Source organism: Chelonus insularis, unplaced genomic scaffold (genome assembly GCF_013357705.1).
Source record: "Chelonus insularis isolate UGA/USDA-ARS -01 unplaced genomic scaffold, ASM1335770v1 contig_319_pilon, whole genome shotgun sequence".
Taxonomy (NCBI): Eukaryota; Metazoa; Arthropoda; class Insecta; order Hymenoptera; family Braconidae; genus Chelonus; species Chelonus insularis.
In genome coordinates, this window is record NW_023276489.1 from 27621 (window position 1) to 171164 (window position 143544).

General features: G+C 30.9%; 15 protein-coding genes and 1 long non-coding RNA gene across 23 annotated transcripts in view; 8 read left to right on the top strand and 8 right to left on the bottom strand.

Moving 5' to 3' along the window:
* Positions 1-8667, bottom strand: part of tna (tonalli) — a 15608-nt gene extending 6941 nt beyond the window's left edge. The window contains exon 1 of the mRNA XM_035081103.1: positions 7551-8667. The gene's annotated coding sequence lies outside the window, so the exon portion shown is untranslated. The remainder of the gene's footprint in view (positions 1-7550) is intronic.
* A 42534-nt stretch (positions 8668-51201) lies between these two features.
* On the bottom strand, positions 51202-55744 carry SMC1 (structural maintenance of chromosomes 1). The gene is made up of 3 exons (XM_035081080.1): positions 55516-55744; positions 55186-55406; positions 51202-54957 (listed from the first exon to the last, which is right to left on the bottom strand). The coding sequence occupies exons 1-3, from the start codon at positions 55625-55627 to the stop codon at positions 51616-51618; spliced, it is 3675 nt and encodes a 1224-aa protein (XP_034936971.1). The 5' UTR covers positions 55628-55744; the 3' UTR covers positions 51202-51615.
* A 443-nt stretch (positions 55745-56187) lies between these two features.
* On the top strand, positions 56188-57504 carry Roe1 (grpE protein homolog, mitochondrial Roe1). Of its 2 annotated transcripts, none has more exons than XM_035081092.1 (4): positions 56188-56361; positions 56617-57031; positions 57102-57185; positions 57268-57504. In XM_035081092.1, exons 1-4 carry the CDS (start codon positions 56276-56278, stop codon positions 57373-57375), a joined length of 693 nt encoding a protein of 230 aa, XP_034936983.1. In that variant the 5' UTR covers positions 56188-56275; the 3' UTR covers positions 57376-57504. The 2 variants fall into 2 exon arrangements, with proteins under 2 accessions (XP_034936983.1, XP_034936984.1); XM_035081093.1 differs by having other exon boundaries at positions 57251-57441.
* Positions 57482-61764, bottom strand: Mlh1 (DNA mismatch repair ATPase Mlh1). Of its 4 annotated transcripts, XM_035081082.1 has the most exons (5): positions 61651-61681; positions 61224-61301; positions 60252-60639; positions 60104-60167; positions 57482-60016 (listed from the first exon to the last, which is right to left on the bottom strand). In XM_035081082.1, the coding sequence occupies exons 3-5, from the start codon at positions 60362-60364 to the stop codon at positions 57566-57568; spliced, it is 2628 nt and encodes an 875-aa protein (XP_034936973.1). In that variant the 5' UTR covers positions 60365-60639; positions 61224-61301; positions 61651-61681; the 3' UTR covers positions 57482-57565. The 4 variants fall into 4 exon arrangements, with proteins under 4 accessions (XP_034936973.1, XP_034936974.1, XP_034936976.1 ...); XM_035081083.1 differs by lacking the exon at positions 61224-61301 and having other exon boundaries at positions 61651-61764; XM_035081085.1 differs by lacking the exons at positions 61224-61301; positions 61651-61681 and adding an exon at positions 61055-61092.
* Positions 61765-61833: 69 nt separating this feature from the next.
* On the top strand, positions 61834-64524 carry Gprk2 (G protein-coupled receptor kinase 2). Its single transcript, XM_035081087.1, has 6 exons — positions 61834-62050; positions 62127-62222; positions 62488-62845; positions 62942-63848; positions 63991-64128; positions 64264-64524. The coding sequence occupies exons 1-6, from the start codon at positions 61999-62001 to the stop codon at positions 64492-64494; spliced, it is 1782 nt and encodes a 593-aa protein (XP_034936978.1). The 5' UTR covers positions 61834-61998; the 3' UTR covers positions 64495-64524.
* A 2256-nt stretch (positions 64525-66780) lies between these two features.
* LOC118065656 (large neutral amino acids transporter small subunit 1) lies at positions 66781-72468 on the bottom strand. Of its 2 annotated transcripts, XM_035081089.1 has the most exons (10): positions 72339-72468; positions 71346-71629; positions 71023-71269; positions 70610-70735; positions 69792-70054; positions 69434-69634; positions 69205-69279; positions 68876-69128; positions 67999-68054; positions 66781-67730 (listed from the first exon to the last, which is right to left on the bottom strand). In XM_035081089.1, exons 2-10 carry the CDS (start codon positions 71619-71621, stop codon positions 67728-67730), a joined length of 1500 nt encoding a protein of 499 aa, XP_034936980.1. In that variant the 5' UTR covers positions 71622-71629; positions 72339-72468; the 3' UTR covers positions 66781-67727. The 2 variants fall into 2 exon arrangements, with proteins under 2 accessions (XP_034936980.1, XP_034936979.1); XM_035081088.1 differs by lacking the exon at positions 67999-68054.
* LOC118065663 (uncharacterized) lies at positions 70833-72662 on the top strand. The gene is made up of 3 exons (XR_004690175.1): positions 70833-70897; positions 70970-71284; positions 72427-72662. It is a non-coding gene; the product is annotated as an uncharacterized lncRNA (long non-coding RNA).
* A 1142-nt stretch (positions 72663-73804) lies between these two features.
* Positions 73805-75132, top strand: RpS2 (ribosomal protein S2). Its single transcript, XM_035081091.1, has 3 exons — positions 73805-73881; positions 74153-74507; positions 74584-75132. Exons 2-3 carry the CDS (start codon positions 74154-74156, stop codon positions 75073-75075), a joined length of 846 nt encoding a protein of 281 aa, XP_034936982.1. The 5' UTR covers positions 73805-73881; position 74153; the 3' UTR covers positions 75076-75132.
* On the bottom strand, positions 75133-75915 carry l(2)37Cg (RNA polymerases I and III subunit AC2 l(2)37Cg). The gene is made up of 3 exons (XM_035081094.1): positions 75754-75915; positions 75589-75689; positions 75133-75517 (listed from the first exon to the last, which is right to left on the bottom strand). The coding sequence occupies exons 1-3, from the start codon at positions 75769-75771 to the stop codon at positions 75328-75330; spliced, it is 309 nt and encodes a 102-aa protein (XP_034936985.1). The 5' UTR covers positions 75772-75915; the 3' UTR covers positions 75133-75327.
* Positions 75916-76102: 187 nt separating this feature from the next.
* On the bottom strand, positions 76103-81614 carry GluProRS (Glutamyl-prolyl-tRNA synthetase). Its single transcript, XM_035081079.1, has 5 exons — positions 81366-81614; positions 81079-81258; positions 79188-80980; positions 78855-79088; positions 76103-78312 (listed from the first exon to the last, which is right to left on the bottom strand). The coding sequence occupies exons 1-5, from the start codon at positions 81406-81408 to the stop codon at positions 76276-76278; spliced, it is 4287 nt and encodes a 1428-aa protein (XP_034936970.1). The 5' UTR covers positions 81409-81614; the 3' UTR covers positions 76103-76275.
* Positions 81615-81729: 115 nt separating this feature from the next.
* Positions 81730-83444, top strand: LOC118065657 (glyoxalase domain-containing protein 4). The gene is made up of 6 exons (XM_035081090.1): positions 81730-81986; positions 82068-82117; positions 82350-82615; positions 82695-82850; positions 82970-83145; positions 83207-83444. Exons 1-6 carry the CDS (start codon positions 81897-81899, stop codon positions 83333-83335), a joined length of 867 nt encoding a protein of 288 aa, XP_034936981.1. The 5' UTR covers positions 81730-81896; the 3' UTR covers positions 83336-83444.
* A 1199-nt stretch (positions 83445-84643) lies between these two features.
* Positions 84644-88063, top strand: LOC118065654 (poly(U)-specific endoribonuclease homolog). The gene is made up of 5 exons (XM_035081086.1): positions 84644-85030; positions 85110-85424; positions 85486-86869; positions 86956-87373; positions 87514-88063. Exons 1-5 carry the CDS (start codon positions 84952-84954, stop codon positions 87745-87747), a joined length of 2430 nt encoding a protein of 809 aa, XP_034936977.1. The 5' UTR covers positions 84644-84951; the 3' UTR covers positions 87748-88063.
* Positions 88064-88555: 492 nt separating this feature from the next.
* On the bottom strand, positions 88556-89783 carry LOC118065662 (uncharacterized). The gene is made up of 2 exons (XM_035081095.1): positions 89187-89783; positions 88556-89115 (listed from the first exon to the last, which is right to left on the bottom strand). Exons 1-2 carry the CDS (start codon positions 89253-89255, stop codon positions 88876-88878), a joined length of 309 nt encoding a protein of 102 aa, XP_034936986.1. The 5' UTR covers positions 89256-89783; the 3' UTR covers positions 88556-88875.
* A 1796-nt stretch (positions 89784-91579) lies between these two features.
* Positions 91580-96170, bottom strand: MED31 (mediator complex subunit 31). Of its 2 annotated transcripts, none has more exons than XM_035081099.1 (5): positions 96058-96170; positions 95744-95858; positions 95568-95657; positions 95128-95447; positions 91580-91716 (listed from the first exon to the last, which is right to left on the bottom strand). In XM_035081099.1, exons 2-4 carry the CDS (start codon positions 95808-95810, stop codon positions 95131-95133), a joined length of 474 nt encoding a protein of 157 aa, XP_034936990.1. In that variant the 5' UTR covers positions 95811-95858; positions 96058-96170; the 3' UTR covers positions 91580-91716; positions 95128-95130. The 2 variants fall into 2 exon arrangements, with proteins under 2 accessions (XP_034936990.1, XP_034936991.1); XM_035081100.1 differs by lacking the exon at positions 91580-91716 and adding an exon at positions 91904-91922.
* On the top strand, positions 91712-95196 carry LOC118065664 (organic cation transporter protein-like). Of its 2 annotated transcripts, none has more exons than XM_035081098.1 (8): positions 91712-91947; positions 92031-92369; positions 92514-92761; positions 92847-93112; positions 93284-93554; positions 93739-93980; positions 94053-94228; positions 94301-95196. In XM_035081098.1, the coding sequence occupies exons 1-8, from the start codon at positions 91813-91815 to the stop codon at positions 94571-94573; spliced, it is 1950 nt and encodes a 649-aa protein (XP_034936989.1). In that variant the 5' UTR covers positions 91712-91812; the 3' UTR covers positions 94574-95196. The 2 variants fall into 2 exon arrangements, with proteins under 2 accessions (XP_034936989.1, XP_034936988.1); XM_035081097.1 differs by having other exon boundaries at positions 93191-93554; positions 94301-95194.
* Positions 96171-96308: 138 nt separating the features above from the next.
* Positions 96309-98761, top strand: LOC118065648 (lysine-specific histone demethylase Su(var)3-3). The gene is made up of 9 exons (XM_035081077.1): positions 96309-96473; positions 96536-96758; positions 96832-96983; positions 97061-97339; positions 97433-97609; positions 97715-97978; positions 98083-98220; positions 98290-98363; positions 98605-98761. The coding sequence occupies exons 1-9, from the start codon at positions 96450-96452 to the stop codon at positions 98759-98761; spliced, it is 1488 nt and encodes a 495-aa protein (XP_034936968.1). The 5' UTR covers positions 96309-96449.
* Positions 98762-143544: the final 44783 nt, after the last annotated feature.

Consider the following 143544-nt stretch of genomic DNA (forward strand, 5'->3'; position numbering starts at 1 on the left):
AAAAACTCATCGACACTTGACAAAAAAAAAATCATTGCTAAAGGATCTAGTTATTGAGTCATTGATGATTTAAGTGTTTAAGAAATATTACTATAAGATTTCTCAAATATTTATAAAGGATTCGATATATAAGCCCTTAAGGGTTCAGTACTAAAAACATTGGAGTCTGGCGTCTGGAGCTCTATAACCCCCAGACAAACGGCCGTAGTAGTGCAGACAAACGGGGGAAAAGATGCATGCGCAGCATTGTCAAGTCAGCATTCTAAAAGATGCACGCGTGTTCAGTTTAATTCCCCTCATAATGAATTAATCATAATCCGACAAATGACTAAAATATATAAATTATACAAATCTTTTTAGAGCATAAAATTGGTAATTGATCAAAAAGCTTGTTTTTTTTATTTCGATTTTAGTTTGATGAAAATAAATAGAAATGTTTAGCATCAAATTTACAGGGAGATGTTAGAGGTTTAGGTATAAAATTTCAATTAGTTCATAATGAGTACAACAAAATAATTACAAATTGAATCGGAATACGTTATTGGTAGTATTAAATAAAATAAAAGGTAAATACTAATAGATGCTATTCCGGTGCATGTAAGCAAGATTATTCGATAACCTTTATTTCCAACAAGAGATCCAATGTTGTTTTCCGGAAACCAGTCTTTGTCTTGATATTTTAAGTCCAGCATCTGCATGAGATCTAGCAGAACTAATTAGTGTCTGCGTTCGTGTAGGTTTAATTTTCATTAAAGAGAAGACATTTTTATCATTCTTTCAAACGTCACAGAAACTTTGATTAAATTTCATATTGATGTATTAATAGCTGTATAGATTAAATTTACGCAACACAGGCTTTGTTATTATTTAACGTTGTGCATCCAATACGACATGTAATAGATGTAAGTAATTATTTGAATAATATAATTTAATTGAATATAGAAACTGTAAAGTTCAATTACCTAATAATTAATGAACATTGAATGGCTTATAGAAAGCTGCGCTTGAATTGAAATGTCATGAAAAAATTTTCAAATATGACGACGCAATAATGAAAAGACGATTATCCACGCAATAATATTTATTGACTTTATTTTACTTTATCAATCAAAAGAAAGATAGGTATACTTTAATTAAACTTGAAGCAAAATAGAAGTAATCTACAAGAAGCTTAAGAATAAATACTGTAACAATTTTAGATAAAAATATTTTTATTAAGGGTATTTAAAAAAAAAGTTGACATCATTGAAAATACTTGAAGTATTTTAATTGATGAATTATGTACATTTATGAACTTGGAGATTGAATAAATAAACTCGAGAATCATGACTGTAATTATTATTAACACTCAATTAATTTTATACATCAGAAACATATAGAGAATATCATAGTGTAACTCCGTAAAATTATTTCTCTATATGATTAGTACCAAACAATTTTGACAAGCTGTCATTAACACATCATTATGTTTATTTCATACTAGACAATAGGCAATAATGAGTTAATAATCTGATACTCATGATTTTTAATTGATGAAAAATGATAAATATTTAAATTAGTAATTTTTTGTGTTAAAAATACTTTTTTTCGATTTAATTAGTTGTATATATTTGTAAACACTATAATTTAGATACAAAATGAAAATAAAAATATATAATAAATTATTAAACAGAATAAAAATCGTGGCTGACATTTATAATTTAATCGTCGCCCATACAATAAACGGTCTAGCTGTTATTATAGTCGTAAAAACGGCTCGTGGCACTCGACATAACTCGTGTGTGTATGTGTAAATCTAAAATTAGCAGTCGCACACGCTAGCTATCCCCACTTCAGTGAATTTTTTAAAGATTCGTTAATCAAAGCCTGACTCGAACAACTTATCAGGCGCAAAAGAGAACTACTCTTGCTCATACTTCATATAACCACCATTTTTAAATTTCCTTTATTCTATTTTGCCGTTGAGGAACGCCACAACGAAAATATAACAACCTTTTCCTTCTCTCACTCATCTATACATACTTTTCTCTGACGCAGTGCACGACCAAAATACTTGGACTGCTGTTCACAACACGTGTTGCACACGAGGTCTACATCTTTCTTTCCCTCTTAGTCATTTCTATACTACTATGTTATATATGGAACGGAAATACCATCTGCTCCAGGAGAATCTGAAGAGCGGGCTAGTTGAAATATTTTTTCGTATCCAAAGATCTTGGAAAAGCGATGGAAATAATCTACTATTAGTTCTTAGAATTTTGATGAAAAACTTGCTTGAATGAAACAAATTGAAGGGCCAACAAAGGCCAGGTGTTTTTATCAATTTCCAATATGGAGTCTTTTAAGCATGAATACGTAATTTTTTTTCTTAGAAGTTCGTTTTGCATTTGATGTACGTTAAAAAGTCTAAGTGAATACAAAAAAGAATCTCTTTATACAGAATTATTATGTAAATTTAATTAATAATTTATCAGATGCATAATTTTACTAACGAACAAAAATGGTTTTAAAAAAATGGACAAAAAATGCATTTTTTCAACTTAACAATCACATAACGTATATACACTTATTTCAATGCATTTCAATAAATATGCCAATTATTATCCTTTTACTTGATACTTTTATTACAACATAACTTGTTTATTATCGACAAAACAAGGAAATGATAATATTAATGATATATATTACTCCGAAATACATAATATTATTAGTATATTTGTCATTTGTTAAAAATAGAACGTAATAAGGGCGCATACATAGATGCAGATTATGCAATCAATCGTGTGATCATAATGCGGACCGTTACGCAAGGATAGTTTGCAGTTTACAATAAACAATACTCATACTGGAAATTGACAATAATAATTGTATCATGTTCAAAGATTTTAACTCCAAAATATGTAATCAATATTAATAGAATTAATTAGTACTATTTTGGAATAATTCGGTGATTATGGTCTTTCTATTGATTAGAAGTGCTGAACAAGAATAAAATAATTCAGTGAATCGTTGGACGAGGGAGAAAAAAAAAGGAGAGAAGAATAAGGCATCGATTGGAGTCAATTTGATTGTCAGGATTCTCGGTGTGGATTTACTTATTTGAAATAACTGGGTTATTTTTAGGGGATGGTATATGGCGCGCGCATACACATCAAAATAGGTACTATATATAAAGTGATTCGTCGCGATAATCGTGACCGCGCACCATCACGATGCACTAGAGGTCGACATAGTCGATTATAACAAACACAAGAACAATACCAAGCATATCAAACGACTGTGAAGTCTCTTTTAATTCGATTTATTAAAGGTTAATAAGAGACAAACTGTTTAATAAAATTCCAATTATGGTTTTTTTAACAAAATAGTAGGAGTCAAATGGAGTAAATGAATCTTTGAAAATGAATAAATCATTCTAATATTGAAAAAAAAAATGTAATAAAATGCTTGAAAAATTTAATTTCAATCTTTTATTCATTTGAGGAAAATATTGTCAAAGATGGATAAAAAGTTGTCAAAGTCTAATGAAAAGTAAATAATATTTCATAATTTTAACTTGGGTTTCTTGACAAATGAATAAAAAGATTATTAAAAGCAAATTATACAAATTTGACTATATAACAAAACAGATCTTGACAATAGAACTTGTACCGAAGTAAAATGTTTCTTATAAATATTGAAACTTTTTAAAATTTATAGCGGTTAAATTACATCATTTATTACGGATCATTGTATGGGATATGATTGTATGCAGGTCGGTCAATTGAACCTCAATGCATTAATTCAATATTTTTTTTCAGTATGAATTGATTGAAGATTTGGATGTTTCCAACGCCGGAAATAAGCGTTGGAAAGCTTCCCCCTAAATGTATGTATACATCTATACATATATAAAAGTATACACATAAACGAATGCAGTTGCGGTTGGGTCAAATACGCGTTCATTTCATCGACACAACAAAACGGTTTGCCTTTGAATTTCTTTTCTGTTCCACCTTTCCTGCTCTTTCTTCCTTATGCTCTTGTAACGACAAAGGAATAGTTCGTCATGGAATTCGGGAGAAAGTTGTTTCGGGTAGCTGATTGGTCGATGATGAAATTACGGAAGCATTAGTCCAATCGTCGCTCTGGTAACTTTCCCAGGAACTTAACCTCTTGACCGTTACATAAATTGAGATCTACATATACTATATAATTGTGGGATATCGCCAATTTTGCCGAAAATCGTTGGGCTTTTTATACTGAATAAAGGATTGGCCATTGTATTATTATTGACAGCTCTGTCAGTTATTATATTTATTTCTTTTGTATAATTCTTTGATAAATTGATTGACTGTGTGATGAAAGAAAAATTTATTTGAGAGAAATAGGAGCTCTAAAAAAATTGATTACGTTCCTGAAAGTTTTTATATAAGAGGGAAGCATTTGTCTTTTTGTTGTTATTTTAAAAATTTCTAAATAATTGGCTGCTTTAATTATTTATATAATTAAGAAATATTTCGCGAATTGTTGCGATAAATATTCTCATTAATTAAATTTCTCTAGAGAATATTAATTATTGAATACAATTCAAAAGATATATTTAATGTTACCTATGTTTTTCAGAGTCATTAAAGTTTTATTGACAAATCACCGAATTAGAGTTAACATTCTTTACAGGATTGAACAATTATTGATACCTTATTTGATCGATCAATGAAATATTTTATTCACAACTAGAAGCCAGTTTTTATTACACAATTCTTAAAAGAAATTCTTACAAGAAATAATTATTGAACATTTAAAAAATAAAATGTGTTTACATAGAAAAATACGCAAAATAATGATTAAAAATGAAAGTTTTATTAAACTTTTCATAGATCGCTATAAATATCAGAATGACGTATCTCTTTAATAAAATATCACGTCAAAAATGGCAGTTGATAGACTTAAAAATACACAAATATGTAAAGGGAATCGTGTGAATAGTTGAGTGACATTACCAAGCGATCATAATATACTATTTGAAGTGATACTCTCGTGTTTGTAAACTAAGAATAAATAATGAAAACTGTCATATAAAATTATCAACCAATCGTTCTTTTCACGAGAAATAAAAAAAAAAAAAAGTAACTTATACAAAGTACAAATGAAAGAAAAAAATACTTAAAATGTAAGGGAAAAATTATATTTAAAATTCACTTTGTCTGACATATATATACTTAGAAAATAGTCTTCAAAAATTAACTCCATTTTACCTCAGGCTGAATGTTGAGATGAGAAAAAAATAGTGCACGAAGGTTGCCTTATTGTTCAACATGTAACATCATCCCTTGTGACACATGGAGGATTTCTCTTCCGGAACGAATTGTGTGAAATTTTAATTCGCATCGTTGCAACCTTTACACTATATATATATCTCTAGTTAATTGAGATATCGCTAGTACTATTTTCCATTTAAAAGTTCAAGTTCATATTTTTTCTATCTCACTCGAAATAATTATATATATTTATTTCTCGCTGTTGTATAAAAAAAAGAGATATAATAATAAATATGTAGTCAATCGGTATTACCAGTAGTGACTATTTTGTTAACATATAATAGAAAGACATTTCTCTTAATATCCAATTGCTCGCCGACATCGATTTATCATCTATGTTTGCATAAATTATTATGTGCTGTCAAGCAACTATCTCTAATAGTTAATGGTGCATAATATTGTAGCTTTCGTCAGTTCTACGCATTCACTAAGCACATCAAAACGGCATTCTAGTCAATTTAAGGACAAATCAAGGACACTTCTATAAATTTCAACGTGATCAGAAAATAAATTCTCTCCTTTTTTTTTTTGCTCGTTGGCTTTTGTGAGCTCCAAAATCTAGACCACCCGTCAGGATCGCTCCCTTATATTCGCAATTCACATAATAACGTCTACGAAACAAATATTCTTCTATACGTTTCTCATGGCTTATATATAACGTATATTACGAGAGAGAAAAATTTCTTTTGCTTTCTCAACTTTTAAAACACTCTAAGATTATACTTTGAGGCTCAGTAAGGCGCATTTATTTGCATCGTAAATGGCTATTGTGATGCCAGAATTGACAAATTAATAATTTCCTTTCATTACGACTTAATTTTTTTTTTTTCAAATCATTTATATTCCTCTTTATTACGAATGTACGTTATATAATGGAATTTACTTGTGCTCTAAATATCATGATAAAAATATTTCTTGTGTTTTATATTTCATTTGAATGAATTTAATATCACTTCGTATATTGTATTAAAGATGTTAATCAATTGTCATTAATATTATATTCTACAGTGACAATATATATATATATATATGTTTATAGATGAACTGACGAGTCAGGTTTTACAGGTGAAGCTACATAATCGTAAATGTGGAAAGTAGAATAATTGAATACATTTACGAGTACAGCAAATAAAGAAATGAAGTGGAAGTGACCTGGTCTGTTGATGTATTTATCAGCCAACGAGTGTATACACTTCTATACGAGGAAATCTACACACATTTCAAGATAGTGGGTAAAAGCGAAATGATAATGTGGTAGGGATTACGTAGAATTAAAGCACGCTTCGAATTACTCCGATAACGTGACGTTTGTCTTGATATTGATTTCAATTATCGTCTTCTTATGCATTATCATATTTTTTCTTTTTCAAGTTTACATTTTTAGTTTTTTATTTTTCACCGCTGATATAAAAATTTTGTAAAACATTATTTATTGAAATTTGAGTATATTTGCTAAACAGGAAAAGAAATAACTATAAATTTATTATTAATTAAGTTGGAAAGAAAGAGATAAGTTAAATAAAGATACTGATAATTTCGTGATTATCAGTGATACTTTCAGTTTAAAAAAAGGTATTCCTTATAAACAATCGATGATTGTATATATGATGGACGTGACTTTCTGACACATCTTTGAAACAATCACTCGTTGTGAAAGCGCTGCATCCGCAGTAAAGTTTTTCTATTTCTCCTTTCCTCTCTCGTAACTGAATTGTGTTCAATATAATTAGTATTTATTTTAAATTTCCAATTGATAATTAACATAATTAATATAAGAATTTCCATTCCCTCGATATCTATCAAACCAAAAAAAAAAAATAAAAATATCAAAATATTTTAAAATAAACATTTAAATGGTTAATATTGATTTAAGAAAAGATCGATTATTTTAAAATTGAAAGTGATTTAAAAACCGCTTAAATAACATTGAAATATTTAATCAAATAAATGACTCATAAGTTAAAATAGGAGTAAGCGATAAGAAAAAAATTGTAACAATTGTTTTAAAAATACTCGTTACAGGGCTTTGCATACTTAAATGCGAACCAATGTTTCAATTATACGCGTATGTTTGTGGCAAGTTGACAAAGTTTAGAAACGCGCACACTCTTTGGTACATAATATGATAACCGGCAAAATGTTATAGCGTCTTGTTATGTCACTATTAGATTTGTTATTATACACTGGACAGTCACCAAATGGACAATGAGTAAGTAACGAATACAAAACAATTGAAAATAATACGCTCACCTGTTATAAATTGATTGGAATATCCGAAGAATCGAGTCAACTATGTAGATGAGTTATAATCCAATATCAATACCCACAGTCACACACACACATAACTTAGATAATAAATAAATGAATTAATCCGTAAAAGAGTAACAATTTTGGTCCCTATTATCCATAATACAGAATGAATATATTTTTAATGCACTAATAAATGTTATAAACACAGCGAATGAGTTGCACTTGAAATATTTACTCAGTTCCAGTGATGATTTCTACACACAAGTATCAAAAGCGCACGCACAAATCGAGTAGAATGATAGAAAGTCCAAGTAATGAATTAGTAATCATAACAAAAATGATGAAAAAATTCCAAGTGAAAATAGAAAATAAGCCACATAAAAATATCCAAGTGTCGTTTAGGAGAGTCTCACAGCAACTGAAAGTCGTGTCACCAAGTCTAAATTTTTAGCCAAATGTAGCATGTCTAGACACAATTGTTGACAGCAGGAGCGACAATGCAAAAGGCCGCTACCTGCTGGAAATTTCACAATAATTGTAGAGTCTGAAACATTTGTTTATGCTGTATGTTATTTCCCAAGTGTTTCAGTAGAAAACACTTGGTATAAAGTCCTGTACTGAGTGGCTCACGTATGACAAACTTTACTGTCCGGGCAGCATAAGTCCCGGCGTGTGCGCTAAACGGTTGAAAGTAATACTGTCTAGTGAGAGGTTGTTGAAGCCAATGGACGGCTGTGTGGACCCCGGGTGCCTGCGGCGTGCGTCTGTCCCTGTCCCACCGTCGATTCGTCGTCAAAATGCACGCCAGTGGTGGGAGGATTTGCGGCAGCACAACGACACAGTCAGGACGTGGTGAATATGTACAAACACATTTGAGTGTATTGTGGAGTGTAGACACACTTACACCAACAAGCTTGGCAAATACTACACTGCACCACGCTAAACGGCTTGAGAACAAGCTGGCTGTTGTATGGAATCCTAAGGGGTGTGGGAGAGCGTCTGTTGACGACGAGACTAAAAGGGGGAGCTGGCCGTGTGTAGAAACGTTGGTGGGGTGCTCGTTAGACAGAGAGATGAACCCATGAGAAAGACGAAATTCTATAGTCCTGGTGGGGCACGAGCATGGGGTCGACGAGGACGCTCACAAGGAGTTGCCGTGTCGGGGGTGGGGAGGTTTGACCTGAGCTAGTTCCCCTCCATTCAATCCACGGCCACAATATCGGTTATAGCAAGCCACTGTTGCCAGATTGTACTTTGCTTCGTCAACGCCGGCGTAGTAACTTCATGGGGACGCGTCGACGTGTAGGTGGAGTCCCGACAACGCCGAAAGAAAGGTCTCTGTAGATATTATATTGTATGCGTTCATGGTCCCTTTTCCTCCTTCGCGACGTTGTCTCGAACTAAAAAACGCCTTATATGATCCTGGTAAATACGCACACGGCTTTGATATAAAAACGTGTTTCAAATAAACGTACACTACTCACCAACATCTTGTTTTTAGCTTTTGTCAGCTAATTCATCATTCATTATTAAATAGACACATACCATTCACGACTGACTCTTCAAAAAATTATTCATTCTCAAATCGTTTACAATACTCATTATATATTAAAAATTATCTTTTCGTCATTTTTTTAATTAAAAAATTCATTGAGAGTTGACAGAGGAGTACATATTAACTAATGTACACAAAACAAGTCCAAGGTTGATATGCTTCTTATCGATATACCATCTGTAGAAAAATAAAAAGCAAAATAATAATAAAAAATACACAAGTATGGAAGAATTATTCGTTAACTCATCATCTGGTGAATCAACGCATTGAGAGTTGAAAACATAATATAACCAAGGCTGGAATAGTAGGTCAATACGTGTATTTAGTTAAACACAACTTGGTGAACACGCACGTCTGTAATATGGGGTCATCATTTTTCGTGTAGCAAACATTTTAGACTCTCAAAGAAAGAGACCTCGAGTCGAAGGACGTTGAAAGTGTTGGGGCTTTGTGACGCGCGAGTCTGAAGGCGCTCGCTTGGCACGTGCCATACTAATGAGATTACGCTCCTTCCGTATGTTGTATCTCATACTTTGATCTTGTCATTGATCATTCGACTCTTCAAAATTAGTTGATGCGTTCAATTATTTAACTAACAATCATCATAACAAACCAACTTATCACATACAATTGTTCATTTTTAGTATCATCACGGTATAACACCTATGTACATTCAACCATCATTACTTCTTCTCATTCGCATTCCGTCTTTTTTTAACTCTCTCAAGTTATCTCGATGTAGCACCAAGTCGAGCGCACGCGCGCTACTCTACACATTCACACAAGTTTCAGCTTGTCACTTATCGTTAGTTTGGCTCCTCACTCACCAGTAACGTACGAATTTACTGGTTCTACCAATTCAACCCACGCTTCAAATATACTTTTATTTATCAGCTCCAAGTATTTACATTGATTAGTGACGTCATTCTTTTCCAAATTATGCTAATAATAAGTTTCTCTAAATAGCAACAATCAGCATTACAATCAAATAGACTTCAACATTGGACTGTACTAAAGTATTCTATTCTTATCCTGTTATTATGTAGTTGAAAGTTTTATACTTTTAGGTGCGTTAAGAAGCTAATAATTCCGTAACGAATGACGCCAGTCTTAGCTGTAGCTTTTACACTTTGTATAGTGTTTGTACCCATCATAGTCCTTTTCCGTATTAATCTTCAACAAGTCATAACGGTTTGTCGCTTGTCTATTCAACTTTCTACCTGTCTCGTCCTTCAGGACCTTAACTTTAACTTGAAAATATTCATTTCGCAGAAAGACTGAGAATGGTTTCACTCTTTTCAGGTTTTAAAATTGTTCTTCAATGTTCAGGTGCTCCTGTTGGTAAACCTAAGTCTCCACAATTTTAAAAATTATCTTCTTCTTGAAGGATCCACTTCGAAGTTAAGTTAACATAAACGAAAAACATATACTTTAAATAGAAATAAATTTTCTTTGTAAAACGTATGAATTTTATGTACATATTATGATAATTGTCCTCAATACGAGTTTGATTGATTAGTTTATCGATACTTTGACGTCATTACAAAAGTTTTATGTATCGAAACCGATCTATCAATTATACACTCCATAAGGTGTGTGAGAAAACAAGAGACTTTGTAGTTTATTATATAGATTTTATTTTAGTTAAAAATCATGTTAATTGTTTTTACAATTTATTTGCATTTTTTTTGTATTTTTAGATGATGAATATTGATAAAAATATATAAAGTTTTAATAATAAAATATCAATGTGTAGAACATAATACGCAAAATACCTTACAAGATTTATCGGTTGATTATGATTTGTACAAATGTTTTTTATCTGAAGGAGACACACCTTTCATTTTAAACCCCAGAAATTTTATTTAAATGTACATATTATTATTGAAAAATAATCGAACTCCGATAAAGATCATTAAATTGCGTCTTTTATAAGACGAAAAAAAATTGTAAACAACTAGAAGAAGAGTAGACGTATGTAGTAATTTTAAATTAACTCCAAAAATAGTTTATTATTGGAGTATTTTATTCATAAAATAATCTATTTATTTTAAAATTAATTATATTCGAGATTTAAATAATTATTGTGAATAAATAGTATCATGTGATATGGAATTTGATGAATATCATTGTTCAGTATTTTTAATCTGCAGACAAGAGTATAGTTTTGATAAATTATCAATGAGAATAGTAATTTAAATGAATGAAATGTCAAAGAACTAAAAAAAAAAAAACAATTTTAATTTTTACGTTATATGGAGCACGAGACCAAAAAAAAAATAAGAGAAACTTTGAAACAATAACAAAGAATTAAAGCAATGAATTGGTCTCGATAGATAGTATCATTTCGTACTCGAGTATTTCACAAGAAAAATTCTTCAAACTAATTCTGCAAACTCTTTATTGACGAATTACAGTAGACTTTCCTCAGTTGTACTTTATTTTCCAAACAGATAAGTAAGAAGCTCTTTTAGATACATTCATTGTATTTCAGAGGTTTCCAGAAAAAAAAGAACTAAAAACTAATTGTTGGCAAACCATTTAAAATTTCTTCTTCACTATTATATATTGACCTGAATTCAAATAAATTATAACACTTAGGTAAGAAGAACAAAAAATTTCTCCAAAATGAAAAGAATGGTTACTAGACTATTCAACGTCTTCTTATGACACTTAACCGTAAGAAAGAGCTAGAATTGTATTTACAGTATTTGCAGCAATAATTACCTTCGTATCCTTACAGAAGGTCAATAAAAGGCAGGAGTTATAAATCTGTAGAATTTCGTCAGGATTTTTACAATTACAAAAGTAGACAATAGCTAAAGTATATAGCATTCAGAATGTGTCAGTTTGCTTGTCTCTAAATAGATTAGCTTGATGACTACGAATAGATGAAGAAATTTATAACATTGGAATAAATCATCTATTTGATATAACCTACCATTTCACCAAGTTAAATGAATGTTAATTTTTTTTTTTTTTAAATATTAATGTTACACATACATGTATCGTTATTTACAATTACATCACCATTAGTAAAATGGTGGTGACGTACGAAATAGACATATTGCGTCAAACTATGTTGAAAAATTCAAGTTTCGTGTGTTATTTACATTGAAATGAATTATAGAATGAAATAATGATTACTTTTATGTATTCACAACTGATCATACAATTCATTGAGCGCCTATTCTATTGACAAATTATCATGATTTAGCTTTTATTAAAATAATTGGTAAAGTATTTCTTCAGAAAAATAATAATATTTGTAGAAACAAGAATTAAAATGAATTCTATTGTGCATTGAAGAGGCCAAAATTAACGAGATTTAAAGTTAAGAACAAGAGAAATTAAACACTAGCATTGTAGTTGATGTTGAAGTCACCAATACTATAATCTTACTTTCGAAGTTATAATTATTTTCTAGCAAACTAATCCCTAGCCACAAACCTCATCAGCTGTTTAGATCCATTAAACTATCAGAATTAATTTTAGGCGTTACAATAAAGTATTTTATTTAAATATATAATAAAAATCATTTTGATTATTAGCTGGAGAAATTAATATGATTAATGTGTATTGCTGTCGACTGTTTGTTGTCGACAATGAAGAGTGAACCGATTTCTTTACCAAAAATTACAATCATATCCTGCAATGTTCGTTTTAGAAAGTGATAAATACTGAATATCAGTGAGAATTGGCACTGCGCAGTTGTTTGACTCATGGTGATGTAAAAGTAGAGATGAATTTCACTGCTCCACGATTTCACTTTACTTACTATACCAATCTACTCAAGACACTTCAAAACACAACGTCTGGGTTTTGTTTTAAATCAAGATTAAATCCATATTATGTTTAGACAAGACTGTTATAACTTTTGTATCTCGTTTTAATCAGACTTGGCACTTTTTGCTGTTTGTTGATCTTTCTTTATATTTTGGAGTATTTTACTAACTTTATTCAATGCTCCAATTATTGGAGTAATTCTTTTCTTGAAATGAAATTGAATAGAAATTTCAACAAATTCTTATGTTATAATAAACGAAGTATTTTTAAATCACATATTTGAAAATTTTTTCTTTGCTATTTCATTAAATAATATTAATTTTTAATATTTAAAGAAAAATTTGAACTTTTATTTCATCTTTTTAATTTTCTTTTAATTATTCAATGGAATAAAAACTCTATTTATTAGAAAAAATTATTTTATGCATATTTGAATTCAATTTTCAAAATATTTGTAATGATTTAAGTTAATTTTTGACTTTCTTCAGTAGTCAACCATAAGAATCTGTATTTTAATTTTTGTCCAACGTTTTCTTTGCTGCAATATCAAGATGCAAACTTTTGAAAAGTTATAAGGTGTATTTATTTAGTGGCTTCTAAATAGTGAAAGAGATTTTTACAAGCTCAGGTATGAAAAATCATCAGTCTATTCGTCCCGAAAGACATAGCAATATCGATGAAAGACACACGATAGGACACGCTCCGAAAGTTCTACGTTTAGTCATGAAGTTATTAGTCATAAGAATTTGAAAATTTTTAAAAATATTCTTGCTGCATGGGTAGTATCTCTTTTCAAGTTCACTCTCCCTTGGGAAAGGTCTCGTCAAAGTAACAAAAAAATACGATACACCAAAATGAAAAATTTAAAAAAGAAACATAGAAATTGTTAAAAAGCTCAGACGTCTAAAAGTCAATCAACTTTTCAGATATGTTTGAAAAAAATATCGACGTAAAAAATCAATGAAAATTTTTATGTAAAATTAATTAAATGGAAGAAAAAAATTTTTCTTTTCATTTGAACAATAATTAATATTAGAATTGTACAATGAGTTAAAGGTGATTGAATTACTAATAAAAATTTTTAAACGTTTCTGTGGTTAAAGTTATTGCTCATACTCATAACTATTTGCCCTTTAACAAAGATCTCAACCATAGAAATTCGTTTCTCCAGTTAAATAAAAGTATTTATACGCAGAGAAATCTATATCATTTTTTCATACATAAATTACTAATCTCTGAAGAGTAAATTTTCTATTTCTAGAGAACATCCTGTTGGTGCTTTCATGAAAAAGAAATTTTTTTTACTTGACTTACTAATAGCTGTTAATTATAAATAATTATTAGGTAATATTAAGTAATATAAAATAAATGAAAATAATTAATAAAAGTCTAAAAAAATGATTGAAATCATTGGAAGATATTAAAAAAATTATTTCAGTGCAATTAGCTGAAGTTAAAAATATTTTTTGTTATAAAACCAAAATAATAAAAGTGATGGATAAAAAACTAAAGATGAATATTTTGTGAAGTAAGTCTGATATTATTAAACAATAACTCAGTAGTATTGCAACGGTGTCTCTATGGATAAATAGTACGAGTTCATTCCAAGGAGAGCGATAAGCCATTCGCTTAAGTTCATAAACATTCTCTACAGACTTAATTTGCGACAAAAATTAATGTTGTGATTTATGATGTTAATCATTAAACAATCACGTGATTTTACTTTGTACAGGTAATAATAAGGCGGTGTAATCGAGTGCAGTTGTGACGCATCATAAAGATAAAGACAAATAATACCAATGTAACAAATATGACGTTCCATCGAACAATGCTTCTGAAGGTCATGTTTGAATTATTATTATGCTAAATTTTTTTTATCTCAAGATAAAAAACACTGTGTACAGTATCGTTGAAAACACGTCTGATGTTTGAACTCATTTAGTTAATTTATGTCCAATAAATCATTCTGGAGTTCACAATAAGTAGAAAATAGTTAACATTTTTTAATAGAATACTTCTTTTCGCGATGTTGCATCGGTATGATGTTATATCATTTTAATCGATTGAGAGAAGACAATAATAGTTGAATTTTGTAGTTATATTTTACTTTCTATCAAGATGATTTAATACATAATTCACGTGGTGCACAGTTGTAGGTAACACACGTTACACACATACGTCACAAGCTAATAATCGATACGAAATGTGAAAAAATAATAAATCATTTCGATTTCCTATCGAGAATTAAAAAATTTAATTACTAACGTTGCCAATGTTTCTACTCTTGTATTATTATTTCAATGAAAAAAAAAATCTACAGCATTTTGAATATTTAAAATGAAGGTTTATGAAGTTGATCTATGAAAAGTAGATTGTATGAAAATTATAAAATAAGAAAATTCATCCAAGTTTCTAATTTAGATTATCGGATTTATTAAATTAATTTATCTGCATCGTGAGATGTTAATAAATTTAAAAATATAAGTAAAATATGAAAAATCAATTCAATAGAAAGCAATTTTCGGAAAAATGATAAAATATTGAATAAATTTCTATATGATAATTAATTAATGAAAGTTCAATTTTATGAAAAGCAACATAAAGTTTCAGTATATTGAGTGTTTCTTGCATGTGAACAATCATCACATACACATTGGATAAGCTTTGAGAACGTAGATTGACAGTGAAAGGATATACATTTCTAACTAGAAAGGTATAAATTATAAAACTGTTCATTTTTCCACTCATTTGTGAATATATCGAACACTAGGTCGCTTGTATATTCGCTACTATTACTCGTATTAAAACACAGTAGGTAGCATTATGTTCATGGTAAGGTAAATAGCACACGGGGCGAGGCTGCACTTATACGGTTGGGCGTTGTTTTCGACCTGCAGTTTTAATGACAGATATGCAATGGAGCGATTGAAAGATAAAAGCAGGAAAATCCTTGATTGTCTTGTTGACATTTTATCCAGCAATAAATATAACATTGATTAAAAAATTTATAATAAAGAGAAAAATATTTAAAAATAGACGATTCGCTGTAAAAAAATGGCTGGATTGTAATAATCATCAGAGTCGAATAGAAAGATTGGAATATAACTTGACAGAGGCTTGCGAAGCGAAATGAAAAGCTCAAGAGAGGAAGGCATCAGTAGGAGGAATAAATGAAAAAAGAAGACTAGAGTAAGTAAGGCTCGTATGGGTGAAAAAAGAATGATTTGACGATCGAGCTGTAGAAGTAAAAATATTCTACTTTTATAGGAGAATAAATAAAAGGCATGAGAGAAAATATATATCAAAGTTTTTTTCATAGGTAAAGGTTATGACGGAGGAGCGGCTGTGGGATATGAAGCTTTTTAAGGGATAAAAGGGTTAAGACACCGTGCAAACACTACCAAGTCAGCTGGAGATGAAATGAATGTAGAAAATCAGGACGAAATTATGTTGGACTTGTTCCTATTACTTTTTTTCTAATATTCTGATATTTAGACTCTCATATATTTTGAGTATCGAACAGATTTTATTGAAAAAATCGATCTTATAAAGGGAGAAAATAGATATTGTAGTAAATTATTTCAGTCTAGACTATAGTCTATGTATGTTAAATGTATTTAACAGTGAACAAATCCATTTTTGTACAAGCAATAAATTTTTGTGCTGTTAAACGTGAATTAAAAAAACAATGAAATTTACTGGAAAGTATAAATTGTAAGGAAAGCTATGCATTATTTTGATAATTCATTTTTTAACGTTGTATTTTCTAAAACTATAATTTTTATCCATTTTTTCCACTAGAATACCAAACACAAATAATGTTCAATTTCTAATATAAAGTGTATTTCACTCGAAGTAGTAGGAAATAATCACACTTTTGAGGAAATAGAACATACCCTAGGGAGAGATAGAATTAATAGATGCACTGGACACCATGAAATATTATAGTTTTTAAACTAAAACATAATGAAATAATCACTCCTGAGGTACTACTTACTATTCTTCCTCCAAAAAAACATACTTGGAATGAAATAAAAAAAATTGTCCTATACGTCAATTAATTCTAATTTATCTTGTATCCCTCAGTCAGCAAATTTCATCATGTTGATTATTTTAGTGACGTTGATAGGAAGATCTATGAACATCATTAAGATAATGTTGCTTTTATTGGACTAGAACTTTCATTAGACCTTGGAAAAAAACTGAACAAGGACTAGTTCCAGGTTTTTGCTAGGATATATCCAGAAAATCCTTAGAACAGAGTTCTTCTAGTAGAGCTAACTTCAAGCAATTTTATTGTGTTCTAATTTTTAATTGATGAAAGCAGTTCATTTCTTAAAAAAAACTTGAAATAATTTAATATCATCTTTATCTTTATTCATTCTCTAGGACAAATAAACTCAGATATCTTTACAGAGAAATTTCAGCGAATTAAATGAATCATCAATGTTCTCATCAAGGTGAAACAAATTGGTTTGAAACATCAGCAAAAATAGATTTAATTGGCAAGATAATTCTAAGGTAATATTATTGTCACTTCAATGAAGCGATTGGTTAGATCATAGCAAACATATTATTATGATCATTAATGAGATTCATTGATTTCATTAATTTGAGATATTTTTAAATATTTCCAAGATTTATTGTTCATCATAATGAAGAGAAACTTGTCATGCAACTGTGTCTAAACTGCATGAAAGTTTAGAACCTCTTAAACAGCAATAAAGCACTTCCTAGTATTTTGATATAATATAAACAATGAAGCAGACTCTGAGACAAAGCACACACAAAGGACACAAAGAACCCGATGTGTTAAGACGTCATCAAGGGATGCAAGGAAGAAGTTTAAGATGCATGCAGCTAAGCAGGTTCGTCTGGTCCTCTTACAATATATTATGTATTCACTTTCTAGAAATTATTATTACAAATATTTCCAGTTGTATTTTTTCTTAAGAAAAAAAAAGAAAAGATTCTATTCATTACCTTTCATGGTGTGGTCTGGTCTTTTTCATCTTTAATTTACGATCCATTTAATTGAAATATTTTCCTCTGAAAGATGTGGGCTTATTTAAATGATTTTTTTACGATGAATTGTATCATTGACTTTTCTGTAGATACTTATCAAATTAAATTTTAAAAGTTATCAGATTAAGAGTATAAGTTAATACACTCATGAGTCACATATTATATCAGCTAGCAAATTAAACAAGGTATTTCAAGGTCATAAAAATCGAGGGTGAGTCCATTAGTGCTAACAATTGCCCTTAATATCTCTCGCACTGATGAAAATCCTCTTAGTATGTAGTTACAGAATTTAATTCAATATTGATCAATTTGACATGGCTGGAGTTTTTTTTGTTAATTAATTCAAATCTACTTGAAGAAAAAAAATGTAATTTTTCATTAGTGAATTAAAGAAAAAAGGATTGGAATTTTCCAATTATTGTGACAAAAAGATTATTTCTGCTCCATAAAAATTAAACATAAAATGAATTTACTCATTATAATGGACATTTTTTGTTCCATTCATCGTATTCTTAATCAAACCATACGTTATTTTATCTTATCCACAATTCGTCCATAAAAATACGTAAAATTTATGTATGATTGTGAACATAAATAATTTATTGTCAACGCCAACGTGATATGAGGGTGTTGCGCCCTTTAGTAGAGTATTAGAATTCTTATTTTATCCACATATAGATATAAGTATTTTTTCATACGAGACAACGTATGTGTCTTATAAGAGAAAATTGATAAATAAATAAAAGCACATCTTTTCTACCACTATCGTGATTAGATACTATGAGTGTATGCGCATGAGCCATTTTAGAAATAAAAGAAAAACATCTCAAGATTTGGAAATTGATGATCTCATCACTATACTGACTGTTTGAATTTATCAATGTTCTACTGTTTATGTTAGAAATACTCAGAACTATTCTATTGATGAACCAGTATTCAAGCAATAGGGGAATATTACCACTATATGACAATTTTTTTTCGACTTAGAAACTTGAAGTTTGTGTTGATTAAAAAATATTCGTGTACAATAATAGTCTTCAAGTGATGAGGAAAATAAATAATACTTATTGAGTAGAAATTTTTAATTAACCATTGGACTCAGAGGCAATTGATTATAAGCTTTCTATTTACTATTGATCTTTTAAAAGCTTTTGAATTAATTAAAATGATTGTGTAATTAATCAAAGGAAATTGGCATTAAATTATCTGAATACTTTTTTGTTAGACTTAATTCCTAATGTGTCTGAAGTTGAACTGTGTTAATATACGTAAAATTAACATCACTTTTTTCCCGAGTATAATCATTTACCCAGGCTTGTTACAATGGATCAATAGAAAGCATAAAATCGGAGTAATGTAAGGGAGAAGAAGAATAAACATGTTGTCACGGGAAAACTGCGATCAATTCAGTGATGCCCTACTTAATTTAATCATATAATAGACTACTTAAATTTGTTCGACTCGTCGGATTTTATCAGGATGAGAAATCTATAAACAATGATATCACCAAGGACGAAGACGTTCCTTGGTAATTTCATGTACAAAGTAACTAAGGAAAGCAGGATGTTAGTACCGGTATAAATATACCAGTTTTATATATATATATATATATATAAGCTTTAATTACTTTTCGTCACACCTTAGTGCATGATCAGAAAAGTATTGATTTCCGTCCTGAAATGACTCGTTGAAATTTATTGGAGACCGTCACATTTTCTATTTTCTACAGCATCTGATGAAAATTTTGGAAATAATATTCGTCATCGCGTCACTGCTGTTCGCATTTTATCAATATGCTAGATAATTTTCTAAATGATCGGGGTAGTATGTCGATAGCCATATGTTCATCGTGTTTTCTAGATCCAGCAGCTAGTTATTAAGGACAATCAATTATACTCTAAATAATTTAATATTTTATTTACGTTCAAGGCAAAAATAATTCTTTTCTGATGAATTTTTTAATTCTCATAATTATGTAAAATAAAAAAAATGAATTATTAGCGACTCTTTGGACTTTTATATAAAATCAATTAAAATTATAAAGGAAATGATCATTTTGCTGCAAATAATTTCATTGTAAATAATCTGTTTTCTCAATTAAATATAATAGAATATAGATTTATTCTAAGTTATTTGTTAATTACTCAAGTTCTTGGGAATTTTTTTTATCTACAAATTAATAAATAAGTTTATAAATTATTGTAATTAATGAATTAACATTGGTTCATGTGGATGAATGGTCAAGGATAAGCCCACAAAAAATTATTCCAAGTGGGAATCGAATCAGAAACCTTCCCCTTCGGGGATGCTCATCCGGCTGAGTTATCAGAATCATCCCTATGACCTAGTTTTCTATTTTACCATGTCAACTGCGGTTCAAAGCTCAAGATGAACTTTCCATTATTAAATAATATAATTTAGTTAAATTAAAAACAGTACTGGTATACTCATAAGGATTTCATTATTACAAAATTTGTATCAACTTAACAAAAATTTTACCTCAAACATTGTGTAAGTTCAAATACAATACTAATGATTGAATCAGTAATTTACTTTACATTCAAGCTAGATAAATAAGTGTAACTAAGACGAGGAATATCCCTCTATAAAAAATACTAAAAGCTCTGAAATGTGACGAAGAAAGTAAAAATGTGTTTATTATTAAGTTTTATTAATCTTCTTATATAAAACAGAATTTACTTATGAAAATTGAATCAATTTCTATATCAGCCCCTTTGAGTCTTTTATGTGAATGATAATTATGGATAAAATTGTATGTGATATAGATAGCCTGATTACTGGTCCTTTCAAAGAAAATGCATTCTATAGAAAAAAATTTAATACATAAAAGAACTTTCACACTTTGGATAAATAACCAAATAATAATTTTGAAAAAAAAGTTCTTTTTTCAATAGTTTTATAAGTGAGTTGGCGCTGAAAGGTATCGATTGTAATACTTTTATAGAAGTAGAAAACTTTATTTATATCAATATTTTCACCTGTAAGAGGTAAAAATATATAAGGAGAAGATTTTTCTGCCGATAATATAACTGCACAATTACAATAGTATAACAAAGATACAAAGAATTCCATAAATAAATTGCTTAAAATTCGATACAATTCTTCGGTTGAATTTTTTTTAATATAAAAATGGGTTTGTAATAAGTCTAAAATGGCAAAATAAAAATTCTAATACATTTTCATATTATAAAATTATAAGAAATATTTATAATTTTTTGTAGTAATCAATTGTGTGTATGCACATAGTTTAATTTCTCTTGGATGCCAATTTTTGAGGAAGAAATGGTATTTTATTCATTCAAATGTCAATCTATGTGTTAAAATAAAGACATAATAACATTCGATTTAATGTCATTCAGTTCTATCGTTTCTCTTAAAAAAACTCCTCATTAATTGAAAATTTTTTTACTTTAAATTTAAATGCGATTCACGTTGAGTTAAGGAAAAATTATAATATAGTATGAAGAAAAATTATAAAATACTTTTAAAAATCGGTTAACTTTTTATTTATAAACTTGAGATAATACTTTAGGAAAAACTTTCAAAAAAATGCAGATGAATTTTTCAGATGCATATGAATTAAAATGTTCGACTAAACTTCATACTGAATACAAAACAGGAATACTACTGGTAAGAATACTGATATTATTTTATACATTATACAGTAAAACTAGATATTGTTGATAATAATTTAATTCGATCTATCTGAATCATAGTTAAAAGTTTCATTTTTCATAAAAATTAAACAATGACGATTAGAAATTGTCAACGATTATTTAATATCATAAGGAAGTTGATAATATAGAGCTCCACTTTGAACTGGTACCATTGCATGGCTTGTTTAAAATTGACTTCTCTCAAAGCATGACTTTTTCTGTAATACGAATCCAATTCTCTGTTTAATTTTATGATCTAAAATCAACATTGACTTTAATGAAGTATTATTACTCACATTATTATCTAAATAACCTAGACTTATTGACACCTAAAAATGTCCTTCATTTGATTTTAAAGCAAGAAAAAATCAAGGTTTTGTGATATTTATCAAAATAAAACGATGCTTTGAGAAATGTAAGAAATTTATATCTATATTGCGCATCAGTCTTTGCTAAAGCAATTATCATTATAGAGCAATAAAAATATTTATTAACTTCATCTTTTTTAAGTTTAAGTTATGTCTGCGAAACAAAGTCCAAATGTCATTTATTACGTAAATACCTGAATCTGTTTAGAAATAATTGTGAGAATGATGATTCGGTATTTTTGCAACATTCAAATTGATTATCTTAGTTTAAAAAATAACATTATACTCATTATATATATATATATGAACGAATATTTGTTAATAATTTTTTAAATTATTATTGGCAATAATAAATAAAACTTTATCATTTATTTATTTCATAACTATGGAAAATAAAAAAATTTTATACAAAAAAATATTATTAGTTCAAGGCTGAAAAAAATTTCTATTCAATAAAAAATTCATTTGCAAATTTTCCATATGTTTTATTCAATCTAAATGAAGTCTGATAGAATAATTGACTGAAGAACACAATCATAATCAATTTTAATTACTTAGTTATATGAAATGAATTCCAAAACATTTCCGGCATTGTATCATCTATTGTTGAATAATTATTTTTATTTTTAAAAATATATGTTTACATTAATTTATAAATTAACCTGAAATCATATTCAAAAGAATTGTATTCAAAGTTCAATATTTGTATCCAGAAATTTTTTTGTCTCGAAACCTTTAAGTCACCTTTCATTAATTCCATCTTCTTTGTACCAGAAAAAAAAATGAATAAGACTCCGAAGCTCAGTAACCCTCTCATCTTAAAGAAGCGTATTACGGTTCCTTAAAATTTTTTCGAAGCCAAAGACCTCAAGAAATGTTTGTTCGTTGACAAGCATATGAAGAAAGATACTAAGATAGTAGTGATATAACGAAAGCAAGATGAAGAAGTGCTTCCGAGTGTAAAGAAGCAAGTATAAAATTTGTTATGACAGTTGTGGACACTTTAGGACTAATTTAACCTTGACATTAATCTGTCACTCTTGACAAAGCTGAAAAATTGGGAATCTCTATAGATATAAGATTGTCCTAAAACAAGACAGATACCATCAATTGGAGTGCTTTTAAAACTTATAAAACAAAACTATAAATGCTATAAATCTCAAAGACACTTTTTACTCAAACATTTACAGTATTTGATTTATGCTATCTAAACACTAAATTGTTTGGATTAATTTCAATATTTTCAAAATAATTATACTTATACTTCAACGTTAATTTATTCATAGTACAAAGTCAAATTTCATTATTTTTAGGAATACCTCTAATATAAAAGACAATAACAACGTGAATTATCGGAGGGTTATTAATAAAAATACCCATACAATAAAGTATTAAAAGAAGCACAAGAAGAAAAATACGGGAATCTGTCCAACAGATAAATATAATCTGTAAGAAGAGCCAAACTTGTGTATATTTGAGTATATACCTCGATTGATTAATTCTTTGTTTTTTTATTATGTATATACTCATGGATGTCCAGAGTGTGCGTGTGTAGATGTAAATGTTTGAGAGAGTAAGATGGCACATACGGTCGATGATGATGCTCTTGAGCGGGGGCGGTGGTAAAAGAAGGCGGTGTTGGTGGCCAAGTGAGACACGGAGCTGAAAGACGCGTCCGATAGAAGAAAGAGTGAGAGCGGAGTGAGTTGAGGAGAGGCCAAGTCGAGTCAAGTGAAGTGGGGCCACGGAACGTGCGGTGGCATTGACCTCGTATACTAAAGTAATGTGAATAGCTAGACCTTAAGTAAAGTTCCCATCGGATGTGCATATGCGAACACATAACACTTATAGATGAGAATCGACCTTTTTGTCTTGTTTTGCTCATAACTTCAAGGCTTTTAACTGTCGCTATGTAACGTGGGAAAAGGAACCTCAATTTTCTGCCGTTTCTCTCATTTGCCATCAATTGTTATTTATCCATTACTCATGACAGATGATTGAATGCAACTTAGTGCCAAATTACACAATACTTTCTTTTTTATTGACATTTATTCCTTTTAATTATACTAATGACATTTATTTACGTATTGATAATTAAACAATTGTTTTGTTTAATAATGAAATGTTTCATAAGTTTTGTTATTAAGTTCAACTCATGTTTTACGTTTATGTACTCGCACTCATCGTACATTATATGGTGACTATGATTTACAACCCACTTGAACAATGGGTGGTTGACAATGAATTTATTTATTGGTCACTTACGGCCAACATGTTGCAAAATATGATGGCAAAAAATTTAAATATGCATTTTTTCGGTTAAATATACTGCGAAATCTTTACTTTTAAACCACTGTCGTTGTAGACTTCCCCTGGTTTGGTGGAGGAGTGTCTCCCACTTACTTGTTGTCACGTGACATTCTGCGCTAAACATCGTGCGCAAATAATAGCGAATTTAAATTGGCTCAAAATTCAAATTTACATTGCGGTGATATTAAGTAAATATTTTTTATGCTTATTTAACAGCTCCTTAATGGGTTATTGAGGATCGTGTAATTTGATTTTGTTTCGTTAATTTGAATAATTTTATGAATGAATTAGTTGTCTCTATGTTTAGTATACCATATAGAAGACATTTTACAAATGTTAAGAGATTTGTGAATCCGTTAATTGTATTTGAATTAAAATATTATTTTAGCAAACAAAAATCATTAAACTGTGTCTTTTTAAATTTAAATATTAATATTATGTTGACATGTAGTTAATAAAGCTTTAAAATTGTTTTAGACGTGTATTTAGATTTTAATTTTAGAGCTACTAATGGTCCTGTCTATCCGAAATTCCTCGTCTAGGTATGTCGGTTCTAATTGTTGTAACTTGGTAAATGGTAGGATCGATTAAAACAGTGCAACAGAATGTATTCAGTACAGCAGTATATGTATACTTGAAGGATACTATCATTTAAAGTAAAATATTATTCACTAACTGTAAATAATATTTAACTATTTGGCTTCGGTGAAACTGTTATTGAAATAATTCTTACAACAAGGTTTAGTTATCAATACTCCTAACAGTAATTCATTCCATCGTACGTTCTCTATCTTTTTTATTGTCTGTTTAAGTAGAACGTACTCAAAAGTTAAAAAACCAAGTGAAAAGTTGCGTTACTTATATGTTAAAAATTAATACTTTCAACATATTACCTTATTTCCGTTCATTCACTGTCTTAGCTTACTTAAATAAAGGTTAAAACACTAAATCAACAAACATGTTTAAATTCATAGCAATCATATTAGAATATAAATTTTTTTTTTATATTCAATAATTGATTTAATTAATTAATTATGAAATAAGTTGATTTTAGTCATTAGTTTCTGCATAATAATTATCCTTTTTTTCTGTATTTTAAGTAAATAGTCACGTGAAATAACAATAAAGAGAATATTTTTTTTGGCAAAATCTGTTCGCCAGATTGTTGAGTTATGATTTATAAATTTATTCCTTATTTTTCAGATTTTTTCTCACGGATGCTTTGACAGAGTTTTAATCCTTTCATCCCCTATTTACAATTCTAACCATATGACTAAAAATCCCTTTTTTTCCACATGTCAATCCTTGAATATCATTGAAGATGCAAAAGTCTCCAATAAAGCGGTAAATTGGCTGGGTGCAAAAAATTATTCTCAATAAATAGAATCATTTAGTTGCAGAAGGCTGCAAGTCCAGACCCTAGCTAGAATATAAAACTAGTTTAAGTTGAGTAATTTTTAAAATGAAAAAAAGTGTTTGCTATTCTAGTGATTTCAGGACATCAGAATAGCAGTTGAGTGAATTTTTTTTAATCTTCTAACTGTAACCGGTGAATATTTCCGCTACTGAATCCAAGAAGCATGAAAAAATTATTAATTGTTACGAAACGGAATAGATGATTTTTGAATGGCTATGACTTGTTGATTTATTTTGTAAGATAAAATGATGTTTCCGATGGTCGATGTTAAACAGTTATATTATCTCGTTGACTTGTTTGAGCATGCGCTTGAGCCTAAGGAATTTTGTGATGGCTGTTGCTCTTCACAGGTCGCGTTGTTCGGTCACCAGTGGTTGTGATGCTCATTCATAGGAATTTCACAGGTTGTCAAGCAGGTTTGGCTGGCCTTTGTCATGAGAAATAACATTGTAAGCTAAGAAATCTTATGGTCTTTGTCATCATCTTATAATCTAAAGTAATTCAACCAGTTTGTATTTAATTAATTTCTTTTCTATCATCACGTACACACCATCGATCACCAACATACCACATATAAATAAATTAGAAATTGTACATTCTCACCCTAGACTCCTGAACAAGTACAATCATTAATAGAGAATAAAAATTGATTGACACACAAAAACTTGACCAGTTTTGCAAAAATCTGGATTGTCAGCGTTGTATACGGGCGAAAGAATTAACGGTAGATAAACCATATCTCTGTATGTCCGGAGTATGTACGTGAGTAAGCGAAAAACTTGAACTCTGAAAACATAGATTCATGTATGTATATACTTGTTGTTAAATATATATTCCAAGTTATGTAGAAAACTTTATAAGAAATAATATTTCCTCATGTAGTTGGTCACGCTGGAGCCTTTTGTCAGGTGAAACTATGCACAAATTATCTACGAGCGATAATAGTCGCTCTCAATTTCCTCGATTTCTCGATCATGCTCATTTGATTCCACCATTGAACTCCATCAGTTTCTGACTCCACGTGAAATGCGACCGTTCCTTTTGGAATAATTATTTCCATGAATTAAAAATGAAAAATTAAACTTAATTGAAAACCAAAGATATGCACAGACGCTTCGCTCGATAAAGTAAAAAGTCAAAGAAGAGCAATGAGAAAATGAGGAAGAAAACGACGAGAAAAAGCTGAAGAAGCCGCAATGGATGAAGAAGGCGTATAGAATGTACTCGGTCGACTGGTAAAAGAAAAGAAAAGAGAAATCGAGGGTCGGCTTACGCACGAGCGAGATCGAGCGCACTATAAGAGAGAGCAAGAAGTGGGAGACAGAGAAGGACGTGCTTGAAAATAAAATCCCGATGACTTTCTTATTGTATGAACGTCGGCGGCAGAATGCCCAGGAATGAGATTGGCTCCGTGAGTGTCGAGCAAATGTGCCAAAAAAAAAAAAGAAGGAAAGGTTAAAATAAAGAAAACAAGAACAATAGTAGAAAAAGTGGGAGATATATCTATAGACTCTCCTTATAATTTGCATAGTTACCAACTTTGTGCTTGGCGTCGGAGGAGAGCGCACACTCTCGCGCCCAAAGAAGAAAAACTGGAAACCTTCCATCGATCGTTATCCTGAAGAGCCGAGTGTGCTGCCTCGCTTCGCCATTGCACTCTTCTTCTCTTTCTCTGGTGATGCTGCTACTGCTGGTGCTGCTGCTTGTAGAGTAAGGTTTATCCTCTTCTCAGCATTCCATTCGCCGAAGAGATAATTTGCATTCATGGAGGAGGAGGAGCAGTACTCGAAAAGGAAAACCGTGAAATACACTAGAGGACCTACGAAATAGTATTACACACGTACTTCCGTTCAGACGATTGATAATCCTACCCCTACTATTCATACGCGTGTCATCAATAAATTCACTACTGTCCTACACAAGTTACAATTACAGTTCTACACACCATCGATTTCATTTAATGATATGCTCAAAATTATTTAACCTTCAAACCTTTATATTTGAATATTTCAATTAATCAAAACCCTGATGTTCATGTTAGCCTCCAAGGAATCATGGGGGCAAATCAATGTCATTACTGAATCATTCTGTATTTTTCCAGTATTCAAGACCATCAGTCAACAAAATCATGATTTGTATAGACAAAAAGGAAGAAAGAGTATTGGTAATCTTGGTATACAAGGTATTCAAGTACTCTTCTTCATGTTGTGTTGGAGACCGATTGTGTAGGTGGTAAAAGGTAGAAGAAGAAGAAGAAAAAGAAAAAGAAGAATAAAACGAAGAAGTGGATGCCGGAGAGGAAGAAGGAGAAGCAAGAATGAGATTTTTCATAAATAGTGGACTTGTATATAGTGATGGTCTACCTGTATAGTATCAGAATCAGAACGAATCGAGAACCACCATGAAACTCTAGCTAATTCAGGTATGATGACGGTGTTGCCGAATTTACGAAGCTCCAAAAATCTGTTATTCATTAGATAGTATATGAAAATACTGTATAGCTGACTGTCTCATTTATTCGTCACTACCAGCAAGGATTGGCAAGGACTATCTTCAAAATTCAATGACATTTCTCAAGATTGAAATGTATTGCTTGCATTTGCAAAGTACTTAAATTGCAAGTCAAGTACTGCATTAACTCTATCATCTTCAGTGGGCCATAAGCTTACATTTGAATTTATTTCATTTATCAATACGCTTAATGGAAGCACTTTTATATTTGAGAAAGGTTTTTTTCATCTCATTGTGTGAATACTCGATACTCTTGGAGTATTTCACCTGATTAGTCACATTACCGCGGCAGAGATTTTAAAAATTATAAAATGGTTGGGTAATTTTATTTTATTCACAGAGGATTGAAACAAGAAAAGAATGCTGGAAATCGGCTCGTCAAGAGATTGAAAAAAATGAAGAACAAAGAGTAAAAAATAAAAATAAAAGAGTGTACAGGGAAACAGACTGGCATTCACGATCAAGCCGGTTTTCTCACTAGAACCTTCGATCTTTATGTTTGAACCCTTTGACATGCATTCCTCTTTGCAATGCACATACAACAATATGTATATAAATATATACATAAATAATACATATATACATAAAGGGAGTGAATATGTAAATAAATCTGATGAAGAGTACAAGTAAGTGGTTACAATGATAATTCTATATCATTATCGGTCTCATTTAAAAAGAGTAATGGTTGAAGAATTCACAAGCAAAGAGTGAGAGAAACACTCCGCGTATCTACCCATACTTGAGGAAAATGATTATACCGGTTATAGGTCCATATCTCTCACCGAGGTCGTCTCCAGACAGCGACTGGATATTTCGATGCTCTCGAAAGCCAAGGAGCATAAAAATGAATGTGTGATGCGTAAAAAAAGACTCTGAATATAAGAAAGGAGTGAGAGAGGAAGAACGAAGAATTTCAAACTATCACGAATAGCCAATCTTAAGCAAGAGTTGCAGCGCACGGCGAAAAAGAGAGAGAGAGACGCTAAGGAGGCCAATGCACCCGAATGAGTTCGAGAAAACACGTCGTCAGTGGCGCCATCAGCAAATCGGTAGAGAATGGAGCAAACACCGAGGTCAAATCACGGGCACGCGTCTTCGTGTTCCCGTAACAAATCTCAAGTTATTCTCATTCTTTATTCTTTTCTTTAATATCTGCTATTTCACTCAGCCACTCAGACTGAGTGTGTTACAACCCGTCACTCTGGTACTCTATCTGCTGGTCGAGTGATAGATAAAGAGAGAAGAAGAATGTTAAGTTAAGACGAATCCACCACAGGAATATACGTCAGGCAACTGAAACAGTTCTACCTCACTGTGTGTGGCGTGAAAGTCCAATGGAAAGATTGCTCTTAGTAAAGAAGCGTTAAATTCAGAATAGACATAAAAAATGAGGTCGACGAAAGGACGAATACATTTCTAATAAAAAAAAGATGAAGACTGCGTAGGAGAAAAGCAGATGAAAATTTTGTGTAGAAATACACACACGCATACATATCACCAATTTCATTTAGTTGTGACAGAATTTTTGACTGACTTTGTCGAAGATAAAACCTCCAAATGTCAGAGGCTTAAAATATATCAACAGGTATAATAGAAACTTATAAATACATAAATACTCATTTTATACACATGACATTGAAAAGTAATCCAATAATTCGATAATTGTTTGTTTACAAACAAATCACAATTCATTCTAAATGAAATTGTCATAACAATTAAAAAAATTTCGAGGATTTGGAGTATTTTAACGTACTCCATTTTAAAAAATAGATATAAAAGTCATTCAGACAAGTTTGTGTGACAAAAAATTGAACGAAAACTTGAATTATGATGAATTAAACAATTCAATTATTTAATTATTCTTTCTCTTAAATTTAACCACAGTAAGATCTTTTTTAACCTGACATTGTTCTATTTATAAATAAAAAACTTGGTTAGAAAATTAAATTAAATATTACACAAATGACACATAATTGTGCATTATTTATGAAAAAAGAAAAAATGATTAAAAAATCTGGGTTAAAATTTAATTGTACGATCGACCATTTACTTCTAAAATGATTCCTTAATTTCAGACGTGATGACAACAGAGTAAGAAGACTTCTAGAAATTTCTAATATTTAACCACCTCGATTGCAAAAATAAGCCTATATAACCAGATGTATTTACATAAAATCAAGAGACATAATGACCTCGCAAATATTCTCAGAATCTTCACCTCTTCCGATTCGGAAGGTCATCTTCTTGATTTGCAAATGATTTGAGGTTGAAAGAAGTGTCAGGATAAAATTGTAGGCTAGTTTCACTCAAATGACATTATACGTATGTATAAGTGAACAAAGTAAATATGTATGTCTGTATAAATGAAATACATATGAAAGAGAGAAGGTTGTACTTGGCCTATCATTTGTTGGTTATGTCGCATCAGAGGGCAACAACCTGATTTTCCTGCACCACCGCTACGACAGTGTGACAACGAACGTGGGAGAGAAGAAACCAAGAGCAATAGACTTCAATTTTAACTTAAAAATAACGCAGTGGAATGCATTTAGACTCACTGGTGAATATTTCTGTTAATGTTTCAGAATAAAAAAAGAACATAAACTTATACTAGGGAGGTTGTTAAATTGATAATTTAAGAATTAATCTCCAACATTCAATGAAATTAACTGAAAATCATCAACAAGTCATCATCATTGAAGAAGAGTTTGACAAATTTATCACCTAGCTGATAAATATAAAATTTCTAAAGGATCGTTTGGTTAAAAAATGAATGAACAGTATAATGATTTGAAGAAAAAGCTCGGAGTTGATATCAGCATGATGTTGGGAGTGTGCTAAAGTTACAGAGGTTGTATCTGGGAAAAGGACATGCGCGCTTGTAGCTTCTCTAACCAACTGGTGAGGACGAGAACAGGAAAAGAGCGCGAGAAAGAAACAAATAAGAAAGAATAAAGCAAGTTAGAAAAAAAAGGACAAAGGGAATACATATGGATCGTTTTCTTCTCTAACTCTAAATAGTGGGAGAACCGCGAGACTCTTCTGCTCTGCTATGCAAGTCCACTGAGAGCTCAAACGATCAGCCTGTCTCTTTACTTATCTTATATCACTGAAACTTATATTATCCTTATGGATATACACTCAACATGGTTATACCAACTATTCAAGAGGCGGGATATACATCCCAATCAACATACGCATTTATAGCTTTCATGAAATAATAATAATACACATTATTAGCTGATAAATATTCATCGTTTTATTCACGTATCTGTTTATTTATCGAATTATTACTCTATTACCAAGAAAGTACTATTAGATTTACTATTGAATACTTATAGTCTATACTCTATAACATGTATGCTAAGGTATGTGAGTATGGTATAGCCCAAGTACGTGCTATGTAAATAAATCCTATACCTTGACGAGGATATACCTCGTCGTGACCATCCAAGTCAAGTGCACAAAGTTTCCCACGGACTAGTTTACATTCCTTTAAGATGTTGCTTCTTCTTTAACATTATATCGAGTATAAACATACTTAAAACTCTAATCAATAATCATTAATGTTAAACTAACTGATAGTTAATTATAAAATAATTAATTGAAACCTAAAGTTCTTTGTGTGACATTCAGGTGGACAATTGAATAAAACATAAATGCATCTTTCTTCTGGGTCTTAAATGTGTCTCAGTATTATCTCTTGGTGGAATATTTTTTATAAGACTTGCTAACTCAAGGACAGGTTGATTATTTTTCACAGAGATATTTTTTATTGGAATTACAAATCCAATATACGTATGATATGAAGGCATAGATTAGTAATTTAATAATAGGTTGGTTAAAGCGATTGAATTATCGAGAGTTTTCTAGGTCGATGTTATCATTGTTGAAGATAATGAAGAATCACTCAAAATAATTACATGGTCCGATCATTTTTTAAATTCTATTTTACTAATACGGTGCTTTTTAATTATAAAAATGTTTGTTTTTTCACCAGTTGGGGCTGTAAAGAAACGATAAGCGACTACAGTAATTAGAAGCTTTAAAAGTTAGAACTTTGTAAAAGTTTAAAAGATTGAAAAACAAACAAAAAGTATATCCTTCAAGTGATAATACGGAGAGTGCTTTTCACCACGAATCAGAGCGTCACCAATGAAACCGGAAGTGTGAGTCATCGTTCATGAGAGTTACCATGGCAACTACGATCAGCTTAACCCTTGTTCCTTCTTAGTATGACTATCAACTTCCATACCAATCAAAATTGGTCCATTATTTGCAAGCCTTAATGTACTTGGTGCTAGAAAAAAGGCAAATGTAAAACGACTTATGTTTTATAGAGATGTGGAAAGTACTAAAGTGCAGAGGGTGGATGAGAGAAAAACACTGTATGGCGAAAATGTAGAGAAGTTGGCAACCCTGTTGGATGGTTTATCCGATGCAACGACAATGAAGCCGACCGATTCTAAAACATAAACAAAGGACGAACAAAGACTCACTTCAGACTCTGGTGGGGATTAGTGGAATTCAACTACATGCACTAAAGTGCGCAGTCTCACCATTTCAAGAACCCTTATGGTATTTAAAAAAATTATTTTCTAGAGTGATTAATTTTTTTTCAATAGATTCTACACAAAAGGATCTAAGGGATTTGTTACATTTTATTTGCATGTAACGTACATTTTACCAAGAATTCAATTATTGTATTGGAGCAATGAAACATCTTATGTGTCTCAGGCATGCAATGAAAAAAAGTTGGAGAGTTAAATTCAAAACCCTTCACTCGTTGGAACTAAGCTTTGCCCTGAGCTTTACCAGTATCAATTGGTGAAAAATATTTACCATTTATTCGATTAATTGTAATTGATGATTGCAAAAAAATTACATCAATGAAAGTGGGATTGAACAATAAAGTTTGAGAGAAACGATTGGGATAAAATATCTAGTAATTAACCTAATTTCAGAAAAGAATATCGAGTAGACTAGAACTTTATAACACTTTTGATAATTTCTCTAATTATTTTATTCAATTACATAATAATTGAAAAATTAAATATAAAAAACAAAGTGATTTATTGATGATTACAGAACAGCAATGATATTCAAGAAAATAGAACTCTATAAAATATTTAGAGGTATTAGTATATTTACTGATTGGTGAGAAGCTAATTAGACAGCTTCAATTTATGAATATATTAGCCATAAACCTAATTTACATAATAAACCATTAGTATATAGACCTTTAGATTGCGTATCAGACCACCAAAGTGGAGTTGACTTTGAGTAATTATAATTACCTGTGAGATCTGATGCCAATAATTAAACTATGTAACACAAAGTAATACAGGAAGAATTAATAAACCCCTTTTTTGAGTAAGCTTTGTTGGATAACTAAAAGCATTACGTTACAAACTTTACTTAAACACTTAGATGACACATGTTCACACCCTACAATCATTTTCAAACTTTTTATTTTGGAGCACCAACTTAACAGCTCAGTTGAAATCATCGACAGTAATTGAGTTATGAGATGAAAAGGGAAACAAAGTGTCAATTTTATTCAAACTTTAGAAATACATTGTAATATAAAGTGTGTGATAATTGGACATAATAAGTGTCATAAAATAATAGTAAAGTGTAGGTGTTATTATTTTTATTATTTAGATATTATTTTCAACACAAACAGAATTAAAACTACAACTAAAGTCGACAATTCGGTATTTTCGTAAATAGGGAATCCCAACCATTAACATGGGTTTAAATGAATGCAAATGGTTGTATCATGTAAGATATATAAGCATATTAAGCGTCTACTAGTTTAGTTTGAAACACTTTAACGTATTTGTTCTTTAAAATCAAGTTTAAACTTGTTTATCAAATAGTTACCTAACATTTCTACTCATGATTAAATTTAATTTATGTAACATATCAAACTCATAAAATTATATATTTTCTATAAATGCTTTATTTAATTTAAAATATCAAATGCAAAATTACTGTGAAAATATTTTCTTATTAATAATTTGGTTCAGGATGATTGTTTTCAGGCTATTTTTGAATATTATTTATAACAAAAATAAAAAATAATTGATCTAGATTGAAATGAAAGCGTTATCCAGAAATAAATTCAGATTTATGCACATATGTATATTTCTGTACATACATTGAAAGTTCTCAATAAGTTGGGAGAACAGAATGTTATTTAGAGCAGATATTTTCGGTTGAATGTACCTACTCGTCGAATGATCACCAAGTATCCAAAGAATATAACTAATTTAAGATTTAAGGAGCAATTAAAGAACAAAGATTTATATGATAATAAGATAATATTTATAACTCATTTATAAAAGACAAGAAGATTCGCGTAATTTAAGATCATTTGTTCTTAACTAAAAAAATTGATTTTAATTATTTATCTAACTAATTATAGGTGCAATTTTTTTGTTGTGTTTCAATTTCTTAGAAAAACTTCAAGTTTTTTTTTATACTCTTTCGTTTTGCTCTACTACCCCATCTTACACTATGAATTTCCCTATATTTTTTGTCCAAACTCTCTAGACTAGTGGATGTCTTGTTACAAGTATGTCACTGATGAAATTAATAGCACAGACTAATAATGGATAGTCGTTAATTACTGAATAATTTTCACTTATTGAAATCTAGAGAAAACAAATTTTCTTTTTTATTTCTTCATTATCAAATACTTCTTGTACCATTCAAATGTTAGATTATCATTTCTATCAATCATGAATTTCCTATCAAAAAAATCAATGTAAATTTCTTAATAAATCAGTTAAACTATTAAAATATTTATTGAATGGATTTATTTTAACATTGCATCGATTCGTTCTTGAAGTCAAAGAACTTATCATGGTCAATACTTCTTATCATGAAACTATTTATTATCATGACCTGACTGGTGTTGATGAATTTTTTTAAATAATAATTTGATCCAAAGTTTTGATTTCACTTCATACCTTTGTATCAACTGACATATCTATATGTTAGTTTTCTGGTAGTCTAGAGTATGTGGGAAGTTCGCAAATGTACAGAGAGCTTCGTCCACCGTACGTTCGTTGGCGCGTTGTCGGCAGAATGCTATACTAGTCAGCAGCAGCTCGCCCACCGCTACATACTTTGACTTTATTCTACCTCTTCAACATTGCTTTCTGTCTTCCTTCTATATTCTTCTTCTTCTCTTGATTTACAAAGGAACTTGGTTCCGTTCAAGCTATATAATATCGGTCTTCTTGCTTCTCCTTCTTCAACTACTTCTCCTTTCCTCGTCTTTTTATTCATTGCGCTTACTCGCGCGCGAGCCAAGAATATATGTATGTATATTTGTCTGGAGAGAAGTGAGTGTGATGTATCTCCAGGGTGTTTGTGCCCGTGACCACTGATACTTATTCGTCTGCGCACGTTCAATTCTTTTAGATTCAACGGCTTCTTTTCAACTGTAATTCTTGTATGTAAGTGTTTAATACGCTCAATATCATATTGATAAATAAAAGAAAATACTTTTATTTCCAGTTTGTAAAGAAAAACAATAAATTCATTATTTAGACTGACTCTTCTTGAAAATCAAATGTCTGTTTCTAAAGCTTTAAACCCTAAAAGTTAATAAACAATAAATTACTCGTTTGAAGATTTTTAAATAATTTTTTTATCATTCGTTGATGATTATATAAGATAAAATGATGAAAATGAATTTTAAAATATGATACATTTGAATTATAATAAGCAACGAGAAGCAGACTTGCATCAAAATGCTTTTTTTTGATGAAGATGTACGATTATGCAGATTGAGTTATTGGAATAACTTTAAATTAAAATGGCAGTGTTATCCTAAGCGATGTCATAATTTCAACTATAACCAAAGCTGTGCATGAGTTTAAATATCAGTAATAATTACAGGAAAAAAATTGTAAATGTCTCGATAATACTTTCAGCAAATTTGCAACATGTCATGGATGATTTGATACCTTCACAAGTACAGATCATAATTTTTTATTTAATTAGAATGAAAATAATTAAATGAACTGGTGAGAAATGTTGTAAATCCATATTTTGCCATCAAGTTTCCTTTTCTTATTTCATAATCTGCATTATTGTAGTTCTTGAATGTAGCTGCTCAAATTTTTCTTTATTGAATCCTCTGACTGATGGTATTTTATTAAAAAACTGTTTTTATAGTCACAACGATTTTCATGAGTTTTAACAGAAAGACTTCCAATCTGTTGCAGCAACAAAATATTTTTCTCATAATGAAGAATATTATATTGAGAATGACCATCTTTCCTTTTTTTAGTTTTTCAAGATTAAGTCTGGCGCATCGGATTCTTTCGTCGAAACTCATTGGGCTTTATTCTGTCTTGTTTTCTTTTTATTTCGATTGTTGCCGTAGGCATAGAGATCAAGGTAAATCTTTCTCTCTTTTGTACAGTATAAGAGACCAAAAGGGAGTTTTGCTTTGAAAAGTGAAGAGAAGACGCTCGCATAGATCGAATCTTCCTAAGATTCGAGACTACCACCTGCTGCTGTCCGCCTGTTCGCCTGCTTCTGGCTGCAAACGGAAATTTTTGACCATGTCGTACTAATTTTACTCGACTCCCTTATTCTCAAGACGTGTCTGTTAAAAAAACTCCAATCGTTTTCTATTCAACCATATTTGTATTATTAATGTGAAATCTAATGTGTGTCCTGCATTTTTGTTTATTTAACTAAAATTATTAATTCAAGTCAACTTGAAATTATTATTTAAAGTTTTTGATAAAGACTATTCTCTTTTTATTTTACTCTAAGAAGCTTTAAAAATTCTGAGTTAAAACTGGTATGAAAATTGAAAACTATTTATCTGATGACTATGAAAAAAAGTTATTACAAAATATCAAGATGTCGATGATCTCAAAAGTATTCCATCTAAGATGAAGATCATTATTTTAAAATGATTTTTAAAAATCTTCTATTTTACATTAATTTATTTGTGTAGGAGTAAAATATTTGTCGATCATATCTTGGGACCAACCAGGTTACTTTGAAGTAACCGGAGTTTAAACGATTTGTATTTATTTTTTTTGACTTGAAACAAATTCGATTTTGTGCTAAATAAATTGAGTTATCCTAGAAATGACCGAATGGAACTACTATACTTTCAAAATTGTAATTTTTCGGTCGTAAATATTTCCTCAAAAATAGCTTGACCAATTTGTTTCCCGGTGTAATCGAGTCTAAGTTATTTGGACCAAAAAAGAAAATCTTGACCAAAATTGAGTCAACTATTTTTAAAATTTTGACAACAAAGAAGCTTTTCAGCATAACTAAATTTTGTCTATGGATTTTCTAAGAATAACTTAGTTGATTTCAATTAGTAAAGGCTAATAAATATCTCTCATATGAAGCTAAACAATAGAATTATCTAGAAATATTAAATCATCAACTCCGATAAATTTCTACAATTGGAAAAGACCCAGTTAAATTCATGAAAAATGAAATAGTCTAGCAGACGATCGATACTTTTCTACTAATTTAATGTGAAAGAGTTCAAAATGTATATATTAACTAATTTATTAAGTAGACTATAATATTTCAATTTTATATTATCAATATCTACCTCTAGAAGCAATTAAATAGTTAGCCAAGTATCCATAATTAATTGATGAACTGAATGATTATTTTATCATCTCAGAAACTAGATTATTATCTAAAATAATCAATCGAACCTACCGAAATATCTAGTATGTAGTCTACTTTTGTTACTAATTACAATAAATCTTCTATAATTTATTCTTGCTGAATCTGTGATTCTTCTTCGATTTAACAGCTACAGTTTCTCCATCTTCATACAATGCACACTTTACAAGCATGCCGCCTAACCCGCTCTATCATTGCACATATATACATTCGTCTCAAGTGGTAAAGTAGGGTACATTCATAATTTCTACATTCTCAGAATTTTAAGCATTTTGAAAGTTGTAAATATTGTAAATTATTTACAATCCATATAAAAATGTCTATTCCTGATAATTAACCGATAAATATGAATAAAAGATAGATACTTTTATTCTTCTATCGAACTCACTGGCATGTAGATAAATATCAATGTAAATGGAATTCACAATCGTGTCACCATTTACTTCAATTACAATCATAAAAAGGCAAGTATCCATATTTGAATCAGTCAAGTGATACTAAATAGGCAAAACACATCAGATCTCGATAGGTGTTGGTGCGTTTGAGGGTTCGATTATGCTTTCGTCATAGTCATGTGTTTTATGGCGTTAATATATGACGGTGAATGTTACGAAAAGGAAGGAGCGATGGCTGTCATATGCGCAGGCGTTACAAGAGATTGACAGGGTGACTCAAAGAAACATCGCTATCACTTTCTATACCATCTATTCTGCACTATTGAGCCTTTGCGAATGGAATTCAATTTGTTGACACGCGCAATACTGATGTTTTGTGTATATATGTATCCATTTATCGAATGTATATGTGCACATATGCGATATATTATGTATTATATACATACAAATGTGTATATAGAACCGCTTTCTCGCAACGGTACCATTCTTGCACTGGAAAGGTTTGTCGGAATTCAAGACGTAAATTGTACGATATAACATCTTGTAGGTGTATGGATCATGGACTAATTCACATGTTATGCGCGTACTTTATTGACATTTAAAACTACACAGAATAGACCAACCTCTTATTAACGTTACTTGTGCATAGTTTTCATTCAATTGACGATTGCGGAATGTTGAGAATATCACAGATGAAATATATAATATTATATGTTCTGTCATGTGGTTGCAGGAAATAATATGGATATGTATTGAAATGTCAACCTTAATATACTTATTGTCTGCTTAATTGCAATTTTAAGATCTACTACCTTATGTTTTTGTTACACAAATATTTTTTGTAAAATAATTTACTGAGCGTAGGATGGATCAATTTTTTTATTTACCATGAAAAGCGTGGGATTGTGGGAGAATATTAGATGAAGTAATTTTTTTCTTCATTTTTTTTTTTTGTTTAAATGAGTTCTTGATAATTGTTTTTCATCAGTTAAGTATGATAAAAGTCTTGACTTCTAGTGAAGTTGACATTAAATATAAAATTGATATTATTTCAAAATCATGATTACTATTTTCTTTAATCTTTGTTCTAACAATTACACTTCAATGATTTTTGATGGATGATGATAACCATATACTTGACGAAGAACTTCTTGTTCTCTTCTTCTTAATGATTAACTTAACTTCATTGCCTTGTCATATTCCAATTGTTCACTTCCAATTGTCGAGGCTTAAATTAGAATGATTTATTCATCTTCAATGAAGCTTTCCTGCTTTCTAAAGTGGCTAGAATTCTATGATAATTGTAAAAAGATAACTTTTTTCTATTTTTAATGATAAAAACTTTAACATTCATCTTTTTGAAATAATTTATACCAAAATTAATTTGTGTTTACTTTTGATAAGTACTAAAACTTTCTTCGGTGCATATCGATCGATTTCATCATTTATTCAATATCAAAGATTCAAACTGAATGATAATTATTCATTACCATGTGGAGTTCTTGGTGATGAATTTTGATGACCCATATGCTTGTCAAATATTCATACTTGATCATAATCTTGGTAAAAAAAAAACGACTGTTATTCATATTAACAATACAATTATTTTTAACAACTTGTAGATGAATAAATATGTGCTCCAAAAATTCTATTTCAGTTTTTTTTCGTGTTCAATTTAAAAATAATTCGAAATTGGATCTTTGAAGAGCACAAAAGGCTATAAAAAAAAGCATTGAACCATTTTAAAACTGTCGTATTTAGTGAAGAAAGAATAGCAAATTGTTTGAGCTATATGGCAATTACAATGTGTGATCCTTCTATCGATGTTCTCTTTGATGAAGGGGCATCACCCATGCAGTATTTTTTCTCCTTGTTTGCCTTCTATAGGATCGAGTATACTGTATAGAGTCTATACAATACTGAAAGCATCTTTTTTATGTCTCTTCTCACGACCATCTCGCTTCTGTATCCTCTTTTTCGAATTTTCTCCCCACTATCGAGGGCGGATGGCGCGCGCGCTTCACATTCATCCCTCCCTTGAATTATCCTGCTCTGCGCACATTTCTCCTCAATCCTTCTCACGATCCTCGTCATACCCAACTTCTCTTCTCGATATCGATGCTCTTTTACGTTTCATGCAGATACATACATCCACTTCATTGCTTCCTCCTCTCTCTCTCTCTTCATTAAGTAAAAATGAGCATACATCATCCCTTTTCAAAAAAATTAAAAATTTTTCATTTTAAAAATAGATCCGATAATATCCGGTGTATAAAAAAATACGAGTTAATTTTTTATTGTTAGAATAAAATGAAGTAAATGTCAGGAAAATGGTAATGAAAATAAAAATTTGAAAGGGTAAAAATGATGAAAGACCATAAGAGAGTGATGATGTATCAATAGATGAAGGGATTCAAGACATCCGATAGAAGCTCACGTTCACACGGGTTTTAAACCCGTGTATAATCGTCGGTTCACATTCCTACCACTCAAGATCGTGAGGCGGTTCTGTGTTGCCATTTCCCCCAGCATCCAACAACCCCAGGCTTTACACCAACCACCATTGGCTCCCCTTTTTGGTGATATCCTCCCTCACTGCAATTGCGCCACAATGCTCATATATAGAACCTATCTTCTTTACTACGTTTTCTCGTATTTTCGTACTTCAATGAAGTGCTTCTCCACTTTCCCAGAATGAAACTATCAAACTGTTTATGCCAACCGAACAACCAATGCTCTGTCGATAAATACGACTGTGGCTTCGTAAATACACCTTAAATTTATGCATCAATTAATTTCCTTTTGAAACTTATGGTATATTGGAATTAATTATTATTTAAAATAATCATTCAATTATATGGAATTATAAAACTCGGTCACGATTTATCTAAAATTTTGTTTTCAATGAATATTATTAATTGATTATGTGAATGATATCATATGGACACCTATCAATTTGATTGATCAATAAAAAATGAATTGCACATCTTTCCCTATGTTTTGTGATAAATCATGGCTATTGAGTAGTGATAAGCCGTATTTTATGGATCTTATACGTGTGATGATCTGTTGATTGTTGATATAGGGAAGCTTGAGCTCAAATAAAAGCTTAGAAAAGAACGAAATGCGCAGAAAAATGCTTAAAAATGGACAGCATTTTTTTTCTTGATTAAATGTGTGCAATTTTTATCAATTTATTTGTTTTATTATTTAGCTAAAAAAATTGACAGTCATGACTTGTCTCTTTTGGAGTTAATTTATTATGTAGTATTAGTTTCTAACTATCTTTATAAAATATTTAACTTAATTAAAATAAATCTCAGTTCTTTATTTATAGATCATATATAAAATATAGATGAAGATACAGTTTTAGAACATCGTCATCATTTATAACTAAGCATTATAAGTTTTGAATAAGTAAATTTAACATCACACTACTATACTTAAATCATTGTGACCTGATTCAAAAATATTTTCCCAAACATTTTCCTGAGTTTCCTTATACCTCTACTTCGATTCTATTTTATATTCTAAACACAACATTATTCTATAGACGTTGATGACAAAATTTATATTCATGTTCGATCATTTCTCATTTATATGCTAGAACAATCTTCATCCATTAACATCAATAATTTTCAATCCTTAGAAAAAATAATAAACGTCCCCAAAAAATAATAGAAAAAAATTCATCAGTTATTTATCAAAATTATCACGTAAAACCGACTTAGACAATCCCTAGTCAACAGGAGGATAACAGTTTGGTCGCCTGGTGATGAAAGCTCAAGTTAGTTGAGGATAGTTTACTTTTTCTTTACAAGCTTGAAAATTTTTAAATCAATTGATTAATGTGTTTTCTATGGTCAAATGGCTGTAATTTAAACTTACTTTAATTTAAAAATTTCTCTCAATAATTACTAACATCAATAGTTAATGAAAAGTAATAATAAACTTACAAATAACGAGTTTTTGTTGAAGTCTCAAATAGAATCACTAGATGAAGTAAATGCTATTGCAGGTGAAGAGCCACACTGATGAACGAATGAATAGATATCCATGGATGTATGTACTAGGCAATTTTTTTATTTGGAGTGAAACTATACAGATTCTAAATAAATCACAGCTATGGAGTCTTCTCTAGAGACGTATATGTCATATATTATTTTTAGTGTTAAAATGAATCATGACACCCAGGTCCAGTAGAAAACTCTGATGGATCAACCAACGGAGAGAACATTGTTTCATATATGGTAAAATATTTCTTGAAGCAGAGAAAACTAATAATAAAGATATAATAGCCACATCATGTAGAGCTGGATATTCTGATTTTTTTCTTTTCCCTGTCATACTTATAAAATATGTAGATCACATGAAATAACTCTAGTTTCTGCTGTTTATGCATACTAGGTAATTTTGGATGCTAAAATATAGCTTTTGAAGTAGATAAGGTGAGGTACTTAACATTTGATGGATTTACGAAATAATTAGTCATATACTGGGGATATGATTGCAGATTTGTACTTGAGTCAAGAGAGCATAAAAGCGAAAGGGAGTGAATAGACTATGAGTTGGACCACGATTTCTCGGTAGTAATATCACTGACACAGATATTAAATCCCACGAATGTGCAGTAGCTGCGGTTCAACTTTTCTAGCATAGAAATTATACATCTTATTTATTCCAAGTTTGTACATTTATTTTTGGTATTTATTCAACTACTTTTAGTTACTATTACCACTATATAATCATTGAATCATTTTGTATATTTAATTCAAGTTGAATTTAACTTATTCTTTCAAATGAAATTCTAAAAGAAAAAACTAAACAAAAACCTATTCTTGATGGGATATTGTCAAAAAAAAAATATTGAAAATAAAAGCAGCAATGTTTTTCCCTTGTTAATTTTAATGATTGATTAATTTGTATTTAATCAATTTGGTTGATGTTAAGTAAATTATTGAATATATGTTACAAATTCATTTGCTTTCAGTATTGTACTTGATAACAATATAGTTACTCTGAAGTAACTTCTAACCAAGTTATATGTTTCATAACATTCAACACATGATAATTATCAAAGAGTTGATCATCTGGAACTTGTGAATTTCAGTTTATACACTCATTAAAGAGTTTAAGATAAATTTTTTTTCAAAGACAAAATTGAAGTTATTAAATCTTTTCTCATAATAATTTTATACATTATAATAAACATTGAAGTTTATATAATTTATCATGATGATCATCCAAGTGTATCTGGGTTGAGAGTTGACTCAACAAACCAGACGATCGTTTGACTCTTGGAGGCCAGACCTAGAATTTTCCACCTTGAATATTATTATTGCTTTTTTTACTCGTTTAAATCTATAAGACCTATCACGAAGATAAATACAGAACTTATAATTTAACAGGCTTTGGTAAGGTGTGACTAGATAATTACGCCGACTTTTATGTATTTTTCGCTATTATATTATTTACTTAATTATTAAGTTCAACCAGTTCCTGACTATTTAGATAAATAAACAGATAATCAATAAAAACAAGTATTCAGTTCATAAGCAATTAAAAAATAGTATGAATATTTTAAAAAGTAGAATTGATAAAAAAACGCATCACCTTGTGATCTTTTGACAGTTCAAGTTGGTAGTAAACTCTAATTTTTATGACTCTATCGATAAAAATAAGCTTGCAGCACGCACCGTACATGGTGTTGAAGTGCACCCGCACCAATTTTCGTATAACCACCTGTTTACGGGAAACAAATGGAAAAGGAAAAAAAGAGCACCACTAAGCGTCTGATATAGACATGGTGGTGATATGATTATGCTGATGGCTAAAGGCGAGATGCCGTATAATTGTCAACACCTGTCTTGATTTGAGTTGTTTGGAGCATGTTTTTTTCTAACAAAACGATGTATAAAATAAAAATTTAAAGGAATAAAGAAGATAGATTATAGAGGAGAAAGCGCGCGTGCCAGAATATAATCCAACACCTGTCACTTCTGCCAAATGTCACCTTTCTCTTGTTATTTTTTTTCTAAATTTTTTATTTTTTGTTTCTTCTTTTCTATATTATACCTCGAAGAAGAAAGTCTTGACGAAGAAAGATGCTTCAATTATTCTTCTCTCATTTCTCACTTCCAATCTCTCAGCTTTTCCTCTCAGGAATATGCCACGGCTGCAAAGTCGGATGAACTTTACAGCTGTGACGTAAATTGCGTGGGGGTCAACAAGGGTGGCGGGTTGAGAAGCTAGAATGGTATAGGACCATAGCCTGATAGGTTAGAGGGTGTCAGAGAGGTATATACCCACCCTTCAGATAGTTATTGATCACTGCGGCCAACAAGACGCCTTACAGGATATCCACTGTACCTTCACCACCCTCTATATAGTCTCACTCGTCTCACACACAAAGACTTTGCGTAACAAGAGTGTATAGTGTATTCCAGGGACGCCATCATCGGCGACATAGTGCCCCCGATTACGATATATTCACCCCGACCAGTTCTCTCTTCTCTCACAGGCCATCCTTCCACTCATATCCCCACTACCAACCTTCAACCCCCGCTTTTCGAGTTCTCTTCATTTCCACCTCCCACGAATTTCCACCCCTATCTAGACTCCCACTCGAGAGTGAAATCTGGATGGACTGGGGGTGGAATTCGCAAAAGAGGATACGGAATAGATGATAGTAGGGACTACAGAAGTAGATACAATACATCTATAAAAATAAATAACACAGAGGGTGGTAATAAAGCAGCAAAAAGATCTCACAAGTTCTGCTGTTGAAATACACCAAGTTACATACCGGAATTCTCACGACGATTACACTGGAATTTCGGTATTCATGTTTGTATATTATTTACATGTTTAGATATCTTCAAATGATGCCAAGAAAGTAAAAAGCAAAAACAATAATCAGTTTTTTTGTCAAGCTTTTGAGCAACAGTATGCATTCCCAACACATTCAAAAAAAAATCCAAGTTTCAATTTCTTTCTCTCCATTTGTGAACATCTATTATTATTGTAATACTAATATTAATTTTTTTTACCACTCGTTCCATGCATAAAAAGCTGACCAATAAATGGACAGTTGGAACAGAAAAAAACTTCAAGAATATAAAATATTTTATTTTTTATTTTCAAATATTAACAGTCAATCTATTAGTCTGCATGTCCTGCTTCACATTGGAAGTGTTTTCACCTGTCCAGGAAGAACAGGAGGTTGAAACATATTCCTAAATAAGTCTTTTTACACATGCACTTGGTATCAGCACCTGTATGCCAAGACTTAGTAAGAATACATTCTTTAGTACTGTTTGAACACTTGCTAATGCTGATATTATAGTATCTTTGATACGCATAAAATCTACTCCTTCCCATGGACCGAAAAAGTGGCAAGCTCTGTCCTACGTCTGGTAAATGTTTTCTTTCGAATTCTTGAATAAGTAAATGAGATCAAGAAGGAAGAGTAGTTTTCATGTTGAAGTATATGTGCGTGGAAAGGAGAAAGATGAGAGTGGAGAATGAGAGGAAAATAAGCAAGAAGAAAAAATGTAGGATAGATGGAAGAAACAGTTAAAGAGAGACTAGAAGGAGAGGGTGAGAAACTGGTTGGAGTCGTAAGGTCTGCCGCAAAATACAAGTTGGTAGGATATCGACCAGCCGGAAGTCTGAGTAGTTGTTGCCATGGAGACGCTCGAGTCAATTTGGTTTGGGCCAACAGTCACTGGCATACCAATGCACAAGAGAGATACCATCCTATTATTTATATGTAATTTTTTGTTAAGATCAAGCTCCATCCAAATTATTCCATGTCATTACGTTCGACTTAGAGGTGAAAATGAAAACCTTCCATCACTGTACTTTTCAATGGAGCTTTTGACTCTAAATTTTGGTCAACAGAAATATCGAGATAGTCTGTAGTACTTTTACATTCTTGTTATATAGAGAACTAAAATAGAAAGGAACTGCGATTGAGGATATACATTTTTAAACTACAACGTCACAAGCGGAAGTATTTCTTCTCATATACAACTCTACTGCTACACTGTATTTTAAACAATATTAATAGTTTATATTTATCACGTACAAATTTAGTCTCTTGCTTTGATCTCATCTCTTCTCACCCCTACTTTTAAGTTTACTTCATTTGGAAAATATTACTCAAATATTTTATTTTTGCAGATTTTATTTGGTTGTGTAATGGAGAATAGAATCTAAATTTGTACGTGAAATACTGAAATAGGGGACCATTTGACACCTCTTCATCTGATCGTTTCTGATGCCAATATAAGGGGGGTTTGATGTTGTAGAGTGGAGATATATTAGTCACCCAAGTAATCAATTTTTCGATTCATCTCTCTTTATTTGCACACTTAGTGGAATTTAGCATCAATATTTTTGCTCATTTATCCAATAAAAATATAAAATACATTTTATTCAATTGTAATAAAATAGTTTGATTAAAATTGTGTCATTTTCTAAAAGATGTAGATCATTTTTCATATTATGGATAAATGAAAATAATACCATAGTTAGTATTACAGCAAAAAAGCTCATTTTTATGATAAAAACTCTTTTGAAATTCAGTTCTTTTTTTTTAAAAAAAAAATAATAATAATTTAGAATGAAAAAATGTATATTCTTTCGAAAAATTAGAAAAAGAATATTAAAAAAACTTTTTTCTGTGACTTTTAAAAAAATTTTTTTTTTTTTTTAAATTTAGTTTGCAAAGTTATAAAACTATTTAAGTTAGCTTTCAATCAGTTCAATATTGATCTAATAAATATTTTATCATGAATTAAAGTTTCCAAAGAAAAGAAATGTTACAGAAGTGAGGTAAATCATAAACCTTGTTATGATGTTTAAATAATGAAGCATAGTAAAGTTATCAAATAATTTGGTCTTGTTAAATCGTGAAATCGATAGAGAATAATATGAAGAGAGATAAAAGAGAAGAGCAACTGAATGATATATTGTGAATAGAACGAGTAGAATAATACTCTTTGCCGAAGAATCTATTAGATTCCAGAATAATTCATGCCGGAACCCAACCAATCCGAGGGAACGCGGGCATTTCACTGTTGCAGAAGGCGATCTCCGACTACTTGAGAGTTATGTAGAGTCTGGGATTCGCACCGAGGGTAAGAGAGTGAAGAAGGCATGGAAAAGCTGAGTAGTAGTAAGAGAACTGAGAGAGATCGAGTAAAATACTCAGTTGCCAATTTCACCTTGACACCCTACTAGCTCTGTCTTCGCAGCCAGTTCTTCTACCACTAACATACCCTCTACCTACCCTCTACGTCATTTTCTTTCTTTTTCTTTACATAAACTTCACAATCGAAAACAGGTACGATATGTTACAATATTCCCTAACTCTACCAAAAGCATTATTCCATTCTCTGCAACTCATACTCTTTCACCCTATTTCCATCTCTATCAACCTCTTTTGTTCCTCTAGGCCCTTCAACAAACTCCTATTCTCGTTTGCGCCCACTCCTCACCGTCTCTCTCAATTGTACATCTGTCTCACTCTATTCAGCACCTAACTATACCACACAGTAACACCCCAACCAAAAGATCAATACCTAACCAACTACCAAGCTGCTCCGAGATTATCATTCTGTTTGAACTACTCAAAAGCGTGTAACTGAGTGTCGCATATGCGTATTTATCGCTTTTGAATATGATCGATGAAATAGAAGAGACGATAAATTGGTAAAGAAAAAAGTTCTGTGTGTAAGTGTGATGAATAAATAAGTCTTTCATACCATCAGCTACTATTGGGTCGACTGAGATGAGCTACATAATTCTGATAAGTCCAGATGCAATATAGTCAACTTGATGGGGGAACTTCCAGACACAAAACCACATAATACAGATTAGGTTCGGTTGATTTTAGGTCAATTAGAATTTGCTTTGTACCAGATTAAATGGTTCAACAGGAAAAGATATAGATTTATTTATTTTCACAAATACCAGCCAATAATGTCAAGATATGAGTGATAGGTTAATTATGATAATTATGAGTATTCAATCAAGTTTGAAAATCTAATTTACTATGAATCCATTACAGATATAGATTTTAACTTGAGGTATTATATTGTATTGATATTGGATATAAATGTATATGAATACCGCGTATATACACAACGTCAAATTAAAGAGCAACAGGTGTCTTTAGCCTATCATTCAACGTGTTCAGTGGTAAAATCGTAACATCGCTATATAACACCTTTACGATGTCTCTTCTTTATTCTTTTCTTTCATCCTTGATCCTATTGCCTTTTCATGACAAGGGCAAAGCAATGGCATATCATGCTAGGATTAACATGAGTATCCAAAGTAATGAGTCTTAATAAAAAGGTTTTATGAGCCTTCGTATTTTTTACTTTATGCCCATCATAAAAATTACTTATAAATTACCAACGTATCATATTGTGGAATAATGAAGTTAATATTTTTAAAAGTCAGAGTTAATTACTTTACAGACATCTTCACACTTTTCACATTACCATTGATGCTTCATCTTGATTTATATTTACTTCAAGTAAAAATACGTTGATAACTGTGATGACGAATATGTAAAAAATAAATATTGATTTTAAAAATGTATCAGCATACAGAATAATTACTTTCACTTCTAGTGAAAACGCCGTATGGGGAGAGTAGAGAAGTGAGGGGTCGATAGTAAAAGGGGACGATTGCAATAATCTACATGACACAAGTGTCACCAAGCTGAGAAAAAATTTTCTTTACGTATTATTGTATACTAAAACCCTTTGAGATCATAGAAATGTTAATTATTCATAATTATTTATTACTTTTTAATACCTTAAAATTTTCTAGCTTGATATTTACTGATCAATATTTAATCAGCTTTGATATTAATTATATAACAGTTTCTGTTATGCAGGAATGAAATATGCAAAGTTAGTAAAGCTATCACAACTGACCTTCTCTGAAGTACCTCTGATATACATCAATTGTAATGCTTGACGTTATAAAATAGAAAAAAAAATGTTTAAAGTTATATAATGTTGGTCAATTATAATTCTAATGGATAGAGCCTATAATAAAAATAATAAAATGTTACCTTATAAATATTCAATATTATGTTCAAGTAAAGAGATATTCATAAAAAACCCATTTTATTATAATAGACTTTTTTTCAAGCTGCTCTAAAATTTTTTCAATTCTTATTTCTATGTTCAACTATGATTATTGGTAACTACGGAAGCAAAAATATTTAAAATATATATACATTGTCCGACTTCTAAGACAAGTATTTCAAGCATTCATGAATGCAAAAGCTAGTTTATCATAAAAAATTACCATTTAGATTTTTAAATAGTTGAAGACATTTTTAATTTGAAATTAACGAAGATTGTATAACATGTTAATTTAACCATCAAGCGATTATTAATGATGATCAATACTAATTATTATGCATCTATTCATCCAGAATTAGGACTATAAAAGCCAGTTTTTGAACATGTACGCATGGAGAATAGATTAGTAAAAAAATTAGCAAACCAGATGACTGATAACAATAAACTCAATGTTTAAAAGGTTAAGCTGATCGTGCTAAGATTTTGATTTAATTAAAATATTCAAAGTATTATCACTTACTTGATGTGGTTGACGTCAGAGGGTATTCGCCCCCTCACTGCTAAGAATACTTTCCCATACTCCTTAGGGTATTCTTCGTGTCATCTGCGTCTTTTTCATTTTCTTAGAATTCCAAAAATGTCCATCGTCCTTCACTATCTACAGTCATGGTATTCCTGCTGATGCTAATCAATAAATAAGGTCTATCGATGGTTCTGGAGTGTAAATAACGTCCATTAGTATCCACATTTCACACAGCATCAAGACAAAAGGTCGATAGTTGTATCACCCAAGCTTTATTGAATAAAAAAGCTGCCATGAAAATAAAGGATGAATTTTTTTGTAGATGTTTTTGGTGACAGTAGGATAGAAAAAATATTGTGTGAAGTTAGGAAAGTAATGTCCAGCTAACACCATAAATAGCTAACGAAGTTTTTGGTAATAATTATCAGTGGGTAGCTAGCTCCAGAGAGAGCACATGGAGACACCTACACAGAACAAGTTCGCAGCGTCTGTATGTGGTTTTATCTCACGGTACTCGGGGATGTTGCGGGTTGATTTATCGCCTGGCGTTGCCATAGTAACCACAGCGTGACGGGCTTGTGCGACACCCTCATATCCGAGTCGACTCTTTGCTTTGCAATATCCCTTCCCTCTCTTTACACTACTATTCCATCTCCTGTTTCTCTAACTTCACTTGATCCCTCCACGACTCTACTACTATACTACTACACGACTGCGACAATCCGCATTTCTCCATCTTTGCTTTTCCATTTTTCCTTTTCCTGCACTTCGTCCCGCTTCCTTCCATGTCTCAGCACCTTTTTTTCTCTCATTTCAACATTAATTCAGTCTCACCTCACAATTTTGCGAGCTCTTTTCTTCGTTCGATATTTATCCAACGCTAACATGACTGTGAGAAGTTTAACATTGTGCAAAAATAACCGCGAATTTCAGAAAACTTTGCAACGACTTTTTTTCGACGCGTCCTTTTTCGTATTGATATGAAGTTTACTTTAATTTTCAGTCTGACAAACTTTTTTTTGTTTTGAAGTTTAGGTGAAGTTGCGCATATATTTTCGATATCGAAAATCGATAGAAAATTTATTAAATTGAAATTGGCAGTAATTGTTATTTTAACCAATAAGGACTTGCGTAATATTTAAAAGGGATAGGGCAGAAAAGAATGAAAGAGGCTAGATTTTGGTATTGCTGATTGTATTGATCGGCCTGAGTTGAGTGGGAGAACGGGATTGATGATGATGTAGTACAGTAGTATGAGCGTTAGGGAGAGATTGTATATTAGATTTTACGTTCTATAGTTATTGTACTTCAAAGAAATTTTACATTATTCAAATCAATAATATGTTTTAGTCTGTCATCTGTGAACCCATTAGGCATTCATTACCCACAATTATTTTATTTACTCATTTATTTACAATCTTCACAAAGCGTTAATGATGAAATAGACCCTCAATTCAAAATATTATGGCTATGTACAATAGGAAACTTGTAGAAATATGTGAGGTATAAATATACTGTCAAAATCAGAAATTTAAGAAACTGTAAAATATTAAATATGAAATAAGATAATTTAATTGTGTATCTGTTGATTATGTTATATAAAATCTTTGAATAACTGAATGTTGATTGTATCGTAAAAATTAAATTAAAAAAAATGGTTCATTTGATTAAAAGTAAATTAAAATAAGACTATTCTATTAAATTTGCATTGGAAAATTTGTCAAATCTAACGTTAAAACTTTACTTTCCAAGCAACTGCCCACTTCTGGACATATACCAATAAGAGCATCAGCATGACAATAGAATTCTTCCTTGAGTGAAATAACAATTGTCTGTAGTGAACTCGTTTTGTCTCTAATATAACTCGCAACTTTTCCAATATTTGTGTTGTCCAAAGCAGCATCAATCTCATCCAAAACGAAAAATGGTGCTGGTTGGAAGCTATGAATAGCAAAGAGAAGAGCTAAAGCTGCTACAGTTTTCTCTCCACCAGAAAGATTAGACATTGGCTGGAATCGTTTGCCTGGAGCAACGCAGTTGTAGTTGATGCCGTCAAGATATGGTTCTTCTGGATTTTCTGGACCAAGAAAAGCTTGGGCTGATTGATTTTTAGCAAGGCTTTTATAAATTGGATCAATTTTATTAGCAACGTGTTCTAAACAAGCCATAAACTTATCGTGCCTCTCTTTTTTTACTTTTTCAAACATAGTTTTGGCCTTCTTTGCTTTCTTACGTGATTGTTCGAATTCTTCATTTGTTTCTTGGAGCTTTTCTTTTGCAAGATACAGCTTTTGAATAGCTTTCATATTAGGTGCTTGAATTTTTTGGATTTTATTTTGAAGATCATGAATTTCTGATGTGAGTTTATCTGAACATTTTTTAAATTCATCATCTTCAATGTCTTTAAAATTTTCATGTAAAGAAGAATAATCTATAGTGATACGACTTTCACGTTCATACTGCTGTTGAGTACTGATTGTTGTATCGTTATTTGTATCATTATTACCGTCACCAGCGATATCTTCCATATTACCATGAATCATAGGAATAGTAATATCTTCCAATTTACAATGCATCAAAATTGCATGTCTTTCCGCTTTTCTCTGTTCAATTTTTGTTTCAAAAGAATTTAATTGTTTTTGCACAGCTTGTAAATCTTTAGCAATAGCTCCAACTTCACGTCTACACTTGCCAATGTCTTCTTCTTTGTGATCTACTTCTAATTTTTTATTACTTCTCTCAGATTTCAGACGGTCCATTTGTGCTTCATCATTATCAATTTCTGCCTTTTGATTTGCCTCAGTTTGTCGAGCTGATTCCAGTTTATCTTCAGCATCTTGAACAGCTCGCTCCCATCGTAAAACATTACTTTCTGTGTCACGTTGCTTTTCAAAGTCTAACTGATTGTAAATACGATTGCATTGATTTTCAAACTCCATGCGTTTCTTTGCTCTTTCTTGCTGTGATCTCAACTCCCTTTCTTCATATTGACGAATATTTGACACACCTATCTGTTCACAAAAGCTAGCAAATACATCATCCTCAACATTATTCATTTTTTCCTTAATATTTTGAATCTCTTGATCTCGATCGGCCATCGTTTTTTCAATTGCAGCAATAGTTGGTGCAAATTTATCTAATTCTGCTTGTAAATTTTCTAATTCAGCGTCTAATTCTGCAATTTGTTTTTTGGTTGTAACCAAGTCATTTTTGTTATATTTCAGACGTGTTTCTAATCCACGAATTTGCGATTCAATCGTATTGAGTTCAGACTCTTTACGAGACTTCTTCAGACATTCTCTTAATTCTTCTGTTAATTTTTCTTTTTGTGCTTTTAGTTGAGCCATTTGCTTCTCATCCCACCGCTTGGCTTTCTTAGCGAGATCCAAACTTCCACCAGAAATTATACCAGCTTTTTGATAGAAAGTACCATCAAGAGCGACACAATCATAACGGGTCTTTTTGTCCAACTCATAGGCCACTTTATTAGCATCTTCTGGTGTCTCACAAACAAGTGCGTTGTTGGTAGCGAACAAAACTGCTCTGTCAATGTCTTTTGGTGAAAAATGTAGAACATCGTAAAGTAACTTTACATTTTTGGGCTCTTTAATATTACGGAGACGTTCTTTAAGTGGTTTAGCTTGAATGTAGTCCAAAGGTAAAAATGTTTCAGGTTCAAGATACTGCTCTTTGAGGTACTGAATACATTGCCGCGCAGTTTTCTCTGTATCTACGACTATTGCTTCCATGTATTTACCCAGAACTTTCGTAACAGCAACGTTATATCTTTTATGAATTGGTTCGCACATATTATACATTCGGTCATAAACTCCAGGGAAGAGTCTCTTGAAATTTTCTACTATTTCTGTCTTCTTTTTAGTCCTCGCTACTTCATGTTTATCAACCTTTGCATCACCCAGTTGCTCAGAAATATTTTCCAGTTCCCTTTGAAGTCGCTGGACGGTATCTTTCGATGATCCCACATCCATTTGTAAATCTGCACGAAGTTTCTTTTGGTCCTCAAGAGCAGCTTCAGATGTCTTAATGTGTTCTTCAAGCTTTTCAATCCTTTTCAAAGCCTCATCTCTCATGTGTCCTTTCTGTTTCAATTTATTTTCAATTTCTGTCTTCTTTCTACTCTCATTATCAAGTCTATCTTGATCGGACTTCTGTTCACGATTGATTGAATCTAACATTTGCAAATAACGAGCAGATTGTTTACCGGCTTCTTCTTTTAAACGGTTGTATTCACTGACTTGTTCATCTTCTAACTGTACATCTCGACCTTGCTGCTGAGATTGGCCGGCAATACTTGCTTCATAAGCAGCTTTGGCTTCCTCAACTTGTTTTAACTCTTCTTGGAGTTCATTTATATCTTTTTTATGGGCTTCATCGGCAGCTCGAGCTTGTGCTAATGATTTGTGAGCTGATTCAACCTTTTTCTGCATATGAGCAACACGTTCCTTTGCTTTGATAAACGTTGGTCTCTTCTTCGTTATTTCTACTTCAACTTCTCTAATATCCTGTTCAATTTTAGCTAAATCTCTTGCCAATTTTCCAACTTCTTTTTTGTGTTCTTTTAATATTTCTTCAGCTTTTTCTTTCTTTTTCTCTATTTTTTCTAATTCATGTTGCTTCTTTTTTTGACTATTTTCCAAATTTTCAATATCTTTTTCATTATGATAGAGTCGAAAAAGTTGGTATTCTATTTGTTTCTCAACATATTCCTCCTTTAAACGTTGATACTTTTCAGCCTCTTCTTTTTCTAATTTAGCTTCTTTACGTTCAGCTGCTATACCTTTCTTTTTTTGATATGAAAACTGCGTCTCTTCTTCAGCCCGCAACATTTCTGCTCGAAGTCTTTCATATTCTGCCTTTAAAGATCCTGAATTACTAATTTCTTCAAACAAGGCTGTTCTTTCTTTAGGATTCTTCATAGCAATTGACTCAACTGCACCTTGGAAAACTAAAAAGTTTTTAGCCTTTACATTTATTCCTAATTGTTCCAGCTCTGTCAAATAAACTTGACTTGTAACCATCTGTAAAATAATTATATAATTGAATATAATCAAAATATTTTTAATTGAAAATAACATTAAATCAATGAAATATTAATACTCATAACGTTTGAAAGAAGATGATTATAATCTTGATTAAATACTATTTTTTAGTATTATAATTGATTATTTCAACTATCTCATACTTTATTTATTGTCTATTTATCACGTGAATCAAAATATTGTAAAATAAATTGAAATGAAACTTACAGAGCCATTTATTCTATGTTCTGAAGATGATCCCTGGACAGTTCGCATAAAACTTTTTTCAGTTCCATCTTCAAGTTCAAAAACAGCAGTTACTGATGCACTTCGTGCTACAGGTTTCCCAATAGACGCTCCATGAATAAGTTCACTGAATCGTTTGACACGTAAACTACTGGTTTTTTCGCCCATAACAAAACTAATGGCATCCATAAAATTTGATTTCCCTAGAATTTTTAATGAAATAGAGAAAACAATAAAAAATATTATATAAAAATTATCAAAACATTTTATCGAAAAATTAAAAAAGACGCGTAGGTTTTTGGAGAAACTAACCTGATCCATTTGGTCCCACAACTGCAGTAAATGACTTTAATGGACCGATCAAAAGTTTTCCTTTATATGATTTAAAATTTTCTACTTCAATATGCTTAAGAAAGGCCGGCATATTGAGGCCGTAAATAAACAGAGTAGTAATTTATCACAAATCAAAGAAAAATTGGCGCCACAACGTTTTTAACAACTCTAAAACGGACATTTGTTTTGGAACTCTTCAACTAACGGGTGTTCAAAATCAATTTGTGCAATAGGTTTACTAACACGACGATATCAAAAGTCTCTAGAAAATAATTTTTTTATGATTTCGTTACGAAAAATGAATGAGTTATTACAAATTTAGGTAAAAAACGGTTCAAATGTACAAATAGATCAAAAAAATAATTTAAAACGTCATCAAAAATTTTAAATCAGCATTTAGTAACTTTTTTTTTATTTCCAACCATTTTTTCTCAGAATATAGAGGATGTAAAATTATACATGATGTATTTATATATACATACATATTATAATAATAAAAAAAGGATTTAAATATTGTTAACATAAAATAATTTATAAATGATATTGAAAATTTGTAATAATTAAAAATTTGAGTTACAAAAAAATAATGTTGAAGAAATCGACAATTGCGCCACCTATCGTTGACTAAAGTGAGCACTAGATTCAAATAAAAGCACCCGGTATAATTTTGCAGCGAATTACGCGTGGAAAATTAAAAATAAAAGTCCGTATTAGTTGATTAAGAATTATTTAAATAATTATGGCATGTATTGCTTTACCAGTTGTTGCGAAACTTGGAAAATTATCTATTGAAAATTTTTATCATGGTTCGAGAACAGTAATAAGGTAATTTCTAATTCTTTTCCAACGAAATCATGATGCAGAGAAGGCTTTTAAATTGAGGTTATAATTAAAATGAATGAACGTTTTCTTTCCTTTTTCTATTTAATAATATGTAAATAGTAACATACAGCACTGGTGTTTTTTAATAGTTCAAAAATTATTAATAAAAAAAAATTAAGATGATGTAATAATATCACTGATTACATGTAGTACTTGTTTTTTTCATACCTATAAAAATCTTATAAAATTTCTTTTCAGAAATTCTCGGGTAGCTTGGAATTATCATTATCAATCACATAAATACACAACAGCACCAGAAGAAAAGAAATCAGATGCAGAATCCCCAGAATTAACAGAAAATGAAAAAAAATTCAAAGCTGAAATTGAACTTCTCAATAAAGAGATAGTAACTTTGAAAGAAAAAAACAGCGAGTTAGATGATAAGTATAAGAGAGCATTAGCTGATGGAGAAAATTTACGTGTACGATTAACAAAACAAATCGAAGATGCTAAGCTTTTTGGTATTCAAGGATTTTGTAAAGATTTATTAGATGTCGCCGATATTTTAGGAAAAGCAACAGAAAGTGTACCAAAAGATCAATTAACTGCAAATAACCCTCATTTAAAATCACTATACGAAGGTTTAAGGATGACTGAAGCTCAATTACATAAAGTAAATAAAATTGCATATTAAGTACTAAATGTTCTGTAGAAAAAAATACAAAAAACTTAATTTTATTTAGGTATTTAAGAAGCATGGACTTGCATCTGTCAATCCATTGGATGAGAAATTCAATCCCAACGAACATGAAGCATTATTCCAACAGGTTCATAAGTAGTTTTATTTCAATGATACACTTAAATAACGATATTTCAATTATACAAAAAATAGATATCTAATTTTTTCAGGAGGTTGAGGGGAAAAAACCGGGAACCGTTGTAGTTGTATCAAAAGTTGGATACAAATTACATGAGCGAATAATAAGACCAGCACTCGTTGGTGTAGCTAAGGGTTGATTTTTATTTTCTAAAAATTATATCAAAATAAATTGCTTTTTATTTTAATAAATTAAGTATATATTTCGTTGTCACTTGAGTTATTAAATAAAAGGACAATTGTAAGTAGAAAAAACATAAAAAAAATTTTATTCAACACAAATAAAAAAATTAATCTCATAAATAACCAATAATTTTAACATATTCTATTTTAGCATCTTTCAAAAAGTTTGTACAAGTCAGGTAAACTCGCAATTCGTAGAATTGTTGAATCTTGAGCAAAATGTTTCGGAGGTAGTAGACTTTCTTTAATCGTTGCATAAAGAACGTATTCTGTAAGATGTCTCCAATCATAATGTTCACTATTTACATTAATATGACTGAATAATTTTGCAGTCTCACGGCAGATTCCATCAAAACAAGGCTTTTCTTCATCCCAATTTACTTCGGTAGCCATTCGTAGAATATAAAGTGGTAAATCAACTTCTGATGGATAATAATTTTCTAGTAGCATTGGAAGAGATTTAATATAACCATTTTTTGTGATTACTATAGAAAAATATTCTTTGAGCATTTCTGCTTTTTCTGTAAGCAAATCTCTAACATCTTCTGCAATTTCTTTTTTTGGTCTTTCACTTTCAGTCCAACCAGCTTCTTCTAACTCCAATCCCAAAAGTGATAATTCTGTTATTGATAAAGGCTCTGAAAATTTTAAAACACCATAATTTGCAAAATCATAGAGCATTATTTCATAAAATAATTCTTCAGCAAGTTTTTTTGTGTTGCAGATATAAAGATTAACGTCACTTTGAATTAATGCAAATGCTGGGTCAACACAAGCGATGAATTTCGATTCATTCAGAAGTTTTCGCAAGCCTTCATGATAAGTATCTTCTACTGACTTTCTTAATTGAAGGATGCTCGTTATATGAACTTCTCTGCGGAAATTATTTATTGAGTATGATTTAAATTCAGGTACTGATTTTTCGTCATTCTCTTTATCTTTTTCGGAACTCTTTTTTTGACCAGCTTCTGAATTATTCATTTCATTTTCTGTAGAAAGCTTTATTTTTTTATTTCCAGAATTTTCTGCTTGATGATCATCAGAGCTTTGTTTTTGATTTTCCTGATGATTTTCTGGACTGTTGTGAGAATTTTGATCTGCTGTTTTTTTAGAGTCAGGTTGAGATCCAAATAAACGTAATACAGTTTTCATTGCTCTTTCAGCTGGTTTAGACATTGGAATTGGATCTGAAGGCAGCTCTGAAGAACTATCATCACTTACAAATAAATCAATTACTGAATCAGGAATCAAAGGATTTTCGACTTGTTGTTGATCATTTTCTAAACGTTGTTCTACTTGAGTTGAAGTAACAAAATTCTGAGAATTGATTTGTAAATTATCATCAATTGATTTAAGTCCAGAATCATCAACATTACTTTCTTCTTGGTCATTTTGTGGTGTTTCTTCCGGTTTTTCTATTGTAATTTCTTCTCTTTTTTTTACGTTCGTTTCATCTAAGTTCATTTCCTCTCTCAAGTTATCACTTAAACTTTCATTTACTGTACTATCTGTATTTTCTTTATTTACACTTTGTTCAGCCACACTATGAGTCTCATTAGACTGATTACTTGGTTTAGCATTAATCGTGAAATTAAATTTGGCAAGTTTTTGCTCTTTATGATCAATTCTAACCAAATTTTTAGCATAAACTTTTTTATCTTTATCTTTCTCTTTATCGTCATATTCTGGTATAACTTCAGCCAAAACTTCCTTTGGAAGATCGACTTCTGGAAGCTTCGTTTGAACATAAAAAGTTCTGCATGCGTTGCTGTGAGTCAACTTATCATCCAAAGCAACTCTAATTTTATCAATAATTTTATGTTCATGAATAAATCTCACTTCAGACTTGGTTGGATGAATATTGACATCGACATTCTGTGGATCAATTTTTAAGGACATATAAACCCAAGGAAAGTTTCGTTTTGGCAAATAAATAGAATATATATCCTCTAGCATTTTTTTAATTAAACTATTGTCGACTAATCTATTGTTAATAAATAACAAAAGCGACCATTTTTTAGTGTAATAAAAAGGATTTGATATCAAAGCTTCAACCTTAAATTTAAAATCTTTGTCCTCTAAGTTAACCTCAATCAAGTCTCTCGTTAAACCATTACCGAATAGAGACTGTATGTTATTTATCCTCGTTGCCTTGAAAGGCGTTCGAAGTACAGGAGTATTGACGCCTTGTTTCTTTAAAGTAAATCCTACTCCTGAATTATGAATTGCATACTTAAGTACAACATCATGAATTAAGGAAAATTGTTCGGTGACATTTTCCAATGCTTTTCGACGAGTAGCAACATTATAAAATAAATTTTCTATAGTAATAGTTGTTCCTTGATTGCCAGCAATAGGCTTAGGAGCTGACTTTAATTTTCCATCAATATAAGAAGCTTTGTATGCTACCTTTCCTTGAGCTGTTTTTGTGGTGATTGAAAGCTGAGATACATGACTAATACTAGCTAAAGCTTCCCCTCGAAATCCATACGTAGAAATGCCTTGAAGATCTTCAAATTTTTCCAGTTTACTTGTCGTAAATCTTTCACATACGATGTCAAGATCTTCTTTTCTAATTCCTGTTCCATTATCTTGAATCTAAAAAATATCATATATGCAATTATTTAATAATTATATTAATAAAAATTTCTAACAAATGTTGGAAAAATTAGTTATTATACTTACTTGGAGTAATTTTAAACCACCTTCTTTGACAACTATTTGAATGTCAGTTGCTTTAGCATCAAGACTACAATAAAAAATCGTTATCCAGTTACTCCAACATTAATTGATACTCTAATAAAAATAACAAATAATTGTTTAAATAGTTAACCTGTTTTCAATTAATTCTTTCAATGCATTTGCCGGTCTTTGTATGATTTCTCCAGCAGCAATGCGGTTTACCACTACCTCATCAAGTTTCTTGATTTTTGGAGGGCTTGCCATTGATGATGTATAGGTTTGATTTCCCACAATTTAATGATTACAATGTTCGTAATAAACACGATACACGTGTTATAAATACCATGAGAAAATTAGCGAAATAGAAAGTTTTGACACTACTACATCTTTGGAGAATTTCATGAACGTAACGTATTTTCTAGCTCAACACATACATGTAGATCTTCACTGCACATGCGTTTATGTACATCTTATATCTCTCTCTTTCTCTTATGTAGGTTCTCTCTAGTCGGCCTGCGGTAAAACATTTCTTCGGCTTTCTGAAATCACACAGTACAGTTGAGTAGAGATCAGTAGTCCAACCTGTATATCAATTTCTTGGTTTAAGTTTCAGTGCTTAGATCATGAATAATTTTTTGGTGTCATGATTTCAGAGGGTATGTGAAAAATTCTAACAAATGTTACAAAATATTACAGAACCTTCAAACTAATAATTACCCAATGAAACTATTAATAATGGTTTTTATCTCAACTTTTTCAATGCTATTTCACACTTTCATCAAGCATGCAAGGAAATACACAGCAATTAGATCTATCACGCATTTATTATCTTATAAAAAATGTATTTATAATTATCTGAACACGAGACAAGTGTTAATTATTATTATTTCATTGCTGAATCTTTCAAATACGTATTTAGAAATGTTTAAAAAAAATATTAAATATCATAATTACACTACATGGAATAAAATGTAAACAGGCTTTGAATGTAATTTGAAATAGTTTATTTCCTATTAAGGTTTTATTGTGTTGTTGTTGTCTTATTTTCTCTTTGTTTTCCTGTATTTTTTCATGCATATATACTTATTCTCTTTCTCTCTCTTACATATATACATTTAACTACCTTTCTCGTCAGAGTCGGCCATTACTTTTCGCGTCTTTCCACGAGCTGTTCAGATGTGTTCACTGTTCTCACAATTTTCTATTTAAATGAAAAATTTTGTTAGGCTTTTAAACAAAAGATGAATTAGTTTTAATGTCGTTATAAAATACAAAGAGTTCTAATTAACTTTTAAAGTATTAAAATTAAAATTAATTATTTTAAAAAGATTTAATTCAACTGTTTACGCCCATTTCACATGTCTCGTGTTTTTATTATTATAATCAGTATGTAAAGATTTAATGTTTGTACAATTTTACAGTAATTATTAATAATTAAGATGATGGCAATTTTTTTTTCTGTTGTAGAACGTATTGAAATACAAGAGACAATACGAACATTGATGAGGAATTGATCGAATAATTAGGTTGTTATTCATTTAATAATTTACCTGTACAACGTGGCTATACAAGCAAGACTGATAATTAATCTGTTGGTATAAACGTGAATTCATGTATTAAAAGTTGACATTGAATGGCAAAGTAATCATCCGTAGTGGTGATTGATAAACCGTTCACAAATATTCAAAATATCTCGGGGTTACGCGTTTAGAACGCGGTGCCCCATTGGGCGCAGATGGGAGCTGGTTTGTTGAAATCAGACTGGGTTGTAAAGCCCAGAGTTGGAAAACAGTTTTCAAAGTTACAAAAGAAAACAAAGTGTATTCGTGATCTATTCATATACTCAGGAACGCTCGTCCTAACTATTAAGCCGTTGAAGTTTAATCAAGCTGGAATTGATGGAGTTAGAGAACATTGTAGCAAACACCGTTTATCTCAAAGCACGAGAAGGTATTTTTACAGTTTTTAATAAGTGTATTATTTTCATAATTTAATATTAATTTAACTTTTAATGACTTAATTGCAGGTGGTGGTGACAGTAATAAAGGTAAAAGCAAAAAATGGCGCAAAATACTCCAACTTCCACACATATCCCAATGCCTCCAGCTTCAAAACAAACTTAGTGAGTATTGCATTACTTGTATGAAATATTTTTTTCTAAAAAACAAAATCATGAATAATTCAATCCATTAAGAGATTAATTTTTTATTAGTAGTCATAAAGTTCAAAATGAAAATATTGTGTTGAAAATATCTATTGACGAAATGAATTATTTTAGAAGATTGTCCAACGTCTAATAAATATTTATCGCTAAATTACTTTACTGAATAAAAAAAAATTTTGTTATTATTTAGAATAATTTGATAATTGTGTTGGTTTATTTCTAGCCATACAGTATGATTATATCGTGGATAAGCAACCTATTGGTCGATTGTTATTTAGACAATTTTGTGAAGATCTTAGACCGGCATACCATCGTTATAATCTTCTACTGGATGCAATTGAAAAATATGAAGTTGAACTAGATGAAAATAGAGTAGAGCTAGCCAAAGATTTATTTGATCAGTATTTGAAACATGAAGACTCCGAAGACACTGACATTCTCACTGATTCCCTTATATCTGAATGTGAAGAACGACTTAATTCTGGTGGAAGAGATTTATTTGTACAGATTTCTGAAACAGTAAAAAATTTTCTCGCTGGTGGACCTTTCAAGGAGTTTCGTTCAAGTTTATACTTTTGCAGGTTTGTAATAAAAAATCATAACATTCATTAAGTCAAAGAAACTTGTATATTATTTTTTTAACTAAGACCAAAATTAAATTATATTGTAAAAAATAGGTATTTGCAATGGAAATGGTTAGAGAAGCAACCAATCACCTACAAGACCTTCAGAATGTACAGGGTTCTAGGAAAAGGTGGCTTTGGAGAAGTTTGCGCTTGCCAAGTACGTGCCACAGGAAAAATGTACGCTTGCAAGAAGCTAGAAAAAAAACGAATAAAAAAGAGAAAAGGAGAATCAATGGTATTAATCGAGAAGAAATTTTTACAAAGAATCAATTCAAGGTTTGTGGTATCTCTTGCCTATGCTTACGAAACAAAAGATGCTCTTTGTCTAGTTTTAACAATTATGAATGGAGGCGACTTAAAGTTTCATATTTATAACATGGGTGGAGAACCTGGCTTTGACATTAATCGTGCACGATTTTATGCTGCGGAAGTAGTTTGTGGGTTAGAGCATCTCCACCACCGAAAAATAGTCTATAGAGATTGTAAGCCAGAAAATATTCTTCTTGATGATTATGGACATGTTAGACTATCAGATTTGGGGTTAGCTGTTGAAATAACTCGTGAAATCGGGACACAAGGACGAGTAGGAACTGTTGGTTATATGGCACCAGAAGTAATTGACAATGAGTATTACCTATATTCTCCAGACTGGTTCAGCTTTGGCTGCCTTGTTTATGAAATGATTGAAGGACGAGCACCGTTTAGGGCACGAAAAGAAAAAGTAGAACGTGAAGAAGTTGATAGAAGAGTGAAAGAAGATCAAGAAACCTATTCACCTAAATTCACAGAAGAGGCCAAAAATTTGTGTCAACAACTATTGAAAAAAGATCCAAAACAGAGATTAGGATGTCAGACTGGCATTAATGGAGCTGATGAGATCAAAGTTGACAGCTTTTTTCAATGCGTAGATTGGACAAGAGTTGCTGCTGGAATGTGGGAACCACCATTTGTTCCAGATGTAAGTTTTGAAACTTTATTTTGTTTTATGTCGTAACATCATTTTTTATAAAAAAAAGCAAAATAAATATCAATAAAATTATTTATTTTCCATCAAAAAAAATTAAGAAAAATGGATTATTAATGTAAATTTATATTTTTAGCCTCATGCAATCTACGCAAAAGATGTCTTAGATATTGAACAATTTTCAACTGTAAAAGATGTGACCATAGATGCAACTGATAACTCATTTTACAGTGAATTCAGTACCGGGAGTGTTTCAATTCCATGGCAAAATGAGGTAATAGCACACAATGAGCATTAAACAATAATGTTGATGCTCATTGATGATAACATGAAGATAAGAGAAGAGTTATAGAAATTTCAATAAAAACATGGAAATTTATTTGAGTTGAAATGTACTCTATTTTTACAGATGATTGAGACTGAATGTTTTAAAGAGCTAAGTGCCCTCGGACCACATGGTTCTCCAACGCCTGATTTAGTGATATATCATCCTGTACCGATTGAAGAAAGTCGTGGATGTTTTCCATTCAGAAGAAAGAAGAAACCAAACGCCCGGGCACGACAAGTATCCATTACTGAGGCTAATCTTCGTGAATTTTCGTTCCTAATTCCACCTACCGTGACACCTCCTGATAGCTGATCTACGGTGAGCAAAATAACTTTAAATATATCGGCTAAAGAATTAGAGCACTCTTTACGATGTTGCCTCTAATATTAAAATTTTAACTAAAGAACTACCATGTGAATCACGTAAACTCACTTCTATCACCATTCACATTTTCAATTGCGTGAAATACAAGGCTGTGAAAACAGTTAAATTGCGCGAGCTTTATTGTGTAACAACACTTTTGGAAAGAACAAAAACGCACAGATAAAGGGTGCACAAACTTTTCTAAATCTATCTTTATTTGGCTGTTGAAAGACTTGCAGAATTTTGTATAACTTTTTTTTCTTTCACGTATATTAATTATTCAATCGTGAATGTTGTTAATAATAACGATAATAATAGACATTTTTTTTAGAAAATTAATTCATTAAGTCTAAGTATACAATGAAAATTTTTTAAACGAATATTCTCATAAGACTAATAAATGACGATGGAAGAAAAAATTATTTTCTTTTTTTTTTTAACATAGATATTCGTAATTAATATCAAAAATTAAAAAAAGTAAAATATTTCATCTTTTGCTTTATTGAAAATAATTTTTTCTTTCGGAAAATACGAACAAAAAGCTCAATATAATATTTATTAATAGGATGAATATAAGTACCTATAATTATAAAACATCAGTAAGTCATCAAATTTACAGGGCATTGAGATAAAAGGAATATTTTGCCATTTTTAGCCATTTAATTTGTTAATATTATTACACATAATTGTTTAATGTATATTTTTAGATAATGTTATTAATAATAGATGTATTATATTTCTAGTATTATTACAATTATTAATAATTTATAAATGATATTTTTATTAGCAATTAATAATCATTCCACTTGTTGAGATAGTTAATTTTTTCGTCTATTATTATCATTATTATTTAGTAAAAAAACAATACATTTTTTTATGAACTGACAGTATATGACTGACAAGCTCTGTAGAAATATTCTCATTTTTTACATATTCAAGTACAATAATATGTCGATTATTTAATAGTAATTAATAATAAATATTCAAATATTATTTATACGTAACAAATAGGTATTGAAATGAATGATATAAAAAGGGTACAGATTGTGACGCTGAAATTCAAGAGAATAGACAAAAATTAAAGAAATAATGACGGCAAACCGTGTAATTCTTCGACCGTCCTTCATTTAATAAGTTTAATAATTACATAAGAGGAAACTAATAAATAAAATAATTAAACTACTATGAAATAAGATATGGTAAATAATCATATAAAAGTACACGAATCTTATTTCAAGTAATAACATTCAAAAGTAGCGCATATTGCGGTTATTTATATAAAAAATTAACTTGAAAAAAAAATTCAATATCTGACGCCGCTCAAAAATATTATTTTTCAACAGATATAGTCTCCGTGAGACTCTTAAGTTATAATCAATGGCCTATTTGTATAATATTTTTTTATCTGTAATTTTTTAGCTTAAAAGTTTAATTTGCAATCAACTAGACAACTTGACTAGTCACAGTATGTATGTGCATACTCATATTTTGAAAATAACTCATGCGCACATGTGACCTAATATTATTCGGGAAGTGTTAATAATCGCCAACCATTCGATAATTAAAAAGTATAATTGAAATAAAATCATTTTTTATGATGCATTTAATATACTATTTTTAAATTAATGTGACAAAATGAGAGTTGCCAGAACTATTGATAAATAATTTAGGGTAAATTTTACTTGTAAAAACAACAGCTTAGTTAATCCATTCATAAAAGAAAAATGTTTATTATCAAATGAAAGAGTGGTGAATTTAATAAAAATACTTCATTAAGACTGATGAATTCATTCTTTTATAAAAAATGCACAATTCCTTGATGCTTGCCTTATATCAAGTAATTCATTTCATATAAGTAAAAATTAATTATTGTCATCAATAAAAAAAAAATGATTTCAATTGTTTATAAATCGATCAAGTGAAAAATATTCTTATGAATACAAACAAATAAGAATAACAATACATCTTAATACTCAATTTTTCTGTGTATATATATCTATATTCAATTTTTCTGCAATCATATTGCTTTGATATTCTATTATACTGTCAATGGAACAATCTAATCAAAGCACAACCTGGCAACTCTGATGAAAAATATTGAAAACTTCTAATTTTAATTAATGAATAATTTATTATGTGAATCAATTTTTGCAATATTTTTTTTCTCAAATCAAATAAATATGAATTTCGTTCCAATAAAATTAAGAATAAAATAACAGGATGAATGATTTGTATATTTATGCATTATGTTTTAAATTCATATTTTATTTTATTTTTTTTTTTACATAGTTGCTTTTTGCCAAATAAACATTAATACCAGACAATGAGGTAGTATATGTATCATAAATATTTATATTGTCATAATTTATTTATAAGTATTCACACAGTTTCTTTTTGTTAAATCTTAATAGACATCAATTTATCGCGTAGTCAGATCCTAAATTATTTTCTATGTAAAACTTAAGTATTTTTTCCTCAAAGTATAAAAAAGCGATAAGTATAATTCTAAATAATTTAATGAGTTTATGTATGGAAAAGAATATCGCATTATAAAAAATTTTCCACATATCCTAATTGAATGTTGAGTCATTAATTATTGTCACATGAGACCAGTCGTGATCATCATTAATTAATTATGCCTACTATCACGACAAACAAATAATTAAAAAAGAAACGATAATTAGAAAAATATACACACATTGTATTTAAAAAATCATTACAAGCATATGTATGTATTAATATTATGTAAAATATTCTAATATCATTCGTTTTTATCGCTCTACATCATTCAATCATCATGATTTGGACAAAAAATTTTCATAAAAAATAAGAGTAACAACAATAACGATATGTTGGATGTGGTGAATTTTCCAGAGACAATTAATAACGGTAGTAATCTAAAAAAAATTCAAATAAAAATATATACAGTAATTCACCTTTTTCATGCGTTATTTATAATTATTTATCCTGAATTTAAGTTGTTGAAATTCTTGTTGATAGTTGTATATTCTTTATTTTTGGCAGTAATTATCATTTGCTTAGTGATTGCCGATTGGACATTTTCATGAAACTGTAATTTATCAATATTTCTCTTTTCATCATGGCAAGCTGAATTTTTTACACTTGTGCAGGTTTTGCTTTACCAACAACCACCATAAGCTTCTGCATAAATTTAGTTACCCCTACTGTAACAAAAATAACTCGATTAATATTCAGATATATCAATTGTAATAGAGAAAAAAATAGTTAATTTCTTTTAAAAGAGATAGAAAATCATCATTAATTAGACTTTTAGTGCAATATTAAGCTTTGTGTGCTGTGTAGTCTGTGATAGATGCATTTAAATTAATAGATAAATTGATGAATAAATAATATAGTCAATTCAGCAAATAATTATAATAATGATGATTAAGAATAATAATAATAGAATGTAAAGTGTTGTATAAGTGAAACCTGTGATTTTGGTCCAACGACTACCATCATCTTCTGGAAATATTGAGTGACTGCGCCTATATCAATATTAAAAAAATTTAAATAAAAGAAAAAATTCTACACCTAGCTAATATTTTATTGAAATATACTCAGTGATAAATTTATTCTTTATAATTAATAAAAATATTTTATACTGAGATTGCCTTAAGTGTGAATAATTACTATTATATTCTACTTAAAATTTGTTAAAGTTTATATTTAAGTAATATTCAGCTATTATTTTAAAAAAAATCCAGACATTGAGATTGTATATTACATTAGCTAATTATTTCTATTTGGAATTAATTTAAAAATTCAGTGAGTTTCTTAGATTTTTCTTTCTCAAGTTCTTCGATTAAATTTTTTTATGAATTAATTTTGTTATTAGGAGAATAGGTTTATAACTTAACTATAATCAAATGTGCTGTAATTATTTGTAGTTGTGTTAACTAACTGACAGCAATGTTTTTTAATTATTTAAATACAATAGTGAAAATATAATTTAAAAAATAAGGATGTTTACGACAACTATGAATTTTAATGAAGAAACATTTTTAAAATAATTTTTAATTTTAACTATTCAAAAAAAATTGAAATATAAATCTAAGAATGTCATTGAATTTAATTAGAATAAACAAAATTTGATTAATGAGAGATAAAAAAAAAACATATTCTTATGCTGATTGTAAATGGACTCAGAAATTACTTAGTCACGATTACTCCGAAGTAACTTGAACTTGTGATGAACTAGAGCTGCATCAAACGAAATATTTTGCATCTCTCATTTTCAAGTTTTTTATTTGAATGATAGTGATACTAAAAATAAATAATACTAAATAAATTGTTTGTAAATACATACCAACTCCGCTTACGAAGAATTTAGGCTTCGTTTTCCAAGCAATAAAAGCAAAGTACACAGGTACCGCTGAGAAAATCATAAGACATCCGTATCCTGTTTCAACAGGACTAGCATACATTGGAACAAGTGTTACAAATAGCGTTGCCAGGATATACAATATTGGAAATATTAGATTTACTCTGATAGGCCGCGCAAGATTAGGTTGTGTATATCTTAACCATGGCACGCACAAAACTGATACTCCAATACTCAACTAATTATCAAATAACAGTCATAAGTATCTTATTTATTCTAAATATATAAATGAAATGATTAAAAAAAATTCTTACCCAGGTAGCAAAGCCAACGTAATTTATGAGCGCATTAATATTGGAACTAGCTAGATAACACATTGATAATAGTGCCTAGAATAGTAAAAGATTTATTTGTTTATTTATTACTCATTTATCTCTCAAGTTTTTTTCTTATTGTTGGAATTTCATGATATGATGGATAGTAATGTCAAAAAAATATGACTTCATCTAACAAGACAACAATTATTTTAATGAAATATCTTACCATACAAATGACTGCTGGAGCTGGCGTTAATCTTGATACTTGAATCATAGTAAGAATCTCTGGCATTTGACCCTCACAAGCGCCCGCATAAAATAATCGCGAAGATGTTAATAATATTCCATTGACTGCACCAAAAGTAGAAAGTGCTACGAAAACTGGTATTATCCATGCCATCACTCCAAAAAGACGATTGGCGAAGGTCTGCAAATTCAATTCAACTTCAGATGTCAAGTATTGGTATCTTAGTCTTATTAAAAAGAGATAAAATTGTGAGAACCCCAAGGTTATAAAGAAAATAAATTACGAACAATAAAAGTAAAATAAGAGGCAAGATAATAAGAAAATTTTTTTAACTTACAACTGCAACAGCTTCACTAGCGAGTACTTCTTTGGGGCTCAATGTCGTATAAAAAGCAGCATTGGTACATACATAAACAACGGTTACAAGAGTGCAGGATATAGCAATAGCTCTAGGCAAATTTTTAATAGGATCCTTGAGCTCTTCAATTATAAAATTCAGATAATTCCAACCATTGTAGGCGAATAGCCCAGAATAAAAACTTAGAGCTATTGAAGTTACTTCAGTTTTTGTATTATCGAAGTTGAAATGTTCAGTATGTCCTGAAATGTAAAAATAAATATGTTTTTTTTTTGATGAAGAGATACATGTACCATTAGTAGAGGCATTATTTAAATTTTGTTATGCTTGAATTGGTAGTAAGAGAATGTACATGATATTAATGGCTTCGTTATCATAGAGCTTTCACAGGATTATTAATAGGTAAATCTTTGTACTCTAAATATCTTAATGGATTCAATTAAATCATTTTTTCACGTGTGATCGAACAGTAGAGATCGAGTTGTCCATACGTGCGCGGACGTATTTAATTCGGCTTTTTGATTGGACAAATTGTCGCGTCCGGTACCAGACATAAGACTCTATCCTTCTAATGTTAAAAGAAATATCAAAATAAAACTACGACTAGTTTTAATGCTGCTGTTACTTTAATGTAACTATTATCCAGCTTATTCTTCTAATACCTTGTTAAAAATAATTTCTGCTACTAAATGCGACCTTCCTACTTGTTGTTTGACACATAAGCTCTTGAGCTCTTGAATTAAATTACACAATTCTTTCATTTATTAATTCAGCATTTTATTTAAAATCAAACTCACCCTTTGCTAATTGGTAAGCTCCAGCAGTAATAATAACAAGTAAAGCCACTAGTTTGGCATAAGTAAAAACATCTTGGACTCTTGTTGCCCATTTGACGTCCCAACAATTAACAAATGCTAAAGTACCTGTAAATTAAAAACCTTTTATTCATTCACAGTATTGTTGAATAAGGCTAAAAATGATGTAATTAAGTTTTTTAATTTTGTCAATTTAAGTATTAATGGAATTTTGGACAACATGAAAAAAAAAGAAAGTTCGTTATAACAAAAAAGGAACATCGAGTAAAGGTAATTACATAAAAGATTATTGCAGTAATTGAATGATGGTGTGGTGTAAATTGATAAATTGATTTTCGATAGGTTGGTGGAGAGTTTTTGACTACAAAAGAAGGCACACAATGGAGAAAGCTTACATATGCAAACTGCCGCAAGCAACCGAGCAGCATCTCCCGGAGGATCACAATCCGGAAATATGGGCTTAAGAACATAAATACTAAACGTGAGAGCAACAATAGCTTGGCTACATGGCCGAACTATCATACACTCAATCCAAAGTCTAATAAATGCTGCGAATGGTCCAAACGTCTCCATAATATAGGCATAATCTGCACCTGATCTCTTTATCATACATCCTAATTCGGCATAACAATAAGCACCCACCTGGAACACCATCAGGTATTTGAGTTTTATTTATTTTTAATAGCATTTTTTGAAGGAATAACTTATTTAATATTACCATAGAAAATATTCCTGATAAAGTCCAAACTAAAAGAGCTACATTGGTACTTCCAGTGTGCATAATTACTCCAGTAGGGCTTACAAAAATTCCTGATCCAATAATTGATCCCACAATTACAGTAATACCATTGATAAGTCCCATTTTAGCTTCCAATTTTATTTCTCCAGGAGCATCTGCAGTCGCAGACATTGCTTCCAGTTCTTTCTCCTCATTATTTTCCACAGTGTCGAAACAGTTGTTATCTCCATTTTTAATGCTCCCTTTTCGTGACATTTTTTATCCTGAAAATATCATTTCATTTTATTAATATATCAATATCGATGCAGATCCTTGAATTAAAATAATTACTAGCTTTATTTTATCAAAGATTAATCATACTCAACAATATAATTGTTTATTAAAAAGAGAGAACGGTATGAAATTTTCTGAAGTTGTGAATAAATATTTAATTACGTGCATATATTTTTAAGCAGTTATATTAAATTTCAATGATTAATGTAAGGAAAAAAAATGTAAAAATGATCAAAATTGATAAAAAGAGGTTTCTTAATATAAAACATATATATTTTTATTTTTAAAAAACAGTTTTTTTCACAGAATATACTTAAAATATTACAATACACAGTATTAAGACCGTATAGCTTCCAAATTATCTAATTATTCAAGCGAATCAAGAAAAAAAGTAGAAATCGGTGAGAGGAAATATGGAATTTAGAAATCGTGATAATAAAAATCAGATTTATTACACAACATCGAGTATTATTCTACACAAAATTCACAAAAATTTCATTGATATTAACTCATTTAAAAAATAATAACTTTACATTGGCAACATACGTAAGAAATATATTATATATAAAAATCAATACACCACGTGGATCAACGGCTATTTCATATAATTTTATACAAATAATGAGTCAATACTAGTTCATTTATTTATCAAAAAAACATATCAAAAATATTTTTTCATTCACAAAAAACTTGACTTACCTGTTTAAGCTTATTTTAAATAATCAAGTTTTAGTTTAATTTTACTAGTTCAATATTTCCCTAACAAATTCACTGATTTCTGTTACAGAAAATACCAAGCATTTGAAAGAAGAAGTTGAATGAATGGAAAATGAAAATTTACTGAATTAAAAGATAATTAAAAGAAAAATTTTGGCAAATTATATAGGAGCAACCGTTTAAAACGGTCTTGTCACTTAACGTATCTCTACTCGCGTAAGACTCAATTCAACGTACGTAAAGCTATGATCAACCCAGTGCGACCACTCCATGTACGCTGAGCGTTCAATACATCACAGGAGAAAAGAGAGAGAAGGGTGGCAAAGAGGGGAGTTTAGAAAGGGGGAAAAAAAGAAAGGCACTAGTTCAAGGGGTTGGAAATTCGTATGATGTTAGACAAAACCAGTATTTGCTTTAAGACAATTAAACTCATTATTTTTTTACTCTTTTTGTTACACTTTATATTCTCACATAATATTTGATAACATCTGCTGAAGTTAATAAAATAGTTATTAAATCATCTACACGGCTTTTTATACGGTTAATCAATTTATTAAATATTAATTTAATTATTCATTTATCGTGATATTTAATGTTTATTTCATTTAACAACAGATATTTTGTGGTTGATTACAGGTTGAAGTAAATAAAAAGATTTAGCAAAATTTTTGTCTTTATGTTAAAAATGAAATTTAAATCGTTACCAAAATAGATATTAATGTATTCATGAATATTAAAATTGTGTAAATAATTGTCGATTGGAAACAACTTGACGTCACGTCTTTACTTGGATTTGAGCAATTTTATTTTATTTCTGCTTGACATCAACTGAAATGTATATGTATATCTATATGATAATGAGAAGAACTATTTTTTTTCTATGTTCAATATATGTGTTTTTTAGCTCATCTACTACCGTATATTACGACTATTTACATATCTAGAAGCACTCCAATAAAAACAAGATAATTATTTTTTTATTGATTATCTTTACACTTGGAGAAATTATTCAAGAATTTTGTGGAAATTTATGACATAATGATATCATAGTTTTTATTTAATTTAAATTTATTGCTATTGAGAACAATTGTTTAAGCAACAAATGGAACTTTATAACTTTCTTGTGAATTTATGAGTAAACAAATTTTTTGTTTTACTCCAATAATTTAAAATTTAATTTTATCTGGGAAAGTTATATTCTGCATATTTTTGTTTTATATTTCGAAGTATATTCAAAGACAAAGAATTTTTTTTTTCAATTTTAGTTTATTCATTTTAAATAAAACAAACTTAGTGAGTGTTTCTTAAAAATTCGCGGAATAAATTTGAAATTTTTGAAGATTGCATTATTACCGACAAATGATTTAAAAAACAATACCATAAGAGCAATTTAATATTTTTAATTTTTTTCACTGTGGCGCTGATGCTACTGATACTTCCTCTCTCATGAATTTTAATCCACGCTTGATTAATTCTCATCGCCATCTTCCTTCTTTGTGATCTTTCTATTCACATAACGAGATAAGTAAGTTCATTATGGTTTTTTTAACACATTTATGTGATTTTATGTAGTTCTAAAATTAATGATATTAATAAAACTAGCTTTCTAAAGTCAGATTATATATGAAAATCAATCATAATTATCAAAAAATGCAGTATAATCTTAAATAATTCGATTCGTTAGATGAGTACAATTTATAGCCACGTGCATGTAGCAAGCATTGTTTTTTTAAAATTAATTCTGTTAATAATTTATTAATTTTTTCATTAATATTATTAAAAAATTTAATTTAAAGAATGGCGGACGCTGCTCCAGCCGCTCGTGGAGGATTCCGTGGTGGATTTGGTGCTCGTGGAGGAGCCGGTGATCGTGGAGGTGGTCGAGGTCGTGCTCGTGGTGGACGAGGAAGAGGACGTGGACGTGGTCGTGGAGGTAAAGAAGACCAAAAAGAATGGATACCAGTGACTAAACTTGGACGGCTTGTAAAAGACGGAAAAATTCGTTCTTTGGAGGACATCTATCTCTTCTCCTTGCCCATCAAAGAGTATGATATTATCGATCAATTTATCGGACCATCTCTAAAAGATGAAGTACTTAAAATCATGCCTGTCCAGAAACAAACCCGTGCTGGTCAGCGTACACGTTTTAAGGTAGCTTCCACTCTTTCATTAAAATAAAGATTTTAATTGATAAATTTTATTAATAATTATTTTTAATTCCCAATAGGCCTTCGTCGCTATTGGAGATAGCAATGGACATATCGGACTGGGAGTAAAATGCTCTAAAGAAGTAGCAACAGCTATTCGTGGAGCTATTATTTTAGCCAAACTCTCCGTTGTTCCAGTTCGTCGTGGATATTGGGGAAATAAGATTGGAAAACCCCACACTGTACCCTGCAAAGTTACAGGAAAATGTGGATCTGTTCAAGTACGTTTGATTCCAGCACCAAGAGGAACAGGAATTGTATCAGCCCCAGTTCCAAAGAAACTTCTTCAGATGGCTGGAATTGAAGATTGTTATACATCAGCTCGTGGATCTACCTGTACTTTGGGAAATTTCGCAAAAGCAACTTATGCTGCCATTGCTAAGACTTATGCATACCTTACACCTGATTTATGGAAGGATATGCCTCTTATTGAAACTCCATATCAAGAGCACGCTGATTGGTTATCAAAGAATCATCGTGCTGTCACCGGCCAAAGAAGTGCTGATATGTAATCTTAACTCAGCAATGGATTGTCATCAAAAGAGTCAATAAAGTTGATACAAAATATATGTTGTTTTTTAAAATTATTTATTCAACTTTATAAATTAGCGTATAAATATTCTGTTATGGTTGACCATACTTTTACCATTCCCAATATCATGCCCTTAGGAAACAATACGGTTAACCATTTCTTACAAATTTACAAAATTTTACTCTTAAATATACATATATATAACATACAATATATTATAATGCAATACGATTCAACTTAAAGGCGTTTCACCTTCACATTCTTTCGTAAAAACTTCTATAACATGATCACTGACTTTCTCTAAATCTTCTAACCCTCGTTTGAGAGCATTTACTGCTTTTCCTCGGTGCATTTGAATCCTGAAATGCATCTTTGTTTCTGCAGGATGAGGAACGGTATAACCACAAAATTGAACATCTGGACTGTGATAAAAAATATCGGTATTAAGATTATTAAGAAAAAAAAACCCTTTATTTCTTACAATAATACTTACTATTGTGAAATTATGCTTCGAAGAACGTTTCCAAATGTATGACCCTCATCTTGGAAAACAAATGTTCGAGATTTTTCATTAGTTGTATCATCACCTGCAAGCTAATTAAAAAACATTAGTTTTAGAGTAATTTATGAGAAAATATTTGAATATAAAATTATTTACCACAGCAAGACGTCCCATTTTGAGTTTTATTTAGTGTATGTATTCTAAAGTAATTAAATTAGATTATTTATTAGTGGATAATTGTGTATTTAATTCAATCCGTCAACTATTCAACATGTGTCAGATAACCTCATGAGCTTGTCAACAACCGAAACACTAAAGTGTCGCCATCTAGTCCTAACTCAAATTTTGCAGAACTAACATCAATAAACCCGCGAAAATAAAGACATGGTCGTTGTACATATGTAGTTTTGATTAATTTAACTATAAACGTAAATTTAAATAAATGTACAGATTCAAGTATAAAATATAATCATGAATTTTTAATTATAAGTTATTTATTTTTTATTCAAAGTTATTTGTTTACATACCAAAAATATGAATATTATCATTACAAACAAAAATCCGAGTCTTCCAAAAAAAATGTCAATTAACTTTTAATTCACATACAAAGAGTTTGAAGTTGGAAGAAGTTCTTAGCAAATTTTAACAATATAAGCCTTCAACTATTTCAATGGAGTTTTAATAGCTACGTCCAAATAGAGTCCAAAATTGAACCTTTTTACCACAAGCAGGACGTATACATTTCAAATTATCCAATTTTTCATCTTTGGGTTGACTAAATGGAACACAAAGGCTTTTAGCTCCCATGGCAGCAGCACCAGGCTCTTCACCAGGATCTTCCTTAGCACTATCTTTCTTAATAATATCCTCACATTCCATATCCCCGCAGAATGGAGCCAATATTAAATTTTTGTCATCTAATGTTCCACAGAAATTACTCCAGTTTTTACAGATCTTGGTATGCGAGTCTAAATCTAATTTCGCATTATCAAACATGTTTTTCTGTACCTTGTCCAATAGATCAATAATAAAGTTATGAGCATGATTACGATTAGCTGTTAATCGTTGACCGTTATCTCTTCTCACTAATGTTATTTGTGATTTTTCTAAATCTTTGAATCCTAACTCGATTCTCAAGGGAACACCTTTGAGTTCCCAATGATTGAATTTCCATCCTGGACTATAGTTATCACGATAATCTCCTTTAACTCGAATAATTCCATCTTTTTTCAGTTCGTTTTCAAGTTTAAGACATTCAGACATTAATTTGTCTCTTTCTTCAGTAGTTGTTGATGCTGTTATTCCACATGGAATAATAATTGCTTGAACTGAAGCTACTTTTGGTGGTATAACTAATCCTTTATCATCTCCATGAACCATTACCATCACTCCAATAGTTCTTGTGGTAATTCCCCATGAGTTTTGATAAACAAAAGTTTTCTCACTACCTTCTACAACACCTTCTACTTTTATATCAAACATTTTTGAGAAATTTTGGCCCAAATGATGACTTGTAGCACCTTGAATTCCTCTTCCACTTGCTGAAATAAAGGCTTCAACAGTTGTAGTGTAATCACCACCAGCAAATTTTTCTTTTTCAGTTTTTCGACCTCTAACTACTGGGATGGCTAGTAACTCTTCATAAATCCTTGCATAAAGCTCTAAAATTGTGAGAACTTCCTCATCAGCTTCGGCTTTATTTAAAAATGCTGAATGCCCTTCTTGCCATAAAAATTCTCTTGTTCTTAAAAATGGTTGAGGATGTTTGAACTCCCAGCGGACAACGTTGTTCCATTGGTTCAATTTTAGAGGTAAATCTCGATGCGATTTAAGCCATTTTGCATATGCAGGATACATAACAGTTTCAGAAGTAGGTCGGATTGCAATTGGTTCAGCTAAATCTGATTCTCCGGATTTTGTTACCCATGCAACTTCTGGAGCGAAATCAGCAATATGTGTTTTTTCACGTTCTAGAGCAGATTTACTCACAAAAATAGGAAAATAGCAATTTTGAACACCTAACTTTTTTATTTCAGAATCGAAAAAGTCTTTAATAACGTCCCATATGGAATAACTCCAAGGACGTAGTATATAGCAGCCGGAAACATCATAGTACTCAATCATTTCACCTTTAGTTATCACCTGAGAATACCAATCTGATAAATTCTCACTTTTCTTAGCTTCTAAACCTAGTCTTGTACCTGTTTTTAAATTGTCGGCTGTTTCTTTAGGTTTTTCTTTCTTTTCTTCTTTTACTTTTTGTTTCTTCGCTGGTTCCGCTGCTTTAGATTTTTTCCCTTTATCTGCTTCTGCTGCTGCTGGTTTCCATTCTTGACCCGTTAATGTTTTATAATCATTTTTCAGTGATAATAAAACCTTTACTTCAGTATCAATTTTAGCTTTATCAGCTTTCTCAGATTTTAATTGACGTACCTTATTACCTTGATCTGTAATCTTTTGATTTAATATTTCTGCGGTCTCGTTCGTCATTGCTGTTGGTTTTATTTCAATATCCGGCTTCCAATCAACACCAGTTAAACTTTTGAACTCACTCTTAAGTGATAACAATGTTTTTACCTCAGCGTCAATTAATTTTTTGTCCGCTTTATCACTTTTCAATTGTCTTACTTTATTTCCTTGATCTTTTATTTTTTCAGATAGTAAATTAGAATCTGTCAATGATGCAACTTTCTCCGAATTTTCTTTAGAAGTAGTCTGTAACAGAATGAATGAACGTTAGATCGCTCTATTAAAGTTAACTGTATTGCCTGATCGCCTACTCAACGCCGATTAACATGACATTGAAAAACCCCTCCCACTTACTTTCTTCTAATTCAAGAATTTGTATACTTTCTTTTTTATTCTACTGCCATATGGGAGAGAAAAAGATTAATAAGAAAAATGATCACGTGTTGAACAATGACTCCATTTGTAAAGGCCATTTTTTCCGCATTGTTTATCAACCGATAACGTTGCTACCATAACTATCAGCTATAATTTTAATCCTTTCAGAGAAGGATATCCACGTGACAAATCATGTGATTCATAATATTTCTTATTATTCAGAAGAAAGAACGTTACTGTGTGGTTTGAAAAAAGATAAATCAATTTATTTTTTGATTGATTATCGATCAATGCAATTTGTTCATTGACATCGATTAAAAATATGAAATAAATTTATTACATCTATTCTCTTGATAGAAAGAGAATCTAAAATGATTTATTTGAAGATTAGAAAATATATGTAAGTTACTTACCACTTTCTGTGATTTATTATCAACTTCTTTGGTTGTAGCCGTTGTTGATGATGTAGAAGTTGTAACGTGACCATCTGGTACAAAGAAAAGTATTAATGGACGCACTCGAGACGTCAAGTCGCTCATTGGAGCATAGGGAACGTCACATCGGAAAAATCCTTTTCTTTGGAGTTGAATAATTTCTCCTTTCTTCACCCTTTTTAATTCTGCTTCTCCTAACAATTTGACCTCTTTCTAAAAACATGAATTAATTATAAAATGAATATCAAGTTTTTTACATAAGAAAAAGATTTTATTTTTAAAATGATAGTAATTGATAATCCAATGAATTACCCTAGTATCTTTAGCTACGAAGTCTTTGAAATCATCGTCTTTCGCTAACAATGGTTTGGTGATGATATGATCAAAATAAACTGCAACACAGGGAATAAAACTGGAATCTTCATTTTCTTTATCTTCATCATCAACTGCTAACCATGTTAATTTCACTGTATTTTTAAAATCTTTATTGTCGAGATTCAAATCAGCGTCAATGTCAACAATTTTTCCATTGTCTCTTTTAATATTGGTAATCATCAAATTTCCCCAATTGATGAAAGTAGCATTTTCTTTAACTTTAAGAGTTTCAGCATCAACTCTTTCAATAAAAATTTTTTTGTTTATTAATACTTTTTTAGTTCCTTTTGTAGGATCTTTTGGATGATTTTGTGCATCTATGAAATCTCTTTTTGCTCCTTTAACATTTACTACAACTAAATCATCTTCATTTAATGCAGTGTAACGAATAGCAATTGGATCAATAATTTTTTTGTTAAAAGCCCATATTTTATCCCATTCCATAAAGACAACAGCTTTGGAACTTCCTTGAGAAATGATAAATTGTTTTAATCCTTCTACAGTTAACCCATGTCGTAAAATTCCTCTTACAGTAGGTAATCGAGGATCATCCCAACCAGAAACTAATCCATTTTCCACAAACCATGTTAATTTCCGCTTTGATAAGACTGTATGGGTCATATTTAAGCGCGAGTATTCCCAAATATAAGGACGGCGTAATCCTAGAGCTTCTATAAACCAATAAAATTGAGGATCACGATCATGATATTCAGTTGTACGTAAAGTATGTGTTACGTTTTCAATTGCATCAACTATTGGACAAGCGAAATCGTAAGTAGGATATACATTATATTTTCTATCTGTTTTAGGATGCGGTTCGGGTTTACAACGATAGATTGTTGGATCTCGCATGCACCCATTGACAGATTGATAGTCAATTTTAGCTCGTACACAGCATTCTTGACCCTTTGCACTGCCTTTCTTCATTTCTTCCCACAATTCTAAATTTTTTTCCACCGAATTGTCACGATTGGTACTTGGAAGTTTTTGCTCACGTTGTTCTTTCATCGTCAGTGCCGGAGTATCATCGACAAATGCTTTTCCTTCTTTAATTAATTTTTCACAGTAGTCTAACATTAGATCAAAATAATCCGAAGTATGGGTAAAGCGATCTGGTTTAATTTCTAACAGCTTTAAGTCCTCTAGGATCTCTTGTTCAAATTCTACAGACTCTTTGGCGGGATTTGTATCATCAAACCTCATAATTAATTGTCCTTTAAATTTATCAGCATAGTACTGATTTAATAAAGCCGCTTTAGCATGTCCAATATGTAAATATCCAGAAGCTTCCGGTGGAAAACGTACAACAACTTTTCCCATTTCTGCTCCCTCTAGTTCTTCAAACTTTCCTTCTTGTTTTCTACCGGTAGATGCATTTGATTTTTCTTTTGGCTTTTGTGTTTGATTATTTTTCTTCTCAGTTTTTTTACTTGTTGAAAATATATTCACAATATTAATTACTTTTTCCACGATAGGATGGGATTTCATTTGTTTATACCAACGATTCAAATGAATATATTCAGTATCATTGGCATAATTCATTTTGAACAGTGCTGAAAATGTATAAATATCAGCTAAAGTTAATTTTTTAGCTACCAGCCATGTTTTCGTTGTTAATGCATCATTTAAATATTTTAAAGAGTTAGCATTAAACTCAAAATTTCTCAGAGATTCATTACTTAAAGATAACCAACTATCCACTTGAGTTCTATCTGTAATTTCATTTCCACCTAGAAAAAACATATGCAATAATAGAACAAACTGTTATTATTAAACAAAAGAATTCTCATTAATCGATTTCAATTAATTAAAGAATGTTTTATTTTACCATATAAATTGTTGTCACTAGTTCTGGCTAAATAACGTCCAACGTTGCAATCATCATCACAAATAACTTGATCATTCATTAACAGCTGCACATTACAAGCTAACTTCCATGGTTTGGGGTATTCTATATTTATATTTATCTTCTTATGTTCTGATAATAATTCAGTCACGATCAAAGATCCTTGAAATATAAGATTTAATTAAATATTGTTATATATTAACTCCAAAATGTTTTCAATGAATTATTAAAAACAATATGAAATATGATTGATAAAGAAATACTCATACCAATTGGGGGATCCTGAGTATTAGCAGTAAGCTTAAGACTCATTGTTGAAATCGTTAATCAGTGATTTTCTGTTAAACAATTCTTTATTGAACAGTATACTGTTACAGTTATAATAACTAGATTTAAAGTGATGAAATTTTTCCAGAATGTTAGGTTAGAACGTGTCCACCGGCATACGAGAAATGCACACAAATACTTTGACACACATTCATCGACGATGTACATGTATGTACATATGTACACCGTACATACGGCAGGGAAAAGTCATTTTTTTCTTCTGTAGCTTCATAAAATTAGATTGGTGACTTATAGGAACTTTTGGTTAGGTAGTTGGTAGACTGTATGTTTGAAATTGATAAACCCATTGGAGTAGTTTTTTTTACTACCAGGTTGTTATAATCATAATAATACTTACTATTCACGTGATTGTCAAAGTATGTAATTTTATGCCGACAGCACCTTTCTACATTTATTCCTTAGACGTTTTGCTCTGGAAGTAATTACCTAACGATAATAAAAATCTTGTCAAAATGGTGACAGCTCGTGCTTTACATTATGTATTTAAAATACCAGATCGTCAATTAACAGCCAAGTTTTATCGAGAAATATTAGGCATGAAAGTAAGTACATTTACTTTCTTTAGAAATTTATTAAAATCCAGTAAATCTCAGTTGTTAATTATTATTTTATTGCATCACAAGGTGCTGAGACATGAAGAATTTTCTGAAGGTTGTGACGCAGCTTGTAATGGGTAAATATTAGTCATCTAATAAGCTACAAGTTATCTTTGTATTTACTATAGATATCAATGTTAAGATTTATTCGAAAGATTTGTTATTTTTCATTGAAATTAGAGATGTTGAACTACTTTTGAATGATCATAGAAATTACTTTTTTATCATTAATTTTTTCTGATAGATGCTTTGATAGATGCATTCATACTATTCATCTATCCTAATGAGTTTTATGTTTAATCTTTCAAGGCCATATAATAATCGCTGGAGCAAGACAATGATTGGATATGGTCCCGAAGATACGCATTTTGTTATTGAATTGACCTACAATTATGGAATTAACCATTATGAATTCGGAAATGATTTTAGAGGAATTACTATTCGATCAAGTGAAGTAATTGAACGAGCTAAAAAGAATAATTGGCCAATTGAGAAAGAAAATGAGCTTTCAGTACTTAAAGCACCTGGTGGATATAAGTATTATATTATTGATGAGCCCCAAAGTGATGATAAAGGTGGGAATAGAATATTTCATATATTTGTGACATCTATTATTCTTCTAAATTCTTATTATGCATCATTTTTTGGAATCAGATCCTGTTGAAAAAGTTACTTTATCAAGCTCTAATCTTCAACGATCTCTCGCTTATTGGAAAGATATTTTGAGCATGAAAATGTATGGCAAAAGCGAAAAGAGTATCCTTTTAGGATATGGAGATAATCAAGCAAAATTGGAATTTTATGATATTGGTAATTTTAAGCTATGTTATATTGTCGAATTAAAAATAAAACTGATGGAAGTTTTATTAGAGTAATTATATTAGAATGAATAATTGATATTCGATTGATATGAAATTGTTTTACAACAGGAACTGAAGTGGATCATGGAAAAGCTTATGGCAGAATAGCATTTTCAATTCCACACGCAGAACAACCGTCAATTCAACAAAAAATCAAAGAAAGTGGCAATAAAATACTTACAGATTTGATTACATTAGATACACCTGGAAAAGCATCTGTTCGTGTCATAATTTTGGCTGATCCTGTAAGTTTTGAACATAATGTGATGTTAAATAATAGTAAATTATAATAAATAATTTTTTTAGGATGGTCATGAAATTTGTTTTGTGGATGACGAAGGTTTTCGTCAACTTTCTGTTCCTGATTATCCAAGTGAAGCTATTTTAGACAGATACATTGCTAAAGAAGCCAATATGAATACCACAAATGTTTAACTTTCTTTACCTATGGTAGACAAGATCAGAATTATTGGAGCTTTAATTGGATAATAACTGCTAAGAATTATAAATTATATTAAAAATTAATAAATTCAGGTAAAATGATTGAATAATTTTTTTGAAAAAATATTTAAAACGTTATTTTCTGAGTAATTGATCGAAACTATAAATACATATGTCTTAAAATTTAAATAGTTAAATATATCATATATTTTGTCATAATTTGTTAAAGAATTTTATAAAAGTTTTCATCTTTTTATTGAACAACGTTTTTAATACTTGATGCATAATATATTGATCTAAAAATAAAATATGAAAAAGATTGAATAAAAGTGAATTGAATTCTGTCAGTATTAAATAAATACAATTTTATGATTATAATTTTTTCAATTAATTTTCATGTTTTGACTATTTCAGCTGTAAAGGTATTATTATCATTATCATTCATTGTCATTAAATCCCATTATGGAGTATTATTTGTAGTTCAGGGCATAGTAATTTCATTAACATGTTTTCGTTATCTTAATGGATTATTTGTTGAGTAATTGAAATGACAGATCAAATAGTAATTTATTTTATGAATTTTCATCCAGATGATTCACAATAAAACTTTTATGTAAAAAATTAAATAAATAATAAGCAGGAAATAGTTTTTCTATGATAATAGACTAATTTTAATCAGAAGTTAATATAGAATTACGTATTATTTATCCTCTATGATGTCATTCAGATATATTTTCTTGGAAAGCACTAATTTCTCGAATCTGCTAATAAAAATAAAATATATTTCAGTACACATGAACACGTCATCATATTTTCCTAAAAATCAAGATTAAGACAATCACATACTTTTATTCAGAACGCATTAGAAAAAATCCAAATATGATTAATTTTTAGTAGTTGACTCATAAAAAGTTTTCTATTGTCAGTTCTTAATATTTGTAAAGATAACACGATTCAGTTACCATAAAAATAATTGAGCAACGGAATTCAGCAGTAATAATTGTGTGAGAAATTATTAAACGCTTCAGATAACACACATCTGTCACCATAAAATTGGTAAATTGTTCACTCATACACATATATGTACATATATATGAATTGATGTAATAAAAAAAATACCAGTCTATTGTGTCAATTGGTTGAGATTGTGTCTCCAGTGATATTTTTGTGTTTTCAACAGAATTAATTTTTTTCTATTGGTCTTATTTTAATAATTCCCGTTTTTGCCAATATTAATTGATATTTATAAGGATAAATAAAATATTATAAAGTTATATAATATTTTGTCTCCAGGATTTAAATGATTACAACGTAAATAAAAAAAATTCAATAAATCAAGAAGCTGTTGATTTTGATATTGATTTGTTGTAGCAATCGTCGTATTACGTTCCACTGATATTGCGGAAAGTAAACATATAGCTGATAAAAGGTCAATTAGGTCAGAAAATTTAATGAAAAATTTATAGTGGGAGAATCCCTAGAAGTGTTTGATCATATCCAAATACATTAGAATATCTCAAAGTGAAGTAATAAAGCATCATCTATATATAATTTTCAAACGTCAGAATATGTTCAGTTTCTATTTATCGTTCATTAACTGAGGTCACAACATGTTTGCATCAATTAGTGATCGAAAAATTATTTCTATTATTGTGTATGCTGCTATAATTTTAATTGTTAGTGATATCGGTTAGTATTCGATTACATCTATTGTTACGTTTAATATTCGTTGCTGAGAAATTATTTATTATTTCATTATTGTTTAAAGATGTAAGTGAAGCAAAATGGGGAAGATCTGGCGGGGGGCGTATAAGCAGTTCTCGAGGAAGTTTTGGAGGAAGTAGATCATCAGGTAGATCGAGAACTCCAGTTTCTCGTCCACCCGTTTATCATCCACCTCCACCTCGTCCTCCTTCTCGACCATCTTATCCAAGTGCACCACCCATAAATCATCCAATTTCTCATCCTCCTATATCATCTCCTCCACATCCGAAGCCTTCAGCTCCTAATTCGCCGCCATTAAATTCTAAAGATAGCAGTAACATTTTTATACATCAAGAAGGAGGAGGTCGTCCCAAACCTCGTAAGTAGATAAATTTTTTTTATAATATATTCAGTGATAAAATTTAAATCAATTTGTTTAGCTCTTAATCATGATGTTCATCAAACATCACCTGTAAAACCAGGAGAATCAATTAATAAAGTTAATATGCCAACATCACAAAATGTACCTATTGGATCACCGTCAAATAATTATCCACCCTGGGCAAATCCATCTGCAAAACCTGGATCTGTTCCTCCAATTGGATCTCCATCTGCACCTTATCCAAATACTCGCCCTATTGGGACACCGTCAGCTTCAGCACCATATCCAGCTAACCATCCAGTAGGAATGCCACATCCATCAAACCCATCTACTGGAATATCTTCTGCACCATATCCAAATTCTCATCCAGTTGGAATGCCAAAACCTTCCAACCCAAATACTCCCATAGGTTTTCATCCTCCTGGACACTCAACAAACTCGATAGGTCAACCACACCAAGCTCCAACACTTGGCAGCGGCGTTCCCCATTCTCCAGGACATGCACCAACTAATTATGGACCACCACCTGTTTATGGAGCACCTTCAGGAACCCACGGTGGTTATGCACCTCCACCACCTTATTCTGGTGGTTATTATAATAATCCAGGAATGAATTATCATCCACCAGCTTATGGACAACCTCCAAGTTATCATCAATCTATTGGAGCTGGTCAGCCTACTTATATGCATCCTCCAGCATATGGTGGAGGAGGATCTCAACCTTTTGTACCAGGTCAAAGTGTTATTGTTCTTCCTAATGCACCTAAAGAACCAGGACTAGGATCCATGGTGAAACAAGCTCTGGTATTTTCAACAATTAATGCTGGTGTTAATAGACTAATAAATGGTGCTCCTCATCATCACTGGCATGATAGTTCTTATCATCCCAGCAATCCTACTGGTTCAACATCAACAGTCACGAATAATACCACAATTATTAATAATAATTACGGAGTACCTGATGGTCAACAAATCGGAACGTCAAGTGGTCCTTATCCTAATCAGTTCCCGAGTTCTTCAAATAATTATCCATCTAGTAATCCAAATTATTATCCTGGTGGATATAATAACAATAATAATAATAATAATCCTAATAGTGCTAATACTCCTAACAGCTTTCCTACTCTTAATCCTGGTAATGCTCCTGTTGGAAATAATAATATTAATAATGGAAACAATTTTCCAAATCGAATATCTGGCAATGTTGGTACCAATTATAACAATACTAATCAATTCAATGGAAACTTAAATAATGGAACTACTACTTCTCCACCCGAAGAAGTCATACCAGTAACTTATTATATTTCTGAAGATGAATTATATAATTTAACTGAAAAATTATTTGCTCAAAATGAATTAAAAACAAATCAACGACTATATGTTTTGAATTTACAACAAAAAGTCTCGAATGTTTCGAATGTCAAGGATGAGTCACCAAATCCGTGAGTATTAGATTCATTAAATAAACATTTTAATAATCATAATAAAAATTTAAAAAATAAAATATTATTGATATAACTTTTTTTAGATTATTTTACTTGGATACTGCAGCATATTCCCATCCTACAATTTCTGTATTACGTGAAATGTATGAAAATTATGAATTTAATTCAACAAAAAAAGAGAATACGACCAAAAGTTCTAGAATGAAGGAAAGTTTACTTATTGATACATTTTTAACTACTGATGTAATGACTTCAGCGATAAAGTGGCTACAAGAAAAATACTACATTGAACCCGATGACTTTGAAGTCAAAGATTCATTGAGACACACATGGTTTACTAAAATGGATGGCTATACATCAGGATTTGAACGAATTTTCATGGCTGAATGGTATCCAGGTCCCAGTCTGTTAGGTGGACAAAATTGGATTTATTTTGATCACGAAGAGTATCAGAAAAAACTCAATTATCTTTCATATGTTGATAAAGTAAACATTAATAATGTAAGTTAACATAAAAATAGTTCACATAATTTTTATACTAAGGCAAACATTTTATTATTTCTTTTACACATAAATATTAAATTCTATGACATACAATTTTCAATAAATAAATAAATAAATTAATAAAAATATTTTTTTAGGATGTTTCCTTGGTAAAAGTGAACATTGAGATGGCTGGAGTAGTTAAACCGAATGTAACAATGCTAATTGGTACCCCTCCAGAATTAGAAATGGCTTTGTACACTGTCTGTTATTATGCTAGACCAAATGACATTTGTCCAGTAAAACTTGGAGGAGTCAAATTCAACATGTATACACATAGCTTCCGTTACTTTGGCAAGGATCTTATGGATTTAGGAATTATTATATTCTGATCCGACATGGAAAATCAAAAAGCCACTCCAAGAAAGGAACAATATCATTGTAAAAAATATTTAGAATAGAATCATATAGGTACATTAAACCAAAAATGTCCACTGGATATTCTAGAGTTCTAGACACTTGTAAGTCTGTGTATTTACATTCAATCGATTTGAACTATAAAAAATTATTATTAAATAAATATAAAGATTTTTTAATTATGATTGTTACAAAAAGTTCTACTTACAGCTAAGCAAATGATGGTTAAACCGATGATGATGTAACTTGTATTCATCTTGATAATAATATTTTTATATCAATAACATAAAATTTCTTGAATTATTAATTTAACTAATTTTTACTTTATCTCAGAATGATTTCGTTTAAACTACACTTCTTCATCAAAAATTCTAGATTAGAATAATATGAGAAGGAACCTTTCTCGATGATACTTTAATAAGTTATGTTTAAAAATTATAAATACACGACTTATTTTATATGTTCTTGCATCCCTACTTTTACTGATTTCATTCAAGATAAAATTTAAAAAATATACTTGTAACATCCTACACACTTTTGAAATAGTTCAATAGTAATAAATCCATAAAAAAAGAAGGTATTAGGGCTAACTAAAAATTTCTTTTTTCATAGTACATACCTGAAAGTTGAGTTATTAAGTATTTTTTTATTATGTTATTATCCCTTCAAGAAGGAATATTGATAATTCATTTCTAAGAAATATATTTTGTAGTTCTATTTTTAATAAATTTATAGACCCGATAAGTTTAACCATTTAATTTCACAAAAAATATCCAGTTAGGTTTCCATGTCATAAATCAATTTTAAACGGCATCAAATTGAACGTATCAGGTCACTGTTAACGATTTGTTATAATCAAAGCAAGAGAGATAGGGATTAAGATTAATTGTTTATTATTAAACAATAATTATATACATACTGGTAACAATTATTTGATGAAATAAATAATATAATTTAAGTTAATTATTTAACTATCTAGCGAATTCCTTCGAGACATAGAATCAATTAAATTTCATTATTATTTATTGATATAATTTTAATTTTGGCAAATTAATTCTGTGCTCAAGAGAAGTTTTTATAGTCAAAATAATATTCAATTGGTTTTAAAATATATCTGATCCATAGTCATCAAAAACATCTCCATAATCATCATAATCTTCAGCTCCTGGTGGAACAAAAATTCCTCCAAGGAAGCCAGCTAATCTATCACCATATCCCATAGATGCTGCAATACCGAAGATGAGTCTCATTACCACTAGCCTAATGAAATTAGGAGCATTAGTCTCTTTTTGTTGAAGTGCAAACTGTTTTAGTTTTGCTCTTTTACATTCTATTGAACTTAGCTGTAAAAAAATGCATATTAGCAGAAACAGAAATTTTTAATTGACTAGATTTTTAAATATAAATTACTTACAAATGAATAAATAATGATTGTCATGATGAATAAATACTTGGTATTCATGTGAATGAATGATTTCTTCATTTTCCAAATTGAGCTGTCAATAGACAGTATAGACCAATAGATGATTGAATTATGAAGTCCTTAATGGTCTTGAGGGATGATTAATTTCATAGAATAAGAAGTCGACAAAAAAAAGAAAATCAAAGATGACGTGAGTACTTCCTGTATTAATTCCGGTCTTTAAAAGGCGCTTGAAGGAAACAATAGCTTGTTCGATTTCAATGACTCAAGACAGTAGCCGTTTAATACTTAAAAGACGGACAATCGTAATAAATTATACTTATTTTTCTCTTCTATTCCATTGTCCAGAGAATGGATTGAAGGAGGCTCTGATGCGTAAGCTCCGTGAAAGATGACTGAACCACACCGTTGTTATATGTTATTACACCTGTATCACCTTTACTTTTTACTTGTTTTATATTTTTCTTAACTTAATCTCTTCCTTATTGCTTTCAATTTGTTTAGCGTTCCTTGATACTATGGAACTAATGACTTTGATGACTGTCTATTATTGAAACAGAAAACGCGACTGATGATATTCACGCTATACTAAAGTTATTCCCCAGTAACGGGACATTACGAAAAAAGGCATTCAGGCCAACGTCAAGTCTCGCCTCTTTAGTCAAGTACGATACCTGAAGTTTAAATATATTGATTGTCACTTATACTTAGTATTAGAATTGAATGTGGTTAACGTTTGTTCAAGAATTTTTTTTTACTTATATAGAATGTCAATAGTAAGAGTTGGCTTAGATTACTATTTTGTGGTGTTAAGCAACATTCTATAAAAAAATATGTACTCTCTAATTTTTGTAGATTAACTTTACTGTTTGGTTCTACTCGTTCTATTATTCTAATAGTTTATTTCTATGAATATAAATATATTTTATTAATACTGAGTTTTCATTATTCCACATTGCGTCCTGAATCTTCATATCACACCTGTTGCAATGACTAAGAATCTCAAATTAAATTACATTAATTAATCATTGTATTCATGTAGATGTATTATTAATGATTAATTTTTTATACCCCTAGAATTATAAATATTCTTTACTACATTAAAAATAAATAGCCTATTAAAAATGAATCTATGAAATCGTTAATGGAATAAACCATTATCGATAAGTATTTAAATGTCTAAAGTGAGTACAGGAAAATGAAATATCAACAGAACGTGAATAGAGGATGAAATAGACAGATAAATTAGCATAGAACTAGCAATATACAAGAGTCAGAGATGTATAACAGGATTTGTTGAACGAAGTGTTATTTAATATTATTGCTGCAGGTGCTGAGTAGTACATGAAGAGGAATAAAGAATATGGAGTGGACAATGGAGGAAAGAAAACATAAGAGAAAAAATGATGAGTAAACGATGGGCTAAAGAGAATGTATGAGAAGCAGGATGCGTTCAAGACCGGACGTTACTGTTCAAGAATACGCAAGCAGTTCTAGAAATGAAGGAAATCGATTCTTGTACTTTATTTAATGCGCATTCTTGGAGGTATTACTAAATAATTGTTAATATCTAAAAAAAAGGTCACTTTGATAAACGATATTGTTCAAAAATTATCCATTCATAGACAGCAAATAATTACTCAATTATCTTAAATACAGAAGTGTCATTTTTATCAATAAATTTAATCTATAAATATATGATCATTAAAACCACTTTTTTGTCTCATATCGTTAGAATTTAAACAGAACAGTTTAACAATATTGTATTTAACATGTATTGAATTGGAAGAAATAGATTGTATTCATGACGGTTAATGGCAAAAGTGTAGTAATCAATAAAGACTGTTCAACACTTCTATGGCATATGTATTTTCATTTTGCGAGACAGTTAATGCAACAATGCGGACCTAGGTAAATACAATTCTGAGAGAGTTCTTCGACCTGGCACGTTATCTAACATCAAGCACGTCTGCGTACAGTACATTGAAGAATACATGCAAGCATTATATTCCTGCTGCACCTGCGCCAACTCAACACGACATGCATTTATCTTGTTTGTTTTACACGAGTACCCAACATAAAATGTATTCTATAATGAACTTTGTCATTTATGTCATTCATTAGCTCATCTAAAAACAAACGTTTAAAGTAATGTATTTTTATTTATTTATAATTATAAAATTTTTTATAATAAAAAATATTTTAATATGATTAAGAACACAGGACGATTCTAGGATGCATAAAATCGATTCTAAGAATTGGGTCTTATGTAAAACGTGTGAAATATTCAGATGGAATGAAGAACAATCGAGATGCCGATTGAAATGTGCTTTGGAACGCCGGTAAAGCTGTTAATTGAACGATACGAGAAGCTGCTCTTTTCTGTCCTTCTTTATCAATGCGGTGGAGTTCCTCCCTGTGTGCGGTCTTTTGCTCAGAAAATTCTGCTTCATTCAGTGCGTGCTTCACTCCCACCGGTGACACTTAGCCCACGCTCACGCCCAACGTACCATCTTATAACCTACGATCAAAAGAAATCTTTTAAAATAACTACAAGAAAAAAGTGATTTTATTATATACACATAAAAAAAATTAATTCATATGATTATTTACCAATATGTTGATAGAAGATTTAAAAGTGGGATGTTTTCAAATAGCATTATTATTTCTTCTTGGGATAAATTACATGATAGTTGCCATGAGTCATAATTTATCAGTTTACCATAACTATACACCAAAATTTTATTGTGAGGTAAATAAATTTAATAAATAAAAGACAATTTTTTACTTGACATTTAAATAGGTAAATTAATGTTAATCATTCTTTATTACTAGTCATCAGATGGGGTAAATAAAACCTATGGTTGTGTTTCAAATCCATCCAATAATCTGAATTCAAATTCATCGATGATGATTAATAATCAAGTTTTAACATTTTGTACGAGTGAATACATATTTTCAACGGAATATGGTGAAAGAAGTACTGTGACTGATTGGGGGTTAATATGTGAAAGAAGTTACTTGAAAGATCTCAGTGTAACTATTTATTACGTGGGTGTATTGATTGGTGCATGGATCGCAGGAATTTTAACAGATCGGATTGGACGACTTCCGGTTCTTGCACTTTGTTTATATACTCAGGGAACAATGGCTGTAGCTACTTATATTGTTCAGGTAATATTTATCTGTGTATAGACATTCTCCTTCTTTAATAAGTATTGGAATAATATTTTTATTCAACAAACAATTATTGATTGTTAAAATTCTTAATTAGATTAAAAGCCTAATCTGAGTAATTGTTAAAAATATTTTCAACAGAGTTATCCAGTCTTCCTTGCACTTCGAGGTCTTCAAGGAGTTTTTGCTCAGGGATTACAAAGTTCCACGTATATTTTGGTTCTTGAATTATTTCCCGCAAAGTTTCGAACATTAGTGTCCTCAGTAATGGGTGTTGCGTGGGTTTTAGGATTATTATTACTAGCAATTCTCAGCTATATCATTCCAGATTGGAGGATACTTCAACTAGGAGTTTCTGTTCCAACTGCAACTACAGTTCTTTATATATGGTAGCTTTTTATCTCTATAATAAATTTTAATGAAAATTACGTTATAATTGCTATAATAATTGATAATTACTATTTTGTGATGCAGGATAATTCCTGATTCACCAAGATGGTTGATAGCAAAAGGAAAAACAACTGAAGCTGATATATCTTTGGAAAAAATTGGAAATTACAATAATTGTTGTTGTGGAAATAAATCCAGAAGAGAATTAGTTGCTGAGAATAGTGAAAATGCTACTCCCATTAAATTGGAAAGAAAGTCTCAGATTTTTAGTAACGACGAAAAAGATCCAACTGAAAGTGAAGCTGTGAATTTGTTGACACCAACTACTTCTTCGAATCGCAGTTCAAGACGTAAGCATTTAAGATAAAAATAAAATTTAATATTATACTTTATTATAAATAAATTATCAATTTCAATAAAAAATTTAGGTGTAAGTTTAAAAGTTATATCACAAAATTTAGAAAAAAGATTATCAAACCCTACATCAGAAACACTTATTGAAACATCTGATGTAAAATTAGATAAAGTTGAAGAACCTTTAAAAAGAATAAGCCATTGTGGTTCTGATGTTATTTCTCCGAATGAAGAAAATCAAGAAGAACAAATTGCTCGTGTTGAATATCAAATTATAGATAATAACTTAATATCAGATGAGAAGATTGAAAGTACCGAAGTAAAGAACGAAGAGAAAGCAGAAACGAAAGAAGTTTCTAATTCGAAAATTAGTAATAAATGTTGCTCATCGGACAATAAACTTTTTATAAAATATGGAATGATTATATCATGCCAATGGTAAGTTTGATAAAAAATGTATGGAATAGATAATGCATGAAGATCAATTAAATTGATGTTTGTAGTAATTCGTTTTAAGTGATGAATATGACTTAAGTAAAAAATCTTGAGAAGTACATGTTATTAATTATTGATTGTATAGACAGTAGTAAAGTTTTTTCTATTTTAATTATTTTTTCTCTAGGTTATCAGTGTCTGTGATGAATTCTTTAATAATACGTTTCCTGCCTAATGTAGTGGAAAATAGACACATAAATTTTGTAATAGGCGGTATTCTAGAGCTTACAATTTATGTGGTAATTTATTTTATTTTGTCAAGACACGGAAGACGTTTACCAATGGGTGTTTGTCAAACGCTGAATAGCGTGATTTGCATCGTGATAGCTGGGCTGGTATTCCTACCACGCGTAACGGCATTTTGGATTGGTAGAAAGACTAGTTGTCCACGATGTAACCTTACAAGTTAAAGAATTCATTAAAAATCCTAATTTATTTCAGGTTCGATGAAAATAATTTTGCTCTTGTTAGGTAAACTAACAGCTGTGAGTACGTTTGCAATAATTTATCTATATACCATTGAATTATTTCCAACCGTAGTACGAGCTACTAGCTTGGGATTGTGTGTGATTGTTAGTACTATTGGCAGTATAAGTACACCATACATTTTGCTATTGGTAAATATCGATAAATAACTACCTTTGAATAGTTCTAAGAGTTGAAATAATTCTAAATCTTCTATTTTTTAGGCAAATAATGCATCAACAGGTCTATTTATTTTTGCTGGATTATTGTGTCTTACATCAAGCTTGCTCTGTATTGCTCTACCAGAAACTCTTGGTAATTATTTACCTGATAATTTTCAGGACATGAGAAATTTAGGAAAAGTTGAATTGATTAAATCCAATAATATGGATGATGGAGCATCTGAGAGAGAAATTTTGAGAGAAAAACTTTTCTCAGAAACATGGGTTGATGCTGGCAATGGCATAATCGTTAATTTTAATGAAAATAAAATCTAAAGATTTTTTACTCTACTTTTTTTTATATAATTTTATCTTGAATTGCCAGAGTTCATCATATTTTCACTGCATAGTTTTTATCAGTGATAAAATATCAAAAATTTATAGCCATAAAACTTGTAACTGATCATTTATGATCTTCAAATAGTATTAAAATATCAAGAAAAGGCCGTGCTGTTAGAAAAAGTAACGATAAGAACTAGAATTGTAGGATTTATACTTAAAAATAGTTATTTTGTATATATTCGTAATTTTCTTATGTAATATTAAGACTTAGGCAACCAAAGTACTTAATTAGAATAGTTATATATTTTTTAAGTAATATTAATTAATGTTTGTACCTAAGTAAGCATTAAGTTATTCAGAATTAATTTATTTTTTATTAATTTTTAAGGAGTAATTTTAATATAGATTTTTTTATGTACAGTAAAACAATTAGACTTGTTGAAAAAATGATTAATAGTCTAATAAACAGCAAATATTATTCAGTAAATCGAATGGTTCCTATTACATCTTAAAAAATATTGAAATTTAAAAGCAAACTGTTTCCGTACCTCTTAAGGAACTTTAGGTTGTACAATTCCATTATTTTGTGGATTAGTATGCTGTGACGTTTGCTCGGCTGCTGCTTGCAGCAATCTTGTTCTACGTCTTGTGTAATGTTGCCATAGTAAGATTTGTTGATCATCAATAAACTTAGTACATTGTGAATTCACTACTTCACGTCTAAAATGCTCATATTGTAGCAAATCAAGGAAATAAAGACACATTGGATATTTTAAATACTTGGCATATTCAGGTTCTTTCCAATATAACAGATATTTGAGGTAGTTGATAAATGATGAGTCTTTGAAGTAGCCACGTTGTGCCAGAACTGTAAATATTCCAATTTTCATTATTGATTCAGCGATAAATTTAACTACAAGTTATTTTAGAATCATGGTTCAGTTATAATATCTTATTTTTTAATTTTTTTAAATCCTGCATTACTTACAATTCAAGTAGTTAGGGTTTGCAAGACATTGTACAAATTCTAGTTCAACTTGGAAACGTATCCTTTGTTGATCGTCGGTTTCTAGTCCACCTGAAGAATTCCAATAATTAATTTTAAGAATCTCTTTTTTCAAATACTTAATAAAAGGTACAGATATTATATTTGGATTTTTTTACCGTTCATTCCGATGAAAGATGGTTTACGGCCTTTTATGTAATTTGGTGGATCATCCAAACGATTCATATTATTCTTACAGTAAAAAGAAATGTTCTTGATTTTTATATGTTTCCACTGTGATGTTGTTAAAACCATCCATGATATTTGAAAAATTGTCAAATACAATAATTATAATACATTTCCAAGTTTATTTACATTGTTACCCTCGTTAATTGAAGGTTAAGTAATTAAGTTTCAGAAATATTAACATTTATATTATAAAATTAGCTTAATCAACATAATAAATAAAATGAGATTTATAGAAGTAACCTACCGAACATTTTAGTAACTATTCATGATTCATTAATAACTTTTTTATTACAAAAAATTATTTATAATATAATCACACGAATGTCTATCAATAACACAAATATTTTTGTTTTTTTCTCTTCAAGTTGGTATTTTTATACCAACAAAAGTATTTGATGGTAACAACGACATCTACTTTATTTGCGGCAAATTCTGATTATCGACAGAGACAAGAAACGAATTGCAGCCGCCATTTTTACTAATGGCGTAGTTTATTTGTGTTCTAATAGCGTTGTGCGTCTCGGTTGTTTCATAGTCACTGTTTTATGCCGGTTTAATTGATCAAAACAAACAGAAATTCATCGTGACAATTGTCGTGAACTTTTTTGTAACAAATAATTTATAAACTATCACAAAATGAGTCGCCGAAAACGTGCGAAGGTATATATTAAGAATTGTTAGATGAGTTATGATGATTTCAATGTTTTTATGTTTATTAACAGGTTGAATATCGAGAAATGGAGGAAAAATATAATCAAATAGAAGATGAAAATACGTCAGACACATCTGAAAAATCTAAAACAGGACTTGGTACTCCTGAGAAAAAAAATCCATCAGAGTTACAAAAAAATGCAGATGTTTCTGCACCTCCACCTGTACAGTCTACTCCAAAACTCGAAACAAAAGAAGAAGATGATCAAGACAGTGATCATGAAGATCCTCATGGTAAGATAATGGATTGTTTAATATAATTTTTTTCTATTTATACTCATTTCGAGTATATTTTTTTCTCATATAGTGAAAGAGCTTTTAAATGGATTAGAAGGAGCTGCATTTCAAAGCCGTTTGCCTTTTGATAAACTAACATCAACTGAAGCTGCGTGCTTTCCTGATGTTTCATCTGGTCCACCACAAACACAAAAAGTTTTCTTGCACATAAGAAATAGATTGGTAAGGATTTATTAAACTTTTTTTGTGTGTGCTCGTATAATAGTTTCAATGATACGAATTTCTTCAATGTGTTTCAGTTACAATTGTGGCTAGAAAATCCTAAACAACAATTAATTATTGAAAGTGCCTTACCAGCTGTTGAAGCACCTTATAATAGTGATCCTGTACTCACTAGAAGAGTTCATGCTTTTTTAGAACGCCATGGATTTATTAATTTTGGAGTTTTTAAAAGATTAAAACCAATACCTACTAAAAAATTAGGTAAAGTTATAGTTATTGGAGCTGGTATTGCTGGGTTAGCAGCTGCTCAACAAATGCAACAGTTTGGTCTAGAAGTGATAGTATTAGAAGCACGAGTAAGTTGATCTTAACTGTTTATTTTTATCATTTTTTTGCAAGAATATTTTAGAGTAATTGAAAAGTTGATAACTTTAATCGGTTTATTTTAGGATAGAGTTGGAGGAAGAATTGCGACATTTAGAAAATCTTCTTACATAGCAGATTTAGGTGCAATGGTTGTTACGGGACTTGGAGGGAATCCAGTTACGACTTTAAGTAAACAGATTAACATGGAATTGCATAAAATAAGACAAAAATGCCCTCTTTATGAAAGTGATGGTCAAACAGTGAGTGTTTTTTTCAATAGAATATTTATAACAATGTATGAAAAATAGATTAAAAATAGTTATCTCTAATGTTAAATCATCTATAAAATTTTTATATTATTTTAGGTTCCAAAAGACAAAGATGAAATGGTGGAGCGAGAATTTAATCGATTACTTGAAGCCACATCATATCTTTCTCATCAGCTAGACTTTAATTATGTTGGTAGTACAAGTTCCACTGGGCAATCAGGTAATACGAGACCAGTTTCCTTAGGACAAGCTTTAGAGTGGGTAATTAGACTTCAAGAGCAAGGTGTCAAACAACGTCAAGTAGCCCACTTGCGCTCTGTGCTTTCCCTCCAAGGCAGACTTATAGCGAACCAGCATCGAGTAATTTATTTCTCCATATTTACTTAGCCTATATATTTTTCTGTTTTTTTTTTTAAACTAAGTAAAGATTGTAATTAACTATTATCAATTAAATTTTATTACAGATGATTGCTATAAAAGAAAGGTTAACTGAGTTGAATGAATATTATAAAGAAATGATGGCCAACAGATTGGTTGTCCGTGATATTACTCAAGAATTTGTATTTCGTTCGAAACTTCGTGATTTGCATAATGCTTGCAAGGTAGGATAATAAGTTAAGAAATAATTTATGGGATCAAATGATTAATTAACATTTATTTTACTATCTCAGGAGTGGGATCAGCTTGCTGAACAGCAGAAAGAAATAGAAGCAAAGTTGCAAGAGCTAGAAGCTTCTCCTCCAAGGTAGCATAATTATTAAACTTTTTTTTTCTATTTTATTCATTTAACATCATTTATGATGATAATACATCGCTATAACGCTCGTTAAAAAATTAAATTCACAAGGTTGAACGTGATTTTTTCAACCATCAATTAAATTAAAATGATACACTTACCTCTAAATGATATCACGACAATCGATAAAGTCACGTTAATTCCTACAGTCTTAATAATTTACTATAATTAAAGTTATACTGCATTTTAGTGACGTTTATTTATCATCGAAGGATCGGCAAATACTCGACTGGCATTTCGCAAACTTGGAATTTGCCAATGCAACTTCACTATCGAATCTGAGCTTGAAACACTGGGATCAGGATGACGACTTTGAATTTACGGGGAGTCATCTAACTGGTGAGTAATGAAAATGGAATTAAATTAAACGGTTTCAACGATAGTCGCATGTGTGTTAGAAAAAAAGACATTGAGTCTTAATTGAATTGGATATGTGAAATAAATTTCCCGTCTCGTGACGTTAAATTGGAAGGCGTACCGCTAATCGAGCCGCGAAAGGCCACGGTCGAAGGGGCCAGCGACCCTGCATACTGAAGGGTAGTGTAATCCATGTAGAGTATTCGTGTAAGGCAGTATGTACTGGCGCAACATGTATGCGGTACTCTCTCCCGGAGTTCCGGAGAAGATACTGCACTCCGGGGAAGATTGTGTAGATAACGCGTGAATTATTCCCGCGCTGCATCCCTCTTTACAGGTACGCGATACCCTCCTTTCCTTCTCGTCTCTTCCTCTTGCCAGTAGACCGGTGTCTTTCCTCTCTCCCACAATTCCGCGCCCAAGTTGACTTTATCAACCTTATTAAAAACCGATAGGGGGAGATCCTGTGTAGATAGACTCTCTATCCGGTCTCCGATCACGAGGAATACCCTCAGACTTCGTTATATTAACCACTAAAGTTCCTCAGTATATTAACGACCAAACTAATGCACTTGAAAACCGATCCGACTTGCTAGAAATCAATCTCAGTCTGTACACATACTTTCTAACTTTAAATATTAATTCACAAATTATACAGAACACTTTTTTATTGCCTTTTTCCTCATACTTGAATTACTTTTTAATGATGTGAAATTTAAAGATATGCTTGGAATATTTCTTAATTACATTCAAAAATTTTAAATGGCATAAGTGGAATTTTATTAATTGCTAACTAAATTTGTGTACGAATTTTTTACTTTCTTTTACACATTCACAGAATATTTTTGATTATACTCATATAAATACCAGAAAAAAATAATTTGAAATATCGTACATTTTTTTAGATTCAATTTTCTCATAAATTAGATAGTCATTAATGAAAAACAATACTGTACTTGGTGGCTATTAAGTTTAGGAATTTAAAGTTCTTGCAGCTATTCTTAACAGTCGATGACATTCCTTGGGAATGTGATCGGTATGTGATACTGATCTTTATTAGCGAACACCTAGGCAGTACAAAGGGCTTAAAGATGGCTTTTACTTGGTCGACCAAGGCTGATAACGATACAGTACTCTTATATGTTTACGCAATTATTCACTTTTATTTGCCATTCAATTCTTTTTTCTCTACAATTACCAACAGTGTTTGAGAAACTCGGTATATCAATTTAAATAAACTTTGTTACTTCAAGTAAACTCTTTTATTATATTAATTCAACAGACATAAAAAAACGATTTACGAAAAAAAAAATAAAAAGCTATAAAAATGATGGAAAATCGTTATGGGAGGGTAAACAGTAATCCAAAGAAGCGGATCTTGATTGCTGATAATAATATATGCTTTGGAGCAACAGAGACTTTGTTAAAGTAAACACAAAAACATTTGTAATTATGAGGTTAAACTTAGTGTTTAATGATAGTTCTTCGTTGGCACAGACAACTTTGAAAACTGTGACAACTAAGAGAGAGAAAGTATTCAGGTTCCATTTTGCTTGAGTTGGAGTTAAAATTACGAGGACATCGTTGTTGTCTCGGTTTACTGGCTACATTCCGTACACACAAACGTTTATAAAACTCAGCCCTATTTCTTTTTTCTTTTCATCCCCATATTACATACCACTTGGATGGGATGTATGTCAAGTATCTCTTATATAACAAATAGCCTTACTTACTTTTTCTATGTCATTGTTTAGAATATGAATTTTTCTTCATTCTCAGATTTTTTTTTACATAGTAATTGTAGTTTTACAATAGACACAATTTGAGGTCATCGAAATTTTTATTTAAAGAAAAATAAATTATTAAAAAAATATTCTATCATTATGAATTGTTTTTGTTTTTTAGTAAATTATTTTTCAGGTATTTTTTCTTTAATATTTTTAAAGAGGTAAATTTTATTGATCGCAATGCATTTTAGTGTAGTTTAAGACAATGTTAGAAAACTAATATACCCTGAGATTATATCGAAAAGTTAGACAGATATCGCAGCAAGGGGTTAATGCGCCACTACCTACACGGATATATGTATTATCTGTAAATAAAGCAAAGAAATGTTTAAATTCCTTTAAAGAATACGGCTAACTTTCACAGTTTTGGGTTACGAATAATATATCTAGCTAGAAGTTACGATTGATCTTTAACCAGATTCTATTCATAAACTAAACGAATCTTATCTTGATGATGCGTCCCACGCATTCTTGTCTAGCTCTTGTCTCACAGCAGCTCATTGGTGATGGAGTATTTAATAAAAAAAAAGAAACAAATTTTGATTTAAATAGGACATTAAAATAAAAAATCTTTTTTGGAACAATATCGAGATATTAAAATATTTTTTTGGATGAAAATTTTTGAAATTAATGATTACATTTTTAGATTTAGTAAGATGAAATTAATCTTTATCCTGTTACATGATCTTTGTCATTTAGTTTTTTAACCAATCTTCTTCTGTTTAAAAACTGTTTCATGTCACTAGATAAACTGAATAGTTAAAGGGCACTATGAGTCGGTCTATTATAAATAAAAAAAATGGTTTTTTTTTTTTGTAAATTTAATAGTGGGTTTGTTAAATCAGTTGGTGTTGTAATCCAGACGATGTGCAAAGTTAAAATGACTTTTATTTGCACTGATATTTATGCAGATTACATGAGAAGATTGGTCATAAAGTACAATGATCACATTTAAATCTTGAAAGATAATTATTATGCAAGTTCTAATGAATATTTTTTACATTTTCTAATAGTGTCTGCTTTATTAAAGTCCAGACAAGTAACAAACACTATACTATTCAGATGAAATCATTTTTTGTACCTCCTACACAGTGAAGAAAGAGAGTTGTGATTTCACAACTTAGGATGATGTTCACTTTTTTATACATTAAAAATAATAGAATGCAGTTTTAATTTTTATTAAATTTTTTTTGTATAAATAACTGATAATCGAGTCATTTAAGTAATTAATGGTGAATTATGTAGTTAAATATAAGTAGCTTATTTATTTAAATAACTTAATTAAATATTCTCTGTGGACGATAATTTTTTCTTTCAAAATAAAACTGGATTTTCCGATCATATAACTGGTGTAGGGACCTTGAAAGAGGACACCTGATTAATAAGTGTAAGGTCAACTTGGCTATCAGCAAGTTTGCTTTTTTGCTAGAATTTATTTTTGAAATTCTTTCTCATGTCGTTTATAAATTTAGTATAGATATTAAACTCATATAAGGTCAGTTATGCAAATACTTTTAGTGTTTTTTTTTTTTTTTTGAATAATGGCCAAATTTATATTTATTATGTCTAACAATAATTTTGATATCCTTAATTGGGATTTTATCATTGGATTTTTATGAACTTAAAAAATTAAGTTAGTTTTATTTATGTAATGAGATATAGTAAATTTATATTTTGGCACAAATAACGTTTATTTTCATATCAAGACAATATGAATTTTCTTGTTGGCACGTATATTCGTTCCAAGTAGTTTTTATCCTAATTTTTTGGCTGGTGATAAGACAAGGTAGTATCTTTGTTGGCAGGTTTTCTATAGGAGGCTTTTTTTTTAAACAGTATATATTAGTGATACAGGTCGTGATTGTCGGCCAAATAATCGTAGTCAGTGGATAGAAAGCATGTCAGAAAATGCGACATGGCATTTAAGCTGAAATATTTTTGTTTTTATACTGAGTCAAAGTCTTGGCAGTGGAGCGAAGATAACTGCTACCTTCGATATGGAATGTTGTACGAATTTGAAACGTAAGTCTTTCACTCGTGTCTTTCTGTTGTTGCATGACTAAAATGACGAATAAAACGTCATGCCTTTACGACCACCGAGTGATCCTTATCGTGATCTCGGATCGCGTGTTTCACGTTCCATTCTGCTTCGAGTTGATCTAAAGACCGATTGGATAAAAAGCTTCTAAGACTTTTCAATTAAACCCGCAAGCATCAAAATAGTTTTTCTCTCCTATTTTATTTTATTACGGTGTTCTTTTTTTTATTGGAAAAATAAATTCTCAAAAAAAATACACATTTATTAAATAAAAACTTTATTTCTAATAAAAGTTAAGAAATATTGACACAATAACTAAGAAGATTTTCAATTTTATCAAAAGAAGTTTCAAATCTTTTTCCTTCAATTCTTGGCTTTATTTCGAAACAAGATCTCATTTTAATTATATCTGTTTTATTTTCATAGATTTTTTCAGTGATTTTTATATTGACCGGTTTATCATATCTTATCAGTTCAAGAAAGTATAGTCAATGAGTCAAGACCTAGTTGGTATGATACTACTTATGGTTGATGTTTTATAACTAAGAATTCACGTGAGAACTTGGTTGAAACTCGAATATCCTTTTCTCTTTTCCTCCCTCTCTTTCATTCTCCTTCTGGCATTGCGCTGGCCGAGCAAAGATGCCGTTGAGAGTCGGTACTTTCAATTTGTGGATAGTGAGTTTTTGCAACGGTGCAGAGACGGCGGGAGAGACGTCGACTGGTGAACGCGAATGCTGGCTGAGAATGGACGAGGGTTAAAGTAAGAGGGAAAGAAAAATCAAGAATCTTCTTTCGAATGATCTGCACTCAGTTGGAGTATCTTCTCCTTGTGTGCGACGATCGATCTCTCTCATGCCTTATGTATTTCCGTCAGATTTTATTCGTAAACTTGCTAAAAATCGTTCGGTACGGGTTATAACGCGTGCGATCATAAAATTCCAAAGGACGACTTTCGCCCTCAGTTACAGCAACGACATAAAGAAACGCATTGGATCGACACGTTCCAATGGATTTTTCTTGTCTGTTACTTCCAACCGAGCGGCCACATTCTCATTATCCACTTGGTGTGGTGATGCATTTAAATTTTACTCGTTTCGCTGCGTTTTTCCATCACACTGACCAAAGGAATATTATAAGCAAGTTATCCGTAAAAGTCCAAAGCATGTGCAAAAATAGGCAGTTATGTCTAGTCATTTAAATTTTCGTTTTATTTTTCGTTATACTGTTTTTACCGTAGCATTGATCAATGATTATTTTATTCAACAAAAGTCTTGTTTGACTCCAAAAAAAAAATTAGTCTACATTTAACGCCATATTTAACAGAGATTTTAAGTAAACATTATCTCGTATTTTTTTGTATGGTATCTATACACTTATACACATAGCTGAGATGATAAAATGTCTCGGGATTATCGTTCGGAAAAATCTTGTTCTTGCCACCAACCACTTTGGAAACCGTTACATTAATGAAAAATCGACCTCTAAAGTTCTACAGGTGTTGGAATTCTTTGAAAAATAGTTTCTTTTCTTTTATTTTTTTTTTTTATCAAATCATTAAATATTCAGTCAAATATTATTATTATTCTAATATATTACTATACAAAAGCTTTTATGGATTAAAATAAATATTTTGACTACAAGTACTGAATGCTTATTTATAATAAATATATTACTGCTGAGAAACTTGGTATTATCATTAATAAAACTTGATTTCTCTCTTCTTTTTATTTTTATAAGATAATTGAACTATGTCAATTGATATTTATATTTATTTTTCATTTATAAATCATCATAACAATTTATTTATTTACCACGAAATTGCTATGGGAAAAATGGATATTCTCTCAATATTTCCTAATTTATATAAAGTCCAATTTATCATTGAACTATATACTTAGTATTGTAAACTGATATTTTTGTTTCATAGAAAAATAATGATAATTGAAAATCCACCTTCTCGATTATTTCCAGTCAATAAATATTTTTGCTTCAGAATTTATTCACAAGCAATTGAAAAATTCTCCTAAACCCATTCATCTGTGTAAGCAAGGATGTCAGAAATACCAATATAAGTTATTCCAAGTTCTTGAAAGATATTTATTTCGTTTAGTTTATGGATAAAAAAAATTTTCTGTCAGTACTATGTTATCTTAATTCATCATACAACATTTTTTCTCTAATGATAACAATTGTAATACAATATGATAGAGTAACTAGAACTTAAGACTACTTGATCTCAACTAGCCACGAATATCTCGACTGCTTGGATTAGCATGTGTGTAGACTTATCCTCATTGAGGATTATAGAACCAGTTATTGCACACCCGAGAACCTAGAGTTACGAATCAATTAATTTTGCGCTGCTCTTACTGTAATGAGTCTTTGCTTTGGTATTTGCATCATAAAATCATGAAATTAGTATACACTATGAGGATTAGACTTCGTATAGTTCCGCTCTTTTTAGTCTATTAATTTACACGGAAGCTTATTATTTACCGTGAATTACATAATTCAAGAATTTTTTACTCATAACGGATATACATACACAAGTGTATTTTCAGTTTTTTCATTCGTCCTGTTCACATTCAATTTAATTTACATTTTTTATTAATTTTACTCATTGCTAATTTAAATAATTTTTAATTAATATTTACAATAAATATTTACATTTATCTGCATTTTTTATTAGGTTTATTTACATATGTGTGTGAACGCAGGCGTGTGAATATTATGTTTTTAACAATAAAAAATACTGACATTTAAATATTTTTAAATCTATTGAAATTTTAGATAAAGCTTTTTACGCAAATTTTACGATAATCCCTTGTTCAAATCGTTACAGTTGAGCCAGTTAGAATTGAATTATTGATGAAAATGTTCACGTACTTGGTTTATCTATGTCACTTTCATAACACAACGTTATGCTGCGTATGCTAGCCAAATTGTGGTTGGACTTTACGTGACTCTATCGAAGGTGCATAGGGGTGTGTATGTGTCGTCTTTTATTCCTGACTTGGCTTCTATATCCTGGGATGACAAGTACGTGCGTACGTGTACGGCCTTCTGAAGTGAACTTGTCAAACTGTCCTGTGGTTTTTCACATCTTAGGACATTCTAGAAAAAGCCCAAGAATCGAGAAATTTAGCTGTACAGGCCAAAGAGAATATCAAGTGAATAAGTTTTGACAATTTTCTTATCAAATTTTCAATTCGAATATTTATTTTGCTGAGTGCCGTACTTTCTTATTTTTTTCATTTTTCACAGTATTTTTTTTTCGTTGGTATTCCATTTGAATAAAAATCGTTTTATTTTTTTTTTTACCTCGTATATTTAAGTATTATTCAATTGATTTATACAATAAAATAATTAAAATGTTTTATGGATTGCTCGAGGATAATATAAATAAGAAATACAAGTATTTCTTTGCATCTTTGACAACATCAGACATTGCTTTTTAACAAGGAGAAGAAGAAGGAGCTTATTTGTGCGCGAGACATAATTTCTAACAACCGTCAGTTGACTTGGTGTTGGCTGTGCGAGAATTCGCGAAGGCAGAGTTAGGGACGGGGCAACAACATACGCGAAAGGGAGGGAAAGTCGGGAATTCTCGGCGTGGTGCAATGTAAGTAATGGTGGTTGTTTCGGAAGCACGCCACGTACTGGCTGCCAAATAAATATACACAATTCACGCTCGTGCGATAAACAAGCCGCGAATATAAAACAAGCCACAATTTTTCCGCGACTCTCCAATCTTTATTTCTCTTGCAGTTCTTTTAGCTCCTCTGATGCCACATTGACCATTTTTCAGTTATTCTCATTGTCAATGATATCAATAAACCTGTACAATAAGTACAAATTACAATATCCGATTATTTATATTGCATTTTTTCAAGCACTGGTAATTTTTTTTTTTTTACATTTAAAGAACTACTTTCATAAATTTATTGAATTTTTTTTTCAATATTTCTGTTGTGGATTACTCTTTGAATAAAAATTTAATAGATGATAGGAGTTTAAAAATTCTTGAACGATTGAATGTAGTACATGATTTTATATTTGAGTAATAAATAATTGATGAAATATTTTTCATATAATTTTATGTTGAGTTTTAAATAAATTTATAACTCTATAGAAATGAATTAAGATTATACTACAAATCATTATAAAAAATGATTGAGATCTCAGATTTATTAAAATAATCAGAATATAAATGATAAAGTGGACAAGTTATTTAACAGATATTAAATATGTCGTCAAAAATTCCCTCTTTTTTTTTATTTATTAAACGTTACTGAAAATTTATAGAAATATTTAACAATTGAGAATAAACGGATATCCTTTAATTGAGAATTTTATCGATATGGTTCTTTGAAAGAAGTAATTCTGGGAAACTTTTATTGAGAGAAGAAGTAACAATGTGATAAAAATCATTTAAGAAAACTAAGTGAATGAGTAAAGATTATAAGATATAGACGGAGACGAATGCATATATGCACGTGCGAAATCCGTGAGAGATTTCTAAGAAGCGTGAAGAGACGCTTGAACGAACGATATGACGGGATAATAATCGACGTTGGTAAATTTTGTTTGGGATTCATCCGGTTCAAAGTAACGGAATGGCCAAGAAAGATAAAGGATGAGGCTATAGCCAAAGTGTATGGAGAAACGAAAAAAATTAAAAATAAAGTATAAATGAAAAAAATGTGCAATATGAGGTACATGAACGTGCGTGCTCATACAATACATGAGCTTATATGTTAACCCCTTTCCTTCCTCCCTCAATGCAATTTTATTGCGTCGAGTTCGTAAATTTTTGGACCCCGTGAATTTTTCTCAAGAGCTCGTTGGTACATCTTTCCACCAGAACCGAAGGCAAAACGAATAAGGAAGTGAAAAGGAGAAAGAGAAGAGTTGACTTGCACGTGCGCGCTTGCTAGCTCGCAAAGTAGCCGATAGCAAAGACCCCCTGAGAACCAAGGCGTGCGTTACTTGAATTTCAGATGACCGTATACGATAGAGGTGGTATATAAGAGGGAGTGAGAAGTGCCTTGGGTCTTTTTACGTCACATCCAGGAGTTTCTTGTTCATGCGAAATCTATTTTAAACAAGTTGAAATAGTTTTCGCTTGCTTTGCACACTCAGATATCGCCAAGATGACTGGAATTGAAAATTAGTTGTACTGAAGATAATGTACTGAATTGATTTAACAATCTGTTTTTTTTACAATCTTGTGAACCATCTACACTTGGTATATTTTATATTAATTTTTTCTTTCCAAGAGCTTCTCACAGTTTTCCAATAGTTTCACAGCATGCCTAGTTTCACATTCTTCACTAATTGATTGGAAATGTATCTTCAAAGAATATAACAATTACTCGTTAATTGCATTGGATTAAAAGTGCATTTTTTGCAAGAAATTCATTTACTATTTAAATTTAATTTCAGTTGATAACTTTTAGAATTTGTTTTTCTTCGATGAAAGAATGAATATTTACCTGTTGATGTATTTGAAATTAACAGAAATATTTCTTTAGTTCAATACACATTGAAAAATTTATTAAAAAAATTGATAAACCACTTTAGCATTTCTCAATGCTTAATTTTTAATGAAAAATTGTTGCGATTTTCGAAGGGAAAAAATTTAATATCTAACTTTATGCTGTGCTGATAATTACAAAAAAAATTTTCCTTGTTTTTACACTAAAATATTTCAATGAAAAACAGTATTGTTCAGGTATTTGATGAATTTGCAGAATCACAAAAGGGAATTACTTTTCATTGGAGCCTGTAGAATTTTTTCTTTTTTTCTTTCTTGATTACAATATTTTTTTTTTTTTTTTGATATCTACCAGATCATTGATGATTTTAATCTTTTTTTTTTTAAAACACAAATATCCTTGTCAGGTTTAATTACTTCTTAATATCTTCATTGAGACAATAAATAATTTCGTGTAAATGTTATAAAATACTAATTATTTTTAATTTTTTATTATATTTTAATCATCAACAAAATTTACCTAATTTTTCTTTAAACAATAATTAAATCAACATGACTCCTAAAACTTAGAACTTAAAATTTTTTTATTAATAAACACTTGTTTCTTTCTCACGAACATTTTACTTTATAAAGAATTTTATTATGCTTTATAAAAGTAATTAAATTTATTCACAGGTATAAGTATAATATAAAACGATGTTTAATATTTGCAACTAATATACGTTTTATATGTTTAATTAAAAGTGAGTTTAATGTAATAATGATAAAGAAAATGGTGAATTTTCTTCAAAGTGGGTCAATACACCTGTCTCATTGGACGTAGTAAATAAGACAAAAAACAGGTGGAAATTGAATTAGTTCGGAGCCTTCAATCATCCATGGCAAGGAGTCGACGTGGAGTGACGCGGCATGGGATCGCGTGAAAGATTTTACGGACTGTCAGTGCAGGTGTGCCGGCAAAAACCGTGAACTCGAAATCGCGTGAATCATGCCAACTCTCTTTACCCCTCGTCGTCACTGCGATGCGACATACAACCGATATAAAGAAGCTCGCGTATTGGTATGGTAGCAAATAATGGTTGTCGGTGTATATCACTCAGTACTCGACGTGCATACCATATGAAAAGATGAGCGACATTAACGAGATGATGATTTTTTTATATTAACATTATAGTCGTTGTGTCGCTGATGTGATTCAATATCATTTACATCACTTTATGCCCATTAGAAAAATAACAAAATTTTTATAATTACTGGCTAGGATTTATTTTAACCGAGACGTAAAAACATTTTGTTGCAAAAGATGAGTATTCTTTTGTAAAAGTTTTGTAAAAAGTTTATGAATAATTTTTTCATGGCATTTAAAATGCACTCATTTTCATAGTAAGAAGAGAAAATAGTTTAATAGATGAATATTTTAATTTTTTTTTTCAAGTAATTTACATGAAATTATTTTATTGCTTAAGACCTGTTAAGTAATGTTTGCTCATAGAGCGACTATTTTTAAAGAAAGAAAGGAAATTCGTACGTATAATGCTTATTAATTATGTGAAATAATTAGTTTATCTGTTGATAAAATTTGTTGACTATTAGCACACGAAGTAAGGATTTAATAAAATAATACATAGATTTTTTTAACATTTACTTGAATAATTTACAATCATATTTCATTGCTATAAAAACAAGGGAATGGATTTTAATTATTTAAACGAGTTGATATGATAATCTGATATTTTGTTTAATTAATCATGGTAGAGATTATTATTTTGAATACATCTTGAAAAATAAATGATAATTATGAGTGAAAAAATATGAATGATAGGAAAATTCGCAAAATTATAATGGTGCTTATTTTTTTACATTTCATTTAGATGAAGAGAAATTTGTAAAAAAAATGAGATAATGATGAATAAAATAATGATATGTAGTATATAATGATTAAAATAATTACTTGGTGTATAGATAGATTGATTTAATAATTAGAATGAATTGTAAAGGTAGCTTTTATCTTTTTACGACTGACGTTAATTGGATAAACTAATTGAAAATTTGTTCACTGAAGATAATAATTCTCTCTTTTCTATATTTTTTCATTATCTATTTATATTATATCGGCGTGTTTTCTACTTCTGTCAACGACTTTTATACGTTGCAATTATTTAGTTAATTTAAGCAAATATCCGTAGCATGTTTAATTGTACTAATTATTCATTTAAATTCGTTGAGTATTTTTATTTTTCTTCAGTCGAAGTAGAAAGAGTAAGCGAGCTAGAGCTGGTTTATTCGTGGGTAGTGTAATGTACAATTATATGTATTGCTAGAAGGCGTGTTCTTTCACTGGTGTCGCTGACGTATCGTTATTCATATACTCATTGTTTTTTTTTTCTTTTTTTTTCAATTTTATTCATTTATTTTTCTCATTCGCTAATACTTGTATGCACATTGCGCTCACCATGACATTTAGAGTTATAGCTATTTTCATTTTAGTGACGCATATCTCTCTTAGACACCATGAGGTGGATATTAATTTTTTCCAAACATTATATTGTTATTACTCATGCTGTGTAATTTTTTAGTTGCTTTGCAAAGTGACAGATGCACCTGTCGGTGATAATTTTACATTAATTACTCGTGATGGAATAATAAGAATAACTTATAAAAATAGAGAAAAATATTTTAATTAAAAGTACAAGAGCTCGATATTCTTCCTTGTCTTCTCAATGTCGAACTATACGCCCGAAAGTTCTAAATGAGACACGATCAGTCTGGCATCTCTTGTATCCCTACTCACCCAGCATTTAATTATTTCCGGACGAGTTGGAGAAGAGATGAACGAGCTGCCGAGATTAATTTGGATTTTTATCGCTTTCAAACTTCGCGAACGATTCGCTTGACGATTTTTCAATATAAGACCCGTTGGTCTGGAACAGGTAGGGAGGATGTACAGTATTTTCTTGGACCCTGAGAAGTAAGAAATGTACAAGAGAGATTGAACGAATGAAAAAGAAGTAAGAAACCAACAGCTTGTTGCGTCATTTGGTTGCTCTTCCTTCTTCGCAGGATTTCTTGTAGCTTCAGGCATTTCTTCTTCTCAGGATGTTTCGGATAAGGATGCGTACGTATATCAAATCAAACATATCACAACTGGTTTCCTGTAGTTTTGCCATCAGTAGACCAAATCTGCTCTGTCATCATCGTCAGCTTTTATACATCATTAAAGTATTGGCATATATTTTATTTATAACATTATCACTATTATAGTTGAAACTCAAGCATGAAGCAAAAAATTTTATTTCAATTTATTTTATATTTTATCGATCATCAGTCGACTATTTTAATCGAATTTAATCTTCTTTTATTTTTTCATCAACTGATAAAAGGTAATATTCTGTTCATACTGCTTTACATGTTTTAAATTTTTAATGACGCTTAAAAATTTTAATCAACTAGTTTGAAAACTTAGTAGATAGTGAAATAGGACATGAAAAAAGTACAACTCTAGATTTCAAGCTCTAAAGTTACTACTCCGCTCTCTTTTTATTTTTCAGAAATAAATGGAGGAAAAAAAAATGAACGTTTTTTTAAATTAAAAATACAGTCTGAATTCTTTTGAATCAACTGAATGTTAGGATAGTTAAAAAAAAAAAAATGATTAAAAAACTATAAAACCATTAAAAATATCGTGAATGCAATCTCGTGCAAGAATCTTTAGCTTCACGTTAAATAGAAGTAAAAATAGATGAAATGTTGGAGTGATGATAAAAGGTCGTATTTTTCAAAGGTTAATAAAATAGATTTTAAAAGTAATTGAAACATTGATCTAAAGATTTACGTGAAAGTGTAAAAAAATAGATGAATTTATCGTTTTAATGTCTAAAGTTTAATTGCAACAGCACAATTTTATGTAAATCATCAATGTCTATTCATTATTAATGATCATATTTCACAATTGTCAATTTAATTTGATTAATTACAATATATTGTAACGGAGAAAGTTAATACAATAATTGCTAATTGGTAATTAGTCAGATAATGATGCTTGTATATTGTATATGTGATGATTAATAAAGTTTTTACGTTTCCTTTGTTTCAGGTGAGTACCTAACGATGATTAGTTAGCGATATATATGAGTATATAATAATGACTTGCCGCCATAAAGTAAGTAAGCATCGTAATTCTTGTCTCTGTTATTGTCCGACTAGTACATAAATTCACTACTGCGCGTTACCTATCGGACGTTTGTCTTCGTCTGGCATTTATGTATAAATACAGGTTATCCCACTTGGAGTGCCAGCGTAATTTATTCTCACCCTTGCGCGTTCCTACGTCCACGCGCAACAAATTTCATTAAGCGCCGCACTACACACACTTCCGCGTAATTAAAGTGGCAAATGACTATTCGATAATAGTCTTTTATTTTATTCGTGTGAGAAATGTTGATCGAAAAACGGTCTGATCAATACTAAATTCATTTGGTGGTCTTAATTTTTTAGAATTGGGTCAATCAATTTGGTTGAATTTAATTTCTCTTTATTTTATTGGTAAAATGAATTTTTAGAGTTAATATTTATTCAACTTTAAAACAAAACAAAAAATTGAAACGATAAAAGATAAAAATTCATTTGAAAGATTTCGTATAAAAGTTTTTCGGTAGTAAATTTTTTTTTTTCCTCTTTTTTTGAAATTTGAGTACAAAATTTTTACGGTGTGAAATACCACATGGTATAAAATGAAAAAAATGGGAAAAAAATCGTATAAAATGTAGAACCATAAAAAGCAAGATGTGACGTTTTCATTTAATATATAAACTCGACTATTCTACTTCTCAGTACTTGGACATTTGTTACATTCATATTGGCCTGAATGGACGGAACTTCATGAGTATCATTTGGAAATTATTAAGGTTGTTGGGTGCATACTGGTGTATAAGATTTTCAATAATGAGATTATCCTCGATATACGTTGCCAGTCGTTTGTATATGTATATAAGAGAGGGTGGCAATACATTTATTTTTATTGTAGCTTTTTTTTTGAGAGCAACATCATTGATGTCAATGTAAAACGACGAGATATGTTGCATGAATTCACGAAAACTTTTTCGATTCTTTTACCTATAGGTAAACGTCTCTGTTCTTAGTATGGGTTATGTTGACGCTGTTAGTGATTTCAGACGACGTTTTTAGAGCTTGGGAACCGGCTCTATAAAATGCCTCATGACGACGGTTAAAAGAAAGAAAAAAGAATAAGATTGAACATGTAAAAAAAATTATTTCAACAAACAACCACCTATCAACTTATCCCGCGGAAATCTACCGGATCTTGCTGCAGGCTTTTTGATACTCAAAATTGGACGGCTAAGTTAAAAAAAAATATTGCGTCGATAAACTCAGGTTACATCTTTCTTTCGAGATATTTGGCAATTTTAGGATGAAAACAAGGACTCTGATAAAGCATAGAATATACTGAAAGAATAATATTCTTGGATTAAAAATAATTTCATTCGTGATCATAATGTAAAATATAAAGTACTTTCAATCAGAAAACAATAATACATAGACAACAATAACATGAATAAAGACAAAATGGAGACAGACTGATGGCACAATGATCCGAGGATAGAGACAGAAATGCCACAATCTTGCCATTATTCTGCCTCCATATTGACATTTATTATAATCAAGAATGAAATTATAATTATAATATTGATCCAAGAATATCGTTTTGTTGGTGGTTCCAACTTGTAAATGAGAAAGTCTATAATAAGAAGATGAAAATACATTTCGAATTAATTTTATCAATATAAATCTTTCTAATCAACAAGTATCCTTAGGGATAATTTATTAAAAATTTTTATTCAGCATAAACGATGGTTCTAGGAGCATATAAAATAAATGAAAGTTTGAAAGAAAGTTAAAAATAAAAATATTCAGGAAGAATGGAGGACGGTGTGAAGAAAAGAAGCCTAAAGCGCGACACTGGAATCAAATTCTTAATGAGCCTCTGAGAGATTTTTATCGGTTAATTTATTTTGGACTTTTCGTGACTTATCGGCGTTGATAATTAGCAACGTCGCGCGCACCCGAGTTGTATCTTAGCTTTTGAACTTCTTCAAGAGTGTACTGTCTTCCTTTCTCACTTCCTCTTGAAGCTTTTTTAATCCTTTGCACAACTGCTGCCGATGTAGTCTTGGTGCGCTTGCACATTTAAATGTATAGTACGGCCACTGAGAAAGAGAATACTCTAAAGATAAAGAAGAAAAGTCTTTGCAATTCGTGCGGCATTTGCCAGGAGACTCTTTTACCCGGGCCAACTCTCCTTAAAATTATACGGTCTCATTTTTATGAGGTGGAATTGTTGACCGTTACACCGCTAAGTAAAAAGTATCATGCATTTTTTTCAAACATGACAGGAAGGGAGAGCAAGAGAGGTCAATGATCATTTCTTATAATACTTATACAGCTACTGTTTAATCGTAATTTTTCACTTTGCAATAATTGAAAAAATTTTTTGCAAATAAATTACTTTATGCATCATACAGAAGAAGAGAATGAAGAAGAAGGATAAAAAAAAAGGACGAAAAACAAGTTGAAGCTACTATGCTTAACGACATTTGGATAATGAATGACTTGATATTAGCAAAGTTTCTAGATTAAATCCTATGGGGAATTAAAGTGTATATAACCTTCAGTGAATGCCACTGACCAAACCCGCATGAACGGGAGAGGCGATATATCAAGTCACCTGACGTGCAACACGATTTCGCGAGTTGATCGGAACAGAGACTCGCCCACCGTGTGTTGGATAATTGGCCAGGTTTGCAACTCAGTATACATTTCCAAAAAATTATTACAATCCTTTGCATTAATTTCACATTGGCTTCGGCCAACTATCTGGATTCCACAGTTCTGCCAAACTAATATTCCATTTGGCCTTTCCATTTGAAAATAAAATTCACGTTGGCATGACAATAATTTTTATATATATAATCCGAAAACTCATCGCTAGGTGAAAGTCATTGATGCGAGAATATACGATTATTCCAGTTTGCAAATTTTATTTCAATCAATTACATGTTTTCATGTAACTTTTGTTTTATTTTATTTTTTTTCCTGTCTATTTCATAATTAACTCTATATTTCATGTTTTTTTAGTCCATTTAATTGTAACCATTAACTCAATCATTATTTTCAAAATTATTGCTTCTATTTCATGGTATTAAATAATAGTCTTGCACAATATTGTGAAATTTTTACGGTTATTTAAATTTTTTTAATACAACGAATTAATTAGCATTATTAATTATTGTTTAGTATACGTTAGTTGAACATGCTTAAGATCTTTATTTCCATAAATCTTTAGTTGAAATATTTCGTCATTAGAAATAATCTATGAATTGCATTAAAGGAGTCAAGCTTTACTTACGATGTCATCAAATATTTTTTTGTTTGCAAACTCGCGAATGTTTCGCGAGTGAATCGTAAGAGACAAAGAATCGCTTGAGATGTAGATAAGCCAACGAGCTGCCACCAAGTTACAAGTTAGAGTGCATGCACGCGTATACACATATAAACTTTCATATGGGTGCGCAATCATTCGTGACTAACGTTCTCTCAACGCATACGATCCAAGGAATGTTTATTTGATAAGCGCCTGCTGTAAGATATAAGTCCAATTTGCATATGTCATTGGCTCACACGTGTAACTCGCATCGCGGCTCTCAGCCGTGTAACTTTGACAAGTTTATGCACTCGTACTATAAACCCAGGAAAAGCTCTTTATAGCTAAGCTAAGACATTGCCAAGATGATTCATTTGTGCTATCTATTTCCCTTGTACTTACATATCACTAGAATATTTCGTTAATCTCTAAATGTATCTTATGTTTATATTAAAATGATCAGATCCTTTCTCTTCTGCTTATTTCAAAAGTCATCTTGAGAGACAACATTTGACATATATTTTTGGAAATAATAAAAACTCATTCGTAAGACAAAGAAAAATTAACTGCCTACAGGCGACAACAGAGTAACCGTGATCCTGTCAAGCTATATCGACAGTTGTACAAGACGAATTGAAACCGAGACGTGTCCTGAATTCGAATGCATTGCTAAATGGTAGTCAGCATGAGTAGTCATGAGGTGATCGGAGGAATATTAAAAAAACGAAAGAGATGGAAACGAAAGAAGAAATGTCTTTTAGTGCGACAAAAAGAATTATTATTCGTTTGAAAGAGTTTATAAAATTAAAAGAGACTGTGACACATTGGGAACATTTGAAAAAAATTATTAATATTAATTTTTCATTGCTTCAAACTTGATTTGAAAAGTCAAAAATAATTGTCATGATCAAATAAAAGTTTCACAATAATGATAATAGTGTAATTTAGTAACTAAATTGAAGGGGAAAAAAATTATTTAGACTTCATTTTTCTTTTGGTACCTGAAACTGCCTCAATCTTCTCTCTTTCTTCTTGATATAATTTATAAGTTGATCGATAATTACAAGCATAATATGGAAGGATAGAATTTGGATTTTGTTTCATCTTTTTTCCTACGATACTTTGTCATACTTTTAGCTTCAAGTTTCTTTGCACCGAGTATCGTCACTTCTTGCACACGCGCTCAATTTTTATTAAAAAAGTTCGTCAACTCATTAACGACTGTTGGGGAAAAGCAATCTCATTATCGTTGTAACTTTTATTCCCCTCGTGGAATTCATCTTTGATGCTTCTTCGTTTGGAGACGTGTTTTTTTAATGAACTCAGCTTATGATGGAAAGAATAAAGAAGACAAGAAGTAGATCTGAGACGAGAGAAGAGCTTATTAGCTAATATCTTGTTCTTCTTATATAATAATCATCTTTTATATTCGCGTTGTCAGTTAATAATTTCATGGTATCGCAGTAAAATTCATCGTCTTTTCTTAAGTAATATTTAGCAGTTTTAAATTAATTTTTAATGCTCAATTTTCTTTTATGGTTATATGGAACGGTTAAGTTATAAATATCAACAGTTAAAAAGTAATCAAAAATCTACAACAGGAAAAAAATTGTTTTTATTGGAATAAATACATTTTTTTTTTGCTTTATATTATCATTAAAAAATGCAAACTTTTTCTTGAACGTTGAAAATGTGAATCAATCTTGATATAAATCTACATCGCTTATGATAGATCGATATATTGAGCTTCAGGCATAGAATCGGTGTAAAAAAAAATCGAACTTTAATCGACAATTTCGGATACAGAGCGTGCGGCCGGTTGAAGATAAATCGGATATAGACCGTGTATGAGATAGAAGGTGATGAAAGAGGAGGATTACCTCTTGTACACTAGAGCGTAAGTGGAACTCACGCGTGGTTTGATTCTCTTCGTGAATAACCCATGTATGCTAACGATCGTAACTGTCTCATCGGTCAGGCGTGCATCAACATCAAAATAATAGAGAAATATACTCTGTGAAACTTGCAAGTGCCAAAACAAAAGCAAAGCCTTTAAACTTCTAAGTTATGTTTTGCCTTATGTTATATCTGAAAAACATAACACTTTTTTTGTTTAAATCCTTAAAAGCTTTTATTGAGTTCCAATGAACTAAATTGTATACATTTTAAACATAATCCAAGTCATTGGTATAATTTACTTTTATAAACATGGTAAAACCTCGATTATTTATGCTGTTATGGTGTTTGAAATTATTCCATCAGATGAAGTAACTTCAAAGTATAATTATTGAGGATGAAAATAGTTGATAAATTAATTAATCCTCAGTTTAAGTGATTTTTTTGAAAAATAAATTTATCTAGAATATTTTTAATAAGATTGAATTAATGTTAAATAGGTTGGAGTAATTGATTGATTTTTTTTTTATTTACGTTAAAATAATGTACATATTTTTTTGGTTATTTTGTTTTTAAAGTGCACTTTAGGGAGTCCTTTGTTCCGTCAAGATAAAATCAGTAAGTTAGAGGCAATAATGATCCTCTACATTAAACTTTCTCTTTTTTTCTCGTGCGTGGGAAGGACGCGTTTATTTGTGCGTTTAATTAGATAGTTAGTCTTCTTATCTGGTGAGAATCTTGGTGGATTTTTTGACTTGGGCCTCAATTTAAAACTCTTTACAATATCCTAAAACTTTGACATGTAATGTGCCAAATATCATGAGGCCATGAAATACTCACATTATAGTGAAGTTCATGAACATTATATAGTAAAGCTTGACTGAGAGTTTCTAGTTTATTGCTGGATAGCTTCCTTTGACGCAGAAGATTCAAGGAAAATGTTCATTCGAGGTAGCTTCCGAACCAATTTACGACATCGCACTTGGCAAATCCTTCTAGAGAGAGCCGAAGTGGGATTATAACTTTTCGGGCGAATCCCGGAATTTAGAAATAGTTTTATCATTCTAGAACAAAAGGAAGAATTAAAAAAAAAAATGTCAAGTGGTTGAAAATTTTCACTATTTAAATATTCTCTTAAAATTCTCTGAAGAAAGTTCTTTTTACTGAATGTAAAAAAATTCATAAAATTCTTTTAATACCGAGAAAAAAAAAATATCAAAGGAAAAAAATATGTCTGTGATATTATAGTATTATTTTAAATTTTTATTAAGTTGCAATAAATGGACCATTTATTGAAAAAAGAGTATTTTTTTTTAACAATAGTTATCCTTTAATAATTGTCACAGCATACGTGATTATAAACTTGCATTAGAAGCTTTCGTATTTATCGCAATTTTCATTTTGCAATAGTCTGTATGCAAGCTGCTTATGGTGTATAAGGTATTTATCAAGATAGCAATTTATATTTCAATAGAATAACGAGAAATTATTTTCTCTCGAAATACTTCTTTACGAAAATAATAATAATAATTTGAAAAAAAGTCTAGTGTAGTCTGTAAAGTATTATTCAATTTGATAAAGGGTAGTATTTAACGTAAGTAATTTCTAGTCTTTTAATAATTTATAGGATTCTTTATAACATGAGTAAGTATTTTGAACCGAGTTAAATCGATAATGTCAGTTGAAATATTTTCCTTACATTATTTAGTGACTCATTCTTTCCAATTAATCATCAAATAAATCCAATCGTACAACTCAATTCCTGTCTGATATCTAGAATTTTTATCGGATTCTCTTTTCATCATATTCATCATGCAGTATATACGTATAAAATCCAATGTATAAATTTGTCATTTCAAAATCGTACTCCACTTGTTCTCATATTTATAATACCTCATAAGCCGTGGTCTGATTGACATGTTCTAGCTAAGGCATTAAGTATATTCTATATTTATGCAGTGTTACGATTAATCTTTTATGAACTGCGGTCTCAATTGATCCCTACCGGTCTGATGAACATAAAAAGTGTACACATACTTACAGGCTGACAGCATCGTATTGAGTATTTGCCCTATTGATTTAAGTGGCTAATATGTCGGCTTTCTAAGGACTTGCTAATTTGTTCATTGGTCCGAACATCTGTCAATACATTAATTCTACATAGAAAACGTGAGTGGACCCCCAAAAGGGTTGAATCAGTTGGTGTTCCATTGATAAAGAGAGAAGAGAGACCTAACAAGCAGATAAAAAGTTCGGTGGAGTGAAGGTTCTTGTATTGGTAAATCTAATTTGTTCGACTCTAATTTTTGAGAAGAAAATGTCGAGCCGGTGACGGCGACATGGACGATAAGTGATGCTGCAAAGCGGACAAGAGCGTAGGGAGGACGGTTTTACAGTTGAAGACATGAAAGTTGTAAGGTGGGACAAGAGTTAAAGGAAAAAGAAGACAAAGAAACTCAAGAAAAAGAGAAGGAAAGAAAAGATCGAGGCGGCTTCACACCGATCACCGGCTGACGTGACACGGCCAGCACATTCCTTCATGGGAGAATGCTAATCGTGGTCCAGTCGATGCTTGCTTCCTCCTACTCCTCAATCTTATCGTCTCTTTCTAATCCATGATTGAGTAACTTAACTCTCTCTTGCTCACACTCGTCCTCAGTATCTTCTCTTTTTCAGAGTCACCTCAGTTTCTCCCTCGTTTACTGTCTGGAACAGTCTCTTTCTGAATGCATTTGCCAGTTTTGTCAAGAACGTCAGACAAAGAAGATCACTCTAATGAGATTGATTATGTCACTCTTTAAAAACCCTTTGTTCAATAATTATTTTATAGGATATCGTATTTTAAAACTGTAATCTCCAATTTTATTCTACCTAATTCTTTATTGATTCAGACAATTTTACATTTATTATTAATAGTATTTCTTTCAAGCTGAAATAACTTTACAGTTGTTCTTTTTTATTTGTTACAAAAATTTTTATTTGTAGTTGATTATAACTTTTTTTTCTTAAACATCATTTTTATTAAATTTTACCTGCAATTGACATTTGATTAAAAAACGTTTAATATTGGAAAATTGTGACGTAAAAAAAACTTAGCCATTTTCTTCCTGAAAGCTTGTAAGACATTAGAGTAACTGATTTATAACTGGCACGTTTATACCATTGAGGTCTAGACTCTAGACCTTATAGTGCTCTTTGGAGTCCACGAAGTCTTGACACTTTGATGTAGTCGGTGTCTTTGTGGTTACGAAGACATTTTAGCATGAATTAAAGTTAGAAACACTTGGTCCATAAGACCACCATTACTTTATAATTCAAGTTAGGCGATACGTGCTTGTTGAATAGCCACAATCGTAGGAAAGTACTAGGTTCTAGATAAGTCGAGCATGAAATGACTACGTTCAAGAATAATTAACTTTTGAGAATAAAGTTTGAACATTTAAAATTTTCTTCATTTCGTTTTTCAATTCATTTAAATTTGATTATTTAAGTAATTTAATTCTATTGAAATATGTCATAAATATTGATTTTCCTCAGTAAAATTATTGGGGCCATGAGTTCCGTTGGAGTTCATATGCGAATGACGTTGCATGTCGGTAGAATCGCATGATGCATGGTCAATTCTTGACTGGAGAGACTTATTTCTGAGAGAACCGGCTTCGTTACTCAGATGACTGACACTTGGGCGTACATTATAGCCTTATAAGTATAAAGGACAACTCGTCATATTTCTTCTGTAGTTTGTTACTCTTGAGACCAGTTGATGTCAGTCCTAACTCTTCTGTTGATCATCATCATTACCACTGCATATGAATAGATATTTTTCATCAAAAATTTATTTAAATATAATTACAAATTACAACATAATCCTGTATATTCATAGATCCATCTACACCTTGACTCATAGTGATGTAAATCGTTATTTTACACTCAACTAAATAACTATCACTTGAAAGTAATCAAGCGATAGATTGTTACGTTACCCTAATTTTTACACTAGAAAAACTTTTTTCATGAAAAAAATTAGACGACGAAGGGTTAATCCTATTGACCTGAATTTAAGCTATAAAAAGCTCTATTGATTCAAGTATTACATAATTATTTATTTTTTGTTAATGCTTTTCCTGGAGATGCAAATAAAAAAATGAGATTAATTAATCATCATTATAAGAAATTACTTGTAATTGCCTACACTTATCAAGTAAAGTTAATGGATTATAAACAAACATACCCGGAAAAAACTATCAAAGTGTTACTATCAATTAAATAGACTGAATGTCTAGAGAGATGAGCATTTACTAGGATGTAACAACAGATGAGTGAGTGATGATGAGCAATGATTGGTTGCATAAGCGTCGGGTTCATTCATTTGAATGGACTTGGATTAAGTGGAATCAAAGTTCACACGTTTGCTGCCATTGATTATCTATGATGTATGGCAATATTGGATTCAAATGAGAGTATTTATCATGCAAACATGCGTGAGCATGATCTTTATTGATCTCATTTAGTTAACTAATGTGAGAAGATCTGTTCGATAATATCCTATAGCATTATAATACGTTATACTTACTTAGCTGTCTATTGTGAAATAATACACAATTTAATGTAATATATAAACGTATTACAAATCGTATTAAGTACATTTCCAATAGTTATTAGACACGATTTGCCGTTTATCGGTATAATTCGTGGAATGTGAAGATTAGCAAAAAAAATGAAATTCATGAGGATTGATCGAATCTAGTGTGTTCATATAAAGTGTAGTTAGGTAAACCATTTAAGGACAAACCCCAGCAAAGTGGTTTGGTTCACAATAGTCGACAATGGCGTTTAGATAATGAACCAATTAGGTTTTGCGAGGAAGCTTAGTCGCCAGTCATGCATGGATACATTTACGGTCAAAGATGCTCGCATTCTATCCGACTTCATGGCGTTCAAAGGTACATTAGCCTGCTGTATACGCGCATAGCATGCATAGATATGCACACGTGGTGCTGTAGTACGGGACTTGTAAAGGAGTCAAAGAGCGAAGGAGAGAAATATACTGAAAATACAAAAAAATAAGAAGAGATATGTAACGATACTATAGATATTCAACGTTATTCTTCGAATACTTTTCTCTTTATTGCACTCAATGGCTCTTTGTAGTGTACTCGTGATTCAATAAACTCTTTGAGAATTGCTAGAGCAATCTTCAAGAGTGAGATAGTTATTGAGAGGCTTGAATATACTCAGTTTAATAGAAACTCGTAACATCAAAGGTGTAGGATAAAACTCTGTTTGCAGTATATAAAATATGCTGACTTGAGAAATTATCTAGATAAGATTTCTTTTTTTTTTTTTATTGTGGGATTTATTTATTCATTTAATTCCATTTACTTCTTGCTATATTTTACAGTGATTTTCACTCATTTATTTTTAGACAGCCTCTTTAACAGTGAAAAGAGTAAATATTTATTTGTTTATCGATTAAAAAATTAAATTTTTCATTAATGCAATTGATTAGCTGATCAGTATTAAAATATTCCTGTTTAATGTTTGCATTGAAAAATATATTTAATTTAAATATGCTAAGTATAATTTTATTTCATTTAAAAAAATTAAAAATTGAATTCATTCAAAAAATAAAAACCATGACTTTTTATGAATTTGACCTCTGGTCATAAAGTGTCATATATTTTTGAAGCTGAATGCTTTTTCGTAAAGCAAATAGTTAGACTACAGCAGCATCAGCAGACTGGTATATAAAATTAGTATCCAAGGCATATTACAAATGTAAAATATATGAGTGGATATATTTACATCATTAAATACAGAGAATGTGAAAAAGCTTGTCTTCAGGAATTCTCCTTAGTCTTGATCGCTCTGATTTTTTGAATGTTGAACATTTAATTTTGCATTGATCGTAAGATATACAATTTGATTTCATATAGGTAAATTCCTCCATAACTTTTCATGAGAACCAGTGAATGAAAAGAGTTGTAAATAAACAATAGCATTTATTAGCGTATATATTGGACAAAATGTTAGCAATGTATATATCTACGGATGTATATTTCGCCAGCATATATTCGAAGCATTTACATACCAATGTCGACTCACCCGCACAAGCAATCCCACTTGTATGCGTCGTGTGGGCTCAGAACTGCTGTCTACTTTTATTTTTTTTTTCTTTCTTTCTCTATTTTACTCGATACTACAACAAGAAGGGAATCCTGCTCTTCTCGTTTATTGACATCTCGGAAAATGTCCAGCACGGACTCGTAGAGTGTCGGAGACGATTCATTTTATGGCCAGACGTAAGTTACGGGTAGAACGACTTGGGGCGTGCTGAGATTCCAAAGTGTTTGGGTCTTGTCTTGGACTCTTCTTTCCTTTTATTCTTGATCTCTTTCTACCTAGATACTGTAAGAAAATGAGGAAAAAATGGAGAGATTGAAATTTGATTTTGCGTTCAATCAATAGTTGGTTGATATTAAATTTCACCATTTTCAAACATCAAGTAATAAACTTGATATTCCAGTACAATGTTCTTCTGCAAATATTCCATTCCAATACATGCTGCACCAAGTATTTATAATACTGTCTTTATCATTACAAATCGATTTTTAATTAGTTCAATTAAATTATTTAAGTTACAGATAATGTTTTTTTTATCAGCAAAACTTCATCCTTAATTAGGTTGGTTATTTTAATCCGGAAATATAACTTGACTTTATATAAGAATTTTATCAGTTTAATAGACACATATTTTATTAACTATACATATATATTATGATGTTAATAGCCAACCAATAAGATCATTAATATTATCATTCGATTTCTTTATATTTACTGTTTAAAGTCAATACAAATTCAAGTTATTATGATATTAAAAATGATCACAATGTATACCAGAGCTATTTTTCATTGTAAAGTTGAATAAAGACGACGTGTCGAGTTAATATTTTTTTTTTCTTTCTGCATATTCGATATACCGTTGAAAATTGATGAATTCAAAATCGAACTGACGCTTAGATTCATGACTGACGTGCACCAACCAACAAGACCTGCCATCAGGTACCTTGCGATTAATGAGATGTAAACAATTTAACGGTAAATTAACCACAACAATGAGGTCTCTTCAGCTCATTCACTCACTCTACATGTTCACATACAATCCCTCACCTATTCTCTCATTTTGGCATGTGTATCATCGTCATACTGAGTGCTTGTACAACTTTGAAATTAACTGATCTGTTCTCGCTTACAATTTAGAGTCTGATTATCCGGAAATTCCACAACTTACAAATGCTTCATGACAATAAAACCCAATTATTGAACATGTGAAGCAATTACTACTTCCTCTTTCTCTATGTGGTTTAACTTGCTATGGGAAGATAATTTATTGATAGGTAACGAGTTCTGTTCATTATTTTCAGGTCATGTAATTAATTATGATGACATTTATTTCAATTTATTTTGCATGTCGTTTTGTTAAATATTACATCTCCTAACATTCACTTTAATACAATACTGAAATGTATTTTAATATATTGAAGATGTTTTTCCACTAAACAAAAACTTTACGGTCTTATTTAGTAGAAATGTTTATTATAACAATGATAGTATTGAATTTTAGACTGGAAGTAGAGTAGTGAATAATTAAAAAATGAAATTAGATTATTTACAACAGAATGCTAATAATAGAAATAATAATATTTATTTTATTATTATTAATCAATTATTAATTTTTGTTTTATTATTAATTATTAAATAATGTTTAATTACATTGATTATTTACTTATTGGTGTGATAATTTATGAATTGGAGTCATTATTTAAATTGGAGTGATCGAAAATAATTCAAATGAATAAAACTAAAGTACCAAATCTTATTTCAATAATAAGACAGAGAACGAATTTACGTAAATTGTCGGTTTTTGCCAAATGTGGCAACACTGCTTTGCACTTTGAATTACCGATCCTCATGCGCGTGTACTGCCGTCATTTTGGTTGATCGGCTACATGATCTGCCAAGTAGAATTCGTGATACTTGCGAAATGGACGATACGTTACCGATTCCGGTGGTACGTTGTATCTTATCTCGTTGATGGCCACTTAAATTATTAAGTACGCTTTTAATCGCGCGTGTGGGAATGTTTTCCTGATTCGATACCAACAGTTTTCGTAGCAGTGAATTCCGTTTATTTCTTGTATACATTTCTTACTGAATAATAGCAGGTTGTTAAAATTACTCGATTACAATGATCAAATGGCGAAGAAAAAATAATAATAATAAAAATTTGAAGATAGAAACCACACAAACTTCTTATTATTTTTTTTATTCAGGAATAATTCTTCCTCGTTATGTTGATTCCACTTTATCTTAACGCCATCTTTCTAATTTTGCATTTGATAATCGCATTTCCATACGGACAGGTCTGGTGGCGGCGAGCATTTACGTCCGTGTTAGTTAACTGACGTTGAATTTCGAAAGTTACACGTTGTAGCTTTCGTTCTTCTTCGCTTCTTTACTTTCCTTAGGCGCTTCCAGGTTTCCTTAATATCCTCTGGCGATGTTGTAACACAGAGATAGGATGGTTCAAAGAACGATGAGAGGAGAAACGCGAAAGCTTGACTTCGGATGAAGACTTAACTCATCGTCTATGTATTTGCGGTGCTGTTCGCCGGTCTTTCTTCAACAACGAAAACATAGAAAAAAGCTTATAGCTGCGGCAGCAATGAATAAGAAAAGACGGCCGATATGAGGATATGTTGCCAACTAAAAGTAGAAAAGGAAATAAGTGAGAGAAAAGACCCTACAATGATAATGATGATGATGATGATGAAGGAAAGGAGAAAGAGGAGACGGGAGCAAAGTGCATATTCTACAAAGCAGCAGTGAAGGGGCAGCACCTAGAGAAGACGCAGTTGGGGATGGGAGACGGGATAATTTACGAGGTATCGAAGACCTTGTACACTCCCACCCGCCAACGAAGTTGCCTCGCCCCGCGGAATCCAGTCTCATAGCTTCGACTCTCTCTTTGCTGATACTTCTCCCATGCCTTTCTTCAAGTCCTATCCTCATGCTACCCCTACACGTGCCTCCTCCATTTACCATTTTCTTATGCCAACAAAGAGTGAGATGAGAGACAATGGCACCGCCTCTGGCACGATTCGCCTTTACCTCGAAATTAAACCGTGTCTGGCTTACAAATTTGAAGCGGCATGAATCAATGGGGGATGATTGAAAGAGAAAGCCCATTCAACGGACATGATCGTCCACACAAGATGAATGACTAGATTTCTGTTTGTAGTACACATTCTAATATTTTTCTTTTCTATTCTTTCTTCTTCGAGTATATGTAAAACATTCATCCTCAGTTTATCAATAGTGAATGAATATTGTAAAAATTTTTTTTCATATCATTTCATTTATTATTTGTGGATAAGTGATTTCCTCAGTGGCCTACATCAGTTGGCAGTCGTATTAAAGAGTAATTGGTAAGCTGATAATGGTGAAATGCGTGAGTATTTAATTTTATTGAGTTAAGTGTGATGAATGCGATTATATTTCATTATGACAAGCTTGATGGCTGTGGGCATGGTTAATTGAAACGATCATTCAATTCAAGGTTATATATATATATATGTGTGTGTGTGTATATATCTTTATTATGTATATACATATTGAGTAGTCTTTGATTCCTTCTTCTTGGTACTTTATATGCAGAAAGACTTCTAATATCTCAATCTGACCGATTATCTGCGATAGTTAGGTTGTTGAATGGCTTTTCATTTGGTCTGTCAAGGAGCAAATCTTGGACTTTATGCACCTATTAACTGACAATAAAGCGCGGATGAAATGAATGTTAGTGAAAGAGGGGAAGATGAAGGAGAGCAGAAGAGAGGTGTATAGGAAGGTAGAGACGGTCGGCGCGTGGCGAGTCGTAATCTAAATATCATCAACGAGCGTTACTAAATGGAAAGTAACACACATCTCTCTTTTTCTTAGGTATCTTTCTCGCTCTTTTTCGCGCGAGTATTGCGAACAAGTTGAAGAACATTGGGAAGACTCCAGGAGGCACGCCTTGTGTGTTCATATATGCTGAGGAGAGATGTGAGATGTGTTATTTTACATTCGCAACGCATCGTTTGTAAACAAGTGCGTATTAACGCTTGCGTAAAGCCTCGTCGAGTACTGTAATTGTTTTGGCTGATGCCAATCTCTCTGGATAACAAGACAGATGCTTATAATATTATTAACATGTTTCGTACAAAATATAAAAGAAATTTGACGTTTCAAATTATCTCTTCAGAATTATACCGCAAAAACTTGAAGAAAAATAATAAAAAATTTATTTTATTATTTTTTTTTTCGTTTAATCAAAGTTATAAAATTTTGTATGTAAAATGAGTGAATTGTTGTTGAGTTAGTTAGTCTTTTGTGCATATATAGATATCCACCCTCTGAGAGGTTTACGTTGTTTTGTCATTTCTCTTTTCCCACTATATAGTGAAGGTTAAATAAAACCTTAGAATCCCTCCGCATGCCCGGAATGCAATCATCCAGCCACAGCTCGTTGAGATACGAAAGTCCGGTTTGGTTGGTTGAGGTCGAGGAAGTCGAGGGAACTTCTCTTCTGCTGCAGCAACTTGTTGGCCTCTCTTTCTTTTGTCCATGTTTCTCTCTTTTCTTATTCTCATTGCTTCTCTTTTATTCCTTCTTTCCTTAACTCTCGTGGCACTGGAGATTCCTCGTCGAGGTTTCTCTTCGGCCGTACCTCTTTCGTTTCGAGTAATTTCGCGGTTAGAACCGCGCAACTGGTGACTTAAGTGATCGCGACAAGGAGACGCAGACAAGGGCTTGTGATTACACTGGAAACGCTTGTTCCCTCGCCCATCGATGTCGCAGGTGCACGCTTATTCTCTTCAGAATAAGGATTCCCAAGCGGCAGCTTGAGCACTTCTCTTGACAATTGATGTCCGTTTGCTTTTGTGTAAAGTTCTCTACATTGTAGTTTAACTCGACGTTAATTCAAACCAATATATTTTCATTCATCATAGTAATCAAATTACTTTAAATGTTATACGAAATAAAACAAATCAATTCCATGAAAAATTTCATCAGTTTATCAGTTATAAAAGAAATGTAAAGAAGAAAAAAGATTAGCATTAAAATTCATCTCACCATTATTGAAATATCGCTGGACAAAATTTTAATCATACACATTAATAATTTCCCCTTCCACTCATTTGACTTTTAATTGGCAAGGAGTTAAAAAGAGAATCACATTGAATTTTAATTTCTTGTCATAAAGCAAAGGAATAATAACTTGGTCACCTACTATTAAGAGAGAGACTTAAATTTCTTTGACGTTCGACGTCTCATTAATCCGTTGGCAGACTCAGTAAAGTATATTCCAAGGCGATAATTAGCGCCGTAAATGTCATTAAGAAGATAAAGAAAGTGTGTTAAGCTGAGAGAATAGCTAGAAGGAGTGAAGGAAGTGGTGGTGGCGCCGTTCGGTACATTACTACCTTCCCTTTCTCGTTCGCTCTGGTCTCAAGTCGTAGGACGGAGACGGTCTTGGCATTTCGCACGCGGTCTTTTGTTCCTGGAGCGACGTATGGACATATCGTACGTACTTTGTGCATAACTCTGATGAGCATTCAAGGTCCTATATGTTAGTTTGGTGTGTGTAGGTATTCTTTGAATACAGTGACAGGATAATAACGGCTATGTGAGTTCTCTCTTGCCATCAGGATCCTTGTAAAAGAGGATACTATGCTTGGCAATGATTAAATGGTCCATGTGACGCAAGGGAAAAAGCTTGGCACTGACCATTACAAATTAATGCCAGTGCACTGCACGCCATATGATGATTACACAGACTACATTTCATCTCTCTTTCTCTCGTTTCTCTTTTGTTTATTTAATCGTTATTCTGTCGGTTTCTATAGTCCACGGACGATGTCCTCTCAACCAACGACGCCTACGCACTTCAGTTTTATCTCCAAATCGTTTGGTCGCACGTCCTTACCATCCTCATGTTATACGTCGAGATGGCAACTGTCGTAAAATCCAGACCGGTCGAAGCAGTGTTAGCCTGGCCTCTAGGTTCTCTGCTAAAAATCACCTTTTCTCTTGTTCTTTTATTCACCTTGGATTTTTTTACGCGCACGAGTTACGATAGTCGATTGAAAAACCGATTCCTTTGACACATCTTGGGAACTTTACCTATCATGTAGAAAAAAAATGTCTTTTATTATAAAAAATTTGTGCTGAGAATGCAAAAAAAAAAATTTATGTGTATATAATTAAATGAGTTGATTTGAAACATTTTAACGATTTTTTTTTTTTAGTAGTTTTATAAAGGAATTTGAGGTTTACTGCATTTTTAAACTCACTAATTATATGAGAATATATATTTCAGGACCAATAAAAAAGTTGAAAGTTAAAACAGTTGAATTAAACTTTTATAAATAAATATTTTTTTTGCCTTCAAGTTTATAAAATGAATTGTATTAAATTTTGATGGTCGAGTAGAGATACATAAAATTAAAAAAAAAAAAATAAAAATTACGAGTAAAAATGACTATATCTAAAATTATGACTTGAAAATATTGGGATTTTAGAATGGAGTCTATAAAAAAAAATATATATCGTGGAGAAATAAATATTCTTTATCCGTAATGGAGCGAAAAATAGCGATTGGCCTATCGAAACTATTTGTCTTATCGCGTGGCCGATAATTCCCGCGAAAATAGCGATACGAGGGGGCTTCCGAATCAACGAACGTCGGGCGCCTCCGGGATCGTTTGAACTGCCAACGCAATTTCGTTTTATCTCGTTGTTATCCAGCTCGCGCTGGACTCTCTCCCGTTTTTCTGCCCGTCTAATTAATTAACTTTTACGACGCTGCCAAGTGCTTGATGGAGATTGCGACTGTGCCGTTCGCGAATCTATACTTACCAATACACAAGAAAACCGGTCGTTCGCGTGTGCTCACTATAGTATGAATGTGTATTCCAGCCAGTTAACTAGCACTTCTCCGTTTCGATGTAAGCATCAGCTTATTTACTGCCGAACCTGGTCTCCAATTGTCTCTCGTAGTATCTTAAGCCTGATGTTACCTCTCACGATCGTGTCTCGTTCCTGTAAATTATCCATTTAATATCAAGAAATAATAATATAAACTTGATTAACAATTACAATAAAATCAATCCATTCTTTTCTAACTGTTACAATTATTTAGATAAAGTTCATACAAAAATCTTTTCGTGTTTTTATGATCATTATAAACCTTTTGAGGAAATAAAATTAAGAATAATCAACTTCATTGAGGCGTAATAAAATAAACGATCGAATATCAATAAAGTTTGAAGCATTGATGAGTCTTTTTATGACCGACAATATTTTTTATTACTAAAAAATGAATATATAATATTTTGAATACTCTAGTTGTTTTTAATTAAAAAAAAAAACAATGAATTACAATAACTTTTTATTATAATTTTCATTTTCTATAAATAAATTTGATATAAAATAAAATCAATATGATTGATTATTACAAAAGCATGAAAACTTTTCGGTAATTAAACTAAATGTATTGATATAAATTTATTTTCGTTCCATATTTCATTTATCAGAAATAATTTCATTATTCAGTAATTAAAATTATATTTTGTTTCCAATACACTTGCTATAGATAACGATGCAAATATTTTAAATTACATCATTGAAAGTCACTATGGGATTTTAAATTTAAAAATAAACTTTAATATTTCTATTTTGATTAACTGAATAAATTTTTGCAAATGTTTATAAATAGTCTATTATAACAACTTTGTTATTAAGTCATTATCCGCTCATACTGTTCAGTAGATGTAATGAAGATTGAGCTGACAGAATAGGAGAAAGGGGGTTAGGGGGTAATAGAACAGAAAAAAAGTAATTGGGATAAGGTTGACTAAAGTAAAATGAGAATTAAAAGAGAAGAACAAAATGGAATAAAGTCGCGGGCGGCAAGCTCACCAAGTTAATTTGCATGCTCGGACCAAGCTAATTACGGGTCTTGAACTCTCTAGCATTCTACCGCTGTGGTCAAAGTTGTACAACGCTTGTGACATTATATACCTATATACTATCACCTCTATTCGCATGAGGTACAAGATAGAACATGAGACAGCTTGGGTTAGTGAGGAAAATTAGATCATACGAAATTTCATCTCAGTAGTCATACACCTTTACTTATTAGACATTAAAACGATATCTCTTGCATCATCGATATTTATTAAGTAAAGACTTGAATAACGTGATAATTATTAATCACTACGTGCTACATTTATTATCGTTGCATTTATTATTTTCTCAATTATAACTTGATAATGAATTTCTTTGATAACGTGACCTATTTTTCAAAGTTCAAGTGAAATAATTTTTTTAAATTATGCAAGAATTTATAAAGTTTACGATAATAATATTCAGTATATTTTTAATTAAATTTACATGGGAAATTTTTTTTGTAAAAAATTAATCCAAAAATTAAGTCATTATCTACATTTACCTTAAAATTATAAACTAAAATAATCTTCTCTTCTTTCAAATTATATATTTCTACATTTAAAAGTGGCCCTCAATATACAAAAAACTTTTTGGAGTATATTTAAGTTGAGGATTCATTATGTTATGAGGGTAAATTTGAAAAGAAATAGTAGCATAAATGTGAAATTTGTCAGACCAGTCTCATTATTAGTACAATAAAGGATGCGTCAAATGTATTTGTAAGAGTAATGAGTCTATTTTGATGTCAGCTCTTACGTTTCTTTACACATCTTAGTCATTCTTTGGTACGTATGTTGAGAGAAAACAAGGGGTTGTAACGCTTCGGAATTTGCACGTTTATTGTCGCATTAATAATTCATGGCTGTTGCGCAATTTTTAATCAGCTGCCGTCTGCCATTGATTGATGCCGGCCTCGCGCCCCCACGGGGCTTGGATTTACATACAGAACGAAAGGAAAAAGTATTGACACGCGATACATTGCCAGACCAACAGGGAACACACATTTTGTTCTCTCTCTCTCTCTCTTATTCTCTTTAGCCTGTATTCTCTTGTATTGTATGCGCAGCCAATCTCACGTTATGACGCCGCTGTCTTCCTTTCTCCCTTATTCACTCTCTTTCTCTTATTCGCTCTGCTATAAGATTTGAAAATATACGCATGAGGGCTGCGTACATTCGCGATCGTTGAAATATTATTTCTTCTCAGGTTTTTTTTTCATTTATTTCATTCTTTTCTTCTACATCTTCTGAACCAATGGTTGTCCTCGTAAATTGCCTTGTCTTGGACCTCGCTTTGTCACGGTAAAGTACAAATTGACACTTCGATATCATTAATCAATAATAAATAACAAGAATGATAGAGCAGTTGAGTTTAATTTAATTCGAAAGTCAAAAAAATCAACTAATTAAGAATGAGGTGCAAAAAAATAAAAATATTTGAAGGAAACAAATTATTTCAAGTTGAGTAGAATTAAAGAAGTAAGTAGGAAATAAAAAGGTGAGACGTAAACTCGAATTATGTACGTTGAGGTGAAACTAATTGTGAACTAGGCGCAATTAAATTAGCAATGGAAATTGAGGTTGAACCAAGTCGAAGAAGCGCTGGTGCTGGTACCCTAGATAGGTTACTTTTAGTACCTTTGAGTTAAACGAAAAAGAAGATTGGTATGTGGTATATAGTCATATAAGATTAGATAAAACCTGTCTTATTCGACTATTAGTTTGGTCGTTACCGAAGCGTTAGAGCGTTCAACTGGAAGTGATCTAGTCGGTGTGTGAAGGAGATCACTTTAAATTATTTCAGTATACAACACTGATTATACCACTAAATAAATTATTCCTTTCTCGTTAACACAAGGTCATTTTAATGATCCAATATGTTTCAACAGCTACAATGTTTGTTTCACTAATAAATTTAACATTTTTGTTTATACTAAATTCTACTTATTAAGCTAAAAATAATTATGAGAATTTGATTATAATTTATATTGTAAAGTATTAGTTGATGTATCCATATGCGTGCATCGTTAAATGTTTAAATCCACATCTATCCAATCTATTAGGACCATTTTATTTTCCATAATTATTTTAACAGTACACGGTTGTTCCTATATAATTATTTTTAATGAAATTACTAATTATCGTATAATAATTGGAGCATTTTTATTTATTTTTTAATATTATTTACACAATGAAATCCATTCATGAATAATTATCTATGGATTATAATTTTTCATTTAATTATTTTCAATATTCTACTTTTTTCTATAAAAAAAAAGACTCATATCTAATTATTAATTTTTTTTTTCTATGGAATAAATATTCTAGATATAAATGAAGTTTAAGAATGCACCTATTGAAACTATAGAGAATTTATTTAATAGAATTCTTTCAATATTTGTCGTCGAATATATATTTAAATATTCCTATCTCGTAGCATTCTTATGCTATGTGGTTTCTACCCTTTTCTATCCTTCGTATAATAACTCGTATGCAATTTTATACATCTCTTGTAAGCATAAAGCACATTGTCAACATTCCATACGACGACAGAATAGTTTGATGATATCCGTTAAAGTATTTAAAGTTGTAATATAAGAATAATGGTGATATAGACAATGCAGGGTGGCCATTGAATTTTTTCCAGCAATGCAAATAACTGAGAATGATGAGAACAAGCTTAGGATTAAAAGGAAAAATGTTTGAAGAAGGTGTGTGGGGGTAGTGCGAAAAGTTACGCCGTAGGCGAGAGTCCAATGTGCGGTACGATACATGCCAGAAGCCATTAAATTTTACGATTTATAAAACAATAGCTGGGAATAGTTTATTGGGTAGTGAGGGTGAGCAAGAGAGAGTAAAAGCGTTTATCGACAGGTTAGTTGCGCTGTTGCGACGTCCTGAGGTCACGCGTTTGATGACTGGAATGAGAGAAGGGAAATAAAAGGATTTCCGTTACCATCATGGGGTTATCGAACTGACTTTGCGGTTTGTTAGCATCTGCTTCTATTACATTTCTTGTATAAAAAGCTTCTTGTGTTTCTCCTTTACAAAAAATACTCTAGGAAGGTTTATCTTTTTTTTTTACTTTTTTATATTTTTTCATCCTTGCAATTCTCTGTCTTGGATTGATCAATGCGTGAAAAAAATTTTTCAGGATGATTTACTGATAGATTTATAGCCATCAAGATCAGTTTGTACTGTTAGAAAGAATTTTTATTAGTTTCAGAGAATTTTCTAATGGAATTAAAATCAAAGCTATGATCATTAATAAACACTTGAATTAAAGTCTTCACGGTCTGAGTGATTTCAATGATGATTGAAACTTTTTTGTACGGTATGTAGAAATACATTTACTCTATCATTTCTTGGTCTATAATTTTTTGACATAAGTAGAAAAAAATAAAAGTAGACTTTTAAAATAAATGAAAATTTTTATCAAAGAATATGTAAATATTGTAGACGTCTCAGGTGGTACTTTGCAGCCGATGATGCTTTTAGTGAAAAAATGAAGATCAAAGAAACTACATAATGATGATCCAGTTTAGTCATGCGTGCAGTCTGTCTTGCTGATGCGTTTCCAATTATTGAGGCTTCGTGAAAGCTGATAAAGCAACATCTCCTTTTTCCCTGATTTATACTAATATTCAAGTTTCTGACAGTTGCAAATTCTATTGAACAAGCTGGTAGACATATTATGATGCACTTGTAGCTTCAACATGGTAAGAGTTCTACTTCAACTGAATCTGATATTCTGCTGTACCACTTGACGACACTTGCAGAGGCTTAAGGAAAGAGAAAAATAAATTCATGATAAAAGTATATCTATTTTTATGTATAGATGATGTACGTCAAGAAGGATCTTCGATAGACTTTGTGATTTTCTATTGAAAGAAATATTTATCTTCCAAGTTTATTTGAACATATTTTAAATGATCAATAAAACAATTTACTTAATTCCGTTGATTTGCTGCAAATGTTGATGATCATCAATGAATGAATATTATTAATAAATTATTTAAATCATAATTTATATGCAATTAATAATAATGAATTGAAAATTACTATAATTGTAATTGCAATTGGATATTTAATTATTCTAATTATAGATATTATTGTTTCACAATAGCTAACATTTGTCCCCAATAGGTCAGTTCAAATACACAATGCACAGAGATTTTATTGAAAAGTAAATACAAGATTACAATGGTTGATTCAAATATATGTATTTATTCAAGTGAAAGTAGAAATGATTTTAACATTAAACTATAAAGCAAAGTGTTTCTTACTTTTAAATAGAATAGATTTAAAATATGGATTATCATCTATATATCTTGGGTTAGTGTATTGCAATTAGCAGGAGTTGTTAGCTCTTACTTTTCTCTTGACTGCTTTGCACACTACAAACTAATCCAAACAGTTTTGCTCTTAGCCGGGAAAGTTCAGCCCGCCAATTAACCCGGAATCGTCCATTCCCCGATGAGAAAACAACGTTAGATGTCAGAAAAGAGATTCCTAAGTCTTTTAAGACTTTTTGGTTACTTTGCATTTCCCAATCACTTCCAGGTTGCTAACTTTTCTCTTTACAGAATTTACTCAAAAGTAAAATGCTGAGTATCTTATTAATTTATTAATATTACTATATTTCAATTACTTTTCACCACATAATAGATTTAAAAGTTGAATTTTATTAGTCTTCGAAAAAAAAGATTTTTTAAATTATTGTAACTCCAACTTGAAATCATTCATTTGATTAATGATTTATTCACTTTTTAGAAGACGAGAAGATAATTTTTAATAAAACTTCAGTCAATCGATTTTCACCACTGCTATATTAACTTGACGAATTTTCATGGTTAATATCTGCGGATGTATTCTGATCGGATGATTCGAAACGAGCATAATGGGCTTTGCCCAGTCATTATCTTTCCTCCCAAGCGAACGTGCTGTGGAGCCACACCTTCCCTCTTACTCTTTATCCATCGTCCTCTTCTGTTTCTCTTCAACCTCTCTATCAATTTCTTTCTCTCTTGCTTCACTGAAACGAGAGTTTGGGAGGTCGTTTATTCTCCATACTTCCTCATCGATTGGGCGTGACGAGCAAACTTCACGGACGTCGTATCCACTCACCCCATAGTACTCTGCCAACTCTGCTCTTCTGTTCTACACTCTATCCTCTGATTTCTCTCAGTCGCTTTACTCTCAGTACGAAAGAGAGAAAAGCAAATGTACCATTCCCTCTTGAGAGATTATCGAGTATAGCTATATACAGCTATGTCACTTGAATAGGAGTAAAGTTTAGTTTTTAGAGTTTTGTTAAATATTCAGTTCACGATACTTGAGATATTTCTACTTTTGTTATTAGCTATTTTTCCATTTAAAAATTTAGTTTAATTTTTAATTATTCCAACATTGAGTTTGATTAGGTTTTTGGAAAATTAATCACCTATTCTTCATTAAGATCAAACATTCTAAATGAGCTTGAATGAAAAACAACCATTTCAAGTGATTTTATAAAAGACTCTATTTCTTTATTGAATTAAATAAAAACATGTTCCAAATTGTTTTATATTAGAAAATTCATGGTATTATTGAAATAACTAATTACACCTGACTTCAATCATCTTTATAAATTCAAATTTATATTAATTGTTTCAAATAAATTTTCTGTTGATATAATTGGTATTGGAAAATGAAACAAAGTCAATTTACATTAATTTTGATTTTTAGTTTAATCAAAGCGTCAATTGATTTGTAGAATAACTAATTAAATTATAAAATTCTATGAGTGATTTTGAGTTAATCAATTTGAAAGTCAGATAATGACAATTAAATATTGCTGTTCGGACAGTCAATTACAATTAGAATAAAATTATTTATTGTTTTTATTTTTTTTTGTGTGTATATATATATATATTAAGGTGTTAGATTAAAAAGGTTGAGTTCACATCGATATATGGGATTTGGTTCGTTCAAAACACCTGGCGTATATATCGGAGTGCTATTGGGAATCTACGCGGCACGGCGAGAAATGTGTTCCAATTACAGGATGTCTAATGGGTGCATGGTTACTGTGCCAGGAATACATCCAGAGAGAAAGAGAGTGTAGGGTCAGTTGAATGAGATATAACGTCAATAAAAAGCGACTCTGATCTAAAACAAGTTGAAATTCCAACCTGATACAGCGAATATATACGATTTGTTTGAATATTCAATTTGCATCGAAAAATACAATTTTTTCAGCTAAAAAAATTAATTATGAATAAATTCTTTATAATGTAAATGGTTCTTCACGATCTACTAGTACTATTATAACTAAAATCGACGAAAAAGTGAATTAAAAAAGAAAAAAATATTCAATAAAATAAATGTGAATATTTTGCTATATTTTTTTCTCTTGATGCTATATATTTGACTCGTTGCTATAATAAATTTTTAGCCTATCGAGTCAAGTGCTTTGAATAAAAAAAAATCCAATTTAGTCAACCAATAACTTGAAGCGTTATTGTGTGATCAATTAAAAAAATTCTGTTCTGTTTCACACCATGATGTGAAAAAATATATATATATAAAATAAAATCCATCGTTATTCGAGGTATTTTTATATAAGAGTTAAAAAAAAAAAAAAACAACATATAATCATGATGGTTTGTTAAATGGTTAAACGTACACGACAAAAATAAATAATAAAATAATTTAAAATGAAAGACATTTCATTTATTCTTTGCATACTTTGGCTAAGTTGAATGCAATTATTAAACCAGAGGAAATAATAGAATGCAACTGAAGAAAAAATAAAGCAGATTATTTATGCATAATTCATGGTTAAGAGTATATGAGTGAGATTATAGGAATTCTACAAAAACAATAATGTAATGAGAGTTGCATAAGCTTGGGGGATCGCTAGCGTGCATACTCTGGAGGTTGTGTATCTGGTACACTTAACATTGTGTGCATATTTTCTGGGAAAACTAGTGGGGTTGGATGTGTGTGTGTATATGTGTGAGGGTGAATTGAAGAAGGAGAGAATCTTTGAGGAAGAAAATGGTTAAAACGAGTACTTATATAGGAAGAAAGAAAAATGAGAAAGGGAGGCATTGAGAGACGAGAGGAGACACTGGATAAAATGTGGGGAAGGAAACAGTCAAGTTTAGCGGAAAAGAGAAGGAATGAGATGCTGACTTGGACCTCGAGGCAGGTTCTCAGAAGCTACCGGTGCTGGAGGAATCCGCGCAAGCGTGGAGCTGGATTATACTGCCAAAGGGTATATTTATCGGGCGAGAATGTATGCAGAAGCGCGGACATTGGTACAAAGGAGCCGACTCTTTGGATTTAGCCTTGACGCAATGGACGCTAGGGAGAGAGGCCAGAGATTCAGGAAGGTAGGGAGAGAATTGCGAGGAAAAAAGAGAGAAACATAAGAGAGAAGAACAGTCGGGTAATGGATCGCCCAACTTTTGCTGCCATGTGTTGCGTTTATTTCTTTAGCATCCCCCTTCTTGAGCTGCCCATCCCTGTCGACAGCCGACTACTTGCACCCTCTTTCTCCGCTTCCTCTGCATATCCACCTCAATCGCCAAGTCTTTCCAGCTTTAACGATACACCCGAACGATCTTTTCTGCCTGCTTACTTTACTTTACCTTCTTCCCTTCATCCTCTCCTTCCTGCTCGCGCTTTTGAAAGCACCCCGGACTCATGCGCGCACACTCGATCCTACTCGCTTGCCCTCGTTATCTGATCCCACGTTTTGACTCCAAAGCCCCGGTTATGGACGAATACTTTGCGATCGTCAAGGCCGATACCACGCAACGAGCACTCTGAGTCTTTTACATTCGATCGTTGTGGAAAATCTTTTGGACAATGGAATTTATTTATTATCATGATTTTTTTCCTTCTTCTCCTCCTGCTCTTACCCTACTGTTACTTCTCTTGTTTATTTTCCATTTTTTTATCCACAATATTTACGGTTTTTACTTCATATTTTTATTGCTGATATTTATTTATGATAAAAGCTTTTTCTCGTTAAAGTTTTACATGAAACACTGGATACGTTAATAAAATGAAGGAAACTTATTGGACAGAGTTTACGATTACTTTAGCATGTGAATGGTGCGATGATGTTAGATTTAATGAAGCAAGTAAATTGTTAAGACTCATTTGAATCCAATCAGTATGCAAGTACTTCGATGGTGTATAGATGTTTGGATTTTCAGAAGACACGTCTTGGAGTTGCAAACACCTTAAGTCGTGTATACTCTCGCTTCCTTTCACTCATTGTGCCACATTTAGACACTCTGTTGATCACGACAGCTCCTGAAAGCCTCATGTCAAGCCCCACGTCGTCATTTAAATTGGATAAAAAAGCGCGTAGGTGTTGTATACGTCAAAGCAAGTAGATAATCTTATTATCACATTGCCAGAATATTATGCAATGCTTGTCTGTTTAATTAGACCCGGTGAAATTCAATGTTTGCACCTGCTCTGGCACATGGCCAATCAAACCAAATGTTATTTCGTAGGCGAGCTAAACAATTTATAACACTACATGTATCTTAGAACTATCATGATCTGTCAGACACTCTCCAACTGAATATCGCGTACTTACCACTATAAAATACCTTAAACAATCTACCTCTTGGGTTCTTGCCCTTGGTAGTACAACGCAGAAATATAAATTCCGGAAACGGCACCTGAGTAACGGTCTTGAGCTCCGTTCCCGGTCGATTGTCGCTCGAGTACATTAACATGCATTCTTGTTTTATTATCATTCAATCGCCATTTTTTTAACGTGACTTAAATCAAGTTTATTTTTTCCTTTTACCCTCTTTCTTCTTCTTCTTTTATTTGATTATTTTGTCCTACCTTATTCTTCAACTCTTTCATTTAATTCATTTTTTTAATGATTCAGCATTTGAGAATTGTTGAATGCTCTCTTTAGTACACAATGTTTATTTTTCGTAAAACGTAAATACATTTTGACTACAAGAAGACGTTGTAAATGATAATGCCAGGAAATGAGTGTTCAAGTTGAAAGTAATTGTAGTGAGGAAGGAACTCGTAGTTTATAATCCCTCGTTATTTCATGTAAGTACTGTTCTGCATATATACATGTATATAGGTATGCTTTATACATGTTTGAGTATTTCATTTTATACTTTCTCTCTATCTTGATCGTTGTCTTGTTATACAGAGAGCAAATCTTTCGTATAGTCGTCATCATATACTGACAATTTAGCCAATTATAGCCATCCAGTTGATTTTAAGTACGTTACTCGCGTTGGTTTTACATTCATCTTTATATTTCCTGGTCATATAAAGCGTGGAGGCGTATAAATACTAACAGAGAAAAGATCTGTGAACGACGAATGTACGCGTAATCGCTCGAATAACATTGATTTTACCGTTATTTTTTTTTCCATCTCTTCTCTTCATCGTTTATCATTCCAGCATGTCCTCTTTAACATTACACAGTCGATAGTATGAATTTTTTTCAACATTTCCATTGAATACAGAATTGATAGCAGAACTAAATGAATTTTTCCCTTTTGAAGATAATCTCTAAATAATTATCTTCAGTCGCTTGACAAATGTACTATTAATTCCATACAGGATTTAACTAATTTGAAGGTATCCTTTTGATAACCCTCTGACCTCAGGCAGTGTCAGCGGCGCTACACAGACAAAGTAAGGATGTTAAATAAAATGCGATAAAAATAATGCATATGAAAATATAAAAATACGTTTCATATGGTCAAAAGCAGTCACCGCACCCATCACTCGTAACTGTTTTACAGACATGGGGTAAGAACTCCTACTTAGTTGGAGTACGTTGTTAGGGTATATACTGCTTTATATGTGTACATATATTCTTGTATATATATATATATATATATATTTATTCTTGGCCGAATAAGAGAGTTTATCGGCGAGCGATCAGAGACGTTGGTTGGATTCCATGAGATGCGAGTGGCACCGAATACATCATCGCAACGCCGCACGTAAGGAAAGAATTTCTTGCTGTTCGTCTCGCGGCCCCGAGACGGAAACAGGTTTAAGACGAGTCGCGTATATCCCTTATAACCGACCATTTCTTCTCTTCACTACGAAAAATGCCCATTTCCAGTAGCTTTTTGTTTCATGTATTTCCAATTTATTATCATTTCATTAGTTATATCGCTTGAAACGATATTATATATACTTTATATACATATTTATTCAGAGATAAATTATGTATTTTCGATGTAAGTGAATAACAAAAGAAAAAAGAGATTAATTTAAAATTAAAATTTTTTAGCAAATTTACAAATAGTTTATTTATTACAGCAAATATTGAACAAGTTAATATTTTTCTGTAAATATAATTTATTTATTGAAATTTAAGTAATGTTTTTATGGTAAAAAATTCGATAAGTAAACTAGAATCGGAAAGTATTTTGTCGTTTTTAGGCGTTAACTCGTTATTATCCGGAAGTTAAAGTTGGTATTTTTCTCTTTTCTACACACATTTTTTTCTATGCTGCCGGAAGTGGGCGGTCGGTCGGGGAATGTAACCCCTGAGCAAAGAGAGTAGTATATAAGAGAAGGAGAAAAACTCGCGAGATAGAAACGTCGTTGGGAGTTTATTCTGACTGTAAAATAAATTTAACTGTAGAAAGGAAGTAGGATAGGATAGTGCTGGGACACGAGGGACCACTTCTCATATTATTTATTGGCATTTCCTCTTTAGATCATTCTATGGATAACCACCAGCAAACTTCGATTTCTTTTTGAAATATATACCTTATTTACCGGTTCGTGGGTGCAAGGAGTATTTTCTCGAAAATTGCATCGTGCAAAGTCATGTTTTAATCCCCAGAGTCGTTTTTATCATCGACAAAAAATTGGCAAGAATATATTTTGTATAAAATATATAAACAAAGATAAAGATAATGTGATATAATAAATGATCTCATTAAATTTTCTATATAATTTGCAAATAAAGATAACGAAGGTGATGTAAAGGTCTATCTAAGAATTTTATAGTGGCATAACATTACAATAAGAACAAAGTAAATATATTACGTTTGAAAATGTGGTATCTAAAGAATATTCCATCAGACAATTCCACTTGATAGATAATCAGAAGTATACTTTTTTCCTCGTTTTCTATTTTAAACCAAGTACATATATAAAATTCTATTTGACAGTTTAACAGTGATATAACGTGATAATAAGGGAAAAGTAAATATATTACGTATTTATAAAACATATATATTATAGGTAAAGTGTAGAGACGATGATGCAACGCTTGACGAGAGAATATCATTTAGCTGAGGTTTTCTCGCGGAAGAGGTTTCACCTCACGATGTGTTTTCTGTTGGGCTTCTTTCGTGTGATAGTAGTACTAAGGAGGAAGAGGGCACAACACGTGGCACCACGAGAACAACAGGCCGAGTAAGAGAGCCTAAATTGGCGTCAAAAAGATAGAAAAAGAGAAAAGATAGAAACACGCGAGGTTGCACTGGATCTAAAGATACATGGATAGTCGTCCCCCCACGATGCCTAGGACCTCCGTGATCTCTCGCGGAATCTTTAGCGAAAGGGAAAGCCAAGGAGGTGGTCGAATACGAGTGAGAGATGAAAAGACAACGGAGGAAGAAGAGAGACAGTTGTGCTACTAGCACAAGGTAGATTATCTCGATATCGAATACCACGAATTGCACTCTGCTCTCGCGCCCGCCTGGTAACTACCAAGCCGCTCCATTAAATGCCCAAGTACGCGAGCGTAAAATCTTGCATTGTCTTTTCTCCTGGGTATGTATAGGTAGTACTTTCTGTACAGTGCCGTAGATCAGCGTAAACCAACGAGAACACGAGCAAAGGAGAGAATATAAACCTCGGTGAGCATTACTATGTAATTTTGTTAGTTCACCCGGACGAAGGAATTGCTGCAGAGAGTGGCTGTCTGCCACATCACTGCTTCAGCTTATGTTTCTAAGCCCTAGATGTCTAGATGTTCTATAAGAGAATAGTAGAGAAGAGTAGGCGATTACAATGCACAACCGTCTTCTACTTAATGCATTCAGG

Excerpts from the sequence above, each read along its gene's own strand:
- SMC1 (XM_035081080.1), bottom strand. The coding sequence starts at position 55,627 with ATGCCGGCCTTTCTTAAGCATATTGAAGTAGAAAATTTTAAATCATAT. Across the intron at positions 55,407-55,515 it reads TGTGGGACCAAATGGATCAG|GGAAATCAAATTTTATGGAT; the intron begins GTTAGTTTCTCC and ends TAAAAATTCTAG. Across the intron at positions 54,958-55,185 it reads AACATAGAATAAATGGCTCT|ATGGTTACAAGTCAAGTTTA; the intron begins GTAAGTTTCATT and ends ATTATTTTACAG.
- Roe1 (XM_035081092.1), top strand. The coding sequence starts at position 56,276 with ATGGCATGTATTGCTTTACCAGTTGTTGCGAAACTTGGAAAATTATCT. Across the intron at positions 56,362-56,616 it reads GGTTCGAGAACAGTAATAAG|AAATTCTCGGGTAGCTTGGA; the intron begins GTAATTTCTAAT and ends ATTTCTTTTCAG. Across the intron at positions 57,186-57,267 it reads ATGAAGCATTATTCCAACAG|GAGGTTGAGGGGAAAAAACC; the intron begins GTTCATAAGTAG and ends TAATTTTTTCAG.
- Mlh1 (XM_035081083.1), bottom strand. The coding sequence starts at position 60,364 with ATGGCAAGCCCTCCAAAAATCAAGAAACTTGATGAGGTAGTGGTAAAC. Across the intron at positions 60,168-60,251 it reads AAAGAATTAATTGAAAACAG|TCTTGATGCTAAAGCAACTG; the intron begins GTTAACTATTTA and ends TTTTTATTGTAG. Across the intron at positions 60,017-60,103 it reads GTGGTTTAAAATTACTCCAA|ATTCAAGATAATGGAACAGG; the intron begins GTAAGTATAATA and ends GATATTTTTTAG.
- Gprk2 (XM_035081087.1), top strand. The coding sequence starts at position 61,999 with ATGGAGTTAGAGAACATTGTAGCAAACACCGTTTATCTCAAAGCACGA. Across the intron at positions 62,051-62,126 it reads TTATCTCAAAGCACGAGAAG|GTGGTGGTGACAGTAATAAA; the intron begins GTATTTTTACAG and ends ACTTAATTGCAG. Across the intron at positions 64,129-64,263 it reads CAATTCCATGGCAAAATGAG|ATGATTGAGACTGAATGTTT; the intron begins GTAATAGCACAC and ends CTATTTTTACAG.
- LOC118065656 (XM_035081088.1), bottom strand. The coding sequence starts at position 71,621 with ATGTCACGAAAAGGGAGCATTAAAAATGGAGATAACAACTGTTTCGAC. Across the intron at positions 71,270-71,345 it reads TATCAGGAATATTTTCTATG|GTGGGTGCTTATTGTTATGC; the intron begins GTAATATTAAAT and ends ATGGTGTTCCAG. Across the intron at positions 69,635-69,791 it reads CTAGTGAAGCTGTTGCAGTT|ACCTTCGCCAATCGTCTTTT; the intron begins GTAAGTTAAAAA and ends TTGAATTTGCAG.
- RpS2 (XM_035081091.1), top strand. The coding sequence starts at position 74,154 with ATGGCGGACGCTGCTCCAGCCGCTCGTGGAGGATTCCGTGGTGGATTT. Across the intron at positions 74,508-74,583 it reads GTCAGCGTACACGTTTTAAG|GCCTTCGTCGCTATTGGAGA; the intron begins GTAGCTTCCACT and ends AATTCCCAATAG.
- GluProRS (XM_035081079.1), bottom strand. The coding sequence starts at position 81,408 with ATGAGTCTTAAGCTTACTGCTAATACTCAGGATCCCCCAATTG. Across the intron at positions 80,981-81,078 it reads TAGTGACAACAATTTATATG|GTGGAAATGAAATTACAGAT; the intron begins GTAAAATAAAAC and ends TGTTTTTTCTAG. Across the intron at positions 78,313-78,854 it reads ATAATAAATCACAGAAAGTG|ACTACTTCTAAAGAAAATTC; the intron begins GTAAGTAACTTA and ends ATTCTGTTACAG.
- LOC118065657 (XM_035081090.1), top strand. The coding sequence starts at position 81,897 with ATGGTGACAGCTCGTGCTTTACATTATGTATTTAAAATACCAGATCGT. Across the intron at positions 82,118-82,349 it reads TGTGACGCAGCTTGTAATGG|GCCATATAATAATCGCTGGA; the intron begins GTAAATATTAGT and ends TAATCTTTCAAG. Across the intron at positions 82,616-82,694 it reads GCCCCAAAGTGATGATAAAG|ATCCTGTTGAAAAAGTTACT; the intron begins GTGGGAATAGAA and ends TTTTGGAATCAG.
- LOC118065654 (XM_035081086.1), top strand. The coding sequence starts at position 84,952 with ATGTTTGCATCAATTAGTGATCGAAAAATTATTTCTATTATTGTGTAT. Across the intron at positions 85,031-85,109 it reads TTTAATTGTTAGTGATATCG|ATGTAAGTGAAGCAAAATGG; the intron begins GTTAGTATTCGA and ends TATTGTTTAAAG. Across the intron at positions 85,425-85,485 it reads AGGAGGTCGTCCCAAACCTC|CTCTTAATCATGATGTTCAT; the intron begins GTAAGTAGATAA and ends CAATTTGTTTAG.
- LOC118065662 (XM_035081095.1), bottom strand. The coding sequence starts at position 89,255 with ATGAAGAAATCATTCATTCACATGAATACCAAGTATTTATTCATCATG. Across the intron at positions 89,116-89,186 it reads CAATCATTATTTATTCATTT|CTAAGTTCAATAGAATGTAA; the intron begins GTAAGTAATTTA and ends ATTTTTTTACAG.
- LOC118065664 (XM_035081097.1), top strand. The coding sequence starts at position 91,813 with ATGTTGATAGAAGATTTAAAAGTGGGATGTTTTCAAATAGCATTATTA. Across the intron at positions 92,370-92,513 it reads TAGCTACTTATATTGTTCAG|AGTTATCCAGTCTTCCTTGC; the intron begins GTAATATTTATC and ends TATTTTCAACAG. Across the intron at positions 93,981-94,052 it reads CGTAACGGCATTTTGGATTG|GTTCGATGAAAATAATTTTG; the intron begins GTAGAAAGACTA and ends AATTTATTTCAG.
- MED31 (XM_035081099.1), bottom strand. The coding sequence starts at position 95,810 with ATGAATCGTTTGGATGATCCACCAAATTACATAAAAGGCCGTAAACCA. Across the intron at positions 95,658-95,743 it reads ATCTTTCATCGGAATGAACG|GTGGACTAGAAACCGACGAT; the intron begins GTAAAAAAATCC and ends GGAATTCTTCAG. Across the intron at positions 95,448-95,567 it reads AAACCCTAACTACTTGAATT|TTCTGGCACAACGTGGCTAC; the intron begins GTAAGTAATGCA and ends GAATATTTACAG.
- LOC118065648 (XM_035081077.1), top strand. The coding sequence starts at position 96,450 with ATGAGTCGCCGAAAACGTGCGAAG. Across the intron at positions 96,474-96,535 it reads GTCGCCGAAAACGTGCGAAG|GTTGAATATCGAGAAATGGA; the intron begins GTATATATTAAG and ends GTTTATTAACAG. Across the intron at positions 98,221-98,289 it reads ATTTGCATAATGCTTGCAAG|GAGTGGGATCAGCTTGCTGA; the intron begins GTAGGATAATAA and ends TTACTATCTCAG.